The 132,063-nt window shown below is 37.5% G+C and overlaps 4 protein-coding genes and 1 non-coding gene across 25 annotated transcripts; 2 read left to right on the top strand and 3 right to left on the bottom strand.

Moving 5' to 3' along the window:
* Positions 1 to 2,826: 2,826 nt before the first annotated feature.
* LOC148867743 (pentatricopeptide repeat-containing protein GUN1, chloroplastic-like) lies at positions 2,827 to 9,425 on the bottom strand. Of its 3 annotated transcripts, XM_088980741.1 has the most exons (5): positions 7,172 to 9,425; positions 6,091 to 6,307; positions 3,527 to 3,711; positions 3,136 to 3,405; positions 2,827 to 3,022 (listed from the first exon to the last, which is right to left on the bottom strand). In XM_088980741.1, the coding sequence occupies exons 1-4, from the start codon at positions 9,103 to 9,105 to the stop codon at positions 3,138 to 3,140; spliced, it is 2,604 nt and encodes an 867-aa protein (XP_088836867.1). In that variant the 5' UTR covers positions 9,106 to 9,425; the 3' UTR covers positions 2,827 to 3,022; positions 3,136 to 3,137. The 3 variants fall into 3 exon arrangements, with proteins under 3 accessions (XP_088836867.1, XP_088836864.1, XP_088836863.1); XM_088980738.1 differs by having other exon boundaries at positions 2,827 to 3,405; positions 7,172 to 9,417; XM_088980737.1 differs by having other exon boundaries at positions 2,827 to 3,405; positions 6,166 to 6,307; positions 7,172 to 9,394.
* Positions 9,426 to 14,528: 5,103 nt separating this feature from the next.
* LOC148867742 (solute carrier family 40 member 3, chloroplastic-like) lies at positions 14,529 to 29,196 on the top strand. Of its 15 annotated transcripts, none has more exons than XR_016110186.1 (15): positions 14,529 to 15,377; positions 16,776 to 16,989; positions 17,104 to 17,167; positions 24,826 to 24,950; positions 25,436 to 25,525; positions 25,627 to 25,803; positions 25,913 to 25,987; positions 26,192 to 26,293; positions 26,383 to 26,479; positions 26,564 to 26,710; positions 27,295 to 27,401; positions 27,486 to 27,599; positions 27,742 to 28,043; positions 28,441 to 28,712; positions 28,818 to 29,196. XR_016110186.1 is itself a non-coding variant. In XM_088979219.1 (14 exons), exons 1-13 carry the CDS (start codon positions 15,232 to 15,234, stop codon positions 28,033 to 28,035), a joined length of 1,752 nt encoding a protein of 583 aa, XP_088835345.1. In that variant the 5' UTR covers positions 14,753 to 15,231; the 3' UTR covers positions 28,036 to 28,043; positions 28,818 to 29,196. The 15 variants fall into 15 exon arrangements, 4 of the variants coding, with proteins under 4 accessions (XP_088835345.1, XP_088835346.1, XP_088835344.1 ...); XR_016110187.1 differs by having other exon boundaries at positions 14,924 to 15,377; positions 28,611 to 28,712; XR_016110189.1 differs by having other exon boundaries at positions 14,932 to 15,377; positions 26,573 to 26,710; positions 28,611 to 28,712.
* Positions 29,197 to 30,993: 1,797 nt separating this feature from the next.
* LOC148867741 (Carbohydrate-binding-like fold) lies at positions 30,994 to 68,723 on the bottom strand. The gene is made up of 27 exons (XM_088977114.1): positions 68,240 to 68,723; positions 67,927 to 67,992; positions 66,902 to 66,988; positions 64,275 to 64,331; positions 64,123 to 64,187; positions 63,846 to 64,015; positions 63,491 to 63,552; positions 63,268 to 63,351; positions 61,169 to 61,328; positions 58,800 to 58,915; positions 57,078 to 57,206; positions 53,506 to 53,577; positions 53,259 to 53,354; positions 53,070 to 53,147; positions 48,393 to 48,521; positions 47,554 to 47,730; positions 46,899 to 47,102; positions 46,684 to 46,797; positions 46,342 to 46,592; positions 37,917 to 37,962; positions 37,581 to 37,829; positions 36,259 to 36,489; positions 35,335 to 35,426; positions 34,012 to 34,240; positions 31,982 to 32,338; positions 31,413 to 31,486; positions 30,994 to 31,291 (listed from the first exon to the last, which is right to left on the bottom strand). Exons 1-27 carry the CDS (start codon positions 68,339 to 68,341, stop codon positions 31,192 to 31,194), a joined length of 3,597 nt encoding a protein of 1,198 aa, XP_088833240.1. The 5' UTR covers positions 68,342 to 68,723; the 3' UTR covers positions 30,994 to 31,191.
* A 44,487-nt stretch (positions 68,724 to 113,210) lies between these two features.
* On the top strand, positions 113,211 to 118,262 carry LOC148867740 (uncharacterized). 5 transcript variants are annotated; one of them, XM_088975045.1, is made up of 10 exons: positions 113,211 to 113,377; positions 113,479 to 113,783; positions 115,027 to 115,554; positions 115,740 to 115,805; positions 115,895 to 116,061; positions 116,514 to 116,670; positions 116,755 to 116,848; positions 116,945 to 117,369; positions 117,485 to 117,589; positions 117,695 to 118,262. In XM_088975045.1, the coding sequence occupies exons 2-10, from the start codon at positions 113,652 to 113,654 to the stop codon at positions 117,995 to 117,997; spliced, it is 1,977 nt and encodes a 658-aa protein (XP_088831171.1). In that variant the 5' UTR covers positions 113,211 to 113,377; positions 113,479 to 113,651; the 3' UTR covers positions 117,998 to 118,262. The 5 variants fall into 5 exon arrangements, with proteins under 5 accessions (XP_088831171.1, XP_088831177.1, XP_088831175.1 ...); XM_088975051.1 differs by having other exon boundaries at positions 113,216 to 113,377; positions 116,758 to 116,800; XM_088975049.1 differs by having other exon boundaries at positions 113,239 to 113,377; positions 116,758 to 116,848.
* An 8,854-nt stretch (positions 118,263 to 127,116) lies between these two features.
* TRNAV-UAC (transfer RNA valine (anticodon UAC)) lies at positions 127,117 to 127,190 on the bottom strand. The gene has a single exon. It is a non-coding gene; the product is annotated as a tRNA-Val (tRNA).
* Between the last annotated feature and the right edge of the window lie 4,873 nt (positions 127,191 to 132,063).

Here is a 132,063-nt window from a genome sequence, read left to right as displayed (position 1 = left end):
ACGGATGAAAATTCTTAATTAATTGCGCTATATTTTCCAAAAAAAAAATTTAATTGCACTAAACCTGAGGAGGGTGTATTAGAAAGCAGTCGTTTGGGGTTGGTGTGCAAATTAAGCTTAATTAGTTCTTCGAATTTGAGTTTGATTAATAAGAAGTTTAGTTTGAAAATTCTCAAGTTTTATTGTATCAAATATATTTATAAAATATATATAAATATATTCATTTTTGAGCTTTCAAACTGAATTTAAATTCATTGAATATTTAATCAAATCAAGTTCGAACAAAAAAATAAATTTCAAATGAAACTTGAGCCTAATAGTATTTTAGTCAAACCGAGCCTAATAGTATTCGATTGCACCCTTAGTTTGGGGCCACCATAGACCTTTAATCTTCAGATGAATATCATCCAGTCAATCAAAATTAATTTTTTTTGTATACAAAGAAAATTTTCATTAACTACAAAATAAGATAATCATAAACAGAATTCAACGAGAAATAGAAAAAAAAAATGCATTCATAGCTTCGCACCCGCCATCTTCTCCCAGGGAAATTTTATGTAGCAATGTATTTCAAAGCAAATTGGCCTTTGACATTTTCTTGAAATATGAAGAGTATATTTGCTTTGGGATAGAACACCAGAGATGGAGGGGTTTTGGGTTTAGGGGATGGTCTACTCTCGTTGTATAACTCTATGAAAAAAAAAAACAGAATTTTGTGGGATACATATGAGTAAAATGGAATGATATTGATGTTGTTCGATTTGAGGTGTCTCGAACCAAGGTTGCAGTTAGATAGTCTTGCCAACTAGTGAAGTCGAAGTGGAAGAATGAAGTCGCATAACATGATCTGAAATCAAGAAAGAGATCAGAGTCCCGATGAGTGATTGCCTAGATAGGCACTCTGACGCTTGAGTCAATAAGAAGAATGGGTGGTCGGGTCGAGCAGTTGAGAGCAATGCTGGTACGAGCAGAATAGTAGAAATAACTAATTGTAGATTTAGTCGAGTTTCTTGTGAAAGGAAAGAGGGGGAAGATGAAGATTTCAACAGTAGAGAAGGATGCCCTCAATATTTATACTTAGCCGCCTACCTCTCATCATATTTATACTTAACTTAAAGGATGAGATATTACAAGGATGCCCTTAGTAGGGCGGCTACTAATATAGTTGAGTCACAACTTAAAAAAACATAAACTAATGGGCCTAGAGCCCAACAACTTCCTAACTAAATAAAAAACAACTCGGACCAACTCAACGAGAATAACAATATAGAGGTTGAAGAGTCCAAAGTCCTTTACCTTGAGTGGAGGTTACCTATTTATAGTCGAACATTCGTGTCCGATTCGGATGAGACTTCCGGGATTATCGGGATGAGATTGTTTGTCGAGGTCTTTGGGATAAGTTCTAATCCCTAGTGGAGCTGTCCTCCTTATCCGTATGGGGATCTCCTTTTTGTCACGCTTATACATCCTACATGGTGCTGATATGATCGAAGACATAGACAGGCACGGATGTGACACGTGACACCCAAGGCCAGCTCAACCATAACCCAAACAGATAGAATTCAAATAGATAGGTAATAAAACAAGCCTCACAAATGCATTAATATCACGAAATGTAAGATTGAAATTACCATGAATAAGGCATAGAATCATATTACCGAAAAATATATACAAACATAGAAGATATATATTTTGGTAGTTTATGTGAGGAAATGTATTAAAATTAACTAGGACATATGGATATCATACAATAATTTCACCAATAATGCATGAACCAATATCTCAACTCCCAATCTGCCAAAAATTCGATATATGATACAATGATGATATGCTAGGTAATGGTTACATCACTTTTAACTAATTATTATATGTCTTAAACTATTAATTTGTTATTAATAGTAAACAAAAATATATAATCTTAATTTAAAAATAAACCGGTTGTAGGAAAAGGCATAAGGAGCATAATCCTAGCATACATATTATATCTAATTCATTGTTTTAATTTTTAAATTAACTATAATATTTTTATTTCTATAAATTACCAAATTTATAAGAAAAAGTTATTTTTGGCATAAACTGTTGATGGATCCATGGGTTCCATAATCATTTATAAATCCATCTTATGGTTCTCCCCTACCAAAAAAACCATTTAAAAGATATAAAATAAATTACTTTCATTCTTGGGGAGATCTATAAATCTACTAATACAAGCAAAAACATCACAAATCTATTAAAAAAAATAATATATCCTTGCATCTCATACATCTAAATACATAAATCTAATAAAGCATGAGTGGTTAAATGGGAAAAAAAAGGAGAGACTATTTTTTTACTGATTTACGTGGTGTTTCATAACACTTATGACATTTGAACTTTTTAAATGTGCAACCCATTTGTATTTAGATCTGATGACAAACTTTGATCAAATAAAATACTTGTCAAAAAGTAAGACAAGACGCATTTGCTTCAGACTTAAAAGGCAGAGATGCAAGTTCAGAGATAAAAAGTGGATTGAAAAGGTAAAAACCAGTAACAAAACCCCTTCCACCATCGTGCAACTGGCATGATGTTGTATCGATGTGAATCTATCGACCAATACACGTGCAATGCAGAACGACATGGGCAATATGGTTCAGCCGGGGTGGAATGATCTAAAAACATTTACAATTCACCTTTGCCACGTGGCCCACGTTTGGGCGAGTATAGGAATTAACATGATAGATGATACAAACTGACACTATATCCATGTGACCCACGTTTTGAAAGTTTAGGTATTAAATTATTGCATTTTAAAGTTCCAAGACCAAAGTGACACTAGACCCAAAGTAAAAGGTACTAATCTGTAATTTTCCCTAAATTATATTATAATATCCTTCTTCATAAAAAAAATATTTATATATAATACAAACTGTAAGAGAAAACTCTGCCTTCATTCGGAATGCAGATGGTAAGGAAAAACTTCAGAAGCCATGACAATCAATACTTTTTGATCCATGACATTGTGTACTTTTTGGAACTTCACCTGTATAAATTACAAGGATAAACACATAAAACCAAAAAAGTTATTAAAGCAACTAACTAGTACTTCTACAACAATGGAAAACCAAAAAAGTTATTAAAGCAGCTAACTAGTACTTCTACGACAATGGGAGTATTTGCAACTCTGAAGGCCGACCAAACCCAACACTTTCAGGGTATTTCCTGTCATCATAAAGAATGAGGACCTTCAGTGTGCCAGATTCCCTCAACCAGGCAGCTACGACGGCCCCTGAAGATATAAAGCGGCCAAGATTGCACTTGGCAACATGGAAGGGGGCACCAATTCCAGCAAGTAGTGCCTGAATAACTCGTCTTAGAGTGCCATCACCAGCTACTTTACTGTGCTTGCCCCACCCTGTCAAAATGCTGTAGACAGGCACAGCGTGATTTAATGCCAGATGCTAATAGTAAAATATACAAACTGAATGGAAACACATTATAAGGTTTCACATGTTTCTGCTTAAGTAGTCAAGAGTCTGGCATATACCTTACTAACTTTGGCAATTCACGGCCTTGAAAAACAATAGAACGTATATTGAGGAGCCATGCATGCACCATTGCTTGAGCAGCTCCAGATGACATCAAATGCAAATCCAAGCATGAATCACACCATGCATTCTCCCATACATGTCGACGTTTTCCTTCAAGCACAACCAATTGGGCTCCTCGCCTCTACATGAAAGATAAAATGAGGGATCTCTCAGCATTTCCCATCAATACAGTTTATAAATATGTAGGACAGTAGGCGACATGCATGTGCCTATCTAGAAGTATCAAGTCCTCGTCTGAAAATCAATGCTCAGGGCCTCTAACCTCCTTGAAATTAGCACTTAGATAAGCACCTTCTACTATCTTATGACACAACCACTTGAGTGGAAATTGAAATATGCCACGGTGTGGAAAGTGAAAAAATACATTAAGACTGCCTGATAAGAATTTAACATGCTTAAGGGTCAATATTTTACACTTGTTATGAAACAGGTCCATCGCTAAAAATTGTTCATATTCACATAAAATGATTTGCCTTTACTTTCTCCTACTAAATCCTAGTACTTCATCCAATGATGTTGATGCAAACAATAAGATAAACCAGATGTACAGTCCATAAGCATAGAGTGTCGTTATTTTCAATGACTGGATGGCTGGACCAGAAATCCATCAATCCATCTGAGAAAGTCTGCCATTCGCAGATAAGACTGACTGCTTTTGCAGTTAAACAGTTTTCAGTGTTCAGTCCAGGTTTTAGAAACACTAGAACAAAAACTGTCCCACCATTTTGTCCAGAATTTCCCTATTTAATCTGGCAGCATTTTTACAGACATGATTTCACAAGAAAAACCATACACCGGAAAGAGCATCAATTCCTTTTACCAAAAGCATGCTATTGTGTTTCTCTGTGTTTTGTGTGGAAAGAAAAATGTTCATAATCCAAGGTAGAGGTGTTGCTCTGTGAATTATTTTGTTTTGGTAGAACAAGGATAAAATTATAATTACTGAATCCTGTCTGTACTGTAGGTGTTGTCTTAACACCTGATTAGGATGTCCTCTTTCTTTTTAAAGAAAATTTTCTATTTACTTATCAAAAAAATAATTAATTACTTAAGTGATTCAAAGTTTGGACTTTTGATGGTTAAAAGCAGAAGTTTCAAGATAAAAGTCAATTGTTTTCCTTTAGTTTTTCCAGTTCAACCAGTTACTACCAAGTTGTTTCAGTAACAACAACACAACTTCACAAGCTTTTGCCTTGCCTTATCCTGCAAACTTGAAATAGAATGACAGCAGCACAGTTTAAAAGAATGCCCAATGGTGAAAGCAAAATGAGAGAATTTACCAAAACCCTTGCAAAATGCTGTTAGAGCAAAACTCCAAAGAAGAAAGGAATTGGCTTTGTCTAAAATCTAAATGATGGTTAGAATACACTATTTCACTGCTCTAGGATGTTCTAATGTCTGATTTCTTTGAACATATCCAGTTCAAAGCACAAGTTTCATATCAATTCCACCAACATCATAATGTGAATCTCCTAAAGCATACAAACAGATAGAAAGCTTACTGTAACACTGGAAAACTGCAATTCTTTGTGAGAATTGTTTTTTAAAATAGATATTACCAAAAATTTGGTGAATATTTTTTTTGAGGAATAAAAGAAAAAAATATTGATAAAATAAAAAAGCAGATAACAGCACTGATAGGGGGTGTTAAGATGACACCCGAACCCCACTACCAACAACAGCAAGGCTTACAATGACTCAAGACTAACCAAAAGAAAGACTGAAATCCCCCCCCCCCTTCATACAGCAAGGCTTACAAAGACACAAAACTAACAAGAAGAAAAACTGAGACCCCCCCCCAATACAGCAAGGCTTTCAAAGACACAAAACTAACAAAAAGAAAGACTGAGACCTCTCCCCCCCCCCTCATACATTGGCTAGTCATCAGGATCAAACGACTCATCCTGCCCATCATCTTCCTCATCCCAAACTTTTTCTTCTTTCCATCGCAACATCTTCTTCAATTTCTCTTCCCTTTTACTCATTTCAAAATTTTCAAAAGCTTTTCTAGTGAACTCTTCGCCCCCCCAAAAGAATAGCCCTAAACTCTTGCCAATTCTAATCTCCCTGTCCACCAAGGTCTTAATCGCCACTTTCTCCCCCTCCTTGTCAGCTTGTTGAGACAAAGTAAGACTACTCTCACCAGCTTGACCTCCAAAGTAAGACTACTTTGGTGAATATCTATGTCAAGCTGTCAGAAACACATTGATTTTGACAAGAACACTGGTTATCTGGTAGACTGGAAATTAAAGGAAAACTAGAAATTAGAAATTAAAGGCATCTTTGTAACTTGTAGAAGAAAAGTGAAAAAAGAAAAATAAAGACATCTGAAAGACTTATCACAACAGAGTCCCTTTCATAGCAACAGTCAGTGAAAAAGAAATGACTCAACTAACCACACGACAAACAAGAACCAATCAACCAACCTACAAATGTAGTACTTTAATTCCTTGTGATGTATATTAAGAGATGCAGCAAGCATGTTAGAAGTGTAGGTTACCTGACCAAAGTGCCATAGCATGTCAGTTAGAGCATTATAAAAAGCAGATGCAGTTGAAGAGTCCATGCTTTTCACCTCATCAAACAATGATTGAGCCTGAAGCCATATTTTTTCACTACAGCCCATGAGAAGTCCATGTGCAACACCATACACCTGATTATCAAACAACCGGAGTTCTTCCAATAACATTGAAGCATCTTCGAATGAATTGCAGTGGCTGTAACGAGAGATAAAATTACATTTATAAAATTATGTGCATTAAAAAAGTGTATATGCAGCTAGTATAACTTCAGTGACTGGGATTCCCAGCGAGTACCAACAGACAGCCCTTGGGCTGGACAACCGCAGGCCATGCCAACACTATCCTAAGCACCAGCTACAATGATCTTATTTATTTTTTTATTTTTATTTTTTTGCTTGATAAAGCCTCCTTTATATGCTATAGTAAAACTCAAATAGTTTTCTCATATAATATTATGTTAATCGTTTTATTTGGACCACCGGTAGCTGGGACCAACATTGGGTGATTGCCCATTGGCCCTTTTGTTTTATTTGGACCAATAGAAACAAGAACATCATGTCACATTAAGTAGCAACAGTATTGGTAGAAGTAGGCCTTATCCATCTTATATTTTGTTAGCACAAGGTGGCCATTCCATTCATAAAAAAGGTGGCCATTCTCAGACTCAAAATCACATTACCACACTTGTCATCCCAAAATTTTACCATTAAACCAAGCAATGGCACCTATCAAAAGTTGTCGATGATATACAAGGCATCAACAGCTAAACAGACAATAGACACCCAGTTGTCCAAAGAAAATGGAATAGTAATATTGTTGAATATGATGGTGTTATGATTCTTATCACATGGAATTGGTAATATGGTACAGTCTTAGCACATGGAACTGGGATATCCATCAATGGGCAACACATGTCATAAAAAAATGAGCCCAAAAGTGGGTTTTTTTTCTCTAAGTGCAACTTGCATGTGATACAACTAATCCAGTAAAATTAGAATTTCTAAAATGATAAGAATCCTCAAGCACAAGCAATGCAAAAGATTGTAAAATCAAGTCTACCTGCAAGCATTTAAAATGGCCGAGAAAGTGACAACATTTGGTTTTATTTTCAGTTGATGCATCTTATGAAAAATTCCCAAAATGCACAAAATTTCCTGAGATTTTCTCTTTGTATCTTCCTTTGAATACCGCACCTTTTCATCAGCCAGCTGCCCAAAAACTCTCATCACCTGGTTATTCTCTTCTTTGTCTCCCACCTTACACTCAACAGCTTCCTCAAGATCCAAATGCATTAAAGATTCGGGCTGTAATTCATTCACACCATCATCAGCATCTTCTTGAAACTGTCCAGTTGCTGACCGACCAAAGGCATCAATTATTGAATTGTAAGTAACAACATTAGGCTGGATCCCTCCTCTTGTCATCTCGTCAAGCAAGCCAACAGCAGATTCCACCAGTCCATTCTTGCATAAGGTATCAATTAATGCACTGTACAAAACAACGTCAGCCTTCAATTTTCCCTGCTTAAACTCTCTAAAAACATCCATTGCATCTTTATGCATACCCCCTTTTGAGTATGCATCGATCAAGGTAGAGTAAGTCAATACATTAGGAGTAACGTTTTCTGCTTTCATCTCTTCAAATACTTCTTTAACTTTGTCATACTTCCCTTGCTTCCCATACCCACCCAAGAGAGCATTGTAAGTGACAGCATCTTTTTTGATCCCCGAACCTTCCATCTCCCTGCAGATGCCGAAAGCTTCCTCAAAGCGCCCAAGCTTCGCATAAATTGAGAGCAAGGTGTTATATGAAACCCTATCCAAACCAATACCCACAAACTTCATCTCATTAAACAGATTCAACGCCTCTTCTAATCTACCAGCCTTCGCATACCCATCAATCATGGTACTATAAGACACAACATTGGGACACACATTCTTCTCAGACATCTCGGACATAATCTCAAAAGCCAGATCCATCTTCCCACCTTTACAAACTGCATCTAAAAGTGTATTATAGGTAAAAATATCCCTGTCAATGCCTCTGTAAACCATCTCATTGAACAAATTCCGCGCTTCCTCCCACAACCCACCACGACTACAAACAGCAAGGAGGGAATTGAAAGTGATACGATCGGGTTGCACCCCATTCCTTACCATCTCATCAAATAACTCCACCGTCCGACTAAAGTCGACACCCCCTTTCCCACACGCATCGATAACTGCGTTATAAGTGACCAAGTTGGGCTTCAAGCCCGAAGCTTTCATCGACTCAAAGACCTCTATGGCCTGCTCACAAAACCCATTCCGCCCATAAGCACTAATCAATGCCGAAAATGCATAAACCGTATTGCCGTATCCCTCGGTGTTGGCAGTCTCGAACACACTTTTTGCAAGATCAACCCGTCCCAACCTACCAAGAGTGCTAATCATCGCACTCGCCAATTTCCCCTGCTCGTTCCGCTTGTGCTCTCTCTGAACCGCGAATTCGAAGCACCGAACCGCCTTGGAGCACTCCCCGCGATTCCCGAGCTCCCGAAGCAGGAAGGTGTAGTCGTCCGAACCGGAGAGCTTAGTCTCAAAGCTTCGAAGAACAGTCTCTAGGGTTTGCTCGTCTCCGCCGAAGCGAATTGCCTGTTCCAGAACTTCCTCCGCGACGGAGGTGTGTCTGCTGCCCGTGGCCGTTTTCTGGCGGCCGAAATACATCTTGGAGACGAACCGAGTTGACCTCCGGCCACGGAAATCGGCACCAAGCTCGGTCTTTGAAGAGCGCAGAGGGGAGAGGGAAGAGAAATTAGGGCTTCGAGAGAGAGGAGTATTACCTGGCTTGGCGGCATTTCGCGTAGAAGGCGAAGACGAGCCAAGGGAGAAGTTGTGAGAGCTCCTCCAATGGTGGTTTGGGTGTTGATTTTGCAGGTGATTTTGGGGATAATGGTCGTTTTGGTAGGATTTGGTTGAAGTGATGGAGCAGTGCGGAGGTGCGGAGGAGGCCATGACCCATAAAACAGAGATATAGCGGAGATTTTCAGGAGCCCGAATGGGAATTGGGAAAAAGGGTCGTTATCGGAACATTTTTCAATCAACCTTTTCCGTAGGCCGAACAAATAGAGGCTTTCGGTTTTGGATATTGATTTTCTTGATTATACGATTCTAGCTTCTCTACACCTAGAATTGGAACTTCGCTTAAGAATATTCGAGGTTGTGTATAGCGTGCGAAGAAGTGTAGCATGCCCAACCGCCCATGGCGGCGAAGGCTGATCGCGGTTTCGCACCTACTAGAACTGAGGGCCCGTTTTGGAGGGCTTCAACGTTTTTCTTGAGCTGTATTGACTTGAGTGCCCGTTTGGAGGGCTTCACGCGGTGAATTCTGAGAGTGAGAAACCCTGAACACGGCGGTAAAGCCGTATTTGGTAAAAATTTCAAAAAGTTGGAAATATAGACTTACAAAAACAGCGAAAATGGAAATCACATCTTACAAACGTCAAATTCGAATCCGCTAATAATGTCGACTATCCGAATATGATCAGGTCCAATTTAATTTTTGAATATTTTAGAAAAATATAACAGCTTAAAGAAAAACAAAAATACAAATATTTTTCTTCAACTATTTTCATCATATATATATATACATTATGTTTTTATAAAAAAATAATATAAAAATTATAAAATGTAATACAAACATATTTATAAATAAACAAATAACATATATGTGTGAGACTAGATGAGATCTTTTCGAATCGGATAAAAGTGATTCAAATTCGATCCGATTTTTCAATCAGACTCTATTATCCGATCCAATCCAAAATTCAACTGGATTATATGTAAATCTGACAAAAATGTGATCAGATTTCTGATTGGGTCGGATCATAATTCAATCCATTTCCACCCCGTAAATGAACTTTCCAATAAAGCTATTGCAGCTAATTTCTCCAAATCTGCTTTAAATAAGCTACTAAAAATAGCTTGACTCAAAATTGCTTTCTCAACTCATAAACTTCTATTTTTTTGATTTTCCATATTTTCACCATATATGGCTCAAGTGTTTTTTATATATGAAGCCTACCTAGTAATGCCATAAGCCACCACTGCCTGAAAGGCCCTCCCAAATGGATACTAATTAATTTGAATTTTTTTTTTTGTAATATTAATTTGAATCTTTATGACAGCCACCAATCTCACCGAACTGTATGAAGTGAATCATAATAATGGCTTAAAAATAAAGTGAGAACCAAATCTTCTGGTTGGTTGGAAATCGATTATAATTAATAGAATCAATATGCGTTGGAATTAGGTTACAACAATGAGGGTGTTTGGTTTTGTTTATATTTATAGAATTAGTGTTTTGTATTTGTATGGTTGTAGAATCGATAAAATCAATTAATGAGAATGTTTATGATACATAGGCACCATATCAGCAAAGTGTAGATAAACGCCTACCTATTTCAGAAAGCTCTAAAATAAAGTTTCCTTACAAGCATTGATACATAGAAATGCGCATAATGAGGTTTTTACTAATGAAATATCTATGTGACAGCATTTATTCAATAAACATAAACGAAATCAAGCACATACAATGTTATAAGATTGGGACCGGACATAAATCAGACGGTTAGCCCCATTCAAACCGTTATTCAAAATTGTCCTTCTTCATTGACATCTCATTTGGATTTATCCCGCTGATCTCAATATTCCAACTGTAATCTAACCCCAACTCCAACAAAATTTAAGCCCTTAAACCCTATAGTCTTGTAACCTTTTTTTTGGATAAAAAGTCTTGTAACTTGAAAAGCTGAAAATAGGCTGGGACATCTTCTTGCACGCAAATCAGCTTAGATTTGTGTGTATTTTTGTGTCTTTTCGGCAAATTGATTAAAATCGGGTTGTTTTTTTAATCATCTAAAACCGTGAAAACCTTGACCATATGGATTATTTTTGGAAAATTTATCCCCATTATTTGAATTAAAAATTGAATCTTATTATGACTTTTTAATTACCATGAGCCAAAAATATATATACCTGATCAAATTAATCGTTTCATGGCAAATCAAAACCATTCATTTTGAAGTCCGCCCTATAAATATGTCATTTGTAAAGTTTGGATTCAATCAAAAGGCTGGTATATAAAACAAAAATTGATGTTTATGTCTTCAAAAAATTGAATGGATGGAAACAAGAGCTATTTCAGAAGGATATATATTTGGTGCCTAATCTTCCACGCCAACAATTTTAATATATGCTACATGTTCATATCATTTCGGTGACTTTGGTCCATTCAATTTGAAATAAGTTAAATAGGGCTTGGTCACTAATATCACATGAATTTCAACAATGGGAAATGAGTAGGGTAGCCCTCCTTTTGGTGACATTAATATCACTCTACCGTCTGCCTTGTTTTTTTTTTTTTTTCAATTACAAGTTATTGTTTGTAAAATAGTAAGATGTATAAAGCTGAATGGCGTGCATTACAACCAAAATAAATGCTGAGCATAGAAATGTTGTTCTTTCTTCTCAATTGAAGATTAAAAACAAATAATAAATAGGAGTGAATTTGCACTTTTTAATTCTTCCTCTATAGTTAGGGCCTGTTTGTTTGCAATTGGAATTGGAATTAGAATCGTAAATTCACTATTTTGAGAATTGGACTGGACCGGATGGTCGAACCATTTGACCTAGGAATCAGTCATCCTTCTAGGTCCAGTTTTATGCTAGACCACTTTTGTGAAAAAAAAAATGTTGAAATGGTCAAAAAATCACTAAACCGTTTGAACTGGGCAACAAATTGTGGTTTGTTAATAAAAACTTATTTAGGCTCCATTTGGTGTGTCTTTTCATGTGGATTGTTGGCTTTTTAGAAGGTTGGCAGCCCATGGTTTTGTCTTTTTCTGTTTGGTTGGGAAAATATCTAGTCGCCAAAAGACGTTGCGTTGAAAAGATGTGCGAACCCATTTAAGGTGATTTTCGAGAAACTTCAAATGAAGTTTTTATGTTTTTTTCAACTTGTCCTCACATGGAAATACGCATGGAAAGACATGCCTTAACTGAACGGTCTTCAAGCTGCCAAGATCTTAATGCAAAACTCGCTACTATTTTTTTTAAGATCATTAGTGGAAAAATAAAAGGAGATTTAGATGGAGGGATTGAGGCGCTATCAAATCTGTGTGTGTGTGTGTGTGAGAGAGAGAGAGAGAGAGAGAGAAACAATATGAGATCCGAGATTAGAGAAATAATCATTGTCGTCGCCATCATCATCGCTGGTGAATGTTGTCGTCTCCACCTCTTACTCTTCATTATTCTTCCTTCCTTCTTTCTTTTTTTCCCTCATTCCTTTCTTTTTTTTTCCTTTTTTCGTGTTTTCGTGAGCAAATAACCACTATCTCTCTCTCATAAAAGAAGAGAGAACATAGCTATATACATCTACCCTAATATTCCAATCCAAGGCTTTAACTGTTTGACCTAATTAGTTGGATCATTGACTCGGAAAAACCGATGATCAAAGCGATTCAGTTTCCAGGTAGGTTTTTAAAACCTTGGGTCTATTCCTCCCACTCATCTGGTTCAAGTTGGAATCAAAGTTGGCCAATGAGATTTCAATTACCCCCAACCAAATAGTTAGAAGCAGAATGCACCATTTCGATTATGAGTTCAGACCCTTACTTATACAACCAAACGAACTCTTAGATTTTTTATCAAGAACATTTCTTTTATAATTATAAGGGAAAATTCCACTTTAATACCTGAACATTTTGAATGTGTCACTGCAGGACCTAAACTTTAAAAAAGTGTCAAGTTGGTCCCTGTCGTTCACCGACTGTCAGTTATCTATTGAAAATGTCAAAATTACCCTTCAAAAGAAGACAATGTTCATTGTCTTATACCTTGAGACTGAACTAGTTGAGGTATTCGAGATTCTAGACTAATGAAGTCATTGTCTTCTACCTTTAGATCTGAAACACACTATTGTCTAGTTATTTTTTTGCTTTTAGCTATCATTTCCCTCTATTATATTTCATGTTTTTTCTCTTTTTTTCTTTGAAGATAATCAGTTAAGTCTCAAGGTAGAAAACAATGAAGAGTGTCTTCTTTTGAATGATAGTTTTGACATTTTCAATAGATAATTGATGGCCAGTTAATGACAGGGATCAAATTGACGCTTTTTGAAAGTTTAGGTACTGCAGTGACACGTTTGAAAGTCTGGGTACTAACTTGACACTACCCCCAAAGTTCAAGATAATAAAGTGGAATCTTCCCTAATTTTAAATTTAAAGAATGATTATGACACCTTAGCTAAACCTTGCAAGAAGTAACTTCTCCTTTTTCTTTAAAAAATGAAAAATTCCAGGATTTGATTGGTTCATACTTTGAATCATAATCAGAGTGATTCATTCCCATAATTTGTTTGGTTCAAACAAAATTTGAAATCAACTAGAATGAGATTTCATTCTCAAGGGAGGAGTATGAGGAAATGGTCATTCCCTTGAATTGGTGAATGTCATTCCTGTAGAAGTGGGAATGAAATTATGATTCTGCCCAATGAAACAATAGGGTGTATTGGTAAACACACACATCCAAATGGCCCATTCCAATTCCTGCCGTTTGGTTGAGTGGGATAGGAATCCCTTCCCCATTTTAGGCATAACAGGTATGGGGGAATGGCCATTCCGGTCCATTTATTTAATTAATTAATTATTTAAGACCAAAAAACCCCATTCGATTCCAACCCCTAATCAACCAAAGTTTGAAGGTTGTGTGAAGAACAACTCCTTTGACCTCCATACTAGCCGTTGCTACTACCAGCCCTATCTCTAGCGAGGCAAGACTGTCATTGACCATCCTTCATCCCCTCCTTCTTCCAAATCCATCACCGTTGCCGCCAATCCATCTCCAGCAAGGTAAGGCTATTGTCAACCATCCTTCACCCCTCCTCTTCCCCCTTCTTTTTCTTCTTCTTCTTCCAAATCGACTGCTGCCACGCCAATCTCATCTCTAGTGAGGTAAAACCGCCACCAACCATCCTTCTTCCTCTCGTCTTCATCCTCCTTATTCCAAATCAACCGCCCTTCTTCTTTCTACCATCTTCCTCCTCCTTCTATATCTTCTTTTTATTCAATTGATTTCAAAATGATTGTTTTATAAATCTGCAAATCCACTAAATTTTGATTGATTTATAGTTAAATCAAACAATAACAATTGGAATCTGATTCCAATTTCTGACTGAATCAAACAGACGCTAGAATAAATGATTTTGATTCTGATTCTGATTCCCTATGTTGTCTGCAAACCAAACGGACCATTCCGATTCCGATTTCACATACCCTTGTTCCCACGAATCAAATGGGCATTCGGTTACCTTGGACCCAAACGACCCAAATGTGCACGGAAATCAGACAATATGTAGAGCGCAAAATCAAGTATTTTGTACCGTAAACATTTATATTTTACTCCTTCCAAACCGAGCCGTTGGAAAAATGATGACGGATGAAATCGCGGTTATTTTCGGTAGAAGTATCTCCGGGGTCGTGAGCCGTCAGTTTGTCAGTTTGTGAGGAGAGTGGAGAGCGAGCGATCAACTACAGCCGTCAGTTTGTCAGTTTGTCAGTGCATTCTTTCTCTCTATTTAATCACCACTCATCTTCACCCAAATAGCATCCAAAAATAAAGCTTTCAATCACTGGTTCACTACTCCAACTCGGGAACGTTCATCAATAGGATTTTGAATCTTCACCGTTGCTTTTTCTTGATAAGCAAATAGCTCGATTGACACGATCATCATCGTCAACCTATGTGCCAACATAGACGGCTCTGATCGATGTTTGGATAATCAACTCATTAGAAAACCTCTTTTCATCCACAGAAACAGAGTACGAGAGAGAGAGAGAGAGAGAGAGAGAGTGAGACACCTTGATGCATCCGCCTCCGCCGGTTGGCTGAAAACAGATTTCTCGGGGCCTCAGTCACCATGCCCGATAAACCAATTCGGCCTTCCCGAGCTCTTCGTTGAAGTCTAAACCCTAATTTGTTATTCCCTGAAGTGAAACTAGTTGTGTATCTTTATCCACTGGAAGTCTGCATGAGTAGGCAGGAACAGAAGAGGTCCATCGAGCCGAACTACTTGAAGCAGCCATGGGGTTGGTTATCCTTTCTAATTCACCCTCTTCGCCTCTCCTCGCTATTTCGGTTCGCCGAGCTTCTTCTCCGAGGTCGATTTCTCGGATTCGCCTTCGCATCGCTTCTCGCCATTGGCTGAATAAGTCTGCTGCTTCTCTCAGGTAGTGTACTGCTCTGCTCTTCCATCTAGCCTTTTGATTTCTTATTCTTTTTAATCTTCTGAGCTATTGTATTGAAATATAGTGGTTAACCACGTGAGAGGAGAAAAGCGAAAAATCAAAGAAGGGAATACCTACCTAGTATGTCTCTTTTGGGTTCAATTGATTGATTTATATTACGTTTGAACCTTAAACCGTTGGTGTTGGATTATTTGCAACAAGAAGCTAAATTATATCACATGTCGAAAAATAAGCTAAATTATATTATTATAAATGATAAATCCACTAAGCATCAATTAAACAAAAAATTTTGATTGCGATAGGCGATTTGGTCCGATAGTTTTACTCGATTCTTTTCTAAACTTCCGTTACTTATCCTAAAAAAGGTTGAACAAAGAGTTACAGGACTTCTAGTTAACTTGATTGACTTTAAAATTCATAGAAGTTCATTAGAGCGTTTAAGTTGTATATTCCCACTTTTTACTCAACGAATCAATTGTACCATTGGCGGCTCTTAATCTAAGCAATAGAAAAATGAAAGTAACAATAAAAAGGCAACTACGCAAAGATGGTCCAGGCACCAGGCTATATGGGGCAGTGTTACATGGATGTTGGACACTGGAATCAGAGCCCGTGTGCCCACTTGACAAGGCTGAGGAATAGACCGGTAGACATGTCTATAGAAAAGTAAACTTTTAAAATAATCTACATTTGGTTGATTTTTAACAATATAGACCATTAGAAAAAAGCTATAAAAGATCATCTTTGCTATTTAAATAACATTTTATAGGAGAAATAACACCCATCTTGTAGATTAGCTATTCATTTGAGTTGAATAAGCAAGGCGAAAAAAATGTCACATAGAAATGTCCTTCAAGAATCCATGAAATGTTGGAGTCCAACCCGTGTGGCACAGGCACTTCTTCCATTGAGGAGAGTCCATACAACATCGATTTTGGGTGATTCAGTGGATATGGATGTAACCTATGCCCTTTTTTTTTTTCCCACAAACACCTATTAAACAAACTCAAACCTGCTTTCTGACACATGTTGGCCTGAGATTTTACCATTGCCACAGGGGACTCTCAGGGAAAGCTTTTTTTTGGGCTGTATTGTAAGATTTGAGATTTGTATGGAGTTAACATTCATGCTATGAGTGGTTCACACTTTTGTATTTAACTGTTATTTTAATGAGAGTTACCGTTTCCAATAAAAAAAAAACCATTTCCTCAACTCTCAAGCAATGGCCTCTGAGATGTAACGATTTGAGGATGTTAAGAACAATTGGCATTTGAAGCACCTTTTTCAGTATGTCACTGATGGTATGACTTTAAATATACTTCTATTTGTTAATTAAAACTTCTAACAGTTATTGTTTTTTCTTTTTAAACTTTGATCCAGGCAAGGAAATTTCATTTCAAGGTGTTCGTTCACAAACACTGATATACATTTCAATAATGTTACCACAGAAGAAGAGATCCCAGATGACTTGTCATCTATTCCATCTGGTTGCTCAGCTCCACTTGTTCATATCCAATCAGAGATTCTTGGAACTGAATCTTTCAATTTACTAGCCGAAGATTCCTACATGGATAGCCTGTTGACAACATTGCCAGTATGGCTTAACATTCAACCAAAGTGTTTTGACATCATGGTCATGACTTGTGTACTCTACTTTTCCATTTTATTTGCTATTTGTATTCTCAGTTTTCCATCATTCATCTTTCAGGTCCTATCGGAGGATGAGCAGAATGCTCTAGCAGCCACCCCAGCTCATCCAGCAGGATTGTATGGTAGGATTTTTTTTTTTCTATTTCCTTGAAACTATGGATAATATCATGACTCTATTAAATGCGTCAGGGAATTGACCCATGTTTATAAACTTTACATTTTTTATTATGAGATCGAAAAATTACTCTGCTTGATTTAATAAACTGAAACCAAATGATACAGGCAGGAGAACATGTATAGAATTGTTCCTGATGAAATTTGCATCTATATCCTTCTGTAGATGTTGGTGCACAAATGAGATGCTCAAGACCAATTTTCACTGGGATTCCTACCTGGTTCACTTAGTTCAACCTAACTATTATGCCAGATAGAAGAGAGATCTTCATCTGTGTGTGTTTTAGGTTTCCAATATTGCCCTTGTATTTTTTTTTAACTTTTTTCTTACATAGTTCATACCCAACAATATGTCAGTCCATTTTAAAGTTTACTTTGCTAGAGGGGAGTATCTGTTGGGATGAGGAACTGAAACCTTATTCTAATAGGTGCAACACAAACTATTTGCTAAAACATTCCTAATAGAAGTCTCTATTTTTACTCTTAGTACTGTGTACATTCTGGTCTTATACAAAATTGCTGTTTGATAATGGCATAAATGGCTGAACTGATTGATTTATTGCTTTGTCTTTTTTTTTTTTTTATCAATTTTATTATTTTGTTGCTTTGTCTTTTAGTGGGTAAAATATTTAAATAATAAAATATTCAAAGGTATAGCAGTCAACTCAACTTTGGCTTTAGGAATTAAGGAATTTATAAAGGTGCAGCTCCATGCCTTATGCCAACTATATGTTGATTCCAACAATATTTCATGTTGGTACCCATGGAAATGGAAATCATCATCATCATCATCATGCCTTATCCCAACTATATGGGATTGGCTACATGAATCCTGTTTCACCAATTTGTTCTATTTAAAGCCATATCCAATGTTAAACTATTAGTGCTTAAATCATTTCTTACTACTTCTACCCATGTTCTTTTTCGTCTACCCTGAGCTCTTCTAGCCCCTTCAATGTGTAACAAAGCACTTCTATGGCGTAGTTGGTGGTCTTTTATGCACGTGCCCAAACCATCTTAGTCTACTTTCTCTCATTTTATCACTTGTTGGAGCTACTCCTAGGTTCATATTGGATAACTTTATTCCTAATCCTATCCTTTCTAGTTTTTCCAATCATCCATCTTAGCATTCAAATTTCTGCCATATTCATTTTTTAGACATGTTGTTTCTTGACTGTCCAACACTATGCTCCATACAACATAGTTGGCCTTACAACCGTTTTATAGAACTTTCTTTTAATCTAAGTGGTATTTGCCTATCACATAAAGTCCAAATGCACCTTCTCCATTTTGTACATCCTACGCTAATTCTTTGGGCGACATCCTCCTCAATCTCTCCCTTGTTATGAATTATTGACCCATAGAATTGGAAACGTGTCATGGAAATGTTAGGAAATTTATGAACATGTTAAACCATGTTTATAAAAAGACATGTATATATTAATATATATGATGAAAATAGTTGAAAAATACTTATATTTTTTGCTTTTATTTTGTTTGGACTGTTGCTACAGTAGTCCGAAAAGGAAGAGGAGAAGAAGAAGAAGAAGAAGAAGAAGAAGAAGAAGAAGAGAAGAAGAAGAGAAGAAGAAGAAGGGTCTGTCGAAAATCTGATGGATTACCCATTCAGTCGACCCCCTTAATCTATATTAGGTTCTAATCATAGTTACAAAGACAGAAATGACCTTACTTAAGTGTGGGGCAGAGTAACTCTAATAACACTGCCACATAAGCAAATTACTTAATAAACAGAAGAAGACTAAACTACCCCTATTCGGCACATCTTAACACTCCCCCTCAAGCTGGAGAATATATGTCATATAATCCCAGCTTGTTACATAGATAGTTCACTTTCCCTAAGCTTAGAGCTTTTGTAAACAAATCTGCCCACTGGTCATTGGAGCCCACATGTTCTGTATTTATTTCTCTGGCAAGAACCTTCTCTCTCACAAAGTGGCAATCAACCTCCATGTGCTTTGTTCTCTCATGAAAGGTAGGATTGGATGAGATATGTAGTGCAGCTTGGTTGTCACAGTACAATTTCATAGGTTTATCCATGTGAAACCCAATTTCTTGTAGGAGATTCCTCAGCCACACTAATTCACAGGTAGTGTGAGCCATGGCCCTATATTCGGCTTCAACACTGCTTCTGGCTACAATTGTCTGCTTTTTACCATGTCACAAGATTTCCTCCCAGAAATGTGCAATAGCCTGTAGTAGATCTTCTGTCACTCACTGAGCCTGCCCAGTCTACATCTGTATACCCAACTATTTCAAGTTTTCCTCCTGGTTTATACAATAGCCCCCGGCCTAGAGCACCTTTCAGATACCTCACAATTCTAAGGATTGCATCCCAGTGAGGTATACGAGGGTTCTGCATGAATTGGCTCACCACACTGACTGCAAAGGAGATGTCGGGTCTCGTGATAGTCAGATAGTTCAGCTTTCCCACTAGTTGTCTATACCTTCCAGGATCTTCAAATATTTCTCCTGTATCACTGCTCAACTTAACATTTGGTTCCATAGGGGTCTCAGCCGGTTTTGCACCTAACAGTCTTGTTTCTTCCAATAGATCAAGGACATATTTCCTTTGGCACAGATTCACACCTTGTTTTGACCTGACAACCTCTATTCCCAAGAAATACTTTAATGTTCCAATGTCCTTTGTTTGAAAATGATTTTGCAGAAATACCTTTAGTTTGCCAATCCCCAATTTATCACTATCAGTGATGACAATATCATCCACATAGACCACTAATAAAATCTTCCCAGCTTCTGAGTCATAGCTGAACACTGAGTGATCAACCTGGCATTGCTTCATTCCAAAACTCTTCACCACTTCGTTGAACTTCCCAAACCAAGCACGTGGAGATTGCTTCAACCCATAAATTGCTTTCTTCAGCCTGCACACTTACCACCCTCCCCCTGAGCAACAAACCCAGGTGGTTGCTCCATATATACCTCCTCCACTAGATCACCATGGAGGAAGGCATTCTTTATGTCAAGTTGAAGGAGAGGCCAATCATACATAACTGCCAAGGAAATTAGGACACGAACGGAACCAATTTTAGCCACCAGTGAGAATGTCTCCATATAGTCCACACTATACACCTGTGAGTAACCTTTAGCAACAAGTCTGGCCTTCAGACGCTCCACACTACCATCTGGCAAGTATTTCACAGTATACACCCATTTACAGCCCACAACATACTTTCCAGGTGAAAGAGTAGTAAGTTCCCACGTTTGAGTATGTTGAAGAGCAGAAAGATCCTCCTCCATTGCCCGCCGCCATCCAGGTGAACTAAGAGCTTCTTGAACATTGTTAGGTAGGGAAATAGAAGACAAAAGTGAAACAAACTGGCGATGTGATGCAGAAAGACGAAATAATGAAACAAAATTGGAAATGGGATGGAGTGTGGAACTACGTTTACCTTTCCGTAAGGCAATGGGTAGGTCAAGGTCTGAAGGTTCAGTAATAGGAGCCATGAGAGGATCCGCAGATGAGGTAGAAGCAGGAGGAGGGGCCGGTATCGTTCGACGTGTATACACTTGTCGGATCGGTGGTCGTTCAGTGGTGACCTGCACTGGATGAGGAGATGAGTCTACTCCAACAACAGCCTCTGGAACTGAATCACTGACAGGAAGAGGAAGAAGAGGTAAGGGTGAGGACAAGGGTGCTTCATGACTGGAGAAGAAGGGGACAGACTCAAAAAATGTGACATCAGGGCAAACATAGCACTTTCGGGCAATAGGATTGTAACACTTGTACCCTTTTTGAGTCCGAGAGTAGCCAAGGAAGACACATTTAATTGAGCGTGCATCTAGCTTGTTTATTCTAGGACTCAGATTATGAACAAAGCACACACAACCAAAGACACGAGGAGTTAATGGAAACGGAGATAAAGTGGGAAACAAGATGGAGAAGGGGGACCGACCATGAAGAATAAAAGAGGGCATCCGATTAATGAGAAAACAGGTAGTGAGAACAGCATCACTCCAAAACCGTTTAGGAACATGCATGTGGTGAAGCATAGACCGAGCAATTTCAAGAAGATGACGATTCTTCCGTTCAGCCACCCCATTTTGTTGAGGGGTGAAAGCACACGAGGTCATGAATAATGCCATGCTGTTCTAAATACTCTTGAAATGCAGTAAGAAAGTATTCACGACCATTATCTGAACGAAGAACTTTGATTGGAACACCAAATTGTGTGCGTATTTCAGCATGGAGTTTTTGAAAAATGGAAAATAATTCACTTATTTATTTCATTAAGTAAATCCATGTCATTCTTGAACAATCATCAATAAAGGAGACAAAATACTTGTACCCATTATAAGACTCTATTTTGATCGGACCCCAAACATCTGAGTGAACCAAAGAATAAGGACTCAACTTACAACTCTCAACTCTTGGACTGAAGGACACACGACGGTGTTTACCAAACTGACATGACTCACATTGTAAAACTGACAACTGACTCAATGATGGAACCAACATCTTGAGGACCTTGAGAGATGGATGTCCCAGTCGGCAATGCCATTGTAAAGGAGTAAGGGAAGTCTGAAGTGCAATTGAAGATTCACCGCCGTCAAGGTAATACAATCCACCAGCTTCATGCCCCCCACCAATCTTATTCCCCGTCTTGAGATCCTGAAAAACACAAGTGGAAGGAAAGAATGTAACAAAACAATTAAGAGCTTTGGTTATTTTACTAACAGACATAAGATTGAATGGAAACTTAGGTACGTATAAAACAGATGATAAAGGGACAGAAGCCAAGTCAACATTACCAACACCACAGATGGGAGATGAGGACCCATTGGCAAGTGTAACAGTTTGTGATGTGGAGGTTTCAGCAAGAGAAGAGAACACACCTGGAGTCCCGGTCATATGATCTGAGGCTCCAGAGTCAATCATCCATGAAGGAGTTTTAGATGACATGCAAGCGATACCTGATTGGGCATATGTGGCAGTGGTATGCTGTGAAGTAGTTCGAAGGAACCGTTCATACTCATCACGCGGAACACTCACCATCTCCCTCCCAAAAGTAGATGTAAATGTGGAAGGAGTTAGGTCTGCCAGTTTACTGTCACTAATAGCAACCTCGCCTGCTACAACATGATTAGCCCATTTAGAGGGAGGGCCATGTAGATCATAACAGAAATTCACTGTATATCCATCCCTACCACAATGAGTACATTTCCTTGTAGAGTTATTTTTTCCTCTGCCACGGCCTCCCCCTGAGTCACGGCCACCCCTACCAATCATGGAATTGCCACGGCCCCCTCTAGAATGACCTCCCCCTCTTGTACTATGTCCACCACCTCTAGCTGTCACAAGTGCTTATCTATCATATTGTGTGGAGTTCTCTGTCTGGCCCAAAGAGATTCTACGAAGTCTTGAGAATACTTCTTCAAGTGTAGGAAGAGTAGAGCCCCCCAATATTTGAGCTCTAACTGGTTCGTATTCCGACTTCAGCCCCACTAAAAATCTTGTAACATCTAGCTGCTCCCTTTGCTGTTGCTGAATTTGAATATCTGGAGTAAGGGGATGATAGACATTGAGTTCATTCCTTATATTCTTCATGCAGGCATAGTACTCTTCTAGTGTTTTGGTTCCTTGTTGCAAATCAAAGTACTCCTGATACAGCTGATATACTCTTGTTGTGTTATCTTGTCCAGAATATAGCTTCTTAGCATGCTCCCATATTATCCTTAGACGTATCAAGGAACATGAAGTTGGCACTGATTTTGGGTTCCATACTATTCCACAGCCAAGTCATGATTTGAGCATCTTCTTGTTCCCAATCATCAAACCCTGGAGAGTCAACCGGTGGCTTCTCATCTCTAACATGCTTTGCTTTCTTCTTTGCCTTGAGAAAAACTTCCACGGATTTAACCCATGGAACATAGTTCTCCCCATTTAGCTTAATTGAGGTCATTTGTACTCCTAGGTAGTCGGAAGAGATTACTACACTAGGTTTCTGATCATTATAGCCATCTCCTATTGCTGCCATTGTACCTTTTCTCAGTTGTCTCTAACTTTACTTCTCAGCTACAAGCTGATTGATGTTGTTCACAGTTTGATATTTCAGCCCCTATTGCAGCCTCTAAACACCACTGCTGACTTCACACACTTGTTCTTATTCACACTACTGTTGACTTCACACACTTATGTCCCACATAAGCATCAGTTTACCATTCACTAATCACAAGTAGAGGCGCTCTTACAACCACTCAAGCACCACAACACAGCCAAATCTGCTGCACCCAGTTCAGACTTATTTAACACACTTAAGAGGGCATTACACAACCACAAGGAGTTCGGCAAGGTCACTGCATTCTACCTTATACCGTATCAAGAAGGCATTACACAACAACTTACAACAGCCCTACACATTCGGCTACTGCACACACAGCCCTTCCTAGGGCAACAATGAACCTAGTTCTCTAGGTTCTACTCAGTACAACAGCTTCTTGTAGGGTTTCTACCCAGAAATATAAGTAACACTAGAAGAAGAAAGAACCGACCTTCCTTTGAGAATATCAATCAACCATTCACTACTGAAGTCACTTTCCTTGTTGAAGAAGGTTATGCGCAGCACAGAGACAAGCTGTACTGTTTCTGACCTAGGGCGAACCAGTTCTCTCCATTGACTGATCAGAAACGAAGGTGAAGAGTCATGAACAGTGATGAGGTGCTTTACCAACTGACTTAGGTCAGGAGCATTGCTCTGATACCATGTTTCGACTGTTGCTACAGTAGTCTGAACAGGAAGAAGAAGAAGAAGAAGAAGAAGAAGAAGAAGAAGAAGAAGAAGGGTCTGTCAAAAATCTGATGGATTACCCATTCAGTCGACCCCCTTAATCTATATTAGGTTCTAATCATAGTTACAAAGACAGAAATGACCTTACTTAAGTGTGGGGCAGAGTAACTCTAATAACACTGCCACATAAGCAAGTTACTTAATAAACAGAAGAAGACTAAACTACCCCTATTCGGCACATCTTAACATATTTATATAAACTTTTATATTTTTTCTTTTAATAATTTATTAAAATTTTCATAATTCAAATTGGATCGGATCAGATTTTGGTACCCGACATCCTTAACGGATTTGGATTCAAATCACTATTTGTTAGATCAGGTCGGATCGGATCGGATCTCAGATATGTGATATCAGATCGGATTCGGATATACCCTGATTCCAATCCAATCCGATCTGTTTACATCCCTAGGGGTAGTAGGAATCTTTCCTATTATGGTGGTGTCATTTTTTCATCACCCCTTGATGATGAGCTGATGCTATTAGTGTTTGCTCAATTTCTTGCGCCATTATCTTAAGGTGGGTAATGCAACAGTGAATCAGATTGCTATCCAAGGTTTAGAGGATTGAGATGTATTATAAATTGTCTGTACCTATTTATTTATTTATTATGATAGCTCTCTGGCTTGCACTCTTGGGGATGGGCTCTTAATCCAACCCTTCTTTGAGTTGCCCTTCAAGTTGCCCTTCAAGAAAGAAAAGCAATTAAATTTGCAAAGAGGTGGTGCATCTTTTCTGAATAAACAGTCCTCTGATCAGAATAACCATGTTATTTTCAGCTTTGTATGCTAGTTGCTTAGCTGGGAATCTGACTGAGCAACTGTGGAACTTTGCCTGGCCTGCTGCAGTTGCATTGATACATCCAAACCTTTTACCTGTTGCTGTGGTTGGTTTCTTCACAAAGGTACAAAATGGATCCATTGACATTTCTTGTAAAGATTGAATAAATGTATTATCTCATAAAGCATATGGAAAGACACATTATGTCACCCAGTCATTGTGGCATATGCTAAACCCCCTATTGGTTTTGGGGCCTACAGGGACTTCGCTATTCCTCCATTCCCAAGCTCCAAATTAGGACATGAAGTTATGAATGCATTTTATGTCCTTTTGTTCATAAGGCCAAGGAGAGGCTGTTGCTTGGTGCAATTATAAAATCTTGGGCTGACAAGAATGGGAATGTGGGTTCAAGGTCGAGACTTGAGAATGGTTGCTTCATGCAAGAAAGTGTGGAAGGTTAGGTCTGTGTCCAGTCTACCCTTCCAAAGACCCTGGATAGCCAGGAACAACATTGGGTAATGGCCCATTGTGGCCCTTAAGGCCAAGAAAAACTAAATAATGTTAGGTCTAAAAGAGTCTCTAACAGGTTTTCTGGGCTCTGGTAAACAGCTTGCAATATTTGTTGGAGGGCCTTTAATTGGCAATCTTATGGATCATTTTCCTAGAGTACCTGCATTTACCTTTTTGAGTTCCATTCAGGTAATTCTTCCACTTATTGTCTTTACCTTTAGTATTTCAAATGCTTTTTATGTTATTGTTGTTTCTCATAGACAGGTGCTTTCTTACCTGCTTTGTGTCAGGCAGCTGCTCAATTGTTATCTGTCGCAATGATAATCCGTGCTCACACCATTCATACTAGCTTTGCACCATCTATGCATATCCAGCCTTGGTTCATAGTACTAGTATTAGCTGGAGCTGCTGAGAGGCTTTCTGGCTTGGCATTGGGGGTTGCCATGGAGAGAGATTGGGTTGTTCAGGTAGTGCAATTTCATGTTAAGCTGTCTCTTCAATATATATAGTTAGTCTGCTTTTCATATCTTCTTATTTGTTTTTCTTTCATCTATTGGATTGTGTTTGTATATGCAGTTAGCAGGGAGCAATAGGCCTATTGCACTTGCACAAGCAAATGCCATTCTCAGTCGAATTGATCTCCTCTGTGAGGTGTTTACTACTTTTCTTTGGTCATTTGCTTTTTTTTATATATATATTTATATGTATGTGTATGTATAAGTACGTGTGTGTATTCTGCATATACTTCTTGTGTGGTATGTTGTATTCTATTTTCTTTTCTACTATGAAGACCCAAGACAGATGAAACTCGTTTCAAACCATCATAATAGATTTGTGACTGTTTCATGGCCACAGATAGCTGGTGCATCACTCTTTGGTATTCTTCTTTCCAAGTATGATCCTGTTACTTGCTTGAAGCTTGCTGCTGGCCTGATGATATGTGCATTGCCTATCCAGGTAATTAAGTTTGTGCTTTATTTATTCTGGTCGACCTGATTAAAATTTAATTTTGTTGATTGCTTTCTGGCTTATGTTCCATGTTTCAGATCCTTCTCACATGGTTAACCAACAAACTATCTACTGGAGTTCTTGATCGCTGTAAATGTCAACAGACTTTTGGGAAGGCAGATGCAGGGAATTTAGGTATACTTTAGCTGTATTCATCTATTTTAGAAGCAGGACTTCTGCTGATACTACATTTCTAATATGAACTCTAATGCTACCCAGTTGAAATAGGTGTGGATGCCATCAAGAATGGATGGACAGAATACAAGCAACAACCTGTTCTTCCTGCAAGCCTGGCCTATGTGCTCCTATACTTTAATATTGTTCTTACACCAGGTGGCTTAATGACGGCATTCTTAACACAGCGTGGTATTTCTCTAACTTGTTTCTATTCTGTATTTCTGAAGATGGATTGCTTCAATGCAGTCAAAACTTAAATCTGGGCCTCAGTCAACAAGGAACATGGGAAGTCCCTTCCCATACTCTGAGGTGTGCCCATGTTGCAAATCTAAGTTCCTTGGTCTTCACTGTTGGGCAGTTTTTTGCCCTCTTGTTTTCCTGTTCTTAATTATCCCTAGGTGAGTGAACACATATATTTTTTTCCTCCAAAATTGAGATGATGTTGAATTCCTCCATCTGTTATCTGTATGTTTCTTGGCTATTCCTATTCCCAATGGCCAATGTCCTCCAGACAGTACAAAATATTGTTGTATGTATAGTGGTGGGTCCCTAGCCGGTTGATGTGTGCTATACATGCACTGGGGATAGGAGGGAGGGATTCTTCCACCACACCGATGTGACTGCCTGTTTTGTGAAATTCTGATCCCTGCTAATCAGGATATTTGGAAATTCTCTCTAAGCCTTCTTTCTTCTCACATTTTCTTTGTTTGTTTCTTCTTGCTTCAATTATGGATTCCATCTTTATATTCAATTTATGCTGTTGGGATTAACAGGTTTAAACCCATCCATCGTTGGGGGGTTCAGTGGCTTATGTGCTTTCATTGGGGTTGCTGCAACCTTCATATCTGCAAACCTTGTCAGACGGATTGGCATTCTAAAGGTTTTTTTCCCATTTAAAATTGTTCTTATTCTTATCCAGATTCTGTATTAATTCTGTCTCTAAGATGTGGGCTCATTATACTAGGCTGGAGCAGCTGGATTGATATTCCAGGCTTCACTTCTCACTTTGGCTGTTGCCGTGTATTGGAGTGATTCTCTTTCTCGGCAGTCCTCCCTCCTCTTCTTTCTCAGTTTGATTGTAAGCATGTCTTTAACCTTCTTGTTTCTACTAACACTTGTTTTTTGAACCCATCAAAGCACCAGTTTGTAACTGTCCAGTTTTTAACCATATTTTTGGATGCCCTTTTCTTTCATGCCCACCCTTTTTCTTATATTTGCAGGTATTATCAAGGTTGGGCCACATGTTATATGAAGTTATAGGAGCCCAGATCCTTCAAACTGGGATCCCAGCTTCTAAGGCGAATTTGATTGGAACAACAGAAGTCTCGGTGGCGAGTCTTGCAGAACTTGTTATGCTAGGAGTTGCAATAATTGCGAATGATGCTTCTCATTTTGGTTTTCTAGCCATGCTCTCCCTCTCTGCTGTAGTTGGAGCAGCTTGGATGTTCTGCCAATGGTTGGCCAATCCCACAGATGAACATAGAAGGCTTCTCTCCTTTGACTCGCAATTTTGATGTTGAATGTGAGTATTGTTTACTTGCTTTGTGTTTCATTTTTGAAGCTTCTTTCCCGTCTTATTTCCATGCTTTCATTGATTTTATGAACCATGAATATCACTCTTAAGTTTATATACTTCTCCCCTGTTGGGGGAGATTATTTTCAGCCTGGCCGGGCCTGGGCCCAATTCTTTTGGTCTGACATGCAATTGTTATATAATTTAAATATATACATATAGTTATCTGTCATTTTATTTTATATTTATTTTTTTATATATAAATATTATAATTACGCAATACATTTCATATAATATTTTATATTACATAAAGTATAGCATAACTTTGTACATGTATTATTTTTCATCTATTATATTTATTTATTGTTTTATGATATAATTTAATATTTCATATTTAAAATTGCAGGCCCAGCCCGGCCCATGCTCATCCCTACTCCCCAGTTCACCCCCTCCAAATTTGTCAACTTGGGTGGCGGCGCTAGTCAGTTGACCTTGTTATGGAGCCAAAATATGGATGATTGTGTCTGACCAATAAAATTCACAAATGGGTGATTGGGTGAATGTTCATTTGGGCAGGTATACTGTGAATAGTTTCATTCAGCTAGCTACCCCGTCCAAAGTTCAAACCAGTTGGAAAATATGTATCTAGGCTGTGAGGCCTATATCGACGTTTGCCTGGTAAAATTTAAATCATATTGCACATGTAGAAAAATTGTCACCATGATAAATTTCCTTTGGTGCTTAGTATCTAATTCAATTTGTTGCCCTTTCTGCTGTCAACAGAAACTGTTCAGCATCTTCTCAGGGCTTGCGCAAGACTGCCTGCTACCTATTCAATTTGTATACCTGGAACTGACGTAGCTTCTGACATCATACATGTAATTATTCATAGATAATTCTGAGCCAAGGGTTTGCTGCATTGGCGGTTGTAAAGCTCCTTGCTGCAGGTTATTATAAAATTACAGCGTTGGTCCTGTACGGGAACGGCTGTATATATCATCCTGCCAGTGGGAATTTTTTTTTTGATTGGCAGAATTAGTTTGATATACACTGCTGCGGGGGAGCCGTGACCCTTGTTCGCAGTATAATTCATTTATTCATCCATAATGCTTTGATGCAACATTTATTCGCGAATGATTAAGCTGACTTTGTTGTTTCAAAACTGAGAGTTGGGAGTGAAACAAAATGTTTGCCTCTTGCTTGTATGCGTTCCAAGTTCAAAGTATTGAAAACGCAAGGTGTATCGGAAAGGTAATTTGAAGAGACGTATCAAGATGCACTTTGAAAACGTTTAGATATGGATGAAAAATCAAGATATGCATGATATACAAGAAAATCTAAAATATCTTTAAAAAATATAAACAATAATAAAAATGAGTTTTATGTGATTATAACTAATTTATTTGAAGTATTGTGATTATAACATAAAAAATCATTCTTTAATGATTTATATGAAGTATTGGGATATAACTAGTAACCATTGAAAAATAATAGAACTAAAATATGTGTATATATACTAATATTTATTAGTTAATATTTTTTTGAAGTCATTTATTAGTTAATATTTATTATATATAGATTTAGATGATATTTATTATATATACAAGTTAATGTATTTCTTAATTTTTAATAAATAAATTTAACTTGTATCCATCTTATTATTATATAAATATTAATAATCAAATTTATAACATTTGTTGGAAAGCATCCACCAAGGCAAGAAAGATTCCTATAAGTACAAAAAAACATGTTATTTTAGTAGATAATTGAGGTTGGTGTAATGGTTAATTAGCTAGTATTGCAATCAAATGACTTGGGTTCTTACCTTTGGTTTGTGACTTTTAACAAGTTATTTGACTTAACATTAAATGCTGTAATTAAAAGTAACTTAAATGAGCATTTAATTAAATTATATTAACATTTAGTGACGTCTCAGACTTAAGGCTTAATTAAAATTGATATTAATGAGAGAGAGAAGATATAAATTAAAGTTAAATTAAAAAAGAAGAGGGAAATTAAATTCGACTGATACACAATGTTGGTACGAACCTGTATTTATTCGATACGAATACGAAACCATTTAATTAGACATGTTTTGTGTATCGGAACTCTTCTGAAATGATATGTATCATCCCGTATCGGCTGATACGTTACGAAATTTAAAACCTTGTATACGTTAACCGGGCTGTCAGTTGCCAGGTTCATTCTTTAACTGAAACAACACCATGCTCTTGGGCTGTCTAATTGCAGATGCTGGAGATGAGGTTTAGGGTAGACTGACCTTAAATTCCAGAATAAAATGGATTCCTTCAAACCAAACATTGCCTAAAGGTGGAGGGTGTAGATGGCTTTGCTGAGCAAGAGTTCCAACCAAACCGAACTGAAACGGAAATCAATTAAAAACAAAAAACAAAAATTGAACCAAACTGATACCCAAATTAGGCGAATTTTTCAATTTATCATCTGAACTTAAACACCCCTAGCAACCTAGCAAGAGTTGCCTATTCCAATCATAGCACCCACCAATGGGTGCTTATATGGGTTGACATTAGTTTGCTTTGGTAGAATCAAATTCGTCTGCCGTGTTGTCAGTTTTTTTTTCGGCGACCCTGATTTTGTGATATGTAGAATTTTAGCAAGGCATATGATCGAACCATCCCTCTTTAGATATGGATGAGATAGGTTTGTGATGAGATAGAACTTGGAGAGAGGTGGGTTGAGTATTGAAATACCTCTTTAGATATGGAAATTTCCTCATTCTTTTAATATATTTCTCTACAGCTTAGGGCCCAACCGACCCTCAAACAAGAATGACCTTTCAGGGGTATGCTAAACCTCGACCACAACAGGGCCGTCAGAAGAACCCTCTCACGACCTTGCAATGGTGACTATAGCTCGTGGCAAATATTGAGGGCATTAGAGCAATGTTATGACACAACTACCTGACTTGAGCTGCAGCTTGTAATCGAAGCAACAAAACTGAAAGTCACTTGAATAAAAAGAGCCCAGATTTTTGCTCTTGTAGATGTTGACAACTAAATCTTCTATAGTGCAATGCTCGAGAACAATGGTTAGCATTAGTGTTTATGTTCTCTCAGCCATAGGACCGATGATGGTTGAAATAAGTAAAAACTTCCTCTGGGATTAAAAAGCACCTTCAATAAGTTCTCTTTCTCACGACTGGTTTTCTTACTTCTTTTTTTGCAGTAGATCCTGAAGAAGCAATCCCTATCGTCAATTGGTATAAATCCTTCAACCTGTAGAAATGGATAAAACAAGTTCATACACATCCAAGACATGCCAAACAAAAATCCGGAACAAAGTAACACTTCTTTTTATATACTTGTATGTTCATCTACTTTCTTGCTTTCCCATTACCTTGGCATACCAATAAAAAGACCGATGACAGAGACACCGACAATGAGAGGAAAAACTGGTGCTGGCGTTAATTCCTATACAACATTACGCACAAATTTTTAGCAACTTGATCCAATGCCAATTGATTACCCAAGATGCATTATTTAGAATACCACATCAATATACAAAGTCCACATAATTCATTTTGAAATGTACCAGGCATTTCAGCCACCCAACCAACCCAGTTAAAAGAGACGACAGGATCTGCTGCCAATACTGGTGTGTGGACCAGGCTACATGACCAGATTATAAGTGAGCACGCCAGTGTTCCATACACATGGGGTCCACATTCACACACTTGCATTTGCAACAGATCCCTTCTAGTTAAAAGACACCTTAGCCTATAAAAAGTTGTCACAGGCACTGAACTACCATTCCTCATTTTATGGTGGGATCAACAAATTTCAAATCGAGAACAAGTAATCAGAACGACAGAACCTCTGTTCACCATGCCCTGGCTCAATGGCCATGGTTTGCAAGTGCATGTTTTGTTATGAAAAGACGCCATTAGTATTTAATGTAGCATGTACCTGTTTGTGATGATCCTCCTCAACTTTGTATCTGAGAGGGCCAATGTGAATTTGTGCTTGCTTTTCCAAGTCAACCTCAATAATTTCTGATTGAAATCTGTGGGTACTTGATGGAAGGCTGGAACGCAACTGCACAAGATGCTTACCCTTGGGCAGATCCCTTATATGAAAAAAGTGGGAAAGTGGCAATGGAAAAACCGACTCAATGTTAGATGGGTTACTTGCTGACTTCACTTCAACCAAGAGATGTGTTTCTAACTCCCTAATGCCAACTCCCTCTACATGGCCAGTTAAAATGGTAATTTCCAACTGTTCAAATACTACAAAATCCAGACCCTTGATATCTTCAGAGCCAACCTACCAAAAGGAAGAGAACATTATATGCATGCAGAAGTGAGTATAAAAGAAGAAATATTACAAGCAGCTGATAGTAGGTGATGCTTAAACACAGATTTTATAGACATTAGGAAATAACAGAATAAGAAAAAATGAGAAACCACAGATAAACCAGAACCACCAGAGTTCAGACTGAAGTGTTTGGGAGTAAAAATGCTGCAGGGGAATCCTAGTTATTTCTACATCCATCAGAGGATATTATGGTCATTGAACATGTGGTAATGGAAGACAATTTGACAATCACAAAGCTAAACTGTAATGATGAAAAATCTTTCACCTGATGCATGGGACCAATCAGGATGTTCAAGTAGTATTCTCTGCCAAGGCTTCAGAAGCAGAATGAAGCCATGAACTTCAAACATACCAAATTCAACACTCAACTTAGCCACACAATCAAACCAGAAAGTGGGACTCTTATTGCATATTAGGTGAAATGTTTAAATTGCAACGGTGTACCAAAATGATGGTGTTCAACTCTTGAACTTCAATGCATTTTACCATGCCTCCCCTCTAATAGTCATAAAATGTGGACACTCTTTTAGGAAAAATCTCTAAGATACCAGAAAAAGAATAATTTTCTAAAATGGGAAATTTGGTTATTATCAGTTTGGGCCAATCATGAGCTGGGCTTAGCATTTAGATAAGGGCTATAGCCTGGGCCCGGGTTTGACCTTTGGGTCTATGACATTAAATAATATGGTAGCCTAACTTGCACAGCTGTTTATCATTAAATAGATGAATGAAAAGCTTTCATTTTCATAATTCATGAATGTGGGACCTTCAACCAAAAGGCTAACCTAACATTCAAGGTCCCACACATCAATAAATTAAGAAAATGGATGCATTGCGTCCATCTATTTAACAGTAGTTAATTGAGGAAAATAAGCCATGAACTTGCACATGAGTTTACTCATTGACACATGCCAACTTGTGAATCTTTATCAAACATGGGGTGTCCATGCTACACTTATTTTTATATAAATTTATGTTTTACTTTATAAAATATAAACATTATATATAATACAAGTTATAAAAGTCGTATAATAATATTTATATAAATTATTTAGTAAATATATGATATAATATAATATATAAAAAATATGTAACATATAATCTGGGCTGGGCTGGAAATGATCGCCCCTGACACTTAGACTTGGTGAGGACAAAACCATTTAGGATTTAAGCCACTGGATTACATAATGGCCAGTCGGATTATCCAATTCAACTATTTGCTAAAATAAAATATATATATAAATTACTAAAAATAGCAAGATAATAAATGCTTTCTTATTATCCTTTACAGCTAGTTTACATCTAATGTATCTGCTCAGACCAAATAAGCATTTAAAAACAGTCCACCTGTCTTCTCCAATCCTATGTTAATCAGGTTTGACTGCTGTTTAACTCAAATTGAACATCGATGCAATGAAATCGGTTTAATCATTAGAATAATTAAAAAAAGTTAAAAAAGATTATAAAGAAAAATAAAAGAAATCTCAAGAGATGTAAAGAGTAAGATTCACTGCAACTCACCTTAACAACAACTATACTATTTGTCCATGAGAACTAACACTATAACATCTTGAGAATTAACACTATACTTGTCCATGAGAAGAAGATTCACTGCAACTCACCTTGACAACAACAGATTCTGGTGAGACACGTTCTATTCTTGGGCTTCCAAGCTCATCCTTTTCCACTACTTTGACTATATAGGTTGTATCAGGAAGAAGTCCTCTCAGACGGTAGCTTCCGGAGGAATCTGTTGTTGTCACCTCATAATATCCTTCCGATTCTGATCGAGCCTCGACAGAAACACCTTCTTTTGGCTGGCCAGATAGTAATGCGACAGTACCCATAGCACTGTATGAAGGAAAACCATTTTAGGGTTTGATAATAAAAGGCCATTACCCAATGTTGGTCTCAGATATCTAGGGTCTTGGGAGGGGTTGTGAACATTTGCATAAATACTACTTGAAAGTAAACACTTATGTACATTCATTTTTGAAATAGTTTTCAAGGCGCCAAGGCGAGGCTAGGTGACTGGGGGGGGCCTTGTCGCCCAGTTGCCTAGGCGGGTGCCTAGGTGATGAATTTTTTTTATGTTAAAACATAGATTCTAGGGTAGTTCCCTAAGTGCCATAACCATATTTCTTTAATAATTGTTCACGATTTTCATAATAAAAGTATAAAATTCATATTAAAGTATAGAAAAATCAACATATTCATGAGAAGAAAAGGAAGAAGGAAAATAAAATTCAAAAAATATAGGGGCTGAACCCTCATTTTTGTTATAGGAAAAGAAGAAAATAAAATATATTGGTAGTAGTAGTAGTAGTAGAAGAAGAAGAATATATGGAAGAGGAAAATGTGCTGATTAGATAAAATTTTAAGTTCTTCCTTGCTTATTGGTTCAGGTTTTTAAGTCTTTGAGAGTTCAATACAACATTTAGCAATGTTTGTGTTGATTAAACCCTAATAAATAAGAAAATAGTAAAAATAAATTAGTATATAAACACACAAAATGATTATTTTAGTTTAATAATGTCTATTTTATAATTATAATCTCAAAAAAGAATGAATAAAAAAATATTTTATGGTAGGAAGTAGAAAACTGCTTGGCGATTAGTCGAGGCGAGCCTCAAAGGGCGCCTTGTCGCCTAGGCGTCACCTTGACAACTAAATTATATGTTGTTCATGCCCAGCCATGATAGATGTAAGGAATATTAAGCCACAAGCTACAAAATGAAATTTAGTAATAAGGGAACGGAGATAGAGAATGTAGAGCTGGTTAATAATAAAGAGGATATAGAATAAAGATATGGATGATTTTCTTAGTTTTTGATAGAGCTTAATGCTTCAAAAAACATAACAGAGCTGGAATATTGATACAGTCTGAACAATGTAAAACCATAGATATGAAAGAATAAGTAGATGGGTGAAAGAAATGCACAAACCTGTAAGCAACGCGGGTGGCCTGGAAAACTACATTTTTAGACTCACCAGAACCAAGTTCTATTGCCTGTGCTGGAGGCAAGAAGGAATATTCCTGTGGATTAAGGACAGATTAATGTTAAACTTGTGCATAAAACATTCTTTCTGTTTAACAATTAGCAATAATAACAGAAACAACTCTGAGCTTGTTGAATTCTATTCCTAGAAAGCATATGGCAGTAGCATTGGAAATCCAGGGAGCCATCAGGGGTGGGAGGAATCTTTAGAGATGAAGTTGCAATATTCTCGGGCCCAATAGGAGTCGGAGATTCAACAAATCTTAACTTATGATGGTTATTTAAGGGCTGCAGAAAGCCAATGGAATGAATTTGAGCAACCTAATCACTAAAGGTGGCTCAAATGTGGTGAGTGGATGGCTGCTGGATTTTGAGAGAGCATCATGCTCCTACAGAAATGAACCCAAGAAGCTCAGATGGCTGACTAGGAACATAAAGTGAAAATTCAATGGGTACAAGGGTCAGCAAACAGTTTGGAGTAACTAGAATTTTTTTTGGGGGGTTCAATTGTAACAGAAACTTCATGGGGAGAGTAGTATCTATGCTCTCAAATGGCGTAAGGGGCCCATAATAACTGTCAATAATAGTGCTACAGGCCTGTAAATTTAACTTCAAATGGTCAAAAAAATTTCTCTATGAATTCTACTGCCATTATAACATACATGATCCTTTTATCTTGGTATTGTCTTAATATTGGTTTACTAATATTTAAATATTTTCTCCATGAACTGAAACAAAAAATAGAAATACCATATTCAATAATAAATTATTTCCTTTGAAGTAAAATCAGTATACTAATCAATTGTTCAATGAATAGTTAAGTTGACTATGTAAGACAAAGCTAACAAAAATGCATAGTTTAATGAGCACCTTCAGCAGTGGACGCAAGTAGAAACTTCCAGGGAACAAGTTATCAAAGAGGAAAAATCCACCAGCCCCAGTAACTGAATTGTTCCTATAACCATCCTCTCCACTCAATGATAGTAGAACGGAAGGAAATTGTCCTTTAGCTTCCTCATCCGAATATATATGCACTGAAATTTGACTAAGCTTCTGACAAGAGAAGGAATTAGGTCCAACTGCTTTCAAATGATAACCAGGCTGCACAACATAAGATCAATATCAGGAGCATAATTATTTGCAAGCAAAATAAAATGTATCAACCCTGTTCAGGACATTATATTTAGGGTGGGTAAAGACACACACATGGAGTAAGATATCAGAGTTTCAACTTGATAGATTAATGAAATGTGCTGACCCTGTTCAAGTGCAGCCTAGATTGCTCCATACATGACACTAATTGAGTCAACTAGAAAGAATCCCAGCAACTGCAGAATGGTCTGACTGCCAACCAGCTATTTGGCATTCATCCATATTACAAAAAGGCATCAATTTAATAAAATCTATACTACATTCGAAAATGCAGTTGTCCACGTCAGATTCCACATATTGTTTCCCAACCCTTTCAGAATTGTGTTTTTGGGGTTTTTAAAATATTAATTAAATATGGGGCTATTTAAGCTCACCCACAACCAATTCAGCTAAGAAACTGAATGTAGTATGGACATCTTTTTAACACCAGCTCGTCCATTGTATGGGTCTCTTCTAGCATTAAATATAATCTGGTTAAAACTGACATATTTAAATTAAATAGAAATAATTTATTTAGTACAATTAATTTAGTTGTCTGAAAATCCCCAGTTTAGCTATGATTGAAAGAGCAGAGGAAGAATAAAAGGTTACAGGAGAAAGAAAAATATGAAACATGAAAAATTAGAATTATCTTTATGTACCAAAAGAAAACTTTGTTACTTTCTTATCTAAACTTGACCATGTAATATTTAACAAAGACAGGAAAAATATATCATCTCCATATTACAAAGAAGAAAGCAAACTAGAGGATGACATGTTCAATTCTGCATGTACTAAGAGAACTTCACAGACAAAAGTAACACCATACATATAACTATTACAACTAAAAGCATTAAAAATAACTTGCTTATAAATAATATGAGGAAATAAGAAATAGAGGTATCTTCAGTTCCTCGCAAGGCTGGTGAGCTTCTATTACTAATAACAAGGTTTAAATGCACCCAATAAGGTAAATTGCTGAATAAAGCAGAGTATCATATTTCATGGTCAATGATGCATCATATGCACAGTACAGAAAATGGTTCCAAAAGTTTCCAAACCTTTGAAGCTTCAAGGCTGTAACTTGTATCATCGTGCAAAGGGCCACCAATAAAGAAACCATCTGCTCCTGTAGCAGTTTCCAGTGCTAATTCACCTTTCTGCAATGGGGCATTGCTACTCACTCCAGCAGCTATAATTCTGATACTGACACCAGAAAGGGGTGGGGAAACTGATCCTTCAATATACAAGCCCAAACGACCCAAAAATGGAGGAATAGTAGGTTGGCAACCATCATTAGTCACTGAGACCTATCAAAGATATTCAAGAGATGTTGAAAATCATTCTATTAGACAAAATTAAAATATACTCATGGCGTGAAAAATATCAAAGCTTACAGGGTGGTTTCTGGGATAAAATAATATCCTCTTTTCTTCATCATTCCTGCAAAATCACAGCCCTAATTAGTGCAATAATAAGACCAATGACTGAGCGACCAAGGTTTAGCCTGATTTCCAGGCAAACAAAATACAATGTCAACAACCAGAACCAAGGTGTTTAATTGTACCAACACTTGAAACATTATAGGGGGCCTAGCAGATCACAATGTTAGAAACTGGAATACAATAGGAAGTAACTACAAAGATCCATTTTCTAAACAGGAAAATTAATGAATTTTCAACAAAGAACAATAAACTGCTTTTTCCTGCTATTCTGCAATGCCAAAGAGAATTAACTTTCCTCTATAATTATACCTTCAGCAAGTAACTGGTTTCTATCATACAAGAAAACCAAATGTACAAAGCGCATAGCCCTATTAAAGGCCTAATCTTTAAAAAGAGAATGGCATACAGCTATAAAAATGACCATATCCACCATGTTTAGCAAATACCATCAACCATTTCATTAGCTTATCTTGATACATTTTAGAATTAGTTTTATTATTATTATTATTATTATTATTATTATTATTATTATTATTATTATTATTATTATTTTATGTAGGCAACTGAGCCCAAATTTGGTAAATGATTGCCTTCACAACAATTGGCATTCTTATGATTGTTCAGTATTCCCACCATTGGCATTCTTATGATTGCCTCCACAACAATAGAGGGAAAGGAGAAATCTGTGAAACAGAGGTCATTCAGGAGGCCAGAAACTTCTGAAAACTAGAATCACCAATGCCAATCAGATCCAAATTACACACCCAAAGCAATACTTGAAAGCACCTCCAAACCTGGACGAGGCTGGAATGGAGTGCACATCGAAATTGAATTTCATTAGTATCACCATCATCATCATCTAAGCCTTGTCCCAACTATATGGGGTTGGCTACATGAATCCTGTTTGTAGAGGACTGGGCCAAATGGGCCCTAGTATCTTTTTATTTATTACCTTCTATTATATGTATGGTTTATGTTAATGGGCCTTACCCATATGGGTTTGTTAACCTTTTTTCATTCCTTATGTTGTTTTCAGTGTTTTATTACCTTCTATTAAAGAACCCCTACGGACCCCTTGCTTGGCTAGCCCATCTGCAAGTGAGTTAGCACTTCTCTTTACCCAACTGTATTTCACTTCCATGTCTCTTTACCCAACTGATTAAGCAAGGTAGCCCACTCTCCATGGGCGCTTTGTCACCTAGTGTTGCCTTGACAAATATGGAAAGGATAATGATTGTCTTAGTCCTTGAACCTTCCAGAGTATTTTGTTTCTTAGTCTGGGTCCTTTCCTCCAAAAGATTCAGAGTCTCGAAAGCACTTTTTGTATTAATGAATAGCTAATGTACAAGATGAAAGCACTTTTTGTATCAAATGTTAGTAACAAAAGCAACATGTTTTTAAAGGTATACTTGAAAAAAAAATAATTATTTTTGAAAAAAGTAACTATTATATTAATCAGAAGGGCAAAAGGAGGGGATGTACAAACAAAATAAACAGACAGTCCTATTAAGAGACACCCCACTTAAAGGGGCAAAGCGTTTGCACTATACAAAAAGGTTCTATCCACCCCAGATTTAGCCAAATGATCCGCAATTGAGTTCAGCTCCCTTGGAATCCATCTAAATTCGCAAAACGGAGAAGAAGAAACTTCAGAAATCTCATTGAGAAAGTGGCCCAATCTCCGAGGGCCCTTGTCTGGGTGGGAGGCCCAGCTAATAGCATTCCTAGAATCTCCCTCAATAAGAATAGAGTTAAGCTGTAGAGATCTAACAGTTCTCAGACCAATCACTAATGCTCTGAGTTCAACTTCAGAAGCATCTACTGCACCAGCGGGATCACTGTAAGCCCAAATAACTGAGCCCTCTCTGTTTAGAATCACTCCCCCAATGCCAGCCGCCGGAATCTGGCCAGAGATTGCTCTACAACAGACATCAAACTTTAGTAAATAATCTAACTCAGGCCTGGGAGTGAGGAGGTGCCTTGTTTGATTGCTAACAGTGGAGGACTGTATAATCTCTATTAAAATCCTTTCAAGATCAGCATATCTGAAACCTTTGAAATGATCAGAGGAAAGGATCCAGGAAAAGGTGCACTCAAGAATTCTTTCTCTAATTTCTTCCGTCCTCGCAAACTTGTTATCAAAAACATCCCAGATACACCACATAACAGCATGAGTTAAGGATCTCCAAAAAATTTTACCTCTAGACCCCAGATTACAAGGCCACTGATTGAAAAAGTTTGCAACCTTATTTGGAGGAACCCGATAGAAGCTATGTCTGAATACCAAATCAAGGAAGAATTGCAACACAGAACGAGCCACCTCACAATTGACTAGCAAGTGGCTAGATGATTGACCATCCTTCATACACATAATACAGATATGAGGAGAAAGATAACGATATCCTAATCTTTTTCTTTGGATCAGATCACCAGTGTTAATGCGCTCCCAAACTGCCTCCCAGATAAAGAACGAAATTTTGAGAGGCGCCACACAAGGCCAAATTCTGCTGACCAAGAAGGTAGGAGGGGTTCCCAAAGTAAGGTGGGTGAAAAAGGACTTAGAGGAAAATAGGCCATCGGGAGATAAAAACCAAATACATTTATCAGGGGGATGATCAGAGAGAAAAACTTCACTCAAGGAGAGAAGGGAGGAATCTTCTTGGGCTTCAAAATCGGTTAAAGCTCTATGAAAGTTGAAATTATAGGACAAACCTTGATTATCTCTGATGAGAACATCAGAAACTAAGATTTCCTTTCCAAAGCTAGACTGAAGAGGTTAGGATAGGTGACAGAGAGAGGTTGGGAGCCCCACCAAGTATCAGTCCAAAATCTGGTACAACTACCAGTTCCAATTCTGAATCTTATTAAGGGGGAGAAGAAAGGAAGGACTTGCATAATACCTTTCCAGGGGTTGGCAAAGGAAAATCTGTTTGTCACAGTGTTGCTGTCCCACCTGTTATTGTTCCTTCCATATTTACTTAATTACTTCTTATTACGGAAGCCCAGAAACTATCTTGTTCCAAGGGGAAGCGGAATAACCATTTCCCAAGAAGAGCAACATTTCTTTCTTCCAAATGTCCAAGGTCCAACCCTCCATCCTTATTCGGTTTGCAAACTATCTCCCAGTTAACTAGGTGTTCCTTTTTTCCCCTCCCTCCCAAAGGAAGTAGCTGCAATTTTTCTAGAAAATATCTCACTTTGGATGGCATTTTAAAGATGGAGAGGAAGTAAATTGGCAGGCTGGATAGGGAAGACTTGATGAGAGTAAGTCTGCCCCCTTTCGAGAGAGAACTTTTTCAAGAATCCAACCTTTCCTCACATTTTTCAATCATCGGAGCCCAAAGGGAGGTAGAAGAAAGATCCCCCCCCCAAACGAAGGCTGAGATAACTGATAAGTTATAGGCCACTTCTCAACCTTACATCCAAGAATTTCTTTAAAGATGATCAAATTATCTTGGGGAACATGAATACCTACGATGCTGCTCTTGGCTAAATTGGCTCTTAAACCCATCACAGCCTCAAAGCATTTGAGAATTTTCTTCAAATTTCTGAATTATTTAACCTTACCTTCTAGGAAGAGAATTGTATCATCAGCATAAAACAAATGAGAAATCCGAATCTTCTCTCTACCTACTAAAACCTTTCAACAAATTACTATTTGAAGAGGATTTAAGGAGAAAGTCTAGTAAGTCTGTTATCAAGGTGAACAACAGCAGGGATAGAGGACATCATTGTCTCAATCCTCTCGAAGCCTTAAAGAATCCTTGGGGGACTCCATTGATAAGAATTGAGAAGCAAGTAGATTGAATGCATCCTTTCATCCAACTAATCCATTTATCTCCAAATCCTTTGAATCTCAAGATATTCCAAAGGCACTTCCAATCCACTATGTCGTACGCCTTTTCTAGATCAATTTTGCAAACCACCCCTTCTTTTCTTTTTTGTTTCCTATCTTCTACTACCTCATTAGCAATTAAGATTCCATCCGTAATTTGTCTGTCTCTGATGAAAGCACTTTGAGAGAAGTCCACCACATCTCCAATTACTTCCTTTAATCGATTAGCTAGAGCTTTGGCTAGGATTTTATATAGGCTGCCAAGGAGACTGATTGGCCTATAATCTTTAGTCTCAACTGTGCCAGCTTTTTTAGGAATCATCTTAATGAAAGTATAATTATTGCCCAGATTTAATTTGGCTGATCTATGGAAATCAACAAAGACATAAATTAAGTCATGCTTGATAATATCCCAACACTCCTGATAGAAAATCAAGGAAAAACCATCAGGGCCAGGGACCTTATCTTCATCAAGACTGAACACTGACTCTTTAATTTCCTCTTCCCTAAAGTCTCTCTCAAGCCAAGATTTCTTATCTCCTGAGATCTTAGAGCCATTCCATTCTGACAACAAAGGTCTCCATCTTCTGTCAGACAAATACAGCTTCTCAAAGAAGTCAACTATTTCTTCCTTGATAATAAAAGGAACCTCTGTCTCACAATTATCCACCATCAATTTAGAAATGAAATTCTTCCTATTCCTGCAATTAGCCAAGCTGTGAAAGAAACGGGTGTTATGGTCTCCTCTTAACCAGCTCACCCTAGATCTTTGTCTCCAGTACACCTCCTCCCTCCACACTAGTTGTTCTAGGGCAGCTCGAGTGTCATTTCTTTTAATTTCCCTCTCTAACTGACCATCAGTCTCTAACATCCAGATTTGCATGATAAGGTAACAACTTATCTTTTTCTTCAGAAATCACTTTAAAGTTCCGCTTATTCCACTCCTTCAGCTTCTTTTTGATGTATTTAAGCTTTTGACCAAACTTAACCTGCCCAACCTTCAGGGTGGAAAATCCAATACTTTTCAAATCTGAAAGGACTTTTACCCGTTTGTACTCTTTCTGTATCCAAAATTAATGGCCAATGGTCTGAGATATATCCACGTCCAGTTGTCTGAAGCGTCTTAGGAAAGTGATTTTCCCAATCAGAAGAATAAAGAAATCTATCCAGTCTACTGCAAATTGATTCAGCTTGCAAGTTCGACCAAGTAAATCTAGCATTAGATAGGGGGGATCAACTAAAGAAAGGTCCCTGATAAAACGGGAAAACCTTCACATACTTGAGGTAAGTCGACCTCCATTAGATTTCTCTAGGACAAATCTGGTGACATTGAAATCATCTCCCACGCACCAGGGGAGCTGACAATGAACTCCTACACTTTCGAGTTCATCCCACAAGTTCTCTCTCAATCTAGGGGAGTTAGGAGCATAAACACCAGTGAATATCCAGGTGAAATCATCAGACTTATTGGTGAAAAGAATAGAAAGAGAGTAGTTTCCTCTGTCAACTTCCTGTCCAGGAAACTTGATTCTCATCCCAAACAATCATAAGCCCACCTGAGGCCCCAGTGAAAGCAATTGAAGACCAACGTTTACCATTAACATTCCGTATAGCCTTGATCAATCTTCTATCAACTGTCTCTTTTTGGTTTCTTGCAGAACTATTATATCCGGGTTTAATTTCTTAAGGGTGTCTTTCACTAGGCTTCTTTATCATGCCAATGGCTTCTCAGTACGCCCCTACAGGGGTTGTATTGGGTCAGACCATGGTTAAGAGGGTAGTCGGGACTTAAACTGACCCCTCTGAACCGGTTTTGAAAAAATAAATAAATAACACATAAAAAAAGCACCTGTGTTGATACTTCGAACCTTGTCTCCCCTAGTCCTCGCACATTCCAAGATATGATCCTCATCATTCATCTGTTAGAGAAATCCCCACTACCTTCTTTCTACCAGCCTTACTCTGAAAACTGTTCTTCATTTCAAATCACTTTGGAGCTTCTTCAATTCTCTAACCGATTTAGGTTTTAGAGAATTGTCTTCCTCTCCCAAGAACTTCTCAGTACTCCATTTTTTTCCTTTCTTATCTACCATCACGATTCCCAAAACCTCTACTACCTTATCTGTATCCAATTCTGATCCATTCTTAATCAAGGTGTTATCAGCCTCCTGACTCTGGGCTTCCAAGAGAGGAGTCGAGGTAGGTATGGAAGGAATAGTAACAGGAGAGCCAGAACCTGTGCCGAGATTAGGGGGGCAACCAGAAGGCAAATGACAAGGAAAACATTCAAAGGAAGGAGAGAATACAGCAGAATTATGAGGGGGTGGGAGAGATAGTACCTGAAACTTCGGCCTGGAGGTCCAGAGAAGGGCTGGGATTTTGGGAACCAGTTCCTGCCTTATCAGTCAGAGAAAGAGGCTCAGTCATCTTGCTTCTGGTACTAACTGAATCTTCCAAATACAACTCTTTAATTCTGTAGCTACCGGATAGATTTGCTTCTAATTCCGTTCTGTAAGGCTCTGATGAAACATCGGAATCATCTTCTTCCTGATCCGAGCAACACTTCCTTGAGCTTATCTAAGTAGAGAACTGGAACTTCCTCAATTTATGCTTTTCCACTCATCTCAGTGATATCTTATCACTTGGGATTTGTACTTTTTCTTTTTCTCCTTTAATGAAATTATCATTTTACTGTAAAAAAAAAAGATAAGGAAGAATTCAAATTGACCATGGATTAGATGAGCATTAGATGGGCTTAAGGAGGAAAAGGATGCATAGATTGGTGTCCCATCCATTCCAACTCAAACTGATAGGCCCCAGGCCCAGGACCAGAAGGACAGTCCATCAGCCAATTTTTGTCTCTCCTTGTAAGCTGTTTAAGAGTGGATGCTGGGATTTTTTTTATCAGGATAATTCATGAGCCATATGAAAACATTATAAATAGTGGAAGAGCTATCGGAGGGAGGCAGCCATATAATTTCTTTTCCACATATCCAGTCTCTTATCCTACTTGAATACCATGTACCAAAACCCAATCTCCATGTTACAGCCAAGGGGAGGCCCAAGATAAATAAGAACCCATCCTCTGAAGCTTCACACAAATGATAATTAGGGGTGCAACTTGGGTGGGCTCAGGTTGGGAAATTGCTTAAATTTCAATGCACCTGGCCAAAAACCCAGGCACAATGAAGTGTAAACTCTTTAAATTGGGTAGCTGCACTTTTTTTTTTTATCAGCATAAATTGGCTACCTGCCTTGCACCTCCAATAATAATGTCTTGTATAAGCTGTAAATTGAGAAAGGGGCAAGCCCCATACAAGGCTATAAAATAGGAGACATAACAGAGAAATTCCATTCTATCCTCAAAAAGTGCTCCATAACCTCTCAATCCATTTGATTCCTCAGAATTCTCTTTGGATTACACATTTAGGAGGTGAAATACAGATCCAAACTTTGCTAGAAAAGGTAGGCCAAATTGCCAAAATAGAGAATGAATAAATTCTGCCAAGGAACCTTGAAGAAACATTCGAAAGTCAAACATATAAACCAACCAGGTAAAGGAACCTTAAAGTAATACCCATAGAGAGAACTCGATAAATAAGCAACCCAATATACATACATCAGTTGTGCTCTTTCAGTACACCAGGGCATCACTCAATAGCTTGAATAATTTCCTTAACATGCCTAACATTTTTTTCAGTCAATTCAATAACCTGGCCAACAAAAATGGGTGAAGGGTAGCCACATGGAACCAACTGTTTGGGAATGGCACCTGACTACTACCTATTCTCTAAGATACCCAGATGCATATATAAGGATGCTGTATAGTGTCAGCTACTTCAATTTTTAGTGTAAATTCTGTATATGAAATCTTGTCTAGATGTGCCCTTGTCATATCTGAGTAATGTAGCTTATCACAAAGGTTCTAGTGTATGGAACATGTGCCCATGAGTGCTAACTAATATTAAACAAGAAATGCTGGACCAGTGATCCGTTTTGGTTTCTACACAAAGACCAAATATTTATCTTCCAGATTTGGAATTTGGATGTGTTTGCAGAGATGGTGGAAGTGAGATAGCAATAGCTTACTTAAGGCTGTGAGTGAGAATGAATCCCGGGATTGAAAAGGCTACAGATTCTTAGTTCCTACTGGGATTGAAAGAATTGCAGTGGACAAGACTGTCGATGGATGAGCAATGTCCAATAAAGAAACTGGAAATTTAGACAGGTTGACAGACCCCAGGTCTTCAATTACCAGTCCGAACATCTAATTCAGTTGGATCCTAAGATGCGATAATCCCAGGGTTGGGGTGGGGGATCAATAGCTTATTTATATTCAGCAATACAAAGTGTTCTAGTTGTTTCAATTCTTTAATATAGTTTATTGGTCATACTCTGGGGGCTTGGTTGCCTTTCTTCCTTTCTCTGTTGGAAGATTTTTGTATCTCCCTTATTTCTGACTGTGGTGAAATACTGAAAAAATTGAACACTTCAACCAAAAGTTACAGAGTTTTCAAGCATAATATCAACAAATTAAAGCACCTTGAATCCCGAGGAAAAAAGGTGAGCTTTTCTCCAAGATTGGCCCATATCGAGTAATCATATACAGCAAGGTCTCCTTCATCGTTTCCATTAGAGACAAGTCTGGTACTAGTAGCCTCAATAACTGTGTTGTTGTTATCCAGTACATCAACAATGATATCCTTGGGTAAATCATTTATACTGTGGTGTAAGCCGGAACCAACATGGATTTGACCTCGAAGAAGGTACTTCTCTCCTTTCAGATAGACAGGCTGCAGCAACAATTCAGAAAAGGTATGGGAAACAGAAAAATACAATATAGATCATACATACATACACATATGTAACAGATAAGCATTATACCGATGGATCCATTGTATCAAACTTCACCGAGGAGCCCCCAAAATAGATGCAAGAATCAACAAAGTGAAGCTCATGTTGTCCAGCAGATTCTACACATATCTTTTGGGATCCTTTCTGCAGCACAAATAATAAGCTCAGGATGGTAAAGCCCTTCATTATTATTACACAGATCAAAAGCCAGGAGAGCTTATTTTCAGTCATAGAAAGAAAATCACCTTAATCTTTAAATTCAGAGGTGAGTTGTTAGGTTGATGTATGTAAGCATCAACATCATGTGTAGAAATTATATCAATCCAGTAACCTTTCTGAGTAAAGACAATCCCTTTTACATCCTCAGTTCCTACAGCCACATCAATAGAACTTTGCTCCCAGCACCATTGGTCCTCCTCAGACATGTCAAGTGAAGATACATGTTTCACCTATATGAGAGATTAATCAAAACTTGCAGTTGGAAACTTGGCCAGGGGAAGTATATTAATTTATTGTGAATAAGATAGAATAAAGAATTTAGCATTTCTTGGAGTGGGTATGAATGGACAGTCACTGCACCGGGAGGATAATCCCAAATTGAGTAAGTTTTTCATTGCTGAAGCAACACAAAGAATAACTTTACAGTGAGCAGTCCAAAAGAAAGTTCAATCCATTTTCAGATTCATTCTGTGAAAAAAATAAGGAAATTGCAACTGGAAAGAGCAAATACAACCATATTGAATTTGCACATGCTAAAGTATGAAAGGATAGAAGCTATGGGTAGGTAAGTAGGTAATTAGGTATTTTGGCATCCATCTTAATGAGTAATGATAATAACTCTTCAAAACGCAAATTAGAGGAATAATAAGGAAAGTTTAAGTTCAGAGAAAAATGTTCTACCTCTAGCCTGTATTTGCCAGGGAAAACTTTTGGAAACATAAATACATTATTTTCATTAGTCAAGCTAACTGTCCTTTTCTCATCTACACCTTTTCCAGTTGATCTTTTAAGTGAAATGACAACAGATTCACCACATTTCTCCTTGCAGTGTACAGTTCCATGTATATCAACTTGTGCCTGCATTTCAAAAGAAAAATACAAGGAGTTCAGTATTTTTCACTTCTAGAAATGTGTATTTCTGGCATGCAAATAATATTTTGGGTTAGATAGCAAGGTTGGCCTACCAAATATATACACCCTGTATTATATTCAACATTCTTGTACTAAAATCAATAAAGTTTCATTTTACTTATCAAAAACAAAAGTGTTTTTCTGACATGTAAATGAACAACAATCCATTTGAATATAAGCAAACAAAGAACTATTACAGGTATCTTCAGTGTGGTTATGCTATAACCAAACACCAAACTCTTATGGATATATAAAATTTATGCTTGATGAATGTTTAATGACTTGGCTCTACCTATGAAATAAGGTCCACCCTACTAGGCTCGGCCAGGCTATGATTACATAATCCAATAAAACATAAAATTAAATGACTAACTGAAGAAGTAGAGTTATTATACATTGTTAGGCTTTCTAACAACTTGTATGCTCCTAACCTGGCAACCAGAACCCTAACCTAAATACAAGTCTACTGATTTCTAAAATATTTCTTTATACAATCACTTTACACAACTTTGCAGATAGTACTAAATACAAGGTAAAAGCGTGATGAACTGGAATAATAATCAAATAAAAGTAACATCAAGACTTACTTGGATGGTGACAAAACTTACCTGGGAGAACTCAACATTCAATAATGGACTATTCACTGTGACATCAACATACGATGGCAAAAACAATAGTTCAGGAGCATTCTCAGGTTGGGCTGCTAATGCAGATAAACGATATTCACCAGGTGGAACCTGATACACATTGGTGTAACTTATTAGAAAAAAGTAGTTCGCAATTTCTATCATTCTATGGATAACTATAGGCATGGTGTTTGCATAATGTTTAGCCATGTCAAATTGGAAGTTCAACTATAGAACATTGCAAATTTAACTGACTTACTACTAGAGTTATTAATACTTAATGGTTATTTAAGATAACACAGCATTCAAATAAACAGCAAAAGCGAACGGTGATGATAATGATGGTAGCAATGGTTATAATTCAGTAAAGGTGAAATCCCAGATTGCTCCATCTTCTAAGTGATTACACCAACACTAGTGAACTGATTCATTTTTTTATCAATAACTGCAAAATTCATTAAAAGATTAAGATAAAATACAAGGAGAGATAAAAACTCTTAAATTCCCCCATAAATTAAAAAATATTACAATTAAGCCTAAAGCAACTGATTTCATCCCACCCCTTATTTTGCCAAAGAATCGACAAACCCATTAGCAGTTCTTTTAATCCACTAGTGAATTGATTCATGCATACACACAATCTAACAAATAAACTACAAGGTTAATAGACACTCTACAGTAAAAGATAAAAGGCTGGAAAACTGCAGAACCTTGAATGTAAAGTGGTCCAAAACAAGATTTATTCAATAATAATTATGAAATGGTTTTTTGAAGAATCCCCCCAAATAAGTGATAATAACAGCATGGATGGTGGTGATGGTAATAGAAATAATACAGTAGAACTGAATTACATGACTTCACTTTCTTTAAGATGAATAGGTAATGACCACCCCATATATCAAGGGGCAATTATGCCTATTATTCGGTTTGAGATTCACTACAGATTTTGATATATTATTTAATTTAGGAAATTAAATTAGGTAATTTGTAATTAATGACCTATTTCATCTGACAGAATTGGCTCACACCATTGAAAGTCTTTACGACAAGTCTTTTATTTGAATTAGTAAACTGAATAGAAAGGTTAGTATGGGTCCACATCATTTGAAGTGGGTAGTTTTTTTATAGACAGCCACATGTCTAAGTGAGTACTCTTTTTGAGAGTGCAGTAAACTACTACTACTTTTTTCTGAAATTGGAAAGAACCATTCTCTGGATACTCTCTTGTGAAGAAAGGTAGCCAGTTGTCTGAACTCTGAAGTAGATGCCCCTGGTTTGAGGGCTATACCGGATAAATATGTAAAACAGTATGTTTTAACAAACTATACTATAAAAGAATCTAAAATCTTATTAAACTTGGTACATTTTTTTAAGAAAAGGTAAAGTATTGATTGTATTCATTCAAAAAAGGCCATGTACATCAAATCTTTACAAGATATAATTTTGATCGCTCCTGCCCTGCCAGCCTTTCAAAAACAAAATGGCAAGGTCCAAATAACTTTAATGGGCAACTCCTTTGAATTGTTCTGTTGCAGCCAACCAGGAATGGATAAAGCCCAGAATCTTCCTGATTAGATCCTCCAAGGAGCTGCTCCTATTATGGAAAATTCCCTGATTCCTCTCCCTCCAGGTACACCAAGACACTGCAGCTGGAATAGTGCTCCACAATTTTCTACCCTTCTCATTCAAGCCTTTCACTTTCCAAGAGAATAAATTACCTTATAAACTCTCTGGCACACACCAAGAGATACTCAGCAGGCTACAAAAATAAGAGAAAAACTTAAACACCTCAGAGCAATGCAAAAATAAGTGTTTTGAAGTTTCTTTACTACTGCCACATAAAACACATATATCTGATTGAACTGCCAAGCTTCTTCTCAACAGAGTGTTTCTTAAACATCTGTCCAGCACCACCAGCCACAGTAAGAAGGCCACCTTGGAAGGGACGTCGGGGAGCCAGACTTCTTTACAAGGGAACACAGCATTGTGGTTATGCATCAGGCTGCCTATATAGGGACTTAACCGTGAAAGTTCCAGAACCCACCCACTTACAGGTCCTTGAATCTTCTAGATCTGGTCTTGGGGAATAACTATCAAGTAAATTGAACAACAAAGCCATCTCCTCTATCTCCCATACATTCAAGCTTCTACTAAAAGTTGGACTCAAGGCGGGTACCCCTTCAAGGAGCTCATAGGATTCAATAACTCATGCTTCTCTGTTCCCTGCCAGTAAATACAAAAAGGTATCAAACTGCAGCCCCTCCTTGAACCTTACAAGTAAACTAGGAAAGAAAAGCAAGAATCACAACTGAACCCAAAATAATTCTTCCCTATTTACCCCTTGCTTAGCTAACACATCTGACAAAGTATTTGCTGATCTCCCCACCCACTGTACAGTGACCAACATATTCCTTGTCAACCAACTAAATTTCTTCATTTCATTCTTGTAACGCCACATAGCCTCTTCAAGATTTTTCAACCAACTCACCACCACTTTGGAATCCCCCTCGATTATTAGGTGTTGTACCCCCAGCTGGTTTGCAAATTGCACCCCTTGTACAACAGCTAAAAGTTTTGCCCTGATGGAGTCCCCAATTCCCAAGGGACCTGAGTAGAGCAACAAAATCTCTCCCTTCTCATTTCTCAAAGCACCCCCCATTCTGGATAATCCTGGATTACCCATGCTACTTCCATCAAAATTCAACTTTAGTGAGCCTTCGGATGGAAGAGACCAGCTTGTAATTGATTTGTCCTTTAGAGATGAACACCTCGCTACTGCTGACCAATTTCTCCAAAGGTCATTAAAGGAGAATTGATGAAAGATTTCCAAGGTCTTCAGCCAAGGTATTGCCCTATTTAACACACAGTCTTCCAAATCCTGACTGTTCCTTTCCTTTTCTTGAAAATTCTAATATTCCTTTCTTCCCAAAGAGTCCAAATCAAGGCAACACGAGCACATCTCCACATAATTCTCCCTATTGTTGTAGGCCAATAAAAGGTAGAATGGTTGAAGAGCATGTGAACTTCTGCCGGTAGACTCCAACTACCCCCAAACAACAAAAGTAGCCAAGCCCAAAGGTCTGTAGAAAAGGGACAAGATATTAATAGGTGGTAACAATCCTCACCGTGAGATCTTCAGAGGATACACCAATTAGGAGAAATACAAAGGAAAGGTCTTCTCTTTTGTAGGTTATCTAGAGTGTTTACTTTCCCATAGAATACTTCCCAACAAAACGCCATAATTTTTGGGGGAACTGGCCTACACCAAATTTCTTTTGATGGAAAGGGTTGGTGAGTAGAAGGTTGAGAGATGGACTTCAAGAAAGAAACACAAGTGAAGGTTCCATTGGGTCTACGAGTCCAAACCCTCTTATCGGGCTTGGAGAGATCCAAACAAACTTGATTAAGACAACCAAGCAAAATAGAAAGAGAATCAATTTCATCATCCCTAAGTCCTTTGCGAAACCCCACCCTTCTTAGCATCCACCTTCCCTTTCTCTTCCAACCACATCTTCTCTATTCCTTCAAAGTACCTAAAAACTTCCCCAACCCCGACAACTTTGAGGTAACCCAGGAAGAAGACACCCCAGAACCTGTCCCTTTCCCATTGAACCCCTCTACCCCCCCATCTCCATCAAAGCCAGCCCCCTTTGCTTCTGAAACCCTTCCCACCCTGACTGAAACTGTGCACCTGAGTTTAGTGACTTCCCCTATTCTTTTGTTACTGGAATCTAGGATTGGTTTCCTCTTTGTTTGGGTACAGGTGGTCTCCTCCACCAAACAGAGTGCTTTTTCAGCCCATCTTTCCTTAGACCTAGAAAAGGAGGCAGGCTGCTTTGGAGATGTATGAAAGCAGTTATTAGTTAATTCATCAAAAAAAAAAGCAGCAATTAGTTAAGCTTAATTTTGACCAGTGCAGCAAGATCCCATTGGATTTGAACTCTCCATAAAGGTAAAATTTGCAGCAGCCCCCAGGGATTAAAATTGGCCAAGTCTCTCAACTGCAGAAACTTAGAAGTAGAAGAAGACACAAAAGTTGTAGTTAAATGGTTGGGAAAAATTGGAGTTATTTCCAAGGCAATACAGGGAGATGATGAAAGAAATTAAGTCAGTATGCAGGGACATTTATTTCAAGACTGAGTGGGTATACAGATCTGCCAATGCAGTGGCAGACGGATCAGGAAAACAAGGGGTTTCTACAGGGGACTTGTATTGGGGGACAATGGGGCTTATCTGATGTAATTAAATGATTTTATGCAAGGGTTAAGTAGCTTGCTGACCTGATTTTACTTTGTAACCTTAAGTTTCTCATTTTAATAAAATGTTAAGTTACCAAGCAAAAAAAAAATGCATCACATAATATTATTATATGGGATACCCGCACCCATACCCATGTCTAGGTCCTCTTTGACTTGATGACATGGAGAGTTATATCCCATTCCCCACATCCATGTCCGTGTCTATACCCATATCTGGGTATAATAAAAAGCCCCAGGTTTGAAAATTACCAATCAACTAAAAAACACAGAGAATAAACCAAGTTATAACTCTAATAAGATGCTGACAAGTTAAAGGAGGTACAATCATGGATTCATAAGTACCTAAATCAAGCCCAATTTAAAACTAATTTCATAACACTGCTGCCATTGGCTAACATACCTGAAAGCAAAATCTCCCATTTTCATCAACTTGTTTTACTTGAGGTTTGACATTTTCTGGTCCATGTGTCAATGCTACCTGGAATTCAATTACAAGTATGTTATTTAACTAAAAATGAGCTTCATGATCAGTGCATATAAATAACTAGTTGAGTTGCATCTGTTGACATAAAGGATGCACTAACATCACCTTAGTCTTGTAGCCTGCACTAACCATCCGAACAACACCACAAATATCATAATAGACTGCTTTAATGTTTTCAACTGAAGCCATGTTAGGCAGAACCTAAGATTTCAAAAAAGGGATGTGAAAAAAACAGCTACAGAAAAACTAAGATGTAAAAACTATGAATAAACAATGTTTCTTTCTTAATTCTCAGAAGATGAGGCAACTTTAGCATCTTAAAACTGCAACTGAATTCCATTAATATATTTACCAAGAAATTCTCCAAATTATTGAACTTGTAATGGTGCTTCTCAGCTACTATTTTGTATCGTTTGGATGTAACCTGCATATATTCAAAACTCAGAAAAGATTACATATAATCAAAATAAGGGATATTATGACAACACTTTCCCAGCCATCACAATTTGAAACAACTAAAGATGTAAATACCATTCCTTTGCTTTTTTTTCTCAAAGAGAAGGCAACAGAATTTCATTAATAGAAAAACAAGTACATGAGATGATGCACAATAGAAGCAAAGCAAACAACAAGAGAACTCAAGCATTACACAAGCAAGGATCTCTCACTATACATAATCTCCCTATGAACTACTAGCCTTAGCTAACTTATCTGCCAAAGTGTTTAATTCCCAAGGGATCAAGGTAATAATTTTTTTTGAAGAATGGATCAAGGTAATAATTGCATTCATATTAACAAAAAAAAAGGTAATAATTGCATTCGTGGCAGCCAAAATATCTCTTGCCTTAGCCAGATAGTGAGACATCCTGCAAGGGCCACCCTCTGCCTCTCCTGACCAAGTGATGATGAATTCCTGTATTTTGGGCAGGAGGCAAAGTATTTTTGTATTTTGGAACAGTAACTTCATTAATGAGTTTTCTAAAATAGAAACATAAACCCCTAGTATAGGGTGTTGAACCAATACAAGTTGAACTACAAAGCTGCCCAAAACATATTCTTCCTAACTACCCCCTGTTCTACTAAAGTATCTGCTAGCCCATTAGCTGATCTTCTTGTCCACTTAAAGCAAGCATCCACCTCCCTTGTTAAACTGTATATTTCTCTTATCAACTATCTATGCATCCAGGTTCCCAAACATCCTTATTGCACCCATCCAATTACCAATTTAGAATCTCCTTCTATTTCAATTTGGTGTAGCCCCAACTGTTTGGTGAATCTTACCCCTTGAAGCAAAGCCATGACCTCCGGTCTCAAAGAATCTCCCACTCCTATATACATAGCAATTATTCTGCCTTCTCCATCTCTGAATACACCTTGAAGCAAAGCCATGACCTCCGGTCTCAAAGAATCTCCCACTCCTATATACATAGCAATTATTCTGCCTTCTCCATCTCTGAATACACCTTGAAGCAAAGCCATGACCTCCGGTCTCAAAGAATCTCCCGCTCCTATATAGATAGCAATTATTCTGCCTTCTCCATCTCTGAATACACCCCCTATACCCGAAGGACCTGGATTACCTATAGAGAGACCATCAAAGTTCATCTTCATTCTTTGTTGTGTTGGCAGAGACCAAACTTCCTGTACTACTGGCTTGAAAGAAGAAGTACCTGCCACAGCACCCCAATTCCGGTATATATATATCAGCTAAGACATCTTTAAACAGATCCAGTGTTTTCAACCAGTGAATAACCTTAACCATACACCTATTATTTCCTCCTTGGATCTAAACTAATTCTTAAAAATCCTATTGTTTCTTCCCTCCCAAACTGACCAAAGCATAGCTGCTCTTGTAGCTCTCCACATGACCCTTCCATGCTTCTTCGATTGCCTAAAAAAATTTGGGTCAAAGAGGCCCACCACATAGAGCTATCAACCCCTGGGGATTTAGATCTATCCATTGAGAAAACAGCATTTTTTACTTCTTGGACCTCAGAAGGCTTTTCCAAAGATTCCAGCATTTCTCTATTCCCCACCCTCCAACCCAAACCATCTAAACTTTCCCTTGGTCTTCCTAGGGTATGCTTGTCTAGTCATAGTTTATTTCAAATTAAAAATTTAGAGTCATTGCCGAAGTCATTTGAGACTTGTTTAATTTTCTGAGTCGAAATTCACCAACAACAGAATTGCAATTTACTTTTCTTGACCAACCATATAGTGTCTATTTACAAATATCTAAGTGTAAAAATATGGCTAATGAATGAATTGAGTTATTCTAATTTCTAGGTTCTTTCTTTCTCTTCCACTGGAAGTTTTCTAGCCAGCTCTATAGTCATAGAAGACCTCATGAAACAACATCTATTCAACATCCCTAAGAACAAATATTGATCAAGGTATATACATTCGATTCAACATCAGGATCGTTCTTTTATCATATTAATGGATACACCCATTCAATTCTCTTCTTCTTCTGACATCAACCTTAACAGTTTATGCAAAAAATTCTGAAGAGAAGAATGCCCACTATTCATAAATATTCCTGCTGAACAGCACCATACATGTGTTTGTATACTTTTTTTTGTTGATAACAGAGGAACTTTGTATTGATTGTGGTAAAGGAATGCTATGTACAATATAAGAGAGTCTCCCTTGTTAGCCTAACCTACACTATCTAATCCCATTTCTTACATATGCTCTGCTTCTATGAGTTGTTTTCACCATTGACCCCCTGAAACAAGTATTACCCATGTACCCGTTGTTTAGCAAGAAATCTTTTTTGATCGGTTTACTTAGCAAGAAATCTGCCAAGAGGCTTGCTGATCTAAGTACCCACTTAATAGATACAACAATTTCCCTTGCTAGATGTTTGACTTCCCTCAAAATATGCCTGTGCTGCCAGGTTCATTGTCTATCCACCTTTAACCACCCAACTAGAGTCCTGGAATTTCCTTCTACCACCACATTTCTCATGTAAATATGTAATCTTTACCCAATCTCAACCCTTGAAGAATCTCTAGCATCTCATCCCTTGTGGAGTCACTGAATAAAACAGGACCTGAATAATTAGCAACATCTCTCTGATAGTTTCTATATACTCCTCCAATTCCACTCCTTTTGAATAATGATTCTAGAGGAGGATGAAGAAGACACAATCAGCCACAATTTGAGCAATGTATTTGTATACTGCATATTAAACTAAAGTGATACCATTCTTAATTAGCACCAATTAGAAATTTCAAGAGTCAAGAAAAATTGCATAACAACAGCATAAAGTGGTATCATTTTTAATACAATTTTACCTTAACTTTTCACGGGAGGGAGAGAGAGAGAGAGAGCAATAACAACAATAACAACATAAAATGCTCTGGGCACATAGTTAGCATTTAGTTGCATGAAATCAATGAGCTAGTATGCTTAGAAAACTGATAAAAAAAAACCATTAGCAAGGGTCTCCATTATTTTTGTTAATAAAAACTTAAATTTTACGAATGCAGCATGAGTTCCATTTGCTCTACTACTATTATATAGTAGGAAAAGGGAAAACATTTAAACATCTTCAGCTTAAACTCACAAAACCAAATCAGCTTTCCTCCTTATTCCATGCACCAAAGATGCCAAACTTACAAAGCAGAATGTTATCAAACCAATCAAAGAAAGAAGCAGGATGTTATCACGTGCATACGAATATGACCAACAATATTAAATGCTCCCCATTTTATTCAAACCACTCCAATAAACAGATTTAAAAAGAAAATAAAGGGAAGAGGGGAACAATGACATGAAAGAAACAAAAGCTCTCATTGTAAAACAATAGAAAAAGCTGCTCTAAAACCAACTAGTGGAGGAATGGGCTCATAGGATATCAAGGATAATTGTAAGCCATTTGCTTTCATCTTGTCGGTTCCTGTTTGCATGCATTCTTACCTGGTCAAGCTTGTAATATCCTTGTTTATCTGTGATAGACCTTTCCTGACCATCAACTATTATTTTAACATCATCAACTCCAACACCATTTCCATCAATTACCCGGCCCCCAATAGAAAATCCAGTGACCTGCACAAAATCATAAGGATATATGATGATGCTATGATGCTACAAATAATGTTAACGGAAATCCAAAAACATATGCAGTAATTGGTAATTGGACTTGATATTTTGTTGCCTGCTTCTCTTTTTCCCTTTTTTTCTTTTCTTTTTTATTTCTTTATTTTTCTTTTTCTTTTTTCTTTTTTTTTTTGACTAAAAAGTTTTGTATTAAAGGAAAAGGAAAAAAAATGTGATCTTCAGACTTCATTTTTTACTGAACAAGATTAAATCAATTCTCTCATCTGGTAAAAGGATTTACATTAATCATCTTCACAAATGCTGCTTAGACGTCCAAAAATTGTTAAGGAACATAGTTTTTTATTGGAGACAGTAAGTTTCAATCAAAGATTAATAAAGATAGTGCAAGAGACAAGCACCCAAATTAAGGAGTGTTGTCCCCACAGACTGCCGCTTACAAAACAGCCTAGAAGGGTTCCCCATGGCTGACTGACCCTTCTTTGGAACTGTCAACCAAACCATTGGATGATATGATCTTCTAATCCATCTAAAAGTTACACCACTCTCTCATGGCTTGTCTATGGGTCCAAATTCCAAGATTCAAGGATAAAAGTATCGGTATCGAGTACCGTATCAAACAACTTGGATATGGAAGCAGATGTGATACTGATGTGAATGCGGATGCGGGTACGGGTACGGTTACGGGTATGGATATGGATGCGGATGCAGATGTGGATACGCTTTGGAAACGCATGGATACGAACAAAAAAAAATGGAAGCACTTAGATACGGTGGAGAAACACATACAAATTCCATAAATATATTAATAACACTAAATTTAAAATCAAATAGTCACAAATAATGTATAAATACAGAGGAAATGTACATTTTAATGGTATATTCGTATATATGATAAAATATATTACAATTAATATAGCAGGATGCATAAATATCACACTACTTTATTGATAATGCATCAATCAAGAGTCCAAGACACATAACATATGCACATATTATATTTTAATTATTATATCAATTATTTTCTATTTTACTATTTTTAATTTTTTACATTAACAAAAAAGTCAATTAAATATTGAATTCTCAAATGTAAACTAGAATATCAATTAATAATTTATAAAAAATATAATTTCAATTTAAAATATATCAAATCGGTTAAAATTTCTAAGATATAATATGCAAATTTTTAATTACTAATATAATTATTACATTATTGACAGTTTTGTTTCTATAGTTTTATCTAAAATTAAAAATCATTTTTTGGTATAAATGTTTATTAGTAGAGTTAATAGATTCTATTTAATATTATACACAACTAAGACTAAAAAACCATTCCTCACAACTGCATCTTTGGAATTGTGAATATGAGAAATGTAAATGAATATCCCATTTATTACCACTGTATTTTGGGCCTGAACAAACCCACAATACACAATTAAGTAATTGGAGATGCATATTTTCATAGGAAGGCTTCATAAAAAGAGAATATTCTCAATTTCATATAAAAATGGAACATGTTTAGTCAAGGGAGAAAACAAGAAGATCCAAATTCTAACTATGCAAAGCTACAAATAGTCCTTCTACCTGAAATTTTTGAGGGACTGTAATATGATGATGCCCAACAGACACCAACATTGCAGGAGGCGAAACATCAAAAACTGTATTCTCACCCTTGTAGTAAGGTACAAGCTCATAAACCCCTGTAAGGATGCTACAGAAACTGAGACTTGTTTCATATAAGAGGCAATTACATTTGTCAGGACAAATAAAGATGGCAGTTCCATATGCAGTCAAACATAACATACAAAACAAAGAATAAACAAATATAGCTTCCAACATGATCTCTAGTCAGACATCTCAGACATGTTTCACACTTGTATGTTGACATTAATGGGGTGTACGGCATTCATGTTCGAGGTATGTGGCTATAGATCATGTTGCAAGCTGTGTTGATAGCAGATCCGAACTCCTAATATTGTACTGACAACTTATCATTGTTGAGAAATTAGTTTTGACTTCCAATAACCTTTGTTGTGCATGGGGTTCTACTGAATTTTACCCAGATACTCCTGTGGATCTTTTCATCCAGTTAATAGGTAACATAACATAGAAGAAGCAGATGGATGTCTTATAGTAGTAAATGTGTGAGAATTGTTTAAAATGAAGATTGCTGCCAAATGTCATTCAATAGGTAAGTTTCTCTTGTGACATGGTCAATCTACTTCATTTTTGTCAATCCCCCAGGCAGATCAGCAACCAAAACCAATCTTTAATAATTCACTTAAAGAGTAGTTAGATGTTACGATTTACAGTATATGGGAGATATGCCCTGCATCCATAATGGTAGACCAGGTCCTCCTATCTACCCCAAGCATATTCTCAATTTCACTCTAAAATGAGTCTCCTATGAGACTGAGCCCCAAAGCAGTTGGTTTTTCCTTGCCTTGTTAAAGCATCAGCTACACTGTTGGTTGATTTTTTAACCAATTGATGGCTGAGTGCCATTTCTCCAGATAATTGTCGTAATTTCCTCGTGAACTTTCTGCATATCCAGGAACCTGTCTAGTGTTCTTTAATCACCTCACAACCACCTTGGAATCTCCTTCCACAACTAAATTCTTGTAGAAGTAATTTAGCTATTCTCGGCTAGTAATTCAGTCCTTATAGAGTTTCCATATCCTATAGAACTTAAATATATGGCCATCATGTTACCTTGGTTGTTCCTAAAGGTTCCCTCCCCCCCATACCTGACTCTCCAAGATTATCTAGACTGCATTCATTAAAATTCATTCTGATGCTGTCATGAAAACATAGGATCCATTCCAAGTATAATTGTATAGCATATTCCTTGCCAAACAAAATCATATCATACTTTGTCAAATCTGATAAATGTCATAAGCAGAGTAGTGAGCAAGCACAGCTATAGACTTCACCCTATGTTGTGCAACTTTTATAGAGATAATTCTCAAATAAGAGCTTCTTTGGTGCAGTGATTATCTTGAAAAAATCTAATATTTCTTTATTTTTTATTGCTAGCAAAAAATTCTTTGAACACAACCTCCTTCCCCAGCTCGAAAAATTGTAATGTTTCTTTCTACCCTAACTTTCCAATTCACCACAACCCTAGTGCATCTCCATATTACCATTCCTCTCCTCTTGGATAGAGAGAAAAGGTAGCTCTTGAAGAGGTCAACAAAGTCCAAAGCCACTGGGGGGTCAAACTGCATCTAAAATGGAAAAAGAAAAAGTTCCAAATACCTTTATATTCATAGCTAATTTGGACCTCCCAAAACCAATTGAGTAATATTTTTGCCATGTATTTTTATATAACATTATTAGAAATATACGTTAGCAAGTGCTGCACTCATCCAAAAGGTTTGAACATCAGCTATTTTTACTTGATTTTACCATGAAAAGATAATACCAAAATCTGATCCAGATCCAAAATACATCCAATTAATCAGATTCAAAATGAACTCAGATAGTGACAGATAGTAAAAAATGCATAGTCAGGTTGAATTTGAATATATCTAAATCTGATACAAACTCAACCTATTTACAGCTCTACTCTAACTCACCCAAACCTATCTAATAAAACTCAGTTGCCTCTGATCCTTCAATGTTGATTCCGATTATTAGCCTATGCTAGTCAGATATTCTAGAGGAAAAGTAGGTATAGAATGTTTATGGTTGTTAAGTGAACTTCAGAAGATGATGATGGCTCCAACATTGTTAAATTAAACTGTTGAAATAAAGTAACTGTCATCTTATCTAAAACTATATATAGCATCTCTTGCACATGTTCACAAAATTCATACAGGGCTATCAATGGACAAATAGCTGGAAGAGATCAACAAAAATGCAAAAATGCATATACAAGGACAAAAAATAAATAAAAGCACTCTATATACAAAGAAGAGAAAAATGAGAGATCACGCTGGCAAGAGTTTTACCACAAGGCATTGAATTAAATATAAATTTTCCATCTGCATCAGATATGGCATGGCAGAGAGCCTTTCTTTGCCAGGGGGCATTACCAGATCCATGAGGACAATTCACACTTTGTACATCATCTGAGTATAAATAAATGTGGACTCCCAAGATAGGATTTCCCTGCCAACAAAACATGATATCATTAGGTTTATCAAGAGAAACCTACACTTGCACAAGGCCAGACCATCTTATCAAAAAATGTCGCTATTCCTAGTGTTAACTGATTTGTCCATTTCTAATTATATACTTCCTAGTCTGTCACTCATACATCTCAGCATCCTAATGACTCCCAACACTATTGCATATAACATTACAAGTCTTATAGCCATCTTACGAAGCTTGCTTTTTTTATCTCTCATATACATTATTTAACAAAACACATTATGTGCACTTCTCAATTTTAACCAATCCTTCATTAAGAATGACAAAGTGAAGGTAAGGGAACCAGTTACTTTGGATGTATCATAATCATCATTCTTAATTGCAACCCCCCAGGTGGATCAGGAACAATGATCAAAAAGATTTTATTATTAATATATAATCTAGCAGTGATTTAAAATTTAAAGGAACATCTAGGCACACAGGCAAGGTGCATTTTAGGGTATGCACAACCAAGGACTTTAGGAGCCCAGCTGCTGACTGGGGAGATCTAACTTTCTTTGTACTCTTGGTTTTGGGCTTTAGTGGAAAGGCCCTTTGTAATTTGTATGCTGTTTCATCAATAAAAGTTACCTTACCTTTTTTCAAAAAAATAAAAGGTTCCAGGTGGAGTATTTTCAAAAAGTGTGTGCCTGGTGTGCCTTGCGCTTCAGCCCAGGCATGCGCCTTTTGAAAATCTATGCATTTTTCTGTTTTTTTTCTTGTGTGTGTTTATCAGCTGGGCAAGGGGCTCCGCCCCCAGCCCCCAACCAAGCCCCTTGAGGCAAGGACAAACTAGTCCATATTGGGGTCTTAAATTCTTAATCCCTATAAAGAAGAAAGGTTTTATAACTTTAAGTGTCTTTTAAAAATATCTTTTATAAGGATGAATGAATGACCAACATTAGCAAATATGGGGTTTTATAACTTTAACAATGCATATAAAATGTAGAATTGTAGACAACATGTTTTTTTATAAACAAATAATGATTTAATTAATAAAAGAAGGAAGTATACATTCACCATAAGAGGAGGCACAAGATGTTACCTCCCCTTAGAGATGAGAACATAACCATATTAACATGTTAGTTTTCACATTAATTGCAATTAACCCAGAATTAACTTGATCAATTTACTTTCAGCACAACATCAAACCCCAGAATCATGAAGGTTTTTTGGCCCCTAGAATTTTTTTTTGTAATTATAATACACATGAAGATATTGGCCAGATGGTTAGATCCTTGTTTTCAGCCACAAATAACCAGGATTCAAGTCTCACCATTCACATTTTACTCAAAATATACATGTGTCAACCATAATCATCATCATCATTTTTTATCAATAATATCATCATCACCATCCATGCCCTATTTTGTAATTATAATACACATGAAGATATTGGCCAGATGGTTAAATCCTTGTTTTCAGCCACAAATAACCAGGATTCAAGTCTCACCATTCACATTTTACTCAAAATATACATGTATCAACCATAATCATCATCATTGTTTTTTATCAATAATATCATCATCACCATCCATGCCCTATGGCCCCTATCTCAACCACATGGGGTCGGCTACATGAATCCTGTTTTGCCAATCTGTTCTATTTAAAGCCATATCCACTGTCATGAGTTCAAATCCTACCCTTCTCACTTTAAGTTTCCCGTGATTTACTAACCCGGGCGGGTTGTTGAATCCGGCTGGGTCATTAAAACCCAGCTAGTTTTGAACACTTCTACTGAGGATATAAAAACCAGAATAGTTTCCAGTTCCCAAGTTTTTAATGGTCTGACCATCCAGTCCGGTTCAAGTCTTACAACATTGCCTAGAACCTCCAACAACAAACCCAGATGCCAAAGAAACATAAAAATACGTAATTTCTATACAACAAGAAGTTTTTGATAGAAATATAGAATTACCTGAGCAACAACAAACCCATGAATATCGTATCCAGGGACAAAGAAGATGTCATCTATTATGCCATTTCCAAAACCCAATTCCACCTGGCAACATTCTTTTAAGTAATCAGTGATATGCAGATGTAGGCATTATTAAAGAGAATCAGATCAAATACTTAAAAAATAAGAAAGTAAGGCAAGAAAGAAATTATAATATATATATATATATACATATATATCCAACCTCTGAAGAACCTCTAACTTCAACATCAAAATCTGAATGTGAAGCACTTAGCTTGTATTTTCCTGCATCCACATATTTCCAGAGTCAAAAGAGCACCAAAATCCTAAAAATATATGTTAATATTGTCAGGAAAATCTCAACCCAAAAACCAAACACTAAAAGTAACAACTGTTTCACATTCTAAATGTGTATCAATCTTATATAATGTGCATGGCAACAGCATACCATGCAAAAGTTAAACAAACTGTTAAGATAAGAATTCCTTTTAACCCAATTTATCAAAAAAAAAAGAATTCTCAGGTTGACAAAAATTTTATCAGCCATCCAACAGGACAAAACTATGAGAACTTCCAACCTGGAACAATGTTTCTGAATGAGTAACTTCCTACTGAAGATGTCAAAACAGAAGAAATGAGATCCCCCTGGGGTGACAAAAGATCAACTTTCACATTAGAAGGCCCTCCATCTTTCAAAGAACAGCTCTCTCCACCAACTGCTCCCATAATTCTTCCAGATATTGTGAACCTACAATATATAATTTAATTGGAGCTAAACATAGTATGACAGACATAAACAGAATATAATTCCCACATATACAAAACCAAATAATGACATAAACAGATAAGCCAAACCCTGTGAATCGAAAATTAATATCTGCATTTGCATTGCAGCCATTTCGATCAATAATAACAGGAACCTGCAAGTAAAATCATGTTCCATACTTGAGGGCAAGCAATTTACAGTTAAAATATGCACAAATGGTCAAGAGAACAAACTTGTTTACCTGATCTGGATCCCATGACCATCCTTCAGGTCCCTTGACTTTGATGACAAAAGAGCCCTGTCGAAAATAGTTATCATAAGAATGACAATTATGAAAATACTAATGAGTGTTAATCAAAATTCAAGTAGTTTGGCAGTGTTTATAAAGTCTTTTGAAAAAATAAGCAACAAAAATAAAGATGCACATAATTTGTTTTATAATTGGGAAAAAAAAAGACAAGGATGGGACTTAAAGATCATAATTCATAATAGATCATAATAAAGTTGTAGTATGCATGGATCACTTTTTTTCTCTTCTGAGGAGCGTTCAGAACAGTGATTGAAAAGGTGTGCCTAGGCACTCAAGCGAGGCACATTTTAAGGCATGGGCCTCACCCAGTCCCTAGGCGCAGCACTTTCAAAAGGTACATGCCTGGTGCACCTATGAGTATGCCTGGTTCGCCTTGCGCTTCAGCCAACGTGTGCACCTTGCATCCGAGAACCCCCTATTTCCTAATGTTGTTCATTCATTCATCTTAATAAAATGTCTTCTTAAAAGGCAATTAAAATTGTAAAATCATTTTATCTTGTAAAGGGATCAAGAATTTAAGACCCTAACATGGACTTGTTTGGGCTTGCCTCGAGGAGCTTGGTACAAACACGACTCATAGAATAAGGAATGCAAGATGTTGTACATCACATTAGCTATTTAAGTAATGCAACTGAGGAAATAAAAAGATTATGGATTTTGCATGCTTGAAAATGTTTCCCATGTTTGGTTTTATTTTTAAATTTTCATTTGAATACGCTTTACATGCTATATTTATGTAATTTAATTTTAGATAATAGGTTTTTTATAACTTAAGTTCATATTCTTTATTAATATTATGTTTAATATTTTTTTGCATTTTTTTTCTAATTTTTTGGCAATCGTTTGAAATTTTTTGGACTTTTTTGTATTTATGTGCCTTGCTTCAAAAAGGCGCACACCTCACCTAGCACCTCAGGCACAATTTGCCCCTTGCATTTTTTTTTTTTGCACCTTGCACTTTTAAAACACTGGTTCAGAAAACTCAGAACACCATGTAATAATCCATCAGAAGATAATGCCTCCTTTCAGAAATGCTGTTACATCAATATTATGAACACAAAGAATATCCACTGCCCAAAGCAGCAAGTTCGAGCAGGCTCTTCTACTTTACCACTTCTATATGTCTGAGAAGCTACTGTAAATAGTGCAGGATTGTGATGCACAACATATAAGCCCCTGCCATGGTCCTTGGAAAGTAATCAAAGTCAGTTGACAGATGGATGACGCACAATCTCCATCTCTCAATGAAATGATAAGAGTTGTGTGGAGTGGTCCACCTACAACTACTGTTTCTTGGTCATTGTTAATCCACATTAAACTACACCATCACCTAAGATTTCCAGGAATTATGTAGATGTGACATGAATAGAAGAAAATAAGGATATTTCTCAAGTATGAAGATACTTTTGATGGATAGAATGGTTGTATCAATTAAAAGAAAATACATAGCCACCTAACAATAATAGGCAGCTTTAGCTCATATTTTAAGCTACTTAACTTTTTCAATAATTATAATCTGTCAACTTCAATGAAGATTCTAATATTAAAAATAACTCCACAATATATCATTTATATTAGTACATATTTTTGTTGTTTTTTTTATGAATAAAACATATTTTTGTTGTTTAAAAACCAATATCTAGTGGGCTATGAGACTCATGCATAACATAAGCATTGTTAGATGCACTCCTAAATAATTCAGGCCCACAAGACTGCAAGACTCTGAGGGGGAGAGAGAGAGAGAGAGAGAGAAGTACATACAAGTGATGATCAGATAAAAGCACTCACTATTAGATTACCCATGCAACCGCTCATGTTTATCACTCATTCGCTTGAAAACTGGAAAAGTCTACAATACCATTTTTTTATTTTTTTTATCTAATAACTGATAATCATGGTGGGACTCGTACAAACTAGCACTCCAAACATATGCGTCCTCTCCAAAATTCCTAGCCGGATAAACCAGTGGGAAGTTTCACATCATTAAATCACCAAACCCCATATCCCATCATGGCAATAAGCCAATAACTAAAGGTATAACCGTATAAGTAATCAGGAAAAGCATTATCAATTTTGGGATCTTGAAGATATGAACAATGATTGTTGCCATTTAAGCAATATCAATTTCAGAGTTGTTAGTAGGGTGTTTTGTTGTCCTTTTATTGGATTATGCAGATGTTGTTTGGGCTACAAGACTCTTCCTGTTTTTGCTTTTTTAATAATTTGTTAATTACTTATCAAAAAAGAAATTTAAGCATACCTTCTATCAAACTCAAAGATAAGATAATATCTGATATAACATTTTCATAAACCAATAAGGGAAAATACTACCAATATGCATCATCATCATTGTTATTATAAGTGGCGTCTACAAAGATATGAAAATAGGTATTTATGAAAGCTTAATAATGAAAGCCTAGAACTTATCACTTTGGGTGGCATACATAACATACATAGATATGCATGCCTGCCAAGCATAAATGCCCATGAAGATGTTTAATTATAAGCAGCATTTAATGCAATAAGAGATTTATATTTTGAGAAATGGGAAACAGTACCTTGTCATATACTGGGATAAAGTAGTAACCATTTGGAGCACACTGTGTCCTGTCCTTCACTAATCCATCCACCGTGCGAAGCTCTACCTGTAATGTGAAAAGGTAATGTCAGGCATACGAGTGATGAGAAACAAAGATAGTAACATTATATCTTTGTACTCAGGTCCTGCGGATGTGGGAGACTCTTTAAGGGATGAATTACTTGATTCTGTACAAGGACTCCAGCTTGCAAATCAGCTAGGCATAGAGCATCTGATTATTGAAGGGGATTCCCAGGTGGTAGTGGGTTGGCTGAAGGATCCGGACACTGTGACTTGGGGTTTTAGAGATCTTCTCAAAAAGGTTAAATGGTTAACAAGGAATATGACAATCAGAGTTCAATGGGTAGGCAGATTAGCAAACTCATTGGCTGATTCACTTGCAAAACAAGGGGTTCTCAGGGATACTTTATTTTGGGCTTCAGTGTAATTTCTTTTGTACTTATAATTCTGTAACTAGCTTTAAAGGAAAGGTCGCATCTCGTGCCTTTCCCCGGGTTGCATGTAACTCTTATTTGCTGGTTTAATAAAATTTCACTCATTTATCAAAAAAAAATGTAAAAAGGCAATGTCAACACTGAATTAGTATACATTGATCAAGATTAGCTTCCAGAACGGCAAATATAAATTGCAACTCCAAACAGTTTGTAAGTAAAGATTCTCTTCCTGGAAATGTCAATAATGTCATTATCTATGACAAAGTTGGTTTTTAATTTGAGACAATTGGTTTTTAAGACTTCAAAACCACACCACAACATACTTCAATCACGGTTATGCTTCTCTAGTGTTATTGATCAATAAACTTGGAGGCTCTCATAGAAAGAAAAATATGTATACCTCCTTCAAACAATCAAACATGTATAAGTATTTAAGCAAGCATAATAAATCCGGAGATAAAATATACTGAAATGTTAAATCTCAGATTACTTGTAGATCAATATACAATGTGTTACGCGCAAAATACATCATACAAGTGTAAAAACATACCGTGATATGTGAATAATCCAATTTCGCATCAGTAGGTTTTCTCGACTTTATCAAAGACGAACTTGCCTGCAACATGAAAACTTTCTTATTATCTATTACTTACTAGCGGAAATTTAAATCATAGCATCTGTTGTATACTAATACAACAAAGAAAATTAGCAGGCGAATCACATCAACAAGTTCTGATCTGGCGATTGAGAAGATAGGAATGAACAGGAAATGAGGTCGATAAAGATTGTAAGACAGATCAAAGCAGCTGAAGTTAAGAAACTTTTAACTGACATAGACAAGAGGGGATAATAAAGGAACTAACCTCGACAAATCCACCGCAGCCATGGATCGAATCTGCAGCAGTTGAAGTTACATGTATTGCAATTAACAAGAAAATGAGAACGTCTCTAAGCACCATTTTCATTTATCCCGGAGTTTGGATGGAGAGAGAGAAGTGATCAACAGCTTCACATGAAAATGAAGGAGAATTCCGTCTCTCTATGCTCTCACACTCTCTCTACTGTCTGAAGGAACAAGGGTTTGTTTATATGTAACCCACCGTGATTCATGAATACTGGTGCATTAGCTTTTAAAGTCCCAAGATCTAGCGCAACCAAACCCCAGTGGCCCCGCCGAACGCAGACTAATCAAAATCGGCTCGGATCCACCTCTATCTGAGTCAAATTAGGAGTTCGCCCACGGATAGATCGCATTCGGTTCGGATAGAGATGTTCCCAATGCACGGTTGGGATGTGCTGTGGGACGCTCTCTGATCTATACGGAAATCCAACGCCACCAAGTTCGAGGTAATTTATTTATATAGACGCTTATATATACCTGTTGACCTTTCATCCAATAATAAAACATAATGACAAAAGCGTCTTTAAAAAATATCTCTTGTTTTTTTTTTATCAAATTGGGCACTCCGATGCTTAAATAAAAGATGAGAGTATTGATAATAAAGAGCTTGAAAGAACAATAGAGAGTAAACATGGTGTGGTCCTTTTATAAACTTCGAGGTATGAATTTCATGTATGAGATATCCGAGAGTGACGAGTCTTATCAATCCGCTATATTTAGGGCATGTAGATCCCACGTTGGTAGTGATCCTCATCCCGACCCTCCAAGCCACACGGGAACAAGGTCATCTTGGAGGTCACATATAAGTAGTTCACTCAAACTTCAAGAATATACAAGTAATTGTCCTTGGGTGCAACTTGGGCGTGCCCAATCTGAGCCCAATTTGACCCAATTCGGAATTTTACATGGGTTGGGCTTGGATTTTCGGTCCTTGGGTTGGGCTCGGGCCCAAGAAGTTGGGATTTTTATTTTTTGGATCGGGCCCAGGCCTAGCCCTTAGGTAGCCTGAGCTCGGCCCTATTATATACATTTTTACTTATATATATGTATATATGTAAATGTTGCATACATATTTACATACATATTTGTATATATAACATTTGTATAGATATTTTACATACATATTTACATACATACATAAATATATGAATATATTTTTGCATAAATACATATATATATATATGTATATAATTTTAAAGTGGGTTCATTGACCAACCCGAGCCTGGCCCAGGCCTGAACCCACACCGAGTGCATCAAGTCAAAAGGTAGGCTGGGCTCGGGTTTGGGAAAATCGGGCTTAACCTCAGGCTCGGACCTTAAGCCCAAATTTTAGGGTCAGGCCTGGATTGACCATAAACCCAGCTCAACCCACCCGACTTGCACCTCCTTAAGATAATCCCTAACTACAAAATGCTAAATGAACCTAGTGGGTGACGGATTGGAATCAAAATTCGGCCTATCTTTTGACATTAAAACTTGATTCCAATCAAATTGCCCTTTTAATTTTTATCCAAAGGGGTTTTCATTGCAATTTATATGGATGTAAACGAGTCAAACTACTCATCAACTATTTGAGCTCAACACGTATATAATTGACTTTAGAGCCGAGGTCAAGTAACTCAAAGTAGTTAATCAAGTTGAAATATCAGTTTTGTTACACTCAGATTCAGCAGTTCATGATACTTCAACAGTTGCCACGAGTCGAGTTTTTCATGAGTTATCCGAATATAATATTTATTGAAGCCAGGAACATCCCGTTGCTCAAAGAAAAAACAATCAGCAACCTTTACAAATAAACATCCAAGCTTTAAAGAAAAAAAAATGAAAAGAAAAAAGAAAGAAAGAAGAAAAGGAAACTACTCCAAACCAGAGAAGCCAAGAAACACCGACAATAGATCAGCAAGACTAAGAAGTTTCAAGTTACGACCTAGCCCAAGGCAAAACCAATCCAGCGGGCTTTTAACCACCCTTGACCTAGCAAGAGGCTCAACTAAACCATTAGCACTTACTACGCACCGAATCAAATGAGTTGTTCAATGAGGAACCAAAAAAAGTGATTGTCTAACCAAAAGACTGAACTTTCAAAAAAAAAAAAACAATGGTTTAACAGTCACCTTCTTCTTCAACATATATTTCTCAGATATTTCAAGCAGGTTCAAGCGCTTGGATCAAAACTTTCAACTCGGTTCTTAAGGCTCAGTTTGGAAGGATTACAAATGCAAATATATAAAGTGCAAAACCAAAACCTTATATTTTGTATGTATCTGTACTGTACATATTTATATATTTTACCTTCTTGTAATGCAGTTCAATCAGTTCATACTAAACAGATCGTTGATCTCTGTTGGAGCCACCCAAATACATTCAATTATACAAAGAAAATAATAAGTGCTCCCATAGCTGAGATGCAAAGGAAGAATGCAGTAAAATATGATTGGTAACCTCCCCATTCTTCAAACAAATGACAAACATGAGGGGATAGATACCAGCTGCTTTTTCGCTTCATTTGAAGTCTCTCAAGGGTGTTTATTATTTGATGGTTGTTTCCCAACATAAGACTTTTGGCTTTACCTTGGGAGGAATAGAACTCCCAAACTTCCCTCGTTGGAAAAGGATTCCCTTCAAAAGGTTGATGAAAGGTTAGAAGGAAAGAACCACAAAAGAAGTCCACGGACACTGGGTTCCCACACTCTCCTATCATCCCCTAAGGTTATTTTTTGTTTGAAGGAAAAGGTAGGGAAATATATACAAAGTTTGTAAAGGTTTCCTTACCTTTCCTTTCCCTACTTTTTCCTTCAAAGCAAACATAGCTTAAAGGACAGAGGCTTATTTGTTGTAAAATCTCAAGAAGGCTGGTCACTTAACCCATTTTTTTCTCTCTCAATGCCCTTCTTAATTAAACCCAAATCCCAAATCCCAAATCCACCCACCCTCGTTAGGAGACATATGACCTATACTTATCAAAAGATAATAAAAATATATGAGGTGGCCTCAATTTGATTGCATTGCATTTAGATGGATCGACCCTAAGGTTGTGTTTCGTTTGAAAGAAAAAGTATCATTTGATTTAATGTTCCAACTTTTACTCAAACAAGTATATATCCATATAAAGGAAAAGAGGGCTGTGACGGGTCATCTCATTTTTTACACTTGTGGTTCTTTGTTTTAAAATTAAATGGTTGAAATTATAAAAAGAAAACAAGTTAGATGGTTTGGGTCAGGTTAAGGTTAAGTGCCAATATAAACCCAAATTGATGCGAAAAACCAAAATTTACCAACCAAAACCTTACTTCTATTTAGTCGAATGCATTGCATGGGTTTACTTGCTAGTATATATAAATATAATTGATATCAATTGGTTTCACTAAACACCGATGCAAGTATTCTTAATGGGACCCATTTGATCGTTGTTTCCAATAAGCACTTGGTTGCCACCCATGAGTTTGCCAAAACTCAAAGCTTGAATTAATTGGAATTGCTAGGGGAACTATCCTGCAACAGATCGTATCGAGTTTACAATGTGATGTAGCGTGATCTGATGGCTCTCACGTGTCAAATGATTTGGATGTCGAATCAGATGCTTGCCTTGTCGGTGGCTGAGTTAGGTTAGGCCGAGTTAGGGCTGGTCGAGCTGTGTTATTCTACAAGAGAAAGAGTTAGAGTGCTTAGTTTGTTTCTTTCCGGGGTGGGCACTTTGATGCTTAAATCAGCGAAGAATTTTAGAGGATTTAAAGAGTGTGAGAACTTAATCACACATACCTCTTCGGGTAGAAATGAGCTCTTTATATAGGTGTAGGTGCTCAGAGACCTTTTTGTAATGGGTCTCGGGTTCTTGTAGAGCCATTTTTGTTAAGTCGGGAGAGTAATGACGTTGGTTACGTAATCTGTGCAGTAGGCTAAGGTCCATCCAATTGGCACTGATGCATGTGATGCGGGTAGGCCAAGCAAACGGTTGACTCATTAATATTCTGGAGAACTTAGTTTGGTGACAAATCCATGCGACAAGTTTGTGAGCATGCTTTGCATGTTGCATATAGTACTTTCTTACCTTGGCCAGTCCTAAGGTAGGTCACTTCTTGCTTGGAGGTCCTTTAGGTCGGCCAAGCCGAGGTACTTTTAAATCGGCCCCTCGAAGTGCTACCAGTCGACTTACCAAGGTGATATGCTTACTCAGTGCCGAGGTGTCATTTGAACGCCATGTGTCATGATATCATTCAGAGGTCCAAATTACCCCTCATCACAAGGGATGGAGGAAAGGAGCATATTGTGGGTTTATAATCTTGGCGAATAAATAAGCCAATTAGTAGTGGCCAAAATGAGAAACCAAAGAATATGATAGATTCTTGAAATGAAACTTCTGCAAACAAAAAACCAAGTTGTAGATGTGCCACAGTGGCTCCATATTTGCCACTAATGAAAGTTAGAACCATTTGCAAACAATTTCCTTCAATGTGATTTCAATCAATACCCATCTACAAAGCAAACTGAATAGACCTACTATAGGCAATGGAATAGCATGGGCAATAGTGCAACACACAATCAACGTTTTTTTATTTTTTTTAACCGCCCATAGGCTTCATATTTCATTCAATCAAGAAATTGATACAAAAAAATGCCAAAAAAGGCCAATCAAAAAAAACCCAAAAACAATTTCTCAAGAGAACAAAATATAGAACTGTATGAAGGAAAACATAAAGAACTTCTGCAACCAAATAAAGGTGAATAAACGTCACCAACACAAGTAGATAAGCGCATCTCCAATCCACCACATATGGTGAGTGAATTTACTAGTAGAATTCCAAATGACTGCCATCGACGGAGAAACTACAAAAGGAACTCACCTTGAACAACATCTGTCGGAAAACCATGAACAGAGAACAAAACCTTGAGAAAACTCAAGAGGAAGCCTTGAGAAAAAACTCGAAAGGAAGGCTCTCTCAAAACACACACACACACACACACACACACACACACACAGAGAACCCTGAAGGAGGAAGGGGAAGGAAAACCCAAATAGGTGGCTCCTTTCAGGATTGCCTGAATGGAGCCACCCCCAAAGAAAACCCTTTGAGAGTGCCTCTAACAAAAACCCCAAAGAAAACCCTATAACTTGCTAGGACTATTTCAATGATCGGTCCCAACCCTATACACAATCAACATTATGATTAAAAGAATAACAAGAAAGGCTTATTTTGGTTAATTAATTATATGACAAACTTGGGAACACACCCTTCAATTCAAATACCTTAATACCTTAATTGAGTGCATCTTGTGAATCAAAACAAATCTTTGCAATAACAATACTTTGAACCAAAATGTGCGCGTGAGAGAGATAGAATGTATAAACATGAGAGATAGGACATGCAAAATTAGCAAAGTTATGGGTATCTTTGTTATGAGTACATGGAGCAAGGTTATTGGATTGGACAGGGAACTGTTATGGGTCCGGTTCCCATGTTGAATGGTCTGACCATCCAGCCTGAACAGACGACCATCATGGCCTATTCTAACAAAAAGTATATTTTTTAATTAAAAACACAAAAAATGACCAAAAACCATTTCCAATTTGAACAGTTCAATGGTTCAACCACCCGAGTCAACGAATTTTGGCCAAAAAGCAATTTTAGGATAAAATGGAACTAGTCATGTGATCGGTTCCTAGTTTTTCTAGTCCAGTCGCCCGGTTCGGTCTGATTTTGAAAACATTGACATGGAGCAAAGCTATTAAATACTAACATGAGAAAACTCTTGTTTATTGCCATTAGGGCTGTTCACGGGTCGGGTTGGGTCGGTTTGCTGAGGTTTTTCCAACCGACCCGACCTGGTCGGGTTACCTGAGATGGAAACTAAAACCGACCCAGTGTTAAGCAAAACTGACCTAGTCGGTTTGAGTCGGTTTGGGTCGGTTTTGGCTCTAAGTTCATCCATGCCCCCCATGGCCACCTAGTTTTCTGGAAATATATTTAAAACTAAAATACGTATTTTAGAATATATATATATATATATATATATATATAAACAAAATTATACATACAAATATATTGGAATATATATTTTATAGAAATATATATCTGACATATTTCATAATATATATTTTTTAGATATAGATATTGGAATATATATTTTTAAATATTTCAGTTTTTAGTTAAGTAGGAACTAAGTCGGTTCGGTTCGGGTCAGTTTCGGTTTTCACACAAGAAAACCCAAACCGACCCAAACCATTGGTTTATGAATTTGTACAACCCGAAAACTGACTGGTGCTGATGAAAACTCGATCGACTCGGGTTGGGTCGGTCTGGATTGGTCGGTTTGGTCGAGTTGGGCCTTCTTATGAACAACCCTAGTTTCCATGGAATGGAGAACCAACCATAGGGTTTGGTTAACAATTATCTACTAAGTATCACCCTCAATGCAAATATGATCCAAACTGATGAGCTCTTAACTAATAAAAGGCCTTCTTTTAAAGGTTGTTGCTAGGTGCTTTAAATTCTCTCACTCTTGCAACGATCAAATCACCAACACCATCTCTCACTACTACCCAGATAGTTAGATTCCAACATAATAAGATTGTTTTGATTCACCGTCCACGTTAATGTTCAGCCATCTTGTGGACGGTTTGGATAATTTGTTGAGTCTCACTCCTTGATGTGATCAATATTGAAACTTAAAGGGATAAACTAGCGAAGGGGGCCTTGTGCTGCAGGGGCTCGCTCATAAACTATTAGGCTCGAGTTCGATTCAAATTAGAGACTTGAGCTCGAGCTTGAACTTGGCTTGAGTCAAAAGCTCAGAAGTTCGAGCTCCGCTACCTTTAATTGCAGGTCTCTCAAGTAGTTGAGGTGCCAAGCCGAGGTCTCCCTTAATTGCTGAGGTGCTAAATCAAGGTCTCCCTCAACTACTGAAGTGTCAAGCTGAGGTTTCCTTAGCAGGCGAGGTGTCGAGCTAAGGTCTCCCTTAGTTGACAATGTGCCGAGTTGAGGTCTCCCTCAGTTCTCGAGGTGCTAAGTCGAGATCTCCCTTAGTGACCGAGGTGTCAAGCTGATGTCTCCCTCAGTGGTCAAGGTGTTGTCTAGCTCGAGCTCGATTCGAATTAGAGACTTGAGCTTGAGCTTAGAAGTTCAAGCTCGACTCGGCTCGAACTCGACTACCTTTGATTGTAGGTCCCCTAGCAGCTGAGATGCTAAGTTAAGGTCTCCCTTAGTTGGAGAGAGAGTGGCATTCTTGTAATTTATAAGAAAAAGAGAGAGGGAGAGGGAGAGAGAGAGAGAGAGAGAGAGAGAGAGAGAGAGAGAGTTGGTAGGAGAGATAGAGGTGTAAAGTGGGTTGTTACATACGGCCCACGACCTAGGCCCATGCCTGTTTTGGGCTCGTGGGCCGAGCCTTGGGCCAAGTCGGTCCATGCATCGGACCAAAGCTATTTATTTAAAAAAATGACAAAAAACTTAAAATTTTAATTTTATATGATTTATGTGTATACAATAATTAAATAAATTAGTATAATAAAATTAAAAAAAATATTTATTTTATTAATATATTATATACTATATATTATTATATAATTATAATTTATATAATATTATATATAATATAAAATGTATATAAATAATACATATGGGCCGTATCGGTCCGCTCGGTCATGTTGTTTCGTACCGACCCGTGGACCTAAAACCCCAAGCCCAACACGATTTGCATGATCATGTCGGGCCTAGCATGGCCTGCGAACCGTCGTGTCAGGTTGTGTCAGGCCGGTCCAAAGTTCATGTAGGGCTGTGCCGGGCTACGGACAACACGACTCGATTTACACCTCTAAGGAGAGAGAGTGGCAGTCTTGTAATTTAAAAGAAAAAAAACAAGAGAGAGAGAGAGAGAAAGAGTGTGTGGCATTCTTGTAATTTGAAAGAAAAAGAATAAAAAAAAGAGAATAGCATTCTTGTAATTTCAATGAAAAAAAGTAAAAAATACTATTAGATTCCATTTCCTTCCTCCATTCTTCTTAAGTACACATTTCAAGTTAATATATTTATATAGATACTTGGCTCTATCCCATCCAAGGACATGCATTAACGTTAAGATGGTCAAACCAGTGACCCACAACCCAAAGCATCTGAATCAGTTTTTAGAACATTGATAAAACCTTCCTAGCCGGGCCGGATTAAACTGTAAGGCATAAAAGGCTGATGTGGATTAGATTACAAAGCAGGATAAGATTATCTCCTACGTGGTGGATGGCTGGTTTTGACTACATCATCCCTGTGCGTGGTAAAAATATGGTACGATTTGTAATATAATGATCTACCATATATACATAAACCGCTTGGGTTTTATGCAAGTCATGAAAGTTAAATACAAATACCATGTACCATATGGGTGATACTTCACACAATACACGCTGCTCTTAGTTCTTACATCATGAGAAACCTTCTATCTAGGAAAAGTTATGATGCGAAAAAGATATGGTATGAGAAGAATTTTGACCAATTAAAACCCACTCATGAATTTTGATAAATAACACCTGATTGGCTATCATGTTTATGATTGTACTTGATTGATCAGAAATTTTTCAGATCATATCTTTTCCATATCATGGTCGAAATGTGTATAAACAGTTTGATTTTAGACCAAGCAGTATTGAGGTCCACTAAGTAAATGGGCCGACCTTGGCCTCTATTTGGAGACAATAAGTTCCAGACATTTATTTTATTCCAATGGGCTGACCCAAGAATCTAATCTTTCCTTTCACTGGAATTATTGAATTGCATGAGCCTCCTACATTCGGACAAGCTCTAACTTCCAAGTTCCAAGCCTAGTAACAGCACACACATCTGTAATTCTTTTAGACCTAGGAATAGTATTGAATCGAGGCCTGGACCACCTGCATCTGCATCACAGTACACGATTGAGTAAAAACACAATAACTATGACATACACACTGTTACAATGAAATATATATAGAGAGAGTTGCTTTCGTATGCAAATATTGAAACACTTCGAACGTTGTCCAAGTGGTGTGAGCTATATGGGCCTATGGCTAAACCCTGTATCAAAATACGTGGAGAATAAATTAAAGTAGGCTGACTTCCGTAAATGAATTGGTCGATGTTTTGGGTCCCACCCAATGGAAAAAAGAGGTTGGGCCCAAATCGTATGACAAGATTTCTCCCTGCAACTGAGAGCATCCATTCATGGGTCATCCATATGGGGGAGAGAGGCTTGGGTCAAGAATCCCACTATTGATGAAATTGTTTGGAAACAGATGATGCTAGAATTGTCGCACACAAAAGAAGATGTCAGGATTGAAGAGTTGAGAGAAGAGATATAGGTTCAACTTTATAAGGTCTACTGGTTTGGATCATTGGCCCGGTTGGGAGTCCGGATCTGCTCCTCATATCAACCTCACAGCATGTATTAGTTTTACATTAGTAAAATCTTCCATACTACTATTCAAGATAAATGTTTTCGATATATGGTGGGATGTGACTGAAATCAATGTGTAGAGCGCTTATGAGAAGCATATCCCAATTTTCCGATTGGGCTTGTTGAAAGTAGGGTTGTTCATAAGAATGCCCAATTTGACCAAATCGACCAACTTGGACCGACCCAACCCGAGTCGGCCAGTTTTTCATTAGTACCGGTCGGTTTTGGGTTGGGCAACTATATAAACCGATATATCGGGTCGGTTTTGATTTTTTTATGTGAAAACCGAAACCAATCCGACTCGAACCGAACTAGTCTTCTACTAATTCGGTAGTTTCTAGTTTGAGTAGTTTCCTACTTAACTATAACTAGTCTTCTACTAGAACTAGAAGGCCCATTAGGCAATTACAATTAGAATAGGCAATCTATTCTAGTTTCTAACTTTCTATAATCTTTTACACCAAATAGGCAACCCATTAGGCAATTACAATTAGAATTCAATTAGGTGCCATTTTGTACAGGAGCAAAACCGAAACTGACCCAAACTGACTCAAACCGATTAGGTCAGTTTGGCCTATCAGTGGGTCAGTTTCGGTTTCCACCTTTGGTAACCCGACCAGGTTGGGTCGGTTGGGAAAACTCCAATAAACCGACCCAACCCAACCCGTGAACACCCCTAGTTGAAAGTTTATTTACTTGGTGACCGCCTATTTTCCTACAGATTTCTTCTAACCATTTTGGCTTCCATCGTAAAGATTGGCCAATAAAAGCAAGGAGACTTCGATTGGAGGGCTCACCAAGTGAAGCCCCTTCGCATCGAATTCGACTTAGTTAGGGCAAAATCCATCCGAATAGTTTTTACTGTCTTGCATTGAGAATATCTCCGTACTGATGTGTTTTATTTCATGGGAAGATATTCCCAATGCAAGGTTGAGAAAGGCTGTTAGATCGGTGTGGGCACAGATTTGCCCTGATGGAAGCTCGTCTCTTTCTCACCCTTTTCTTCCTCCTCGTCCTTTCAAAATCCCAAGAAGCCATGATTTCATCCATCTAAGCAAGGATATCTTCATGTGTAACGGGAATGCAGCTATGCACTCCTCTACATTAAAATTTAAAACCACTTAGGCTGTGTTTGGAAACGATGCAAATATGTAGAGTTTAAAACGGTTCATATAAATTGTAAAATTGGGTTAGTTTTGCATTGACAAATTTATCTTCTTACCAAATAGATTTTTAACTATAATGGATGCAAACACGAATTCCAATAAAGTATATGCTTTCAAAAAAAGTCCATTTAAATACAAATTTGTTTCTTTTTTATTAATGTACTTTACATCTTATTATCAATGACTCAATGTAAATATGCATTGGTCTATCATTTGCCAATGCAAAAATGTAATGTTGCAAAACACATATAAAAGTGAACTAGAGTGCAAATTTACCCTGAACCAGGATTTACACTCCATTTGCATTGTTTTCAAACACAGCCTTAGAGATTTTAGAATGGAGTAATTTTCCAAATGGAAGTTTGTTTACTTGGTCCATATCTTCTAAATTTCCTATTTTATGAGTTGTATAGTTAGACTCAGGAAGGAGTATAAATACAAATATATATAGTGCAAATACATAAAATACAAGGTTTTGCACTTTATAAATTTGTACTTGTACTTTTTGCAAAATGAGCCTTGAAAACAGTGGCAGGTGGGGACATCTATCTTAATCAATGTTTTAAAAAACCAATCCGGAGGTAGATTTGCTTTTGCCTTTAGGTCGCGGGTCACCGGTTCGACCGTGCCACATCAGCATGTTATATATATATATATATACAATGTATAATTGTGTTTCAGATATTATATATGTATTATTTTATATTTAATTTATGTTTTTTAATTCAGTTTTCTTTTTATATATAAAAATATTAAAAATTACAAGAAGTTTTTTTTTTTGAAAAAAAAATAGCAGGGCAAGGGGCTACATAGATTTCGAAAAGTTACTCAAAATAAAACAATACCTCAATCAGACATCAGAGTGCAAAGTTATGGCATCTCAAAGTTTGCATACATAGTTAGTATGCAACTGGTGACCCAGTCATTGGGTTGACCGAGTCAATGGTCCAACTGCCCGAGTTGGACGATTTTTGACAAAGTCAATACCTTTTGACATTTTCTCTGGTTTTACTCGAACCAGACCCAAAATCTTGATTGGGTGATAGTTTGAACGGTCCAACCGACCTCAACAACGGTGGGTTGAAAACATTTATCTTAATTCAAGGGGATACTGTAGTATAGGTGAAGATTTGGACAATACATTTAGAAAACCAATAAAAACTTCTAAGAATAACAAACCATCAATACAATACAATATCAGAGCATATCCGGGCTCTTCCAAGGGCTGAAACGTGGGGTTTCCTTGGCACCAAGTTACTATAGCAGAATGCGTGGTGTTTCTTCGGTACTCACTTTACCGGCCACACATGAAAGTCCAGGGGCTGACATGTCGAGATTCTTCGCCTCGTGTAGATGAGATCACATCTCTGTCCCACAAGCGGCTGCCCCACAACGCCCCACAGCACATCCCCGCCGTGTATCGGGGGCGGCCGCTTGTGGGGGAGAGATGTATACGGATATCCCGTCTCGACTCAACCACATGTAACTACCTCATTGGACGTGGATTATGGTTATGGGACGCCAAGAAAAGAGGATTAACCTATTCCAACAAAGACAAACTCAAGAAGAGTGACTACTGTAACAAAACCAGTTGTACAAACTATTGCCAATAGAGGTTGTAGAGATGGACGATTGCTAAGGCCAACCCCGAATCCAAGCAAACAAAGAACTCAAAACCCACTAAACCCGGATGCAACAGCCTTCATAACCTAATATAAGAGCATTTAATCTTAACAAGAACTCAAAATCCAAGCTTTTAGTGGTTGGCTTTTGAATTTTGATGGCTGAAACGGTAAGAAGCAAAATGGGGCAAAATATTGGATCTAGAGCAAATTCCTTGCATAGTAAATTTGTCTTCACAATGGAAATTTGGTCCTCTATCCTATTTACGAGATTATTAGGTTCTAGTATATATTGAGTGCATTTCATACTTCCATCCTTTCCCTACTATCAAGATTGACCAGTTTAATTAAAATACTATCCTATTTTGATTTTTGAGGAGATGAAGCTCTTTTTTTTTCCCGTTTTTGTACTTTTATATAAAATCAGAGAACATTTTTTTTCCATTTTATTTCTATTTATTTGGTTATAGTTTATCCATTTAGATTTCAGACAACATAAACACTAGAAGGATATATAAATTCCAATTTTAATGAAATGGAAAAAGATTAGTTAATACAAAATGAACTTTGATCTTTTTTTGTTTGAATTGCAATTTTAAGATGGCTGCGTTTGGAATCAACGCAAAACTTCATCGGTGTAAAAGCACATTAATGATGTTTTACACCGAACCATAAAAAAGTGATCATTAACTTCGAAAACCGTGGATTTTTACATCGATTTCATTGATTATCAATGTAAAACTTTACTTTTGATAAGGTACTCTATCCAAACACCAACAATCGAAACTGAAGTGGTGTTTTATTTCGATCTTGATTTATACTCTTTTCAAACACCAACAAAATTAAATCGAAATAAATATTTACATTAATTCCAAACGCAGCCTTAGGGCCTGTTTTCCTGAAAAAGATTTGTAGAGGTATTGTTGGCGCAATTTTAAAATTAGAAACCACTATCTGTGTCGTTTTTTTTTATTTGACACTTTTGGTAGGGCATACCTGCTACGACCAATGAATGTACAAAGAGCTACTCATCAGCATGTGTACAGTTGCCAGATGTACCAGCAATTAACGTGTTTACTGATGATTGGATCATGTAACCCATTTGTACTTGTACACAGCAACAAAAGTAGGAAAGATGAGAGCAAAGAATTTGCTGCACAATCGTCAGTTGGCATGTAGTGAATTAGAATCATACCAGTTTTGTAATTCCAGCGTAAGACTAAAAGAGAAGGAAAAGAGGGTTTAGGAAAGTGTGTCCCGCTCCTCTGAGAAACCAGATTGAATGATTGATGCTAGGTCAATCATGATATGCCATGTCAGTCTGATGTATGGGAGTCGGCTCACATATACAAGATGACGTGGTGTGTTTCGATTGATCAAGGATTATTGGAAGAGTGGATCAGAACCTGAAGGCCGAAGAAAAGAAACATGGTGGGTCACTCCTAAGTCCATACGGCTCTTGTAGGCTGTAGCTCAGCCCATGATGGATTTCTAGAAACGGGATTGATTTGAGCACTACGCTAGTGAAAAATGAAAACACAGGTGGTGTTTGGTTCTATTGCTGTTTTTCCTTGTGTTTTCATACAAAATAACAATTCAATCAAGGTTGAAAAAATTGTTACATATCAGTCCATATCGGTCGATACTATTGTATCGGGCCCTTCTTGATAGGCCCCTACAAGGGTTGTACCATTGTATTGGGTCAAGGCTTGGTTCAGAGGGTAGCCAGAACTTAAACCGACCTCTTTAAACCAAAATAAAAAAGTGAAAGTTAAAAAAAGGCCGATACTCCCTACTGGTGTATCGGCTAGTATCGTTACTTTGAACCTTGAATGCAATGGTTTGGTGTTTTGTAATGGGAATCGGGATTTATTGCTTAGAGCTAGAGCATGCCTCACACCGACTTCACGAGACCAAATATGCTCCTCTCAAAGCGCACCTCACAAGCACATCCCACCATGTATCGAGAACATTTTCCTTACTTAAATGTTATTATTCAAGGGAGATGTTCCCAATGCACAATGGGATGTGCCATTGAGGTCGGTGTGATGTGCACTCTCTAAGGAGCAGATCTAGTCTTCAACTTCATAGTCACATCCCACCCTGCATTGGGAACATCTCCCCGTAAATAATAAATAGAAGTATTGGAGATATTCGTAAGCCAGGACATGTTGTGAGGTTGGTGTGAGACGGACTCTGTGAAGAGCATATTTGGACTTTTTCAATCATCACCCAATGCAAAAAGTGTTAAAACTGATGTTCTTCCAAATTGGCATGATTATTGGAATCAATGCATTTTTTTTTTGTATTTCTTGAGAAAATGACCAACCAAACTGTAGATTCAACCATTGAGACGAGGCAAAGTACTAAGGTTGTGTTTGGTTCTATGGGCGTTAATTGAAAAAATGCTACCACATCAGCACCACATAGGCGTTGGCATTTATTGCAGATGAAGTAAAATGAAATAACCTTTTGGTTTCACCGTTTATCAAATAAATTGTGAAAAATTAAAACACTTTGATTTTTGTGCATGAAGCATTTGGGTAACGTTAAATTCTTGTTTTCCCCCATTGACCCATCTTTCTTGAAATCAAATATTGATATGACACACTTTAATGGGTATTAATTTGAGGTGGAGAACAAAAAATGTTTAAAGTGAAACCCAACCAAACAACAAAAAACATTAAATGTTTAAAGTGAAAAATTACAAATAAATAACCTATCCATTAACACCCAATCAAACACATATTTATGTGGTTATGATGTAATATTGTTTTCTCAAAATTAGATAAAAATTTAGGAAATGACAAGTAAAATTAGATAAAAAATGCTAACTTGAAAATTGAAATCCAGGCAATATTTTACAAGTGGAAATACATGCACAATGACAACCATTTGTCACGTCAAGAAAGTTCATTGATCATTTTCACCCTCCACAATCGAAATATTAAGTAAAATCCATATTGCACTCCATATCGGAATTCTAAATTTCAATGTAAAGTTGCAATAATTCAAAATTTCAAATACCCACCCACCCGTATATTCATATCAATTTCGAACTGACACCTACCTAACTGTACGGTGAAATTAAAAATTTGTTGGATGCACTGAACAATAAAAACCCAAATATTAAGTATAATGGGTGATTGAAAAAATAATAATAAGATTTGGGTGGAGGGACCCAGCGTCAAACGTCCATCAAACAAAACATCCTTTCACTTTCAAATATATTTCCATTCCATTTTTGGCAAGAAACAGTTTTCAATCTACGCCTCACGTTTCACTCAAAGAAGAGATTAAGATTTAGGGTCCGTTTGGTTCATAATTGCAATTGGAATTTAAATTTTTTATAATCAGATTTAGAGAGTTAATGATTTGACTATCTGGGTGAATAGGTCGTTGGCCAATTCAATGGTTTTTAGTCATTGAATCAACAACACTTAATCTCTTCTTGGATGGTACGATCAGACCATCCGAATCAACAACACTTCGAAAACATTGATTGCTATAGTCTGTTTGGCTTAGATAGAAATCAAAATGGGGATTGAAATCAGTTGAAATGGGATTTCATTCCCAAAAAAAGGGTAAACATAGGGATGCCATTCTACCAAAAATGAGAATGGGATTCCAATTTCGTCTAATCAAATAGTTGAAATCGGAATAACCCATTCCTATTTGGATTCTAAATCCTTATTCATCCAAACCAAACGAGACCTTGGAGTCGATCTCTTGGTCCACTCCACTCACTTATACGATCCTCCACGAACCATTCTAACTTAACCAAGCCCTAACATTTTCTTTTTATTATCAAAAGAATGCTACACACAGCACTCAACCATCCGATTCAATGTTTTGGTGTTAGATGGGCCCAGGTGATTAGGTTATGATGGTGGCGAAGCCCACACATAAATGTAGACATTTGTAGGCTTAATTATAGGATAATATGTTAAGCGGCATATTTCCTTTCATTTTAAAGGAGAACAAGCGAAGGGCCTTGCTTCATCATGTTCTTGCTTTTTTAAATATTGCTTCAACAAAGCATCTCATATAAAAAAACACAATCATATAGTGATAGTTCTGAGTTCTACTTCAAAGACCATAGTTGTCATTTGTTTCACATCGAGAACTCCCAGTTGACCTGGATGGTAGGACCATTCGGCCCAGGAACCGACTAGGCAATTGGTTCTGTTTTACCCCAAACCCAGTCCTTGGCCAAAAATCGTTGAATCAGTCAACAATCTATTGACTCGAGTGGTCAAACTGTCAACCTGTTGACCCATTCAATGGTTTTGGGCCGTTTTTATTTTTTAATTGTTTTTTCATTTTTGTTGTCAGAATGGGCCATTCGAACCTGACAGCTGAACCGTAGACTTGGAAACCAATGGCCAGAACGATTTCGTTTCCGAGTTGTTTTTTTTTACATGTCAATAATTAGACGAAATAACTTTGTAGTCATAGTTATGGGAAGGGTGGACATTGCAAGGCATTTTAAAACCTTGAAAGATAAATCCAAAGTGACCTTAAACACAAAAAAAATGAAGGTAAATCCACCAAACTAGAAAAAACCAAGGAAAAAAAATAAAAAAATCGAGTCCAAGTAGAAGAAACTTTTGAATAGTGAAAACCATGGTTTTCAAATCGCCGTTAACTTGGACAGACAGACATTTCGGCCTAAGAACCATCCAAGCAACTAGTTCCGTTTTACTCTAATCTCGGTCCTTGGCCAAAAACCGTTGAATCGGTCAACAATTCATTAACCCAAGCAGTCGAACCGTCAACCCGTTGACCCATTTAATGGCTTTTGGCCATTTTTTTATTTTTTTAATTAGGAGCCGTCTAGGAAACCAGTTTCGTTTTATCTCAATCCTGGTCCCTCGCCAAAAGCCATTGAATCGGTCAACGACCCATTGGCCCGAGCAGTCAAACTATCGACCTATTGACCCATTCAATGGTTATTGATCAATTTTTTACTTTTTTAATTTTTGTTGTTAGAACGGGCCGTCCATTCGAACCAGACGTTCGAACCATCGACCCAAAAAATGGTGGCTAGAACGATTCCATTTTCGGGTCATAATAGTCACATGCTCGAATGGCATATAAAGTATGATACTGCTTAGTGGACCTCACAAACTCAATTTTTTTGCCTGTAATTTTTATTGTCAAAACAGGTCGTCCATTTGAACCGGACAATCGAACCTTCAACCAAAAACTGGTGGCAAATAAAATATATAAGATTCTTCAAAACTTTCAATGAAGAATCTTATATATATATATGCTCTCACAATTGGTGGACTCCCATGGATACCACACCTTACAAGCCTACTCTTCCTATTTGTTTTTTTAAGTGAAGAAGGATTTGTTTTAAGATTAGTAGTTAGAATTGAACTAAAACTTGTCCAAGTTAGATAAAGAGCCAATTTGACCAGGAAAACTAGTGGCTGAGAATTCAAACTTGTTTGGGAGTGTTTATGCTTTAGGAGTGTCTAATTGAATATAAATTAAAGTATAGAACATCTAGCCACCTTCTCCTATTCTCCCTAGTTTTCTCATCTATCTTTTCTCTAGAATATTTCAAAAACATCTCTTAGGTTTGGAGATCCAATTGTTGGAGCCTTCCCTTGTTGATTTGATCATATAGCAGCCTTATTTCCATAATTGGAACTGTAGGGAGACATGCTATAAAACAATGTTTTTGAACTTTCATTGACCCAAATGGTCGGACTGTTCGGCCTAGAATCGTTTAATCAGTTTTGTTTATCCCAAACCTGATCCCTGACAAAAAAAATCATCGAATTGATCAACAACCTATTGATACAGGCAGTTGAATTGTCGATTTGTTCAACGGTTTTGGCCATTTTTATTTTGATTATTATTTTTTTTAATTTTGTTAGAATGAGCTATTTGTTTGAATCGAATGATCAAACCGTTGATTCGAAAACCTGTGATTAAAACAGTTCAAGTTCCAGATCGATTTTTAAAACATTGCTATAAAACTGATCCATCTTAGAAAAAGTAGAAAAGGCGCAAGAACACTGGTGCGCCACTCACGTCGTGTTTTACATCAGGTATACTTGTTTTGGGTCAATAAAGACCCTAGATCGATCCTGAGAGAAACGATTTCTCGTAGTGCAAAAACTAGTTCTATAATTTCGCGCAAAAAATTTAAAATTCTCACACTGCAGTTTCCACTAGTTTTGCACCAAAAGTTTCACAGGCAGTAGCGATTGCACAACAAAGACAGGTCGACAACCACACAATGGTTGAGTAGCAACCGAGTAAGGGCAGCCGTTTCAGGTGAAAATCTCAGGTTGACCGGAGTGGCCATTACTCCCACAATTGTGTTGCGCCTCTACGAATAATGCATTCTTTCCAAGGTACAAGGCTCCCTCTCCTCATTCTCAAATCTCATTATTCTCCACAAACCTCAACGCACTTCATCTGCCTATCAAGCTTTTCAGCGTGTAATCATTTCTAGCTCCATGTTCAGTTGATCGTTGGAGAGTCCTCCCTAGATACTGAACTCTGGGGTCTCTGATGACATTTCTTTGTGATTGCATGTTGCCTGAGGTCAAACACCATTGACCATTCCCAATCTCTCCTCGGTGTGAAATAATAATATTAAACATTAAACATATATGATATTCATATTTAAATTTAGTTGTATAAAAATAAAGGCGAATATTAGCTTTATATGGGCGGTGTTTGGAATCAATGCTATTTTATGAGGGGCGTTTTATTAGAAAACAGTGCTGCATAAGCATACTGTTTTCTTATTGGGTGTTTGGCAACGATGCTGTTGCTTTAGAGCCATTTTCTGAGAGAAAGGTGTTGTATGGTTGAGGATTTGTTCCATATTTTTCTCAAGAAACGGCTTCTTATTTTGTTTGGCATCGATGCTGCCACATAGGATGTTCTATGGGGAAACACAACTGGTTTTGTTGATACCAGTGTCGTATAACCATTTTCAGCATTGGTCAACATTATTCAATGCTTTAGATAGTGCCACGTCATTGTACCATTGGAAACAATGGGCTGGAACCTGAGAAAATGTTGAATTCGACGTTTCCTCATACCACACCTTCCCGATTTCCAAGGTGTGGTCTGGGGCAACAATTTTTCTAGAAAAACAGAACCAAACAAAGGACCGTTTTTTGAGGCACAACCTTTTCTGATGTGGCACCGTTTTTTGGAGCAATGGCATAAATGTCAAACAACGCCTTAGGTTTTCTATTTGGTACAATTGTTGTTGCTGCCACATAGGCATTTTTCAGTGGCATGTCAACATATTGATACTAGCAATAGTAGAAAAACGGAAAAACACCAAAGTGCATTTTCTCCTACCACACCTTTCCAAATTTCCAAGGAGTGATATGAGAAAATATTTTTTCAGAAAAAGCAGCTAACCAAACAGCATATGTTTTCCCAAAAAAAAAACAGATTTTTGATTGGCGATGATGTGGTGCTGTAAACGACATTGATGTAAAACACCTACATGATATAGAATTTAGAAACTATTAGTAAAAGTGCACGTGCATTGCACATGGTATTGTATATATTGTCATTCAACTCAAAAACCTAACTTCAAATGTTCTTATAGTTTTTATCAAAGTTTTCAACATGCGGTTGAACCACAGAGTTGGATTTAATGGTTTGTCAATTGGACACATTTTTTAAACCCATTGACTTGGCCAAGATCCAAATGAGATCCTTACTGGTAGAACCACTAACCTATTTAACTAGGAAAATGGGCTATGGTTAATACATGTTCAATATGAAGAATATATAATATTAATACATGTTCAAAATTTTCCATAAAATTAAAAAAAATATCTATATTTTTATTTTTTTATTATTTAATTTATGACATAATAAAAATTACTTATTTAACAAGAGGAAATGCAATTCCAATATATTGTTTGATATTCGTTTTAAATATTAGGGCCAAATCAATTTATTAGATTAATTAGCCAACCACCAAACCTTTTGCCTATGGTGGCCTAGTTAATTAAATCATGGAACCATTTGACATGGTTAGTCGAGTCATGTGTTAGACATTAATGCTTTATTTTTTTTCCTAATTTTTATCCCATTTCCATTATAAATGAAAATAAATTTCATTTATCAGACTTTTTTATATGATGAATATATAATATCATTGAATGTACCCAAACTTATCTACATTTTTTTTTATAATTTTGTGTATTTTATTGTTTAATTATAATATCTTGTGTTGATCCATTTGATATGGACAATTGAGCCACCAATTCACCACTTGGATGGAAAAATATTTTGCTTTTTTGGCTGATTTTAAATTTTGTATTCCATTTTCATCATTAATAAAAGTAATTCTTATTTTCATATTTATTTTTGTTTAATATTATGAGTATATAACATTAGAGTTGTATCAAAAATGCTTTATACAAAGCTTAAGTTTTTCTTTAAGTTTCTATATATACTTTTAAAATTTATTTCTTATTTATGACATCATAGATTGACACACTTGACCTAGAAGATTATAATGTTAATCTATCATCTAGATATGAACTTGGTTTCGTTTTCAGACTGGTTTTAAATTTTGCATTTAATTTATATCACTAATAAAATAATTATTTTTCATCATACTTATTTTTTATTTATATGATTAATATATAATATTATAGATGTGCCCAAAATTGTTTTGTATTTTTTGTATTATTCTATTTAAAAAAAAATATTTTTAATTATACATCATCAATTAACCCATTTGATCTGAAAGGTTGAACTACTAATCCACCCCTAGATAGGAAAATTGTTTCATTTCCTATCAGTTTTAATTTTATATTCTATGTCCATCATTAATAAAAATGTCTATTTCATCACACTTATTTTTTTAATATGAAAAATATAGAAATGGGTCCAAATTTTTCAAAATTTCTTTATTTTCTATATTTTTTATTTTTCTATATTTTATTATTTATTTATGACATCATGGAATTACCCATTTGACCTAAATGGTTGAACTACTTACTCACCACCTAGATGGAAATTTCATTATATTAATAACTATTATGTAATGATTTGTTAGTGGAGTTTAATGATGAGAAACAAAAGTATAAATGTTGGATTGAGAGAGAGAGAGAGAGAATGTGATTTATTTAATGGCTTAAATGTGAGACTTGATGAGAGGTAATAATTGTATGCAGTTAATAGTATTGTTTTAATTGCATTTTCTACTTAAATATTGTATTCCATTTTTATCATTAAAAAAAGTAATTCTTATTTTCATATTTAATATTATGAATATATAACATTAGAACTATATCAAAATGCTTTATACAAATCTTATATTTTTCTTTGAGATATATTTTTTAATATTTATAACTTAGTTATGACATCATAGATTGGACCATTTTACCTAGACGGTTAGATTGTTGACCTACCATCTAGATATGAGAATGGTTTCATTTTCAGGATGATTTTAAATTTTGCATTTTGTTTATATGAGTAAGATATAATATCATAGTTGTAGGGGTGAGAATTCGATTTATTCAATTAAAAACCGAGTTGAATAAATTAAAAATTTTTAAACCAAATTAAAAAATAAAACCAAATCGAAACCGAATAATAGAAAAACCAAAATTTTAGATGTGACTTTTAGTTATTTCGATTAAAACCAAATTTAATAATGTATATACTATATTATATACATTATAACATGTAATATATATATATGAAAGCAAATTTCATTATATTATATATTGCATATGTTATACAAAATTTCAATTTATTCGATTAACCAAATTTCTAATTCTGAAAACCGAATTAACCAAAACCCTAAAAATAACAAACCAAAATTTTCAGTTAGGTTTTAACCGAATTATGCTCACTCCTATAATAAATGTGCCCAAAATTGTTTTGTATTTTTTTGTATTATTCTAGTGTAAAAATTTTATTTTTAATTATACATTATGAGTTAACCCATTTGACCTAAAAGGTTGAACCACTAACCCACCCCCTAGATAGGAAAATTGTTTCATTTCCCAACAGTTTTATGTTATATATTCAGTGTCAATCGTTAATAAAATTATGTCTATCCTATCATACTTATTTTTTTTTAATATGACAAACATGTAATTCTCACCAATTTTTTTAAATTTCTTTATTTTTATATTTTAAACTTATTATTATTTATTTATGACATCATGGAATTATCCATTTGACCCAAATGGTTGAACTACTTACACGCCGCCTAGATGGAAAAATATGATTTAATTTCTAGGTTTATTTTTAAAATATCAAATTTCATTGTATTAATAATTATTATTGATGAGGGCAGATTTGGCCCTCCAGTAAAATTGTGACACATGGCAACTCGTGACAACTAGGAAAACACCCAGCTAACAAACTTACGAAGTTGGTGACCCACCCGGGCACCAGTCTGGCCTGCCTGGCGCGACCTGCGCGTGGCCTGACGCACGCCTGCGCGACCTGCGCGGTGCGCACGGCCTGTGCGAACTGTGCGCGGCCTAGCGCGCGGCCTGCGCGACTTGGCCGACCTGGACCAGCTTAGCGCATGATCCGGCCAAGGCGCCAGCTTGACGACCTAGACACTGACTCGCCGACTGACACAGGCGCCAGCTTGACGACTTGATCTAGACACTGACCCGCCGACTGACATAGGCGCCGACTTGATGACCTGGCCTAGACACTGACCCGCCGACTGACGCAGGCACCCCTCTTGACAAACCCGGCCCAGGCGCCGACCTGGCCACCTGACACAAGCGCCAGCCTGACGACCTCGAGGAGTTCACCACTGTACCCTGGTTCTGATAGGATGCGACGAGTCTTACCGTTTGGAGGCTTTTCACCCACCTAACCCGCGAGGACTCCGGTATATAAAGACCTCACCCCCCAAAGGGGAAGGGGATGAAAAAGAAAGGAAAGTAACCCTGCTCTCTAGCTCTCTCATATTATCTTCAAAGCTCTTTACAATAAGAGTGCTAACTTAAGTACCCCCGGGACCTCTGATTCAGTTCTCGCCACCTACAAAGAGGAGGAAAAGATGAAGTTCTCCAGGTCTCTCAGCTCCCGCCACCTACAAAGAGGAGGAAAAGATGAAGTTCTCGCAGGTCCCTCATCTCCCGCAGCCTACAAAGGAAAGAAGACCACCTCATGCTAAGGGCAATCGGATTGCGCTGCACCAAGGAGCTCCAACATTCTCTAAGGCATCGGCCGCCCAGTAGGGAGTTCGCCCCCAGGCAGTTCATCCCCAAGTAGTTCGCCACCAGGCAGTTCGCCACCAAGGCAGTTCGCCACCAAGGCAGTTCGCCACCAAGGCAGTTCGCCACTAAGGTAGTTCGCCCCTAGGCAGTTCGCCCCCAGGTAGTTCGCCCCTAGGCAGTTCGCCACCAAGGCACTTCGCCCCAGGCAGTTCGCCACCAAGGCAGTTCGCCCCCAGGCAGTTCGCCACCAAGGCAGTTCGCCCCCGGGCAGTTCGCCACCAGGCAGTTCGCCACCAAGGAAGTTCGCACCCGGACAGTTCACCCCTAGGCAGTTCGCCACCAAGGCAGTTCGCCACCAAGCAGTTCTCCCCCAGGGAGTTCACCACCAAGTAGCTCGTCACTAAGGCACGCCATCACCGGGTCGAATAACGAGGTACTTTGCCAAAAAAAATTACATCACAAAACATTGGTACGTGGCCGAAAATGGTTACATCAATTGGCGTTGTCTGTGGGAACCCGCTACAAAAAGCTAAGTTCTCATCCTACCAAAACTAAGTTCTCATCTTGCCAAAACTAAGTCCTCACTTTTTAGAAATTGAAGCTATCACTTTATAGTTTACATTTTTTATGAACTCAAAGACTATGCAGGGAGCTAACGGACTAAGTAGCTCTACCAACCTCACTTTCAATTCAGATAATGCCACATCAGTCCTCTCCGCAAGGTCCCCCCTACAAAGATGAGCTCTTCGTGGCTTTCGCGGGAGTTGGCAGCCAACTGACTACATAGGCGCCCTTACTGGTCGAGCCTTCCAAGGCTCCCGTGTGAGCTGGCAACCTAAAGTTAGTGGTGTTGCCCCCAAAGGTCGAGCCCCTAGTAGCTTCTTGTAGGAGTAGGTGACCAGCATTACGAAGTTGATGCAGGCCAAGCCTACGGGCCACCTCACTACTTAAGACCTGGTTGCCTCTTCGGCACGGGCAAAAGTCAAAAAAGAGAGTAGACTACGAGTCGCTCCCAAAAGCCTAAGGGCCACATTACTGCTTAAGACCCGGTCGCCTCTCCGGCACGGGCAAAAGTCAAAAAAGAGTAGACTACGAGTCGCTCCCAAAAGCCTACGGGCCACATTACTGCTTAAGACCCGGTCGCCTCTCCGGCACGGGCAAAAGTCAAAAAAGAGTAGACTACGAGTCGCTCCCAAAAGCCTACGGGCCACATTACTGCTTAAGACCCGGTCGCCTCTCCGTCACGGACAAAAGTAAAAAAACAATAGACTACGAGTCACTCCCAAAAGCCTACGAGCCACATTACTACTTAAGACCCGATCGCCTCTCCGGCACGGGCAAAAGTAAAAAAAGAGTAGACTACGAGTCGCTCCCAAAAGCCTACGGGCCACATTACTACTTAAGACCCGGTCGCCTCTCCGGCACGGGCAAAAGTAAAAAAAGAGTAGACTACGAGTCACTCCCAAAAGCCTCCGGGCCACCTTAATGCTTAAGACCCGGTCGCCTCTCCGGCACGGGCAAAAGTCAAAAAAGAGTAGACTACGAGTCACTCCCAAAAGCCTACGGGCCACATTACTGCTTAAGACCCGGTCGCCTCTCCAACACGGGCAAAAGTCAAAAAAAAAAAAAGATTACCAGTCGCTCCCAAAAGCCTACGAGCCACATTACTGCTCAGGACCCAGTCGCCTCTCCGGCACGGGCAAAGTCAAAAAGGAATAGACTACGAGTCGCCCCCAAAGCCTACGGGCCATACTAGTAATTGGGTCAGCACTTACTAGCTCATCGACTTACGGGCGAAAAGAAATCTACTCCCTTCGCTGAGTTACTATCAGCTCGGGAGTGGGGGGCTATTGATGAGGGCAAATTTGGCCCTCCAGTAAAATTGTGACACATGGCACCTCATGACAACTAGGAAAACACCCAGCCAACAAACTTACGAAGTTGGTGACCCACCCGGGCACTAGTCTGGCCGACCTGGCGCGACCTGCGCACGGCCTGACGCGCGCTTGCGCGAACTGCGTGCGGCCTAGGCAGTTCGCCCCCAGGCAGTTCTCCACCAAGGCAGTTCGCCCCCAAGCAGTTCGCCACCAAGGAAGTTCGCCCCAAGGCAGTTCGCCACCAGACAGTTCGCCACCAAGGCAGTTCGCCACCAAGCAGTTAGTCACCAAGCAGTTCTCCCCCTAGGGAGTTCGCCACCAAGTAGCTCGTCACTAAGGCACGCCACCACCGGGTCGAATAATGAGGTACTTTGCCAAAAAATTTTACATCACATTGGTACGTGGCCGAAAACGGTTACATCAATTATGTATAGATTTATTATTAGAATTTAATAGTGAATAACAAAAGTATTAATGTTGGATTCAATGAGAGAGGATATGATTTATTTAATGACTTAAATGTGAGACTTAATGAGAGGTAATTGAATGTATTTAATAGTATTATTTTAATTACATTTTCTACCATTATAATGGAGGGGAACCAAATTCAAGAAAAATGCTATTTTAGTAAAGAAAATTTCCAAAAAACCAATACCTTATTCATAGTATTTGACACATCAAATTAACCACATTAAATGAGCACTTGATAAATATTTGGGTAAATTTCTTAAACTACCCTTATGGTTTAGCTAATCGACTAAGTGTACCCTTACTGTTTCTAATAATTGACTAGTTCTACCCCTATTGTTAGCATCCATTAATACTCCGTCACGATCTGTGCACATGTGGCTCCTCGTGACTTATAAAATTTTTTCAAAACCCAATATTACCCTCATCCCCTTCATCTCAACACAGCATCGTTTGGAAAACCTGCTCTAGCACCCGCTGAACATTGATCCTTATCGTCACGTAAACCCAAAGGCAACGTAATTAGCGAGAAGGTCACCTCACATGTGACGGTTCCCAATACCCGTGACTATTGCCTCTGTTCTTCAAAGCTGGCTGTGAAACGCAATTTCGAAATCTCGATACATGGGAAGCGGAGAGCAAGAGCCCCGGTCTAACAATCGAGATTTCATCTCTCTGCACTCAGCTATGGCATTCGGTCACACGAGTGAGAAAGCTCCTCCCTTCCCAAGCAACCACTTTTCGAATGGTTGTGAACTTCCACCAACGAATCGAACCGAAGGTTGATCCGTACTACTTCGGGAACGTGACCCAAAGCATTCTCACTGTTGCTTCTGCTAGGGAGATCCTTTGACATTGTTAATACATTTGTTCCCCATAGTGCCGAAACTTTTCAACGTCTTTGTACAGCTGCCAGAATTCCTCCGCCTTTCGACGAATCTTCTCTTGGCTAGGAACTCTGCTTGGGCAGAATTCTTAATGTCTACATCGGCAACAGTTTGCTTCTTGTCAACAGCGAATTCATCTTCTTTTTCTTTCTCGTAAAAATATTGCTCCTCCACAAATCCATCTGTCCTGCCTTTCTTGGTCTTAGTCGTCACTTTCCTTACTTCTTCGTCCCGTGAATCTTGAACTTCTCCGCCAGCAGAATTCATTTTCCTATTCAGCAAACCTTTTGGTCGGCACCTACGACGTACAACCTTTACCACAGATCCATTGTTATTGGGTTCATTTCTGAATTTACTCGTCATTTTCCGTCCTCTGGTCTCTCTCTCTCTCTTTCCTCTCCTTCTCCCTGTAATTCCAATGTAACCAAAGTTTCGAAGCCCTAGAACTTGAAAATCTTAAACCTTCGTCTTTGATCTTACTGAGTTCTCTCAACATCATGTGTAACACCTTAGACTTAGACGATGAAGATTTTATTTTGAAAATTTGAAGAAGAATAAAGAGTAAAATAGTTTTTTTGTTCTTTTATTAACTGATGTTAACGATAAGGGATATATTAGTCAATTGTCAGAAATAATAAGAGTAGCGTTAGTCAATTTTGAAACAGTAAAGTTACACTAAAATTTACCCTAAATATTTTGACAATGGATATTAATTTTTTCAAGGTAGGGTAAGGATATTTTAAGTGACAAATGTCAAACAAATTTTCTAAATGCTCATTTAACGTGCTTACAACCTCATCTAAACCCTTTATAGATAGGTGGATATGGATTTAGGTAAAGTTGTTGAGCGTGAAAATAAGAGACGTATATCAATTAAAAAAGCAATCAAAATAACCCATAAATTATTGGTCCAAAAGATTTCTAAGTGTACTTGGTTGGACAGGTAAGCTTTCTAGCACTGTCCTTACAGCTTAGGATTATGGAATCGCATACCATGTATCATTCATGAACATCTCCATTGCCAACTCAGGTTACAATGTCAGAACAACTGGCGATTGACATATTTCTTTGTCCTTTTGGCTGAGATATCAAGGTGTTGACTGTTTCAAAGGAAGTGACGACACATGGGGTCCTATTGGCAAAAGTTTGTTATTTTCATGGTTTATAATGAAGTGGATCACAAATTCTCACTCAAGCTCAATTCGTGGACTTAAAAGGACAATTATTAATCATTTTTTTTTTAAGTTATTAGTCATTGAGTATGCATATTATGGGTGGATGATTTACACTTTAAAAAGATGGTGTGGTATCCTTCTAACACTTGCAACTTTCAATTTGGACATAAATAAAATAAATTAAATTAGGTTACAGTCAATTAACTGTACTTTATATTCTATCTAATTACAAGTGTTTTTAAAACTGGACCGGACCAGACGAGACGGTCGAATTGGAAAAATCGGAAACCAATCACTTGATCGGTTTCGTTTCATCCCCAAACCAATTTTTTGGCAAAAAAATTGTTGATTTGATCATTGAATTATTGACCCAGGTGGTCGAACTGTCAAACTATTGACTAGAACAATGATTTTGGCCTTTTTTGTTTCTTTATTTTTTATTTTATTTTTTGTTAGAGTGGGCCATTCGTTCATCTGATCAGATGGTCAGACCGTTTGACTTGGGAACTGGTCCCCATAATGGTTCCTTGTCCGATCTGTTTTAAAAACCTTGCTTTATTATTATTATTATTATTATTATTATTATTATTATTATTATTATTATCATTAATTGTTTTGGTGGGGACTTGGGTCGTGAATCTTTTGATTAAGGCTGCGTTTAGAATTAGTGTAAATCAAGAGCGAGGTAAATATTTGCATCGGTTTGGTTTTATATGCATTTGGAAAGAGTGTGTAATAATGATTAATGTAAAATTCCACTGATTCAGTTTTGTGTGTATTTGGATGGAGTGGAGTTTTACCTCGTAGATCAATGTAAAACCTCATCATATGTAAAGTTTTACATTGATTATTGATGTAAAAATTTACACCGATTGTATCACGCTTTTCAAAAATACATCAATCACTTAATGACAATTTAGTGTAAAGCGTCATCAATGTACTTTCACACCAATGACATTTTACACTGATTCCAAATGCAGCCTAAAGAGTGAAGCTATTTATATCTTCTCTTCAAATCAAAGCCTTATCAATGAATATGTCCCACCTAACTCATAAAAAATAACTATCACATGATTTCATTTGGTCTAAATGTTATTTTAATTTACTATAAGCTTTCTCTTTATTTTTGGTGATATTTGGCAAATATTTCTATGCATGGTTGTATCTTGTATGGGCTTCAAAAAGCTCAGAAGACCAAAGATTAATATTTTTCCATTTGATAACAAAAGCTAGAAAAACCAAAAGATGTATGCCCAAACTGATTCGAAAATAGGAATGACAACGGGGTGGGTTTGGGGCGGGGATTACATTTCCCATCCCCGACCCCAACCCCCAAATCATCCCCCATCCCCATCCCAGGTCCCCACTGGGAAAAGAAATTCTCCTCCATCCCCGACCTCAATATGGATGAGTTCCTCGTCGGAGACCCGAATGTCCCATTGCCCAAACCCAATCCATTAACACCCATAGAAACGGAAGAAACTGAAGAAAGAAAGATTTAGTAATCAAAAGAGGAGAGAGCCAAGAGGCTTCATACTTGCAAGTAGATTCGGATCTATACTGAAGTATATTCACATCTATAATCTGTTTGAGATTTCAAAAATCAGAAATGGAAAGCACTGAATTGAGAGAAAGAGAGATTGTGTGTATGAGAGAGAGAAGAGGAGTACCATTGCGGGCTTGCGAGTTGCGGCGTTGCCTCACCAGAAAGAGAGAGAGAGAAAGAGAGAGTACCGACTGGCGACGGCAGTTGGCCACCTCTATTCTTTCTTCTTTGTCCATCGAGTGGTAGTAGAACTGTAGAAGAGTCAAAAGACTCTCGAGAGTTTTAAGTTTTTGTCTTTTAGTCTTTTACTTTTTTACTTTTTTTGAGTTTTATAATTTGTGTAATATTTAATTAATTTTTAAATGTTAATTGAAATAAAAAAATTGTTATTTGTTAATCAAATAATACATAATATAATATAATTATATAAATATTATATAAATAATATAAATATTATATAATATATATATATATTAATCAGGGCCGGGATGAGGTGGGGATTGCATTTCCTATCCCTGTCCCCAAACCTGATTGTGAATTCAGTGTTAGCCCCATCCCTGACCCCGACCATGCCAAAGCACTCCCCATACTCAACCTCGAGTCGGGGAAACCGGGTACCTGGCGGAGACGGGAAAAATTGCCATCCGTGTATCCGGAAAGCCTGAAATCAGCAAAACTTTTGGGTGTTTTTGGCATGATAAATAGATTTCAAATGCATTTTGAAAGCCCAATAAATTGTCATTTATCAAATGGTCTTAATCTTTTAAAAGACAATACCTCAAAAGTTCAGTACAGTCTTTTGACCATCTGGGCATTTATAGATTATTCAAAATAATCTATAATTAGATATTGAGTCAGCTTAATGCGCTAACATCTCTGGTTTAGATTATTCAAAACCGTGGATTAGAAAATATAATGCATTGCAAATAAGGGATATGATAGACGAAGAAAAATGGATTGAACAATTATTTTTTTGTCTTAGCTAGATCACACTGTGAGCCTTTTCAACGCATGATAATAATAGTTCAGGCTCAATTTGGAGGAAGAGTGAGATGCAAATAATAAGATGTATTGTGTTCAAAACGCAACAATCCTTTGTATTATGAACCATTTATTTTGTATAACTTTTGTATTGTGAACTTTAATATCTGCAATTAATAAAGATACGCATTCATAAACATCTGTCCTATTTTTGTTTTTTTTTTTGTTTTAATTTCTGAGTTAATCTTGATATAAGTCCTATTAATGATGGACCCGACCAGAAAACAATACAGGCAAACTGGGTTGTTAAATCACTCTGTGTGTCCGGAAGCAATTAGATTGTTAAATGAGTTAAATCATTCTGTGTCCTGAAGCCGTGAAGCCTTTGCAATGGGATATGCTCCCAATGAAAAATACTTCCAACACGTTCCAACATGATCTGAAACTGTACATCTCAAGTGTGGTCAACTCAATCTTAAGATAAATTCCGACCAGTCTCATGGTAAGATGTGTGGTATTAAATCGTCTTAAATGGGGATTATATTCTCCGTCTCGAATCCCAACTTTGAAATAGATTTGAAGAGGCAATAAATAATTTTAAGAAAGCAATTTAACTTAGAAAATATCACGTGAGGAGGATCTCATTTAATATTCAAATAGGGTTCATCAAACATCCCTTCCCCACCTTGTCTTCACATTTAAAACCAGTGAGAGGCATTGAAAGCAACCACTTAATTAATAGTTTAAGAAAGACAGAATCCTCTTTTAAGTTGATCGGCTTAATCCTTTTAACTTCTAGCTTCATATTGTACATATTTCTAAATCAACAAAAGAAAAGGGGATAAAGAAAGTATTAGAAAAGTACAATTTTGTAACCAAAGCAGTGTCATTTCTTGAATAAATAAATTAACTTTTCAATCAAACTATTAAATCTGCCCTCTCAGAGCGAAATGAGCTGTTTGATTGATTACCACATGTTTGTGCAATTGTGCCCGTATGTCTCGAGTCTAGACTTAGGCCTCGTTTGGTTCGTAAGAATAGGTGTTTGGAATCGGACTATTTCGATTCTAATTGTTTAATTGGGTGGAATCAGTATCCCATTCTTGCTGAAAATGACATTCTTTCATTTGAGAGAATGGCCATTTTCAGCCCCTCCCTTAGGAATGAAATCTCATTTCTATTGATTTCAATTTTCATTTCTGATGCAACGCAATCCGGACACTCCTTGCTGTCGGACGCTTGACTCCTAACCGGAGACGGACAGTACCTGAGAAGAGGAAGACGAAGGATTCCCGGGGAGCTCGCCCGGTGGGAATACTCCGATGCTTAAGTTAGAATACTTGGGAGAGCTGTAAGGGATGCAAAGAGAGCTAAGAGTGCAGATAGCGCTAGATCAGTAAGATTCGAGATTAATTCAAGATACCATTACCTTTGCCCCTTCGACACTAGGGCCTTTAAATGCAGATGTTTTTGTCAAATTGGGCGTAACCGCCACTGGCCTTCTGTCGCAACCGTTATTTGCCTGGGCTGCGCAGGTAATTGTTGTAGAGTACTGCCCAATCAGATGAGAGACACGACCCGGAAAGGACAGACATGCCACCACCTGTCGAGAGGCGTGGGTGTAGTCTGCTGGGCTGGCAGGGATTGCGCCGTTAGTCAAGAGACGTGATGTAGTCTGATGGGTACGGTCTCGTCATATAAGAAACTTCCTGAGAACATCGCGTCGCTTAACGATGAGCTATCCCATAGCGAACTGCCTTGCAGCGAGCTCCTGGATGTGTCCCGAGGAAATTCCACTTGGGATTGCCTTTGGGGCAGTCTTCTTGCCTATGTATTGGAGCGAGCTGATTCTCTCAGCTCGTGAGGTAAGATAGACTTGACTTAGAGTATTTCCTTTCTACATACCGGGGTCCATGAGCTCGCGCTGTAGCGAGTTCATTCCGTGGCAAACTATAATGTAGCGAGCTGTCCTACAAGGACCTTAGCGAGCTCGTTACTCAATTGTAGTCAGGCTGTCATGCTGAGCTGTTGCTTATGCTGAATCACGTCCACGTGTCGCCTTCTTAGGAGGTTGGGCCAAATTACCCCCCACCAATTTCCATTATTGTCTGAACTAAACAAACTATAGAGATAAGGATTCTAGTTCTGATTCCAACTCCAAACCAAACGGACCCTTATTTGTAATAAATTGCCGAGACAATTTTTACCACAGACAATCCAGTTGGACAAGTAGAAGTGGTCATCGTTCATCAAACGATTTTGATTCTTTTCCGAGTTTTCTCTTCCACTCCACAAATAACAGGGGTGATAAATGAAAAGTCTAGAATTGACTTCTTGTTTATATTCAATTTACTATAAAGAGAAAATATCTTATTGGTCAGAACCCAAATATATATACTTATAAACATAGAAAAAAGTGAATACCGGAACTATCTAAAATAGAATAAAATGAATAAAAGGATTATCTTGGATAACCCGAGACTTGATCCGACCGACATCTGGTTAGATTATTTTGGATTTAGATGATGTATACATGTAATCGGATTGAATTCGAATGTTATAATCTATATCTAATTAATAATCAGATCGGATTCATATTTTACTCCAGTTCGATCATAATATAATATTTATTAATTTTAATATATAAGTTTTATATAATTATATTTGAAATTATAAAAATATATTCTATATATTATATGTGAAATTATGTATATAATAAATTTAGTGTGTTGTATTTATATTAATTTATTATATATAAAGGTTAAAAAATAATTAAAATTTCAATATTTCTAATATTTTAGAAAATTTGCAGCAGAATCAGATTAAATCCGATCCCATTAGGATTCAGGTTCAAATCCAAGTATTTAAAACTGAACAGATTTCGGATCGAATTTGGATGTATACCATCAGTAATCGGATTGGATGCGGATTTTGCTGCATCCGATCCAATTACAGCTCTACTGGATATATGTTGTTTCTCCCTCTTCATTTTTTATTAATTAAAAAAACAGAAAAGTATAGAAAACCCATTGCAGATTTTTTATTTCCAGTGCAAAGATATAAAACATTCAAAATGTCAAAAACCCCCACTCTATACATCAATGCCCGTCCGTGAATTGTCATTAATTCCAAGTTGGCACCAATCCCAACTGTATTTTGGGCCTAAAAATTCTGACCATGGGCTATACTGTCTTTCTCCCTTAAAAAAACTCGAGAATATTTATGATGAGGGCAGACTTGTCCCTCCACTAACATCATGATACATGGCATATCGGAACAGCTGGAATACATCCCAGCATCACCTAGGCGACAATTTGCCTTAGCCAAAATGGGGTCCTAGCTGATGACCTGCCTCTGTCGCCGACTTGGCGACCTACTTCTCTAAAAGCTTGTTATTTGTCTCCAAACCTTTCAAGATCATGCCACGTAACCATATGCCTTATCCTCATCTCGTCCGAATCGGAGAGAAATGGTAAGCCTTATTAATTGGCACGTTATCCTCCTCCCAAAGCGGACTAGACCCCTACGTTGTGGGCCGAGGATTCTGTGAGTGTTTCGTGAGACCCAGGTTGATGCGCAATTTTTAGTTCTCGCAGCTCTCCAGCTCTCTCACATTTAGCTATTTTAAAATCTCTGATTTGCTAACTTAAGCATCGGAGTGCCCACCCCGGGTAAAGCAACCTGGGCACTCTGACACTGTTTTCTTGCAGGTCGCATCAAAGCCACCTCTCCAACTCGTCACCATTCAGGTAGGCATCAGGGCCACCTCTCCAACTCGTCACCATTCAGGTAGGCATCAGGGCCACCTCTCCAGCTCGCCACCATTCAGGTAGGCATCAGAGCCACCTCTCCAGCTCGTCACCATTCAGCTAGGAATCAAAGCTACCTCTCCATCTCATCACCATTCAGCTAGGCATCAGAGCCACCTCTCCAGTTCGTCACCGCTCAGTTAGGCATCAGAGCCACCTCTCCAGCTCATCACCATTCAGTTAGGCATCAGAGCCACCTCTCCAGTTCGTCACCACCCAGTTAGGCATCAAAGCCACCTCTCCAGCTCGTCACCATTCAACTAGGAATCAAATCTACCTCTCCATCTCATCACCATTTAGCTAGGCATCAGAGCCACCTCTCCAGTTCTTCACCACTCAGTTAAGCATCAGAGCCACCTCTCCAGCTAGACATCAGAACCACCTCTCCAATTCGTCACCACTCAGTTAGGCATCAGAGCCATCTCTCCAGCTTGTCACCACTCAGTTAGACATTATAGCCACCTCTCCAGCTCGTCACCATTTAGCTTGGCATGCAAACCACCTTTCAGGTGGGAGCCATTCAACTAGGCAACTAGGCGTCCAAACCACCTTCCAGGTAATGATTATTCAACCAGGCATCTAAGTCACTAGCCAGCCGGGAACTACCAAAACGCCCACCATCAATTTATAAACAACACTCCCCCCCCCCCCCCCCCAAAAAAAAAAAAAAACAAGCGATTATTATGCTGCTTTTGCCTCTTCATTTTTTATTAATTAATTAAAAAATAACTCTTATCAACCAAAAAATTAAAATGTGTAAAAGGATATACCAAGTTACTAACAGCCATTACCATTAATAAAACACAAAGCATTAGATAATGTTTCTTCTGCCTCTTCACATTTTATAAATTAAAAAATATATATATATATTGGATAGATTTTTTTTCTCTTTTTTTTGGCTTAATAAGACTATACAACAGGAATAGTCCATTCGTTCCCCCAATGGAGGTAGGATTTGATTCCAAGTCTCTCCTGCAATTCAAATACTTTTTCCATGTAAAAGTGTAACTATTATGCATCTCATGTCTCGAAATATAAAATTTGTAAAATATTTTAATTACGATATGTATATCATCCAGATAATTGGATAGTGGAATAAAGTTTGGAGGATGAGATGATATAATCTTAATCTTTGTCTGTCTTTCCCTTGAAATAAATCAAACCTTGAAATGGTTGTTGTAGGGGCATATTAAAGGATCATTGATACGATATACATCGATCAATACGCTTTTAGAGGTGTAAATCTGGCCATGCCGCCCGTGGCCAGACACGGCTTGGCCCGATGGCATGTGGGCCATGCCAAGCCCAACACGATAATCCGTGCCATGTTGGGCCTAGCATGGCCCATATATACTATTTATATATATTATATATAAAAATCATATGTATATTATATATAGAATATAATATGTTATATAAATTATAATTATATAGTAATATATTAATAAAATAAACAATTGTTTTTTATTTTATTATATTAATTTATTTAATTATTATATATATAAGCAATCGTATACATAAAAATTTAAGTTTTTTTTCAATTTTCTTAAATAAATAGGCAAAATTAACTTTGATCGATCTATGGCTTAGCTTGGGCCAAGGCTTGGCCCGCGGCATGACACAACATGACATGGGCCCGCATGGCCTTGGGCTGTGGGCCGTGCCGGGCCGACCCCCAAACTTTTCACTAGGGAAGGTGGCATGACTCATGATGGCCTATGAACCAGCACGGCACGGCCCGCACTTTGCAAGGGCTGCCCACTTTACACCTCTACGCTTGCATGCTTTGTGAAATTTAATCCTTGAATGAGCCAATTAGCCAAATATAAATCATGTTAATGTTTATTATGATGCAAGAGGTCTGCTTTGAATGATAATAGCCCAAGTTCCTTGTAGGCCCTTGGATAAACTAGCTTGGAGCGGGAGGAACCATAAATTGGCAAAGCGGTAATTGACATGTAAATGCAATGATTCCATATATAATTTTATAGGGGGCGTTTAGTACTATGACAACTTATTTAATAAAATGTTTTGTATTATATTTATCCTGAAAAATGATAAAGTGGTTGATAAATGGATTTTGATGTTGTTTGACAATTAGGCATCATTAGACGTCGTTAGATGCCACATAAGTAAGACATTAATATTGAAAAAAACATTAAAAATGATATTTCATCTAACGATTGACTATCACACGAACTGATAAAATGTTTATTTTAAAAATAATTTTACTCAATAGCATTTTACAATAAACACCTAAGTATATGTTTAGTATGGCTTCTGTTTATTAAATAAATGTTTGTATTTGATTTGTCTTCAAAACTGAGAAAAAGTGATTGATAAACATTTTTTTTGTATTTGTTAACAGTTATACGACATTAGGTGTCACATAAGTGGAACATTAAATAAAATACCTTTGTATTGGAGGAAAAGTAAAAAATGAAGTTTTTTCTCAACAATTAATTTGCACGTAAACAAAGACAAATATTTATAAAATATATAGACATACCAAATAACATGATAGAACAAATGCCTACCTGAATAAGGCATACACCATCTATCAAATAAAGGAAAACTATACCAAATACAACCTAAATTAGGGTTATTCACAGGTCGAGTTGGGTCAGTTTACTAAGATTTTTCCAATCGACCCGACCTGGTCGGGTTACCTAAAATTGAAACTGAAACCAACCCTTTGTTAAGCAAAACCGACTTAGTCGGTTTGAATCAGTTTGGATCGGTTTCGGCTCTAAGTTCAACCATGGTAATAAATTGGTAGATTGAAGAAAGAAGACTGAAATTTGATGTAAAAAATGACACATAATTCTATTAGAGAAAGATTACTGAAATTTGTAAGGGGAGGACCAAGTTAGAATAGAAGTTATCAAGAAAATAGAAAGTCAAACTGTATTAGAGAAAGATGACTGAAATTTGTATATTTCAAGAAACCTTCTAATTTAAGTAAAAAATGACACATATTTCTAATTGTAATTGGTTGCCTATTTGGTGTAAAAGACTATAAAAACTAGGATACTTTGATTCTTTTCTTTAAACTTTTCCAAAAAATTCATTGTCTAGTTGTCTTACAATACTTGCCATTAATGTCATTTTCTAATTAGAAGACTAGAAATTAAGTTAGGTTGTAATTAGAATAAAGACAAATTAGTTAAGTAGGAACTAAGTAGGTTGTAACTACTAAGTAGGAACTAACTACTAACTACTAAATCGGTTAGATTCAGATTGGTTTATGATTTTACAACCTGAAATCAATCGATACTAAATAAAACCCGTCCAACTCAAATTGAATCGGTCTGAATTGATCGATTTGGTTGGATTGGGTTTTCTTATGAACAGCTATAGCCTAAATGACGATAAATTGACACCATTTTTCAACAAAATGGCCGAACAAAACCATTACTTTTGTTAAACGAGCTCAGCTGTAAGAGAGAGAGGAAGAGAAGAGAGAGGGAGATCTATAAAAGGCTAATAAAACTGTACGAGAGAGAGATCCGGGGAATGGGATGGACTCTGGAATTTGCCAACTGAGATGAGATGAGAGGTGCTTTACGTATCAATCAAACTGCAAAAGATTGGACTTACCGTCAAACATCATCAATGGGTAAAATAAATCGTTATATGCTTTACATATTCCTTCCTTTGACCTTTGTACAATTAGAAAAAAAAAAAAAGGATTTTTGGGAAAGAATTGTGGATTGAAGGGGTTAAGATGCTCGCTCTCTCTCTCTCTCTCTCTCTCTAATTGAGCTGTTGTTACTTCAAATCCAGGATAGGAAGACACGTAGGCCATGTCCAAGGTGTCTTGTGCACCATGTGAATTGGTACTTAAAAAAGAAATGAAAGCTGTCAATCAAAATGATAATCTGTCAATTTCATTAGTCGTAATCAGGACATAGCTTACCTCGCCCACTGCCGGCTGGAAGCTGCTTTTGACTCGGCCCCCTGCCATTGCCGATTCTTGGAAAATGCATGCAAATAACCCGCTTTGATTTGGGTCGGGTTTTGTGGTATTTGATTTTCCTTTTACTTTAGCATAGGAAGTTTTATGGATCCCTCTTTAAGTTTACCCTAGTCCGTTCAAAATTTGGATAATTGGGATCCGGGTGGAAAATGTAAACCCGTTTACCCTCCAGCCCAACCCTTGGCCTCTACAAGTAAATACCAGAACAGCTCAGGAGTCAGGACTCAGGAGACCTTACCAGCTCATGATTAGACACTTTGGATGGCATGCACGTCTCTTAAGAATGCCTACACGCTCCAATTCAATCAATGAAGTATTCCTTGGTAATAATTTCTATTATTTATTTAATATTAAAAGATATTAAAGAAAGAGAAAAATATAAAGGTTCGTTTGTTTTGCAATCCAAATCATAATCAAAATCAACTATTCCCGTGCTTGGTTCAGACAAAATCAAAATCAAAGTCCAAATTGATTGAAATGGAATTATTTTATTCATATTGAAAGGGAAGGGAAAGGCCATTCTCTTACGCCCCATTTGTTTGTCGGTATCTCGTAAAGGGTAAGTTGATCAATCAATTAATTGATCACAATCCTTACATTCTTATGCAGTTATGCTGCTATAGAACAGGTCATATCACTGTTTTCAAAATAGAACTGGATCGGATTGTTGGACCAAAAAACTGGGAATCGGTTATTTGATCGGTTTCGTTTTTTTCTAAAACTGTTTTTTCTCTCAAAATCATTGATTTTGGTCAATAAATCATTGAATTGGTCGGTTAATTGTTTGAATGGTGTTGACCATTTTTTTATTTTTAAAATTTTTTTGTCAAAACAAGCCAGCCATTCGAGTCAAATGCTCAGACCATTCGAACCAGTAACCGAACCCCTTACCGATTCGGTCACCGGTTCATTTTTAAAAACCATGGGTCATATGATACATTTTTTAGAGGATAGTAATTATTCAAGTAACTAATATTTTCTTGGAGTATGGATAAATTGCTTATATGTTCATTGAAAACAGTAATCCCCTCCCTCTTTTCTTTACTTGGGTAAGTGAAAATGTATAAAAACATTGGAATCAAGGTCTTGTTCATTTTCCAGTAAGTTACTTAGTTGGGTAAATGTAGTTAGCTAGGAAACATTTACTCGGGTAAGTGCATTTACCCATGTTCTTTAATTTCTCATGTAAATAAGGTAATGACCATTTTAACCATAAAATTCCATTATTAAAAGGGGTATTTTTGTCCTATTCAGGTGTTGGTAATTTTCTTCTAAGTGGAAAAGCTATTTACCCACTTAGGAGATGAGTGATACCCATAAAAATAAACTTTCCATAGTTTCCACATAAATCTGAAAAATGAAATGTAAGATTCTTGGTCAATGAAAACCAAAATTCCATTAACCAACTTTCCCCCCTTTTAAAATCAAAACAAAAAACATCCTCAAGGTTAATCAAATAACTTTTATTCAGATAAATGAAAACGAATGGAAAATATCATTCCACTAAGAATAGGAATCAGATTCCCATCCAACCAAACGGTTATTCTATTCCAAAATTATATTCTCACACACCAAACAGACCCTAATAATACAACCTGCATGGTTTTCCGACTTCTTCCGTGGCTCAGAAGATTCCAGGGATGACCGGATGAAGAAGATTGAAAAGCGTGAGTGGTGAGTGGCCATCATCGCACTCTCGGTCTCTTTGATCGAGAAATTGTGGACTTAGCTTGTAGTTTTAATTTCGAATCGATAGATGTCTTTCAAGTTACAATGCCACTCACGTGAATCGATGCACTACCGCCGTATCTCTCCATCTCTCTATCTATCTGATATTTAGATTGTTCGAATCCAAGCGCCCTCCTTTTCTCTCTTCTCGTTCCACATCCTGTGACACCGTATCACCTACGTTTTTCTTAAAGTTGCGCATCCTCGTTATTGACATAGATGCGACCATGCGACGTTGCTGCAATCGTTTTCTTTCAGTCATCCTTCTAACGCGCAGCGCACAGAGCCACAGACAGTGAGACAAGGACCGACCGACTCATTCGAAGAAGACAGTCGCGGCTCACTATAACTCATTACTTGGGTCCCACCGTCCCATAACTGAACAATCTCATGCGTTATGCTAGTTTGCACCCACGCATTTGCTTTTGTTTAGACCAAGTGTTTATTGTGGTTTGATTTTGGTACAGCCAGACCTGGCAAAAAATTGACCCCACTCGTGAATCTGACCCGATTTAACACAAAAAACAGGGTTAAGTCTGATATATAGGTGGTGTTTGATATGGATTTCGTTTATTTAATAAATGGTGTCATATTAGTGTCAAATTAGCATTTTATCTTACCATGTTGATTATTACATTTTAAGTATTGATAATAGTTGGTGTTGGTTTATGTATGTGCCAATTGTTGAGGGAAGCTTCATTTTAAAATTTCCCTCAATACTTAAACGTTTATTCATTATAGACTGGTGTAGTGCTTAATGGTGCCTAGTTGTTAATAAATCATAGAAAACTGTTTATCAACCACTTTTCTTTATTTTGAAGATAAATATAAATATTTATTTAATAAATGAAAGCCATGCCAAACATATAGCTAATTGCCTTAATTTGAGTTAGATCAGGTTGGGTCATGAGTCACCCTGTTAATCTGATTATATGGTCTAATTAGGATTATTTATTTGTATTGTTAGAAGCTTTCGTTCTTTAATCTTTACTATTTATAGTTTATTCTTTAAATTTTTGAATTTTATGCTTTTTTTATATTTTGAATTTTAATGTTAATTTCTTTAATTTTGACATATTTATTTATTTTTTAAAATTCCAATTATTTTAAAATTGAGCCGAATTGGCCCTAACCCAAACATTTATGATTAGAGTCTGGCATTTGCTGGCCCAACCCAAATTCCAATCTAACTCGAAATCAATAACATGTGTCTTAACCCAACCCGAACCCCGCCCACCCAACCCAATTACCAGGTCTAGCTAAAGCATAAGATACACAGATGATCTACGGCCATGATTCAACTTGGGTAAAAAGAAAATTCCTATCCGACCAATTTGGACCGAGATGTTTTTGTTTTCTATGAAACGCAGAATTTCAATGCATCGCAAGCTATCAGTTTACAAAAGGTGAAGAGCGAGACTGCCGTACATTAGAGGGACAGACAGGTGGGCGAGTTCAAAACAGGACCGGACCCATTTTAGAGAGGTGTAAAATGAGTTTGGTTGCATGTTGAGAGACCCCACAAGTCACCTCCATTGCAGTTTGTTACTTAGTTCTGTAACCATATGCAGATCAAGTGGGTACGAGATTTTCTGAATAATAATCAAATCAAACTGATACAGAGGTGGATACCGAACGTATCAGTGATTGGTCCGGGTCCTCTTTACGTGTCGACATGGCTGGAGTCGGAGATTATTTACCCATTCAAAGGGGGAAAGATGAAAGATAAACGGTCTCAGACAAGCCTTGATCAAGAAAGGACCAATGATTTGTTTGAAAAGCAGAAATGTTTGTTTGCCTCTCTCACGTCACATGTGCTTCATTCATCTCTCTCTCTCTACATTGTTTGTCTGTGTAAACTAATGTGCGGTGGATGATTAACTACCTCTGCTCTGCAACTCGGTACGCTGCTGCACTCAGTTCATTTTTTAATGGATTAATTAATAAGATAAAACTCGTCTTTTTATTATCATCACATATTCATTTCTAACTCTTTAAAAAAAATTTTTATATTATACAAAAAAATTAGTTTGTGGGTTTCATAGGATATGAGAATTAACTTTGACCACACAATTTCCGTAACGTGAGAGGCAGTGATTTCGACATGCTAAGTAGGAGTGCGACTGTAGGGTCCTTTTGTATATACAACTCTTAGGTTATGGTCGTGCAGATATGAGACTCATGAAAAGACATACTACAGTACCAAGTTAGACCTGTCTTTTCATAGGCCCCACCTTGTCTGTAGGGCGAAGAAAACCAAGAGTTGCACAATTTTGATTATAAAAATGTACGATGTAGATGGCAGGAGTGGTTGGCCGTGAAACAGTTTGTCAGGATTCGGGTCGGGTTGAAGGGAAATGGTGAATACTGAATCAGGAAATTGATGCCCAATACAGTCGGGTATCTTCACTTATAAATCGGATTTGATCCTCGCAAAACCGTTCTCACATCTCCCAATCCCCTTCAAGGGATATATTTCCAATGCACGACAGCAAAAGAACTCAAATAAGGGATGAGACGTTTATGTGAGATGAAATCCGAATTCATATCCACAAAAATCCTGTTTGCTTTGCGGGAATAGGGGTCTGGAATCATAATCGAAATCAGAATAAGTTGATTTAGTAAGAATAATTTTCTTACTGCTAATGTCTAATGACTTGAGCGTATCACCACAGCTATCAAGGGTTCATTTATTCGCCATCATATTCGTTTCCTTGGTTATTAGGTATTTGTGACAGTTCTACAGGTTTTATGGATCCGTTTTCTTTCTTTATTAGGCATATCTCAGATTTGACTGGGTAGAATGGGAATCTTATTTATATTTCTGTGGAATTTTGAGAGAATCACTATTTTCTCCTGATGAGGGGTGTTTTGGCCTGACCTATTAAACAATGGATATGTTGATGCAACCTGTTGATTAGATTATGATTCAGCACTTGTTGCCACCTAGCATTTTCAGCCATCTCAGGTGTCTCGGGAACCTCGCCAGAAGGTCAAGTTTCGAGTGGCCCGGGAGTACCTACTCTACTGAGGTGACATGTAGCAAACCTTTAAAATCTTGCCAGCTGTCTCCGAATTCTCTGGGATCACACCGCACGATTTTAGGCTTTATACTCATCCAATCCGGATCGAACGGACACGATAAGCTTTATCTTCTAGCACGTTATCCACCTCCCAGGATGGAACGGGCTCCTAACAACATGGGCCAAGGACTTGGAGATGTTTCATGAGACCCACGAAAACTCACTTATATAAAGGCAGCAGCCCTTGTGACCCAGGTACGCACGATTTAGTGTATTATAGTTCTCATAATTCTCAAGCTTTTAGCTTGCACATAGTCAAGTACTAGCTTAAGCATCAGAGCAACCACACTGGGTTAGCCACCTTGGGTTCTCTGTTTCTACCTGTCTTGCAATTCGACCAACCTACTACGCAACCGGCATTCGAGCTGCCATCCAACTAGGAGCAGTCGGATTGCGTACCATTACCTCCCATTTTTCATAAAATAAAATTTCATTTCAGTTTATTTTAATTTTCATTTCCATTCATATATGAATCAAACAGATTATGAAAATATACCAATTTTATTTGGGTTTTTGAGTGCAAATCAAATGGACCCTTAAAATTGGGGAGGTCAAAGACGAGACCAAATTTAATGTACACAAAATTTATTTTAATGTTGTAGTTACAACGCTTACAGATGCACATTTGAAACATCTATGAGGCGGCGTGTGAGGACTAAGGCCCCATTTGGTTCGCAGGAATAGGGGTTTGGAATTGGAATCAGAATGGGCTATTCCGGTTCCAATTGTTTGGTTGGGCAGAATTGGAATCCCATTTTCATTCATGTTGGAATGGCATTCCCCATTTGAGGAAATGGCCATTCCCTGCCCTTCCCTTGGGAATGAAATCTCATTCCTACTAATTTTAATTCCCATTTTCATTCTTGTTTGAGCCAAACAGATAATGTGAATGGGCCATTCCGATTCTAATTCCAAAGGATTTTGATTCCATTCCTACTACAAACCAAACAGACCCTAAATCAGTTTATTTATTTATTTATTTATTTTTACGCCTGGACTAAATTAGGATTTATCATAAACGGCACAACAGCGGCGAAATTGGATTTGTTTCTCACGAAACCATCATTTCACCATCCTCACCTTTTTGGAGCCATGCATCGGAAATATCTACTTAACAAATAAAACATACAAAAAGACCGTGAGGATCAAATCCGAGTTCCCACTGGTTGAGTGAGAGTGTTGGGATTGGAAGATAAGCGTCATATGAACTAACCAACAGCACATCGGCTCAAACATGAAGAGATAAGAAAATACTGATCCAACGACTGGTCCTTACTCAGCATTCCGAAAACCACTGCTCTAATGCTCTTTAGCAAAAGTACTAGAGAAAGGTGGCAACACAGTTTTGATCCACAAAACAGTAGATTTAGGTGGCAACACAGTTTTGATCCACAAAACAGTAGATTTGACGATGAGGGAGCACAGAGAATTCTCACGACCTTCATAGACAGAATGCTTCCAAGCCACCCTGTTGTTTTCAACTCAACCATCAGAAAAAGAAAAAAAAAACTAAAAAGCAGAGGTGAAAAGAGCAGGGGACTAGGGAGGAGATTGAAAGCAAGGTGCCAAGGTCCCCAACTCAATTCAATTAGTCTCAAACTCAAACTTTTTTGAGAGAAACGAAACCACCCCAGACCGGCAGACCCCAGTTCCCAAAACTAAAAAATTTTCTAAAACACAAACCACGTTTCCCCAAAACCATTGAGAAAAGACATTTCTAGATCCGCATCAATAACCCCCTCTTGAAAATTGAGTGTGAGAGAAAGAACTTCCCGTCCATCAATCCCAATACGAGACCCCATAATTTTATTAAAAAAGACGCTTTCTCTCTCTCTTGAAAACCCACGCCACCAAACTTCAAAACCCCAAACACTCCTCCCATCATTTCCCACAATCCAATGCTCCCACCCTCCATCATTTTCAGTTGGACAATTGAAAAAAAGCAAAAAAACAAATAAGCATAAAGATTAAAATAAGAAAAACAGAAGGAGAAACATGAGATGTTGGTAACCCACACACATTCCCATGCACTCTCTTTCTCTCTCCATCTCTATCTCTCTCAGAGTCTTAACAGTCAGACTCCCATGATTTTACATCACTTCTTATATTCTTCAAGCCTATCCATGTTTGTTTAATTTCCAAGATGGCCATCTTCTTAAGCGTGGTATAGATATTTAATGTATTTATCCATCTTTCTATCAATCTCAATCTCTTCTATATAATATTTATTCACCTCCACTTTCTGTTTCTTGTTTGTTGACACAGTACTTTGGACATGAAAGCGCCTATCTTTTCTTGTCTATGTCTATAGACACTGATACCTGATATTTCACTTGCGCTTGCGCTTGTTCATGTCCTTTCCACTACCTCTTCCTCTTCCTCTTTTTACCTATCGATGGGGGTGTAAGAGTTGATTAAAGCTGAGGTTGTGTAGAGATATGGCGAGTTCTCTGGGAGCTGAAACTGCGAGAAAGGCAATGTGGCTGTATCCTAAGGTTTTAGGCTTCAATCCTTCAGAGAGATGGGGGCACTCTGCTTGCTGTTGTAATGGAGTTGTATACGTTTATGGGGTATGCATAGTGAGAATCCATGAATATCTCTCTGCTTTCTTTCTCCTTAAATGCGTGTCTCTTGGTCTGTCGTCTGTTCTTTCTTTTGGTAGTGTTGATTTTTTTTTTTTGCGTATGGGATGGTTCATGGTTTTACCTGAACAATTACTTTCTGGTTATCCATAGATGCTTTTCCCCCCTTTGTTTCTGCTTATCTATAATTTGCTTTTTTTCCCCTCTTACGTTATTGTATTTATTTAAGTACGGTCTGTAGATGGATCATTTTTGGTTGGTGAGTTGGACTTCTTACGGTCTGTTGCTCTTAAATATAACTCTTGAATCTGTCCTTTTTTTTTTTCTTATTTTCTTAGAGTTGTATAATTGGTAAGTAGTGGCATTCAAATGATCATCTCGTTTATGTTTTGTTTTGTTTCTTATTTTATTTGCTAGTTTTTCTGTTTTGTTACTTCCTTTTCTCTTGATCTTTCTCCTGGCTTCTTCTTTCTGTTTGTTTATCTATTTCTTGCTTTTCTTTGTCCTTTTCTGTTTTGGGAATTCTTTTGCAGCAGTTTTCTACTGGTGTTCAAATTCCATAAAAAATTTTCTTCTCCCTTTTCCAGCAAATATCAATGACTATGAGGGTTAGTTGATCTTTCTTACTTTCTTTTTCTATATGTATTTTATTTAGTTGTATGATTTATTTTTATATTTATTATTTTCCTTGTCTATCGTTTTTGCTATCTCCCCTTACCAATGTGCCGTATCTCTTTCATGGGTATTGTTTTTCTATCCAGGTTTCTGGTCCCTCTCTTGTTGGGGGCCATGAAATGTAGTTTCCTGATCTTTCTGAGTAATTTTCTTTTAATTCTCTGCATTTCTGCTAATCTCTCTCTTTCTTCTGTACTTTTGAAATTCTTTTACCTCTCCTAGATTTCAAACTATTTACCTGCTGTTACCCGCATATTTCTATTTTGTCAATAGTTTCTCCGCAAACCAGAATTCCAAGATACCCCTTCTATACAGGCATTTTGGTAGATATCATGGTCAATGTATTGCAGTCTGTGGATGGTCTGGGAACAAGAATATAAGTTGAATAATTTATATCATTCGAGTTGGTCTGTTTTTTTTTCTGGCAAAGTACCTAGTTAGGATCCTTCTGGAACAGAGAAAATCTAGATCTCCTTCCCAAGAACTAAAAGTTCACCTTTCATTTGCATTCTACATTCTTATTTCTTCTACTGTTTTTTCCTTCTACCTATTTCAGGGATGTTGTGGAGGGCTGCATTTCAGTGATGTTCTCATGCTTGATCTTGAAACAATGGCATGGAGCACCCTTGTAACTACAGGTCAGCAGCCTGGTACCAGAGACAGCCACAGTGCAGTACTTGTGGGGCACAAAATGATAGTTTTAGGGGGTACCAACGGCTCCAAGAAGGTAAACGACCTTCATATATTGGATCTTAGAACGAAAGAATGGACCCAACCCAAATGTGAAGGGACCCCACCTTCCCCTCGTGAGAGTCATACTGCCACAGTCATTGGCGATGACAGACTTGTGATATTTGGCGGTAGTGGAGAAGGGGAAGCGAATTACCTGAATGACTTGCATATTCTTGACCTTAAAACAATGAAGTGGACCTCTCCTAAGGTAAATGGTGATCTTCCTGCCCCAAGGGACAGCCATACTGCAGTTGCAATTGAAAACAAGTTGCTAGTGTATGGCGGTGATTGTGGTGACCGGTATCATGGTGACGTTGATATACTTGAACTGGATACATTGACTTGGTCCAGGGTAATTTTTTTTCGCCCTTTGCTCATTCCATTCTCAGCTTAAAAGTTAATGGACAAGCCTGTTTCTAATGTGTAAATCAACTAATTTGAAATTGCTACAATTAAACTAATTTAAATTCTGATTACATTCCTAGTAGATTATGTTACTTCAGTTTTTAGTGCTCAAAGATACCCAATTTGTTACAGTTAGCAGTTCAGGGGTATTCACCAGGTGTTAGAGCAGGTCATGCAGCTGTAAATATTGGAACAAAGGCAAGGGCAAACTGAAATAACTTTCAAACAATGAGTTAGGAAAGGGAAACCAGACAAACAATCATTCACTGCCTCTGTGATTTTTGCAGGTTTATGTCATTGGTGGTGTTGGAGACAAGCATTACTACAATGATGTTTGGATCCTTGATGTGAATACTTGTTCATGGACTCAGCTTGACACACGGGGCCAGCAACCTCAAGGGAGGTTTTCTCATACAGCCGTAGTTACTGGATCAGATATTGCCATATATGGGGGGTAATGTAGTCTTTTCTTGATATTTTTCTGGCTGGTTATCGGAATTTTGTTTTTGGTGAAGAAAATGCATGGTTATGGATGTGAGGAACCTTTGCCTCCCTGGGAGTATGTAGGTTCGCCACTTCATGGGTCTGGCCAAAGAGATCTTTGAGGTCCAAAATTTGTCTCAATAAATTGTGCTGGCTTGTCCAAATAAAAAATTTTCTTTGATCATCTTTGTTTAATCTTCATTCAAAAGGAGGATATAATAGTATAATACTAAATGTGTTTGATCATTTAATTAATTGGGTTTTTGGAATGATGGTTTTTTGGCAGGGCATACACTTTCCTTCTTTACAATGAGAGTCTAGGAATTGGTTACGATCCTGCTGTTTTGATGGGTGTGCTCCCCCTTAAAAAGAGAGAATTCCTGTCACTGACATTCATATTTCTCTCTTGGTGTAATCTTACAGGTGTGGGGACGATGAACGTCCTCTCAATGAGTTACTCATCTTGCAGCTTGGAGCTGAGCATCCCAATGGCCGCTACAACATTTCCCTGTGCAAGATCTTTGGTAACCACTGGAACCAAGAAAAGAGGAGGTTTCCAAGTGGAGCAGAGAATAATTTGGTAAGTCATGCAGATTGTAACTCCTTCTAGAGACCAATTCCTCTGAGCAAGAACAAAATAAGATGTTTTCTATTTGCTTTTTAGCAGAAATGCATGGTCATTGGGAATGATGGGGAACAGAAGCGAAGAGGTAACGAACTGGAATCAGAGCGGAGCCAGTTTCTTCTATGTAGTTTAGGTTGGTCTTTAATTTGTTAATTGATTGCTGCAGCAGCTTGCTCATGACTGTGGAAGTACAAGAACATGACTATTTCATTTTCATTTTGATTTTCAGATAACTTGCATTCAAAGAAGAGAAGAAGTGGTGATTCGAGAACATGGGATGTTGAATCAGAACAGGAAGAACATTCTCTTTCACTGTCCCAGCACTCATCGCCGTCCCAATCTGATCAAGAGCAGACTCCAGTTCAGAAACTCACTTCCTCAGCTACCAACTCTACTGTGAAGCCACACCCCTTTGGTTTGTTTAAGAAGCAAGATCAGAGGCCTATGAATTGTCAATCTAGTAATATTGGTGACAATGACATGGATCAGAAAAGTTACATCCAGAGGGCCCAGAATTTTCATTTCATTGGTGAACATCAAAGGCACCCAACTTCAGCAGGTTCGGAACATTGTGTTCACTTCTCCTGTAATGGAAAGCAAGAAATGCATTACTTAACAACTGAACAGAAGCTCCCTGGGGCAATTCATTCCTTGGTAAGCATTTAGAGGAAGGTTTTTATGAGTAAAATATCCGGTGTGAAGTCTTTATTAGACCAGTTCTAGTTAATTAATCTTATACGTTGCGCTTCCATTTTTTTCCTTTCGACAGATTGGAGCTGAAGTTAGAGGTACAGTTGATGGAGCTTTTGATTCAGGATACCTAATGACAGCAAATGTCAATGGCAAGATCTTGAGAGGGGTGTTATTTGCTCCTGTAAGTTTTTAATGAGAAATGGGTAGTCAAGAGTAGAAGCCCAGAAGTGTTTGCCATACTTTAAGGCCTTGTTTTGATATTAGTGATTTCAATTTGGTGAATCAGGGACCTGGGGTTGCCTCAAGAGTAGCTGCTGCTCACCAGAATCTGACATGTCTAACTAGTCCAATTGCTGTTTCACAATCACAGGCACATCCAAGTTCAAGTTTCACAGGACCTGCATATTCTAGACCTCATCAACCAATTAAATTTATGATGCCAGAAACAAGCCATCATCCAAATCCAATTCAGCCATCGTCTTCTGTTAGGGCCAACTCATCCTTTTCTGGGGTTTCAAGTCTTAAGAATGATCTTCAAGGCGTAGTTCTAACACTTGGTGGGCCTGGCAGTGGTCCTGGTAGCTCGTAGCAGGATTCACAGATGCAGAGATGCAGAGGAGAAGATTGATTTAGACAGGGACTCTTGGTTCTTTTTCACCCTCCGGATGTAAATCTTGAATAATAAGAAAAAGAAGAGTTTTTGAATTGAGGGCCTTGGGGTTTGGGCGTCTGGGGTGGGGTGAGGTTGCTGTTGTGAGGTCAGATGTATTGACGAGAAAGGCCATCTCCATGTATGACATCCACATCTCTTGACATGTATCAATCATTTCATCCAAAAAAGTTTGTTAGATTAATTTTATTTTTTACTGTTAAATAGTTGTTGGATTTTGTTAAACAACAAAAACCCTTCTCTCTCTCTCTCTCTCTCTCTTATAGGGATCACATTCATAATAGACTGCCTCTTTGCTTGTCAAACAGTCTTCAAAAGGTGACAGCTCATAACACTGTGTCTGAGTATGGACGAAAATTAAGTCCTGCACAAAGCCATATGAATGGATTGGATGGTCACAGTCTTCTGATTGGCTTGAAACTTTGCTAAGAGAAAGGAAACCCATCTCCTATTCTCTTTGATAACTGTCCCTAAACGCGACAAGCTTAAGCCCCAACCCAAGGAAAAAATAAAACAGAACAAAGAAGATCATTACTCCACCTCGCCATTCACCAGTTTGTGACCTTGATCAATCCTCGTTACAGGCCAAGCTTTGGCTTTTTCGTTATGCCCCATTTTGGTTTCACCTATTTGGGCAAATAAATTCATCTGGGCAAAGTGTTTCTTAGGCAAAAGTTGCAATTCGTGTTAGTATTTGTGTGCACTTTTACTTATCCGAGTAAAAGAGTGGTGGAGAGGGAGAGACGGATGTCAACACATTGATAAATAATTTAATTTACCCACGAGTAGGACATCAGTTTTTCGGGTAACTGATACTTTACAAAAAATTCACTTGTTATGAAAGCCAGTATAGCGGCATAAGAACGCCAAGGATCGTAGTTAATTATTCAATTGACCAATATACCCCTGCAAAATACCAGCAAATATCCAGGACCTTAATGTAAAATTAACCCTTAGATCATCTCTCCTTTCTCCTTCTCTTTTCAAACCCAAACGCATCTGTTTTTTCCTCCGGTACGATTTCTTTTCTTTGATCTTTATTCAGTTTATTTTTCATGATATAATTATTCTTTCAACTTTTTAAGTTTTATACAATAAATAAATTAAAAAAAAAGGAACTGCAGTTTCGATTCTCTCCAGCTTCTTTCTCGCTTCTCGGTCCCATTTTTTTTGTGTTGCTGTGGTACGAAGATTTGTTTGGTGTGACATGGTTGCACGGAAAAAAGCTCCCCCGCGCTTCCCGCGCGATGTCGTCTACAGTAGAGGGGAGAAGTCGCTTTCGGCCGTCTGATCTGTCAGCCACGTCATCCACTGAAGCTGGATGTTAACTCAGTCTCTGTCACTTTCGACAAGACCTCTCTATTGAGGTTGATAACGTCATCCACGTAGACCCTCTGACCTCTCCCCGAGTCTTTTCTTTTCTTTCCTCCACATCTCCACTCTCCCTCCGGTCCAGATTCCTATTTGCTCTCCAGGTTCCTCTGCTCCTCCGCAGTTCGCAGACGACAGAACCGTACGTGGGACCTTCTCCTAATACATGTCATTCCCCCATATTAATATCTGCAATCTGCTTAGGCTGCATTTGGCATCTTTTATTTAAAAATTTATCTTTTTTTTTGGTTAAAATGTCCAACACTGAATTCTTAAGAAGGTAAGTCCTTAAAATAATAAGGAATTCCAAATACAGCCACCTAATCTTATACATATTACATGCTTCTAAAAAATATCCCCTGGCATCGACCATCATAACTTAGGGTGTGTTTGGTATGTTGTATTTTGGGTTTGATGAATTCAAATTTGTATGAAAAGGTTTTTCTATATGAAATGTTTCATTTGTTCAATAAACATCAAAAAAGTATTTCACCACAAAAATTAAAGTGAGAATCCCGAGGCATAATCCTGTTTTGACCACTCATGCCACATCAACAAAAACGGAACAAATAGAAAAACATTTCGGTGTCAAATACCCGTTTGGCTTGCAGTTGGTATTGAAATAGAAATGCTCTATCTTAATAAATTGTTTGGTTCAAATGAGAATCGAATTCGAATGAGTTAAAATGGGATGACAGATTTTGCCCAACTGCAATTAAGCGGTTGAATTCCGATTCCAACCTTAGACCCTTATCCGCATAAACAAAACGGGTTAAAAATGTTTTGAATTGATCAACATAAATTGTTATTTATTTCTGGTGCGTCAAATTTGTTGTTTCTTGAAATGATATTCATATATGACCTAGCAATACATATTTCTCACAAATGACATAAAAAAATAAAACCAATCACAATTTAATGCCACCATATAAAAACACCCTTTTAAGCTATGTTTGGTTTGAAGGAAAAAATAAGGAAAGGAAAGAAGAGGTATGAAAACCTTAACAAGCCTTATCTAGATTTTTTATCTTTCCCTTTCTTTTTCTTCGTACCAAACATAGCCCTAATGATAGACATTCTAGATAATTTGTGTCCAAACACTACAGAGTCCCAGTAGGCCTACCTAACTGGGCCACTTTTGACGTAGGGTAGGCTGCATCTTCCCATATCGCTCCATTTCAAATGGTCAGAAATCAGCTTCAGCCACTTAAAGACAGTTTCCACGCTTCGGTTTGAAAATTTTCTGTTGCAACCTACGTGTCACGAGTACGAGGGAGCGTCGGAGCGAGCTAGTCGCATGTTAAAGAACTCTCTTTCGCTCCTTTCACCAAGGACCCAAGCGTCTTTCCGAATTCTCGGAGATTGAAATATGACCAGATATGGACATCAGTCCGGAAAGAGTGTTTCAGTTCAGTCCCTGATAACTCGGACGACGTTTGCGTCCTCCATCGAGCAAAAAAGCGACCTGGATTATTTCGGGGAGAGGGAGTGTTAAACGCGGCTGTTTGGCATCGTCGCCGTTTTCCGGAATAATGGCGCCACGTCAGAAACGGTGCTCTAAAAAATAGGCATTTGTTTGGAACTGTTTTTTCATAAAAAATGGTGTTTTAAATCATGTTTTGAAAATTAGGAACTGCAGTTCATTGACGCCACCACGGCAGTGATGCGAAACTGAATAATGGGTTAGGGCTGTTCACGGGTCGGGTTGGGTCGGTTTATAGGGGTTTTTCCAACCGACTCGACTTGGTCAGGTTACATGAGGTGGAAACTGAAACCGTACACTGATAGGCAAAATCGACCTAGTCGATTTGAGTCGGGTTGGGTCGGTTTTGGTTTTGCTCCTATACAAAAATGATAGAGAAGCCTAGAACTAGAAGGACACCTAATTTTAATTGTAATTGCCTAATGATTTGCTTATTTAGTGTAAAAGACTAGAGAAATTAGGATATATACAATTTAGTTAAGTAAGAATTAGAAGATAGGAATGTTCTAGTTCTAGTAGAAGACTAGTTAAGTAGAAAACTAGGAACTACCGAACTAGAAAACTAATTAGTTCAGTTTGATTTGGGTCGGTTTCGGTTTTTTTATGTGAAAACCGAAACCGACCCGATATATCGGTTTATGATTTTGCTCAACCCGAATCCGACCGATGCTGATGAAAACCCGGCCGACTTGGGTTGGGTCGGTTTGGGTTGGGCCTTCTTATGAATAACCCTATAATGGGTACAAGTGTCGAAAACGTTTTGTGGAGCATTGGTACCAAACATAGAAAATTGATATAGCTCCAAAAAACGTTCTACCTGGCAACAATGATTCCAAACAAAAATAACGGCACCATTTTCTAAAAAAATGGTACTTCCAACCACACATTGAAAAATGAAGCTGCATCTCCAGCATCGATGCCAAACATATACCAAAATAATCTTTCATGTGACAAATTACTCTCATTATCCTTAATTGATAAGTCAGATTTGAGCCCAAAAAAACCTTGCCAAACGGTGTCTTGGGACAAGTCTATTTATAGTTTGGAAATATATTATATTGGACGGTCTAGATCATATGATTGGATCACACATCCCAAAAAAACCTTGCCAAACGGTGTCTTGGGACAAGTCTATTTATAGTTTGGAAATATATTATATTGGACGGTCTAGATCATATGATTGGATCACACATCGACGTACAAAAAGTTGTGTTAAATGGGTTAGAGACATGAAACAATATACCCTGAAAGACTGAATCCTGAGCCCTGACTATTACAGATGAACGCTTGCGTACCATAAGAATTAACAATGTTTAGTTATAAATCGGAAACAGTATCTCTAGTCTCCTCTATTTTTCGATAAATTATTTATTTGAATAAAAGCATTTGTCCCGGTAAGAAATATATGGAGAAATACACTTATCAGTGTTCTTTTATTTATAATAATCCTTTTATTTTATCCATAAAGGATAATATTGTCTTACTATGCATTAATAATTTTTCATAGCGATAGGAAAGTTATTTATCCAGTAAATATGTCGTTTTTTAATTGTTTGAGACCAACCAACTTATCTGCTCTCATTTATTGAAAAATGAAGGGATAAATAGATGCACTTCACCTAAAAAATCTGAAATTACAGCCCCCTTATTAACACTACTTATATTTGTCAGAACTCTATGAGTTCAAATCAGCCCCCCACAACGTCTCACAGTACATTTTTACCGTGCATTAGAAATATCTTCCGATGATAATATCAGAAATGATAATGTTATTATCAAGAGATATTCTCAATACATTGTGGGGATGTGCTGTGGGACGTATGTGGTGGGAGGCTGAATTGATTTCCCACTCTAGTCTTTCATAATTCTTACCCTTAATCTTCTTTCTGTGGGCCTATGAGATAATTCATAGCCTCTACTCTCTAACCCATTAAAGGTACCGGCCCAGTTAAATCCAATTTATAGAAGCGTATAAACTTAGGTCAGATCTAGCTCCTTACAGCCTAGCCCATTTGTTTTGTTTTTGTTTTTTAATTTCCTTCAGGAAAACAAGAAGTTGCAATCTGGGTTGGGCCTAACATGAGAAAGGCCTAGACAAGAAGTAGCAGGCATATTAAATTGAGCAAGAGGTGGTTAGGTGTGAGATGACCATCCGAATCAGGATTAGATGAGAGGGAATTGGGTGGGTGATGGAGTGGATTTAAATCACATCTCATCACCTTCTTTGTCTTCTCCTTGGAAAGTTGGGATAATGATGGCAATGCGGAGTTGGACGATGGAGATGAAGAAGTGAGGAGGAAACAGAATAAAAATAAAATTAAGAAAAGGCCCATCTAGGCATCTACTGAATGACAGCCTCAAATTTGTCATTCATTCAATTGTCATTTTGATAAATGGATGCGATGGTGATAAGATTTGGTACAGGGAGGGGGTCCATGGCGAGTTCCATCAAACGCTCGAGAAAGAAAGGGGGGAAATTTGGAAGATAGAATGGTACAGTTTTTTGATTTGGAGAAAAGGACAAGCTGGTCCTCCTCCTATCACCATCTTTCTTTCTTTCTTTCATGAATCAATTCAAGATGTCTCCTCTGGATGGGATGGGCTGCTTACAATGCCCACGCCTCACGCCTCTTGCCCAGAAACTTCAAATTTTGATGAACTTGGGAGAGATGGTATGATTTGATTATTATCATTATTTATTTATTTTTGCTCTGTCTCTGTGAAATGGGGGAGTGAGTACTTGATGATATCGGATTGGATCTTGTAGATATATCTTTTTGCTTAGAGTCCGATTTGCTCCTCACACCACCTTACAGAATGTATTGGACTCACATTGGGAGCATCTCTCTCATTTGTATTTATTATTTATGGAGAAATGATCTCAATACATAGTGGAATGTGTCTGTGAGGAATAAATCCCAATTCGTTTGTTTATAGACGAATTAAGATTTGCTCTTGACACAGGCCTCACTCATATCCTACCCTGTATTGAAAACATCTCTCATGAATAATAATATGCAAGTATTATTAACCACCCACTCAATGAAAACATGTCTTAGTAATTAAGCATGGGCCCACTTTGGAGCATAAATGGCCAAAGGTTTTTCTTTTTTTTTTTTTCAGTGTGTCTTCAGAGAGGGATCTGTATACTGATATGGAAAGTTGATCTTATAATTATTTTTGTCTTCCTGGTCAATATGTATCTTTTTGTTTCTGTTTGCTATGTAGATTAATAAATAAATGAGAATGTACAAAAGGCAGGGCATGTTTTTATCCAGGGATAACTTGGCTTGGAATCAGAATCAAAATTCTCTTAAAATTGGAATCAGAATAGTTCATTCTTATAGTCTGTTTGGTTCATATAGAAATAGAAATGAGAATTAAAATCAGTAGGAATGAGATTTCATTCATAAGAAAAGGGTAGAAAATGGCCATTCCCGCAAATGGAGGAATGCCATTCTAGTAGAAATGGAAATGAGATTCCAATTCCGCCCAACCAAACAGTTGGAATCAGAATGGTCCATTCCCATTCTGATTCCCAACTCCTATTCCTGCCAATCAAACAGACCCTTAATTTTATAGTTAAAGTTACATAATTAAACTAATGGCGGCTTAGATCCGATCTTCTGACCACAATGCATTGTTGGCCATGTTCATCCAGCTGTACATCAGTAACATTGATTGTATTTTACGTCACCAATATTCTCAATGTGCAGCTGAATGAGTGTGGTCAGCAATGTGTTGTGATTTATAGATCAGAACTGAGCTTAATTGGAAGGTTTTCTAAATCCTTCTAGAAGAGACCTACGATCAAATCTCGCTGCCATTAGGGTTAGGGGATTTGGGGGATTGTGATGGGCTAACAACTTCTATAAAAATCAAATGCAATTATTTATTTATTTTTTGAGCTTATGCAAATGCAATCTTTTTTTTTTTTTTTTCATTTTACATAGAAAAAAAAATCAGGGGGAGAAAGAAGATTTGATCTCTTTCACTCATGCAGTCATGCACCCTCATTGAAGACAAAAAAAGATAATTGAAAGATATTACTTAGTGCTAACGTTCATACCTTTGCTAGTACCATCACTATTTTGGTGATGAATTAAGGTTTTCATAGAGCAATCTTTAACATCAGCTTTGAAAAGCTTACTGTTAATGCTGTAGCATTTATAGGGAACACTCATAAAGGCGTGCCATCTTGGGGAAGAATAACATAATCTACCTGCAACAAAATCAAGCAATATGAAAGTAATTTTCCCTGCAAAAATTATATCCTTACTTCTCTTACTAGGACTCCTTTTTTCTCGTGGAACATATGAGAGAGAGAGGTAAAATGTTCATACTTAATAAAAGGGGTAAGAGATGAAAAGAGAGGTGAGGTGGGAGCATAGAAAGGGCTATTGGAAAACTGGAAATTGGGGGTTTGAGACTCTCGAAACAATGTAATAGATATAAAGGCCAGGTTAGGCCTTCGTTCAAAGTCTATTTCAGGCTTCAGCACTGCAACTTTTGCTTAGACCTGGCAAAAAGTTGATCCAACTTGCGAACCCAACCCAACCTGACCCAAAAAACAGGTTAGGGTCTCATATTTAGCTACCTGAATGTGAGAATGACCCACCTTGACCCAACCCGAAAAAAACTGGGTTGGTTTGGGTCATGGGTCAAACCACTAACCCAATTGTCAAGTCTAATTAGGACTATTATGCATTGTTAGAAGTTTTCACTCTTTAATTTTTTTTCTATTTAGTCTTTCCTCTTTATTGTTTATTCTTTAAATTGTTAAATGTTCAAGTTTTGTTTTATTTTATATTTGGAATTTTAAGGTTAATTCCTTTAATTTTGGCATTCTTCATGTAGTTTTTCTTTATTTATTTTTTTTTAATTTCAGCTATTTTTTGGGATGACCTGAATTGACCCATGGGTCAAGCTTAACCCGAACGTTTAGGGTTAAGGTCTAGTATTTGATAACCCAACCCGAAATCAACACAAAGTGTCTTAACCCAACCTGAGCCCGACCCGCCCAACCCAATTGCCAGGTCTAGCCCAGATCATTTAGGCGGTTAGGCCCCATACGGGGAACTGGGACTTTGGCCTAACTGGTTGACTGTTGGATCAGCCTGGCCCAAAATCTTGGACCTAGTTGTCCTTGGTAGAGATAGGAAAGGTTCAGTGAATATCCCAAATTGATTACAATATCCACTATTTCTTTCCTACAAAACAATGTAGGTATTACCTTGGGCATAGGAAATAAGGGTCATAATTCAGATGGAAGGGTTGCTATGGTATCTGCTTGAAGAAGAAAAGGGCTATATTTGGGCCTTTTTGGCCAAACCAGCGGGTCAAATTATTATCTCAAGGTGGATCATCTGCATAGTATACTTCCTTGCCTCCTAACACAGGACGAATTGGACTGACCAATAAGACATTGAATTGGATTATTCCAAACTTAATGGTCCAAAGTATTTATTGGATTGGATTGGACTTGATCTATCTGTAAAGGATTTATATTGAATAGGTCAGTTGAACCTATATCTAATCCATTGATAGAAAATAAAAATACAGGTGTGAATGAACTAGGTTTGGATTGGAACTAATCTAAAGTAAAACCAATTTAAACAAATTAGATGATCTAGACATTGAATTGGACTGATCTAAAATATTCATTGAATTGGATTGAACTGATCCATTCGTAATGAAATCATATTGGATCGAATTGGATTGGACCAAATCCAGTCCAATTGAGATGTCTATCACAGGTCAGAACATTGGAGCTTTAAAGGGAAAAAGGGATCCCCACTAGCGCTGGACAATATTTAGTTATTTACATAGATGTGTGAAGTCCATGGACATCCCTTCCATTAATTGTACAATGCATCCACTTCATCGGTTCATCCCAACTGGGTAACTGAGCATGACTCTGAATTTTTTGTGAAACTTCACCAAATACAAAAAATCAGGTAAATTTATTTCGGCTGGATTTTTGAACGTTTTTTTGTTGGAATTTTAGGATTTGGCCACTTATTTTACTATTAAAACAATTAAAAATTAGCTAAAAGAAACTAATTTAACTTGCGGGGAGTACAGTGTACTAATCCCTAAAAATTTCCATTGATCCTAAAAAATAAGAAAAAAATCCAAAACTTTCCACTATTTTGAGTGGATTAACTGGAAAGAAATTAAAAAATGGTGCTACCCAGGTTCGAACTGGGGACCTTCAGTGTGTAAGACTGACGTGATAACCGACTACACCACAGCACCGGAACGTGCAACTTGCTATTGGGAATAGAATATAGAATATTTTTGTAGCTCTAAATTAACACAAACATTAGTTCAAAGGGCAACGGGGCGGGTCCCAATGATCCGCGAAAATCTCCATCCCCGCCACTGGATCACCATCCCTATCCTTACGGGGATTTTCATCCCCTCGAAAATTGCCATAAATCCACAATGCACGGATCGAGATCCCCGCCTCGTCGGGGAAGAAAATTTTCCCATCCCTTCTCTGTGGAGAGAAAATTATCCCAATCCCTGTTCCATTCAGATGGGTCCCTATGGGGATCGAGAAAAAATGGGAAAATTACCATCTCTAGTTTAAAGAATTGGAAATTCCGTATCTCCAAGATTATTTCTATTGGGCAAGGTTTTTAAAACCAACCCAGATAACGAAATTAGGGGTCTGATTCCCATTAAACGATTTAACTGCCCAAATCAATGGTTTATTGATTAAATCAACGCTTTTTTTTTACAAAAATCCGATTTTGGTGAAAAATAAAACCAGTCATTTTGACAAAAATCCGATTTAAATTTGTGTACTTGACATATGCTTAGGTCGATGAAACCTGATGAAGTTATGCTTATTTTGTGTATAATGTTTGGATGTAAAGATTCTGAAGGTTAGAGATGGAGTGGCGGAGAAGGGAACACACGAGGAAGCCTTTGGTGTCACCACCGAAGCTGCCGTGAGGGCATGTAATAGGGAAGGCCGGGCTCGGGATTTGCTCTCTAATCATCATCTGTATTTATTGGGTATGGGCCATTGCAATTTGTAAATGGCCCATGGTTTTGGTATGGGCTGAGCGCCTGAACAATAACCCACAGTTCAGTCGTGTTATTTTTTTAGATGCTCAGTCCTGTCATATGAGACAATTTTTTTTTCTTGATATTTTAAAAGAAATACTTTTAAGCTGCAATGTACTGTAAGATCCTAAATTAGAGATTTCATACTACTATATGTATAAAATTCAAGAGAGAGAGAGAGAGAGAGAGCTATATGCTTATAAATAAGAATTGTTTTTAAAATTTTCTAATATATTTACTTTTTTTATTGGTGTAAAGTCATCAAATAAGCTTTAATTGGATTACGTTTTTTTTTTTTTGAGGGATTTGGATTATGTTTAAGAAAATTACATTTTATACCTCCTATAATTATTGAATCTATCATTAGCTCCCTTTGTTTTTTATAATGTTTTTTATCTCTCTTGTTAGACATATTTTCTTATATAATGACTTCTCTTGTCTTCTTTTGTTAAAACATTTTAGATTTTTGGGTAAACTTTCTTTAAATTATTTGTTAAAACTTTGAATTTCGTTTTAAAGTTTTTTAGGGTTCGTTTGGTTTGTAGTCAGAGCCGGAATCAGAGTCCTTTGGAATTGAAATCGGAATGGCCTATTCCCATAATCTGTTTGGTTCAGACAGGAATGGGAATGAGAATTAAAATCAGCAGGAATGGGATTTCATTCCAAGGGAAGGGCAGGGAATGTCAGGGAATGGCCATTCCCTCAAATGGAGAAATGCCATTTCAGCAAGAATGAGAATGGTATTCCAATTCCACCCAACCAAACAGTTTGAATCGAAATAACTCATTTTGATTCCGATTCCAAACCCCTATTCATGCAAAACAGGTTTATTAGGGGTAATGAGCAAAAAATAGGGGTGAAAACCTTTGTTGGCTCTTGACGATCTCTGAACTACTTTTGGTTGATTATTAGGTACTATTTTTTTTTCAATTCTCTTTAGACCTATGTTTTCTCCCTCCATCGTCACTAGGGTTGTCAATAGATCGGTTTTGGATTGGATTGTCCAAATCAGTATCAAATTGGACAGTTTAGACAGACCAACAATAGATATTGAATTGGACCAGTCCAGACTTAATGGTCCAAAGTATTTATTGGATTGGATTGGACCTGGTCCATCTATAATAAATTTATATTGAATTAGATTGGATTAAACCAATGTCTGATCCATTAATAAAAATAAGAATATAGGTGTCAATAAATCAGATTTGAGTTAGAATTAAAACAAATTTGAATGGTTCAAACATTGAATTGGACCGTCCAATCTGTTTATTGAAAAATTGTTCCAAGAAGACAATGGAGGCCAAAAACATTATTCATAAATAGCCAAGGTCATTGAATTATCTTTTTTCTTTTTTTTTTTTTGTTTTTGACAAGACGGGGTGATAATGTAAGTTACCCTTAAGGTTTTGTATGGACACAAAGTTCAATTTATTAGATACATCATACATATGCATACATTTATTTATTTACTTGCTTATTTTTGGCTTCAATGCATACAATCAAATTATAGGAAAGGGTTTACAATGTTAGTTAAGGTTTAAGGTGGGAACGTAAAATATTGTTTCATTTGTTAATTTTCTTCAGATGTTTGGCTGTGTACGCACGTTTGTGTTATTTTATATTTTATAGAGTATAACATAAAATAGGGTTCGACTTTGATTGGTCAAATCAATGGCATTGTAGAAGTGATAAAATAGGAATCAATTAAATGGGTTTTCATCAAAATTTACTGATTGGTCAAATCATTTCTAGTATCATGTCTTTTATGTAATATTTGTATTTCAATCCTAGGCCCAAATCCCAAGCCTGGCCCACTAGGTAAAAATGCCATTACGATAAGTTTCCAATGGGCTTAGCTTCTACAGGGGAGAAGTTGAAATGAAAATTGAATTAATGGGCTCGGATTCAGAAGCAATTTATAGGCTCTGAAATCTCTGATTCAGTGTCGTCAACAAGTTGTTTCTTCTATTGAAAATCGAACCCGATGATCAAGAAAGCGAGAATTCTGAAACATTTATCTTCTTGCACATGTTTTTCCACTGTATTAGACACATGTAATAGCTGTCATTAGAGACAGTTATTACATTTACATGTAATGAAATATAAATTTAACATTGAATAGAAGCACTTCTTCCAGCTTTAGCAGCGGAATTTTCTTTGGTTGGATATGAATGGCGACGGACAGCTTTAGTAGCGGTGAAAAGTTCGTCGATCCAGCGTCACCATTTTACCTCCGCCCGTCTGATAACCCAGGCATCATTCTTCTTTCGTTCCTTTTAATTGAGGATAACTATCCTATCTGGAAACTAGCCATGATGAGTGCACTATGGGCCAAGAACAAAGTACGTTTCATCGATGAATCGATCAAGAAACCAGATTCCTCAGAAACTGTTGAGTTATTGGTTTGGAAGAAATGCAATTCGATGGTCATCTCTTGAGTTTTCAATGCACTGGCCTGAGAGCTGTACGAGAGCATTGCGTATGTGGAGAATACTCGTGAAATCTGGCTTGACTTGGAGGAAAGATTCTCGCAAGAAAACCCCCTGTGTATTTTCCACCTGAAGCGAGAGTTGGTTTTGTTACAACAAGAAAACTTGCCGGTCTCCATCTATTATACCAAGACGAAAGCAATTTGGGATGAGCTCGCAACATATACAATGACTCCAATGTGTTCGTGCGGTGAAACAAGAAAGGAATTCTTGGCAAATAAGGAGAAAGAACATGTATATCATTTCTTCTTGGACTTAGTGGTCGATTCAACACAATTAGATCAAGTATACTCGGCATGGATCCGCTACCCAGTGTTGGACGTGTTTATGCACTCGTCTCTCAAGAAGAGAAACACCAGGCAGTAGCCAGCAATTGGATTCCTACCATTGAAGCAACAACGCTACACATGTGGATCTTTTTATCCCAACAGTAACAAGATTAAGAAAGAACGATTCAAAATTTGATGTGAGCATTGCAAGAAACATGGTCATTCTAAAGATCAATGCTATGAACTTGTGGGGTACCCTACAAATTGGGAAGTAAAGAAGAAAAATCCAGGGAAGCAAGGTACCATCCTTAATGAACGAGTTGATGGGTTCGGCAACTCCAAGACACTGGCATTAGTCCAAACTGTTGCAATAACTGAAACTTCATCACTAATTCCTAACCTCAATCTTGAGCAGTATCTTGAACTTCTTCATTTATTGAATGGTAAGCCTTCCCAGTCACATTGCATTTTGTCATCTAATTCTTGCCTTTTAGACAGTGGAGCTTTGGATCATATGGCTTCTGTCAAATTCATCAGCCAAACTATTCCTTCTCTTGAGGGAAAACCTTGACCAGTACAATTACCCAACGGAAATCTTCTCCCCGTTCACTCTCAAGGAGATGTTTCCATCACATATGATTTTATCCTTAAGGGTATGTTATTCATACAAGAATTTCGGTGTAAGCTCTTATCAATCAGTAAGATTACATCATAGCTAAATTGTGTTGTTGTTTTCTTCCCCACATTTTGTATCTTATAGGACTTGACGTCAAAGAAAGTAATTGGGGTGGGCAAGATGTTTGATGGCCTCTATCACTTTAGTGCACTTGTGCCTTCACCACCAGTTGCTCTACATTCCAGTCATGACTTCACTTCTAGCCTCTGGCATTCCAGATTTGGACATGCTTCATACAACAAATTGTCTTCAATTTCAGAATTACATGCTGTTGTACCTAACAATGTTGTGATGTTTGTATGCGAGCAAAGCAAAAACGCTTGCCATTTCCAATCAGCATCACTCATTCTAGGTTTCCTTTTGAACTCATACATTGTGATATATGGGGGGCTACAAAACCCCATCCCACACCGGTGCTCATTACTTTCTTAGAATAGTTGATGATTTTTCTCGAGCAACCTGGGTATATTTGTTGAAATGCATATCTAATGCTTGTGCATTTATTCTTTTCTTCTTTGCAATGGTTGAAACCCAATATCATACCACTGTTAAATGCATGAGATCTGACAATGGAGCTGAGTTCACGTTTGGTCCAGTTCAAGCTTACATGATGCAACATG

This window comes from Nelumbo lutea, chromosome 3, assembly GCF_056320005.1.
Source record: "Nelumbo lutea isolate HS-2025 chromosome 3, American lotus-T2T, whole genome shotgun sequence".
Classification (NCBI taxonomy): Eukaryota; Viridiplantae; Streptophyta; class Magnoliopsida; order Proteales; family Nelumbonaceae; genus Nelumbo; species Nelumbo lutea.
The sequence above is the reverse complement of the archived record's forward strand: the minus strand, read 5'-3'. Positions and strand labels throughout refer to the sequence as shown.

What these genes read in the sequence shown, in the direction of transcription:
- LOC148867743 (XM_088980741.1), bottom strand. Translation starts at nt 9,105, where the DNA reads ATGGCCTCCTCCGCACCTCCGCACTGCTCCATCACTTCAACCAAATCC. An exon ending in TGCTATGGCACTTTGGTCAG is followed by an intron (nt 3,712 to 6,090) that starts GTAACCTACACT and finishes TCTTTCATGTAG; the next exon opens with AGGCGAGGAGCCCAATTGGT. An exon ending in GAATTGCCAAAGTTAGTAAG is followed by an intron (nt 3,406 to 3,526) that starts GTATATGCCAGA and finishes GCCTGTCTACAG; the next exon opens with CATTTTGACAGGGTGGGGCA.
- LOC148867742 (XM_088979217.1), top strand. Translation starts at nt 15,232, where the DNA reads ATGGGGTTGGTTATCCTTTCTAATTCACCCTCTTCGCCTCTCCTCGCT. An exon ending in AAGTCTGCTGCTTCTCTCAG is followed by an intron (nt 15,378 to 16,775) that starts GTAGTGTACTGC and finishes ACTTTGATCCAG; the next exon opens with GCAAGGAAATTTCATTTCAA. An exon ending in GGCAGATGCAGGGAATTTAG is followed by an intron (nt 26,480 to 26,563) that starts GTATACTTTAGC and finishes AATGCTACCCAG; the next exon opens with TTGAAATAGGTGTGGATGCC.
- LOC148867741 (XM_088977114.1), bottom strand. Translation starts at nt 68,341, where the DNA reads ATGAAAATGGTGCTTAGAGACGTTCTCATTTTCTTGTTAATTGCAATA. An exon ending in ATTAATTTTCGATTCACAGG is followed by an intron (nt 64,016 to 64,122) that starts GTTTGGCTTATC and finishes TATATATTGTAG; the next exon opens with GTTCACAATATCTGGAAGAA. An exon ending in TTTTTTCCTCGGGATTCAAG is followed by an intron (nt 37,963 to 46,341) that starts GTGCTTTAATTT and finishes GTGATTTTGCAG; the next exon opens with GAATGATGAAGAAAAGAGGA.
- LOC148867740 (XM_088975045.1), top strand. Translation starts at nt 113,652, where the DNA reads ATGGCGAGTTCTCTGGGAGCTGAAACTGCGAGAAAGGCAATGTGGCTG. An exon ending in GAGTTGTATACGTTTATGGG is followed by an intron (nt 113,784 to 115,026) that starts GTATGCATAGTG and finishes TACCTATTTCAG; the next exon opens with GGATGTTGTGGAGGGCTGCA. An exon ending in CTGGGGCAATTCATTCCTTG is followed by an intron (nt 117,370 to 117,484) that starts GTAAGCATTTAG and finishes TCCTTTCGACAG; the next exon opens with ATTGGAGCTGAAGTTAGAGG.